The sequence below is a fragment of the Rhipicephalus sanguineus genome, chromosome 2 (genome assembly GCF_013339695.2).
Source record: "Rhipicephalus sanguineus isolate Rsan-2018 chromosome 2, BIME_Rsan_1.4, whole genome shotgun sequence".
NCBI classification, from domain to species: Eukaryota; Metazoa; Arthropoda; class Arachnida; order Ixodida; family Ixodidae; genus Rhipicephalus; species Rhipicephalus sanguineus.
The window spans coordinates 48166958-48311136 of NC_051177.1; the positions used below are offsets into that span (position 1 = coordinate 48166958).

The 144179-nt window shown below is 47.5% G+C and overlaps 1 protein-coding gene across 1 annotated transcript; it reads left to right on the plus strand.

The window, feature by feature from the left end:
* The first annotated feature begins 18989 nt into the window (after positions 1–18989).
* On the plus strand, positions 18990–74829 carry LOC119382898 (short-chain dehydrogenase/reductase family 9C member 7). The gene is made up of 6 exons (XM_037650796.2): positions 18990–19239; positions 66259–66531; positions 68852–69005; positions 71325–71507; positions 72084–72216; positions 73033–74829. Exons 1-6 carry the CDS (start codon positions 19213–19215, stop codon positions 73445–73447), a joined length of 1185 nt encoding a protein of 394 aa, XP_037506724.1. The 5' UTR covers positions 18990–19212; the 3' UTR covers positions 73448–74829.
* The last annotated feature ends 69350 nt before the right edge of the window (positions 74830–144179 follow it).

Below are 144179 nucleotides of genomic sequence, written 5' to 3' on the forward strand. Positions count from 1 at the left end.
AAACGCAACCAAATTGTAGGATCGGACGATACGGTAAATCATAATTACATTGTCCCAGCGTAGGCCAGTGGAGTGTCGGCCAAGTTTACGAATCACTCCAACAGCGGGAGTTGCCTTAGATTTGATATACTCAATGTGATTTCGCCAACTTGGTTTTTCATCATAAAACACGCCTAAATATTTAACGCAGTCAGTTTGGGGAATTACTTCTTGACGAGTGAAATGCTGATTGGAGCATTCAAAGGAAAAACAATCACGGAACTTTTGCTAACGTTTAGGGTTATAATTCCACAATTCGTAAACCATAATTGTAAAGTTCCTAAATATGATTGTAATGTTGCATGCAATGAGAGAATATCGCATGCAGAAAAGAAAAACGCCATGGCATCTGCATATATACATACACTTGAACGTTATTGTGAGACGGAAGTGAGCTTAATAAAACATTCAATAAAGTAGGAGAGAGAGGGGTGCCTCTGGATTGATTATATTTTGGAGAAGATAAGCCACCTTGGGAACAATTAAATTTCCTATTCTTTAGAAACTCATACAACAATTCATAATGTAATAATGTATTAATAATGTATTGAGCAGGGTGGCATGTTCCAAGCTGTAGCCTTAGCCAAATCTGGAGTTACTAATGCTGCACAGCGCCGTCTGTGACGAGCAAGCTTAATTCGTCCCTCTAAATCTACATGGGCATACCATATGGAGTATCCAGGTCTGAATCCTATCTGACATGGGTTCAATATTGAGTTATCTGTTATAAATTTGATTATTCTAACGCATTATACTCTTTCAGTTATTTTTATGACATGCGAAGCTAGTGCGATAGGTCTTATATTATCAATATGAGCCCCTGCTGCTTGTTTTTTTTTTAAGCAGGGGAATTATTTTTGCAATTCTCCAATCCGGAAGAACCCAGCCATGCCCGAGTGGGTGGTTGACGAGATTAAGAAGATCCTGAGGAGACACCTCAAATAACATTTTTAGCATGTCTGTCGTAATGCCGTCTGGGCCTGGAGCTACCGGCATTGCTGACAAGCAGTTCAAGTATGTGCTTTCTGAAGAAAACAAAAGAGACGCACATATCCAATTTGGAAATGGGTGCAAGCGAAGCTTCTTTCTCTGAATGCCCGTAAGAACGTAGCCGCCCAAACAGATATTCAAGACCTGACACCGCGTTTAGCGAAAAAAAAAACAACAACATCATAACCACTGTGCCACCGCCGCGGTTTTCTATAAACCTTAAGACACACCGCACGGAATTGTGCAATGCTTCCACGTGTATACGAGACCGCTCTTGAAGCGGAAAGTGCAGACGTGACATTTAACAGGCAGACGCCGCTGTCATGTTCGTGTACGCAATGACACTTTATTTGTTTTGTGTTCAGACCGCACGTGATCTCATGCCGTCTCGAAACGACCAGCAGCCGCATTTACTTCACTCTTGTCTCACCGGCAAACGTCATGAAGTCCAATGAGGCAATATCCAGGCTCCCCGATCCGTATATTAATTGACTTGTGACAAATACGGCTGTCCGTAAAGGTCCCCATTCTTCGATGTTTACCCGGGGAATGCTTATGATTAATCTTTTAGCCTGTTCTGGTCACGTTTCAAATTGACGAAACGCGGCGCAGCCGACCCTGACGAGCTTATACTGGCGACTTGTTCATGGGCGCACGAACTGGACACAACAGAGGTACGTGACCAACGGTTGAAAACCGGTGCGCAGTCACCGAAAAACCAGTTAAGCAAAAAAAGTACATTTTATGGGAAGTGAATCGTCTCACTGAGGTGCACCCACGACATTACTGTACCTATAAAATCCAATAAAAAAACATGTGTGTAAACAGAAAGAGCGAAACACTTCAGCCACCCAAAAATAGCATCTTGATAACGTTTTCGCCTTGCCGCAGGGAAAACTTTAATCGAGACGCTTCTTTCGTGGGCAGGCTCGCGTATCTTTTTGCCCCTACCTCACCAATTATTTTGCCAAAGAAAGTAGCGTAACGACCGCATAGAAGCACGAAACTTTCCGCCTACGAGCACTCAGGCACGCTTTGACAAATGAATCAACTAGACGACGAAGGCAAAAAAGAAAGCTAGAGCATACGCTCTGCTGCAACAGAAATAAGGCGCTGACGTCACTGTATCGCGCGAAATTTAACTGGGCATGATTTTTTTCTCGGAGAATAACTAGTACGGGGCCACTACCGTATAGCTGTGGTTGCAGGCCGGTCGTTGGCGGGTACCCGCACTTTGTCAAGAAGCGTGCGCCGCATCAACTCTAGGATTACGAAAACGTTTCGTAATAAAAATCCAGAACCCTTCCCTCTACTGTTGAGATGAAAGCCAGCGAAGCTGTGACTATGGTGGGTCTGCTATAGTGAATATTTTTATAGTGAATTGATATATTGTGATTATTCACCATATTTAGCGAATACAGAGACATACAATCAAACATCCCGGTCGCACCGACGCTTTCGCTAACTTCGGCGCCCCAGGCGGGCGAGCTGCTCTCTTCCGTGAGGGAGTCGCAGATACAGGACGTGGAGGAACTCGAAGCAAGAGCTGAGGCTGTACATTCTGCAGCAGAGCGACTTGACGTCGTTTTCGCGCCCATATTGACGCTTCTGTGCGCGTTGCCGCTCTTTCAATGACCTCTCTCCTTCCTCCGAGCGACCGACATAGCGAGTCCAAAGGGCAACTGATGCTAACAGCGATAGCGCGATCTCTACGCCAGGAGACAAAAGGGCAAAACGACTGGCGGGAAGTGCTGTCGCCGAATATCGGGACACTTACGAAAGAGGTCACGGTGGTAGCGAAGGGCGCCTAAAACTGTTTTTATGGGCGTCGTTTTGCACGTGGACGCGATCCACCAGATCCTAGCCATATACAGCGTCGCGGTAATAAATAAATAAATAAATAAATAAATAAATAAATAAATAAATAAATAAATAAATAAATAAATAAATAAATAAATAAATAAAAACTGGACGCGACATTCCCAATTAACGCCTCACAGTTTACCAGGGACCGATCACTACTCGCCAGGCCGCAAGAGGTAAGCTGGGATTGGAGCGGGGACTCGGAGATCACGGCAATGAAGGAGCCGGCGGCTGAGAGATTGAACAAAGGGGAGCACGCCTGCAAGAGAGGAGTTGCCAAAAGCGAAACGTTGCGATCATACTTGGTGGAGGGAGACCAACGAGAACGGTATGCGATGCAGATTTCACGTCCAGCCTTGTTCGTACGCAAGGATAGACGACGAACGTGAGGCCCGATCAATGGCTTTTAAAGGATATGTATATACATATATCGGCGTGGGACGTGTTCCTCGCCTCTTTATCCCCGGAACATCTGTCAGGCTACTCGCGCTTTCAATCGCACGCTGAATACATATCCTTCCGCTTCGTTTCATTTTCTTTTTTAGTTATCTATTCTCGCGGCGCCGAAAAGTCGACGTATGTTTCCCGCCCGCTTAAGCTTTGAACTGCGCACGTAGATTTCCAGCCCGCTCGGTGGAAAAAAACTAAAATAAAAAGAAAAAAAAAAGAAAAATGATTGGCGCGGGCGTGTTTCGAGCCATCTTATGTTTCTGAACACGTCGTGGCCATACCGAGATCTCGTTGAATGATGTATTACGAATGCGCCTTTGATGCCTCCATAGTTTCAAGCGCCGACGTCGTCGTGTAGAGCTGATTACAGGGCGCGTTGAATTCGATGCAAATTTTCACTATGACATTCGCGTCACTGAAGTTTGTCTGATCAATGTATCCTTTGCCGGGTTCCTGTTATAAAACCTGTTTTTGGGTATAGAGGAGCGAGGGTCTTCGCGAGAGCTCCACGTTTACAGCGAATACATCGAACGGAGATCACAGAAACGGCAAAATTAGATTGAAAATTCTTGTATTGCGCGCACGTCTATTACCATTTAAGAGCACGTTAAAACACTCTTTAAACGCTGCTAGCTTCAAAGGGCCGCTCTCCGTATAGATAGTTCGTCCGCCTCGGCGGTATAGTGGTTAAGGTACTCGGCTGCTGAACCGATGGTCGCGGGTTCGATGCCGACGGCGGCGGTCGCATTTTAATAAAGGCGAAATGCTAGAAGCCCTTGTACTGTGCGATGTCAGTGCGCGTTAAAGAAAGCCAGATGGTCGAAATTATCCGGAGCCCTTCACTACGGTGTGCCACATAATGATACCATGGTACTGGCTCGTAAAACCCCGAATATTGTAATTATTAGAATGCGGTGTATTTACATATGCAATGCGCGCTACTCACGCTGCTGAGCACTGCCCCGTATGGTGCCATATACTTCATACTACACAATAGGCCTAAATAAGTAAAGCTTTTCTTTTGTTTTAACGTGCTGTTCGCCACTGACACTGATATGATTTCGTTAATAATATGTCCGTCACTCTGATTGCTTGGTTGAATTGGATATTTGTGCGTCAATACTGGTCGTGCATGTCCGAATGTATGTGCGTGAATGTCCGAATCGCAAGCGCGCAAAGCAGAGAGTCCATGCGCGTGGGAACGAAAAATAGAACGCAGCCTTAGCAAGTATACTGCATCCCAAAAATTCTGCGCACGCACACGTGAACACCAAGTTCGCGGCGTTAACGGCACGACGCGCGGCGCACATCTATTGTAAAGCGTCCGTGGGCGGTGCGTAAAGAAACGAGCGGAACCGTTGTCTACCGTTAAGCCTATTGTTTCGTTTCTGTCTCTTTTTTACGGCCGCTCAAAAGGAAGCGTGGGACGCGCGCTGTCAATTGTCCACGTATAGAGCATCGGTGGTTGGGTTATTCCCTTTCGGGTTGCTTTTTTGTTTATTTCCCACGGTTTTAGAGGGAGGGCTTCCAGAAATAAACTCGGACAGGGTTATAAGATTGAGCCTTTGAAGACACTCCACGAGTCGAGAGCACGGGGGCGTAACAAGAAAAAAAAAGAAGATGGAGAAGCGTCGACGAACGACAAGCAGCTTCGACGCTGCTCCATCATGCAATGTGCCAGCCGTCAACAGCACTCGCTGATGGGCGGTTCCACCCTGCTTGTAAGACTGATGTTCCCCGCCCGGTGAAATACACGAAAGTTGCTTTAGAAACGTGGAAGAAAACGAGGTGAAAAGCAGCAGGAGTTGACGTATAGCTCAGCGTTGACGCACTGCTGTTCGTAACACGTGCGCGAAGCTGACTGCGATGGTTAAACCGGGCACGAACTGCGTAGCAGCGTTTCGAAATTTCCTTTTTTCCTTTTTTTTTTCTTTTCTTTTGCTCATTCGCAACACTGATAAACGACGAGGAATCTGGCGCATCACGCACGGAGATGATTGCGCTGTCAGGCTCCACCCGTGCAGTCCATATAGCTTTGTTCGTCCGTGTTTCTGTTCTCCAGGGCGTTTCCCATTGCACAAATTTCGGTCGTGAACGTAAAGAGGAGTTACAAGAAGCGAAAGAGACGTGAGTGAAACTAAAAGTGTGGAGAGTAATCAGAGCGGTAATCCGATTTACTGCCCGGCAATGGAGGTAGGAAAGGGCGCTAGAATGACAACAAAGACAGTGGTGACCCTTTGTCTCACTCAACACTGTGTCGAGGACAGTCGCGCAGTGCAGTGCTCAGGATTGAAACTGGAGAGTTTAGGGCTAAGTAATGCACAAACACCCGCTGTGGTTGTCTGGTGGTTATGAAGCTCGACTATACTCTCGAAGGTCGCGGGATCGAATCCCAGCTGCGGCGGCCGCATTTCGATGGAGGCACGATGCTAGAGGCCTGTAAACTTAGATATAGGTGCACGTTCAAGAACCCAGCTCACCGGAATGCTGTGGTCACGAAGATGAGAATGTTGGGCATATTCAACGAGGTCTGTGAATCGCTTTTCAACCTTAATGGTCGATCGGCCCCGGAGCCGGACGGCATTTCGAACAGGCTACTTCGCAATCTGGACGAAAAGGCCATCGTCAGCTTAACAGATGAGATCAATCACGTGTCAGATACGGGTGACGTCCCGGACGATTGGAAGCCAGCGTCAGTAAACCTTATTCCAAAGCCAGGTCGAACCCCCGGCCTAAACAACTTGCGACCGATCTCGCTCACTTCGTGCGTGGGAAAAGTCGTGGAACACGTCATTCACAACCGGATATCTAGGTATACCGAGGAACACGAACTCTTCCCCTATACAACATGATGGGATTTCGTCCATCCCTGTCACTCAGGAGTCATGAAGCTCATTAAGCACCAGATCATTGATAGGGACACTAGAGACGGCAGTGGTATCCTGGCGCTGGAACTCGAAAAGGCGTTCGATAACGTTTTGCATAAGCACGTCCTGGGTTCCATTTCAGACATGGGGCTTGGGTGAAAGTTTCACGGGTTCGTCACTTCGTTTCTTCGGGGCATGCGAGCCACCCTCACGGTGGGCGAGGTAACGTCTGATCCCTTCGAACTGGGGGCGAGGGGCACTCCTCAGGGGTCGGTAAGTTCGCCTCTTCTCTTCAACGTCGCCATGCGCGGCCTCTCCGCCCGCCTGTCTAAAGTGCACGGCGTTAATCACGCTCTTTACGCCGATGACATCACGGAGTGGTGCGACGGCGGCAGTGAAGGTAGAGTCGAGGAACCCCTACAGGCGGCCCTGAGCTACACGGAGGAATTCTTGAAGGGCACGCGGGGCTCCGGCTCTCCCCGTCCAAGTCCGAACTTCTTTTGTATCGCCCGAAGAGGAGGGGGCGCATCCCCAAGGGGCAGGTCCCTCTCGGGAAAATCGACATCTCCATTCACACAGCCATCGGACAGGTCATTCCAAGAGTTGAGGTCATCCGCGTACTCGCTATACTGATCGAGGCAAACGGTTGTAACGGACAAACGATCGCTCGCATTGCCACCAAAACGGACAACATGGTTAGGCTCATCACCAGGGTCTCCAACAGTCGCGGAGGGTTGGGGGAAGAAAACCTCCTCAGGTTGTGCCACGCCTTCCTAATGAGTCATATCACGTGCGTGGCCGCCGCGCATCGTCGACACGGACACGAGAGGTCAAAGCTCGAGGCGCTGATGCGCAAGGGCATCAAGAAGATGCTCGGCATCCCCATGGGAGCCAGCACGGAGAAACTTATGAAGCCCGGAGTCCATAACACCCACGACGAGGTTGACGAGGCACAGCGGCCGGCCCAGGTCGCCAGGCTCTCTTCCTCGCCTGCGGGGTGGCGGGTCCTGGAGGCGCTAGGCTGCAATCCCACTGCCATCAGGGAGAGGCGGTGCGCGCTCGACGTGCAAACGCGGGAGGCCATCAAGGTCTCGCCGTTCCCGCGCAACGTGCACCCACAACACAATGCAGGCAGGCGACGGGCCAGGGCGGAGGCCCTTCTCAAATCCGTCGCCGGTGATCCGAGATCGGTCGCGTCCGTCGACGCCGCTCAGTACGGTTCGTCCGACCACGGCCTTGGTCCGACCGGTTCGTTGCGGCCGTGGTAGGTTACAGGGCAACCTCCTTAACGCCGCATCGGTGTGGGGCTCGTCCCCGGCACTGGCAGAGCAGGTGGCGGTAGCTCTCGCCCTCCGGGACGGGAGCAGGCCGCAGGTCTACACGGATTCCCGGGCGGTGGTCAGGGCCTTCGCGTCGGCTTCGGTCTCGAGGGAGGCGGCCTCCCTGCTTAGCGGCAGGAGCGTCGTACCCCACGTCATCACTTGGTTCCCGGCCCTCATGGGGCCTCAGGTCTCCCCCATCGTTCCCAACGCCAACGAGCTGGCCCATTCCCGTGCGCGCGAACTCACCCACCGCGCCGGGGAAACGCTGCTCGCGGGTGCGGACGCGGGGCTCCACAAGGACTCGCTCCACACGTTCAACGAGGTCACGAACCACTATAAGCTCGGCAGGAGGGTATATCCTCCGCCGCACACCAAGCTCTCCAGGCCTCAGTCTTCCACCTTTCGTATGCTGCAAACTGGGTCCTATCCCAGCCAAGCCAAGGTCAGCAGGTACGCGGACTCGTTCGAGCCCGATTGTCCGGACTGCGGAGATCCTTTCTTCACTTTAGAGCAAATGCTCTGGCGGTGTCCCTCGTTACGGCAGCACGATCGTCTAACCACGGAAGAAGAGTGGCAGGAGGCACTCAAGAGCTCCGACCTCGCCGTTCAGCTACGGGCCGTCCAGAGGGCCCGCGACGTGGCGGTCAGGCATGGCCTGCCCGTTCCGACGTGGGAGCTGCCCGCGGCGGCTCCTCCCCCTTAAGGGGGCTTTCCGAGTCGCCCCTCAGGACCACATTAAAGTTCGTTGCCTGTCTGTCTTTTGGAGTGCGTAAAGTACGCGAGTGAAAGAGAAAAGTTAAAGAAGAAGCTAGCAAGTTTGTACAGACGCCCCCTCACATTACAGAAATTATTTGGACCGTGGCCTGAAACGCATCTCCAGAAAAAGGCTATCATCTTCCTGAAAGACTTCTTAGTAGACACCAGACTAGATAAGCCCTTCTGATGAACAACTATGTGTTGTTACACACGGAATGATGTGTTAGTCCATATATTGTGAGCAGAACTAGAAATGTGTGCGAGTGGACGCCTTATTGCAATGGGAACGTCTGCAAGCAAACTGTGCATTACCATGCTATTTTAACTTGTTTCACGTTTTTTAGTTGCTCAGTTTTTATTTTGGGTAACCCTTCCTTTTTTTCCTCTTTCGCTGCAGAACTTTTAGAAATGTAGTAGCCAAGGTAATATAAACCTCAATCTCTCCACAGCAAGCCAGTTAAAACAGAACAGATTCCCTAGTTGGTCGAAAATTCCGTAGCCCTCCACTACGACGTCTCTCACGATATCACATGGTATTTGGGACGTAAAACTCCAACAATTATTATTAGGTGTACTGCACGAACTATCGTTTCCAGCGTCTTCAGTTCGTGTCATATAGGTGTAATTTTGACTCGAACATTTACATCGGAGCCAACATTACCTTTGGGGGGGCTAGATTTGTAGCGATATGACGCGGTTATCTCGAGCAATCGCTCATAGCAGTAGTTATACTAAACAAAAAAAATGTCATGTTCCAGTTCGTGACGACTGCCCATGTTCAAGCGCCTCCTCGAGACCGATGTGTTTGCAAGCAGCGCTGACAGCCATTTCCATGCAGAATGCAAGAACATGCGCAAAGGCTACTCCTACAGTAGCCGACAAAGCAAGGTGGCATCGGGTACAAAGAGAGCGATAGCCCAAACCGCCGCAGTTGGTTATTTCGGAAACTTCGTGTGTGCCGCAGGCAGAGCACGATATGTCTTTCCGACACGCGAGATTCCAGCCAAACCTGAACGTGATAATGGAATCCATTCTTTGAAACAGTCCTCGAAAAACTACAACAATAAAAATAAGAGGCTGGACTGTAGAGCCGAGCTTGCGTGCACCGAGTTTAAAGGGCTTTTCACCCGGTTTGGAAATTGATAAAACGCGTCATTGGCGTTAGTTTTAAAATAATTAATATTAAGTTCTGGTTGCTACGTACCACACTCACGATACGTCGTATTAGGGGATTGCGGATTTGTCTGGACCACCCTTGGTACATTAACGTGCACCCAACATAATTACACAGATGATTTATTTATTATTATTATTATTATTATTATTATTATTATTATTATTATTATTATTATTATTATTATTATTATTATTATTATTATTATTATTATTTTGCATTTCGCCCCCATCAAAATGCAGCCACTGCATCCTGGTGCGAAGCAGAAAGGAAATCGTCATTAATATGGCTACATTATAAAAAAATATATGTGCAAAATTCAGAAATGATTGATAAACAATGGACATTGTGAAATGGATGTTACTTTATGTATTTTTAGGAAGTTATGACAGTACAAAAGAGCACCTCGTTTCTAAGTCTTTGTACGCTATAAGATCTTGAGAACAGCAGCACAAAATTCAAGAAACACGGACAAACAATGAGGCACACAACACTAGAGCTCGTGCTGTGTCCTTTCCATTTAGCACATTTGACGCGACAGCGTTAAAGAGCTCGCTTCGCAGAAATTCCGGTCTCGACGGCGTCGTCCTTGGTTGTGAGCGAAAATCCAGCGTTGTCCGCGAGGGAAAATTCGAGGTAGACGCAAATAAAGAAATAATTACAAAATCTTCGTTTCAAGTGGTATCGAGGGTTCGAACCTGCGACTCCTGGGCTCCGTGGCGCGATGCGTTTAGCCGCTTGGCCACCACGCATACACCCTCTAGAATACTTACAGCGAGCTATTTATGTTGATTTAGTGCTGGTGGTACGCACATCTCGGGGTTTCTTCTGCGGCTGGAAAGAAATCCCGTGAGACGACGCAAAGGGCCCAAGGGTGCGCTTTCCGTGTTCCGTTGCGCCGCATGCATGGATAGAAGCCGAAGCGCGTCCGCCCTTTCGCTTTGCTTGCAGCACTGTTTAGGTGTCGAGCGAGAAGCGGCTACCGATTGGGAAGGCGATACGAACACGGTCCGGTTATGCTATCACGTTCTACTCTTGAAAGAAGCTCAAGTGTGCTCCAAGCTTTTCTCATTTTCTTGCGCTAAATTTATTAATTAGTCGCGAAGTAGGTTGCTGCCAGCAGATGATGAATGCTCATGCGTTCGCGCCGTCGTGAAGCTAAATTGTCTCGGAAACTTTGATTGTCGCTTGATGAGACGCAGGGCGACGTGATGCTTCTCCGCGTAAATTTAAATAATCAAATTTGCGAGTGAAAATAAAGCAGCCACATCATGAGGCCCGTCGTGAGCTAGCCACGTGCTAAATCACGCATGCTCCCTCTTTCGTTCATTCATAGATAGGGCCAGGGGCATAGCCAAGGGGGGGGGGGGTTGGGGGGTTCAACACCCCCCCCCCCCCGAAATTTTCCAATTTCGCTTGCGTATATATACACGCACTTATACAAACGCACGCACGAGCATACATAAAGTATGGTTGAACCGCCCCTCGCCCCCCCCCTGCCCCCCGAAAAAAATTTCTGGCTACGCCTCTGGCGAGGGCCTCGCCCCGGCAGGCTGAATGCCTTAGGTTAGCATGCGAGGGTTTATTGGTCAGCTGCCGCCTCGGTCAAGGGTCACGTGAAGCCTTCTGGCGAAAAGAATGTTCCACACTCGCCGCCTTGGCTGCTAGTGGCGATGGCTAACACTCTCAGGGATTAAACGCACATAAATACCCTACAAAGTGAACGAGGGAGCATTCTCCGTCGTGGCTCAATTGGTCGAGCGTCGGACGCGCAAACAGAAGGTTATTGGTTCGTATCCCACCAACGAAAAGGGTGATTTTAGGCCACGCTAATCCGCTTCAAGTGTCGTCATAATTACTACACTAAGTTAAAGACAACAATCAATGTCCCCTACGCTTTCCTTGGCCTAATTGTCAATTGAGTTCATTTTACTGTGGTGATAGTGAACGAAAAAGAAATGCTGTTGCGGACTATCGAAAGTTCTTTCGGGAATGGCCAAGACAGCGCGTAAAGAAAAATAAGTACAATATGTTTCAACAGAGTGTGCCCGGTAAAGGAAGCGGATATAACAGAGCCGCATGCAGAGCGCCTGCGTAGGTTTCTCGTCATGACGAACGAATTCAGCGCTGCGCGGGAGAGCTGAATTCTCTCAAGTCTCGCCGGGAAATGAATGAATTCTTTTCTTCGGCTTCTCCACAATGGAACCTCGCGCAGTCCGTGCACCCACGCGCGAACGGAAGGCGTCGATTGTGCGAAGAAGCAAGCGGGCACCGCCTAACCGCAACAATGCTCGAACCTGTCTTTTTATAGCGCAAAAAAAAAGAAAAACAAAGAAGGAAGAGTAAATTACGAGACCGTACCGTCGATGTCTTCTCTCGCACTCTGAAGCACACCAGACCGGCGCTCGCACTCGGATGCATACCGCCAACCCGCCCATCGTGCTTTTCTGTGCTATTCACTTTTTTCTCCTTTATTCCCCGACACTATTCACTTCTGAACCGTCGTCTTCCACCGTAGAAAATTTCCGTCGCATTACGAGGCTAGACAGCTTACTGGCGCGGCCTTCATTGTTTCAACCTCCTGGAAATATCTCAGTGCGCCGCACTGCATCGTTTCCTTGATGAGATCCTGTATGGCCGCTATGGCGTGAAATGACTTTTCAGAATGACTGAAAAACTTCCACGTGTACTATACTTGCATAAAGAAAGTACTGGTAGACAATTCAATCGTCGAATTTGGGTTGAATAAATACGATGCTGCTGTTATAACAGTAAATAGCCAACTCTTTCCACACTAGCCAACATTAGCGAGTGGAGGTAGTATGCGGGTAATCACGGTACTTGAGCTTGGTCAGAAATTGTGGACACGATCATGCCCCGCTACTGAAAGTGGGTGTAAGAGGCGAATGAAGACAATATTTTTTTTCTCGGAAACGTCTCAGACAACTTAAATGTTAAATTGAGATAGCATGAAGACCATGTGGCTGTTACAACAGCTGAGGAGTATTTAAAAATGCATTTTAAAGAAAATCCTTCTTAAACTCCGTGGTTCAGCGCGTGTTCAAGGGTAAGCACACTCGTGTGAATGACCTCGCAGCCAGACATATTGGCCTATGCTAGATGAGTGTGGGGTCATGGCGTGTATCTTGCCACGTAAGGCGTATTGTTTGAAATTTTGTGACGGCAGGCACTTCTACTTTAGCTGGGTAATATTATGCTCTTAAAGGAACGCAATTATGGTGTGTTGTATGGTATTGCGTTCTCTCATGTGCCATACATATGGTCTCTGTCGTTGTAAGACGTGCTTAGTGTCTTTGTCACGGTATTTGCCCTCCGTTTATGTTGTTTATAGTAATCCATCTATAAAATATTAGGTACTGCACATCCGAATTCAAGTGAGGCAAAATGCAGGCGCAAGAAAGAACGTCGAAATGTATACTCAACAACGTAAAAGGAGTACGAAAAGCGACTTAAGTCGAGTGGGGGACTTCGGGTACAGAAGCACCGCTTGGCTGCAGCATTTTAATGCAATAACGTTAAAGAGACCACCCGCCACGGTGGTCTAGTGGTTACGGTGCTCAACTGCTGCCCCGCAGGTCGCGGGATCGAATCCCAGCCTCGGCGGCCGCATTTTCGGCGGAGGCTAGAATGCTAGAGGCCCGTGTGCCTAGAATTGGGTGCACGTTAAAGAAACCCAGGGGGTCGAAATTTCCGGAGCCCTCTACTACGGCGTCTCGTAATCATATTGGGATTTTGCGATGTTAAACACCAACAGTTATTGCTATTAGTTAAAAAGCCCGTAATTACAGCCCGTCTTGACATGAAATGGTCGACAGAAGCACTTATCTAAAATTGTGCCAAGAAGCGTCTGCGACATGTACTTCTGTTCAGATAAGGGCCCACGAGAGAGCTTACAGCTATAAAATTGATCAATTATCTTAGCCAGAAACGCAGATCCAAAGTAAGCAGATAACGCAATGTTTGCGATGGAGCCCACGTCTGGCTCAACTTTCCACTTCTTCAAAATAGCGATACTATGAGTGAAATTCTTCCGGCTATCTTAAATAGCAACTACTCTCCCAGACGTCCGGGGGACGTGTGATGGCTCCAAGCTGTTTCAAGCTGTCTGTTTTCCTCCGCAGCGCAGATGTTCGCTGCGTGATGAGGAACATAAGCCCCTCCCATGTCTCCTTCTTATTGGGTTGGCGAATCGCGACGATAGTGCATGGCACAAGAAAAGTAATAATCTTATCCTAGTTTATTTGCCTCGTTTCGTTCTCACGTTACGATGGAAGGCAGAGAGCTGAGCTGTGCGTTGCTTACTGTCTGGGATGCACGCATTACGGTGTATAGTATAGTCAACCGTCGGCGCCGTGGAGCTACGCGGGTCTATATGAAAGGATTAAAGTATTTCTTGTGGCACGGTTTCTCATCCTAAGTAACGACGTAAACAACGCACTTACGCTCTCTGCGAGCTCGCTTGCAGTCCGCTGTCTAAGCTTTCTCAACCAAGCAAACTGTGTTGGTTGGTGCATGTCAAATGAGAATAAGTGGTGAGGCGCTTTGTCTGTCGGCTTCCCTACGTCCTTTCTCTTTCGAAATAATCACACACACACACACACACACACACACACACACACACACACACACACACACACACACACACACACACACACACACACACACACACACACACACACACACACGCACGCACGCACGCACGCACGTGATCGCATCTGTATTAAACTCGCTGGACAAGAAAGGAATCTCAAATTTCTTTTCGTAGACTAGAGTGTTTCATGAAATACAAATAATAGTATGTACGTCAGTACTGTGTCTGAAAATGAAGAACGTTTTCCTTACTCACGTTGCCAGCACGATTCCTTATTATTGTTATTCTCTCTATGGCCTATCACTAGTTAAAAGTTAGTAGTCGGCATACCGGTGAGCTGCTTTGTCGAAGGCCACGAGTGGATCGCGAAGAATGCCAAATTCACTGGCACGCTGCCGGCGGACCATTTCTTAATCGTTCTTCGTTTCTTTGTACGCGCTCTTTCAAGAGATATTCCATTCGCAGAACAAAGGAAGGGAACAACATTTGTAGTATCTAAGGGAAATTAACATTCACAGCCGCAGAACTGCTGCATGTAAGCAGTTGAATCTGCATTTTATGCCACTGCCCAATCCTATACCAGACTCAACGACGTGTTCTATAGGAGCAATACTCTATCGTCTTGATGCAAGACTGCTATCAGAAAAGATGTTAGGACCTTGTTCTACGGTTTCGTGAATGCACAAGGCCACGAATGCCCTATTGTGCTATTTGAAGACTACCGGACTTCACCAGCGTCTGTGAACTATACCAGCGCGAGTTCGTGCTGTGTATGTTCTCACTAACTGTTTATTTCTTCTTATTGGCGTTTTTTCTTCTCTTTCTTATCTATTATTCCCCCTGCCTCCCACCCCACGTGTAGGGTAGCCAACCGAGCCAAAGCTTAGTTAACCTCCCCGCTTTTCCACTTCATTTTTCTCTCTCTCTCTCTCGAAAATCTCTTTCAATACGACCCAACTCAGTTGTTTCTCTGTAATGATTTCTGGCACGGGGTAGCGAACAATTGAGAGTCCGAGTCCGGGATTGTTGAAACTTCGTCCAGAACTTCGGCATTGTGTGCGATGACGGTAACTTCATTGCATTTTATTTTCCGTGCCGTCCGCCACAATTTACCCGAGCGGTCTTTCTTTACCTTCAAGCATGTCAGGACGCGAGACGCTGCTATTCCGTCTGGAGGACGAATTGAAAAGACGAGTGAATCTGCTTGTACCTGTCGTTGCAAATTGCTTACCCGAGGAAATGTATAGAGGCACTCAGGTAACACGCCGCCCCCGCACTCCGTCTGAGCAAAATTTACCGCGAATAAGAAACATATAAAAGAATAACCAAGAATAACCAAGACAGCGCTCGCCCTCAACAGTAGGCACTGCGTACCATTCGATCGAAAAGGAGAACACAGTATCGTAAAGCGCGCGCTCTTTTCACAAGAGACGATGATCCAAACACACGCAAACACTTTGTGAGTATTTTTTTTTTCTCGATATCACAATAGGTTTGCCTTTTTTGTGGTTCTCGTTTTGGTTGTCTTGACAGCGCGCGCCTCACTTTAAGAGCACCTGTCCAGGTCCACCAGGCAGCTGCCAAAGTCACTTTCCCGAATGCCTATAGTACCTCAGGGTGGGCTGTACATAAAGTGGGTAACGCTGTTTGCATCTTTCTTTCGTGACCCCGAGGAAGCGTACCGCATCCGATGTTGACCTGTATCTGAAACGTACCGTAATGTGACAGGGCAAAACGAATTTCCTTTACCGTTACTTTCTTTTTTATGCCACTTCGAATATCGCGAAATGTAAAGAAGGACGCTAACCATACGCCACTGCTGTGTTTTTCGGAAGTTCACTTCACTGCGGGGTCTCTAAAACTGCACGAACTAGTCTAGCTACACTGGAACGTGTTTTCATATTTTATTTGAGTGATTCGAGGTTGGCGTGAAAGAGAATACGGGCTATTTCTGCGAATTGTCGTCGTTTACAGCCGCACGTATCTCAGGGTTACAAATGCGAGAATTCTCGAGAGGCCAATGAATTCAAGTGAATGTCGGTAAAACGTTTCAATCGCTAGCATGCCGAACAAACGGAGTTTGAACACTTGCAGAAACCAAGGACGTGCTGGAAAGCGTACTTAGATCAGGTCATAAAGAAAAAGAACGTGCTTCAACGGCTTCGGAAAATTTTCGGAGCTTATAGAGTCTCCACAATTCTTCAAAGTGAAAGAAAGCGAGCGTTGCGGTACACAGAAGAAAGAAAAGTATAGACTAATAGAACACACATTCGCTGTGTATAGCAACCGTGGTTTCATTTTCTTTTGTTTGTTTGTTTTCAAAGTGAACGCTTTCAAGGCACGACGCCCCTTTGAGAATGGATATTTCGCTGAATAGAACAGTATACGTTGGCGCATTGTGTGGATGTAGCCTAATAAGTTGTAGTTGAAAGGTGAAAAAACGCAGACACGCGCAAGCGTAATACAATGCCATATTATACTTGTGACGCCGCCTGGCATACAAGTTCGCGTACGGCGCAGTGGTGGTGCTCACGCCTCTATCCTGCATCTGTGATTTTATAGTACAACAAGGATCAGTACCACTTCAAACCGTATTGGTGCCTTGTACTGTAAAACTGAGATTCAGACAGTTTTCCGAAGCGCGTAAGCAACAACAGGAATAAAGACAAATGTAAGGAACGACGCCCTTCTTGACTGGGTAGAGTGATGCAATGAATAGAACTGCTATAGAAATTTCTTCTGGATAAATTGCTAAGATCGGGTTCTTTTACAGACGTTGCCACATCATTCAAGTGCAGCAGTATTACTCTCAAATGATTTTGTAATATTTGCATTGTAAGACGCAGTCAGTCAAAGAATTTGACTACTGCGAAGAAAGGACAAAAGAAAACGAAGAAACAAGACAGTGCTTGCATTCTATTCATTTAAGTCTTGCAATGTTACATCGGCACGCTCGACAGAAGGTAGACTGCGACAATGCAGATATACGCTGACTACATCCAGAAATGTGTGAATTGGGTTCGACTCTGATGTCGCTCAAAAGCATCTTCATTTCACAAGTTCGCGAATTCGTCGCTTGGAAGGCGGCGGCAGCAGCAAACGTGCACGATGTGTCAGCGCCTTGCAAGGAAGGTAATCTACTAGATCGCCATCACGCAAAGCATCTCCTGTGGAAACGTCGTCTGCTGTAGAAAAAAAAAACGGTTAGGTATGTGAGTGGCGGATTGGGATGGCCGATTTCGCATAGTACTAGAGAAGATTCACTGCACCGGGAGGGGGAGAGACGTAGGCATAAAGATTGGCAATCAGAGAAAGGGAGTGCACCTGCATGTGTACGCCACCCTGCATACCCTATAACGCAGCTTTGAATAGCAGCGTAGTTACGAGATGACATGGCAATGAAGCTTGAAGATAACACAATAACTCGACAAATTATATGATAGTCAAGAAATAAAACAAAAAGGCAAGGAAAGAAAGAAGCACTAATATTGACAGAAAACAGCACAAGCTACATATTTCAGATCAGTGAATTTTTTTTTGCTATTCTTGCCGCCTTCAGTTCGTCGTCGCACTGTATTGCGCATAACTGTTTTTTAATTTGCTTATCCCATTGAGAAAATACACAGACTATGACGTGCCTCTAAAAGCAAGTCATAGCATAAAAGAAGCTGGCTCTATACCATGCTCTGCCCCGCCACGGTGGTCTAGTGGTTATGGCGCTCGACTGCTGACCCGAAGGTCGCGGGATCGAATCCCGGCCGCGGCGGCTGCATTTTCGATGGAGGCGAAAATGTTTGAGGCCCGAGTACTCAGATTTGGGTGCACGTTAAAGAACTCCAGGTGGTCGAAATTTCCGGAGCCCTCCACTACGGCGTCTCTCATAATCAAATCGTGGTTTTGGGACGTTAAACCCCACATATTATTATTATCTATACCATGCTCTGAGTAGCGGCCTTGCGAACTGACTTTTTCCTTACGCCGCGTTTTTCGCCGGTCTCCCTGTCGATGTCAAACCGCGGCACTCACACTATCGCACACTAGTACGCATGCGCTCGCTTATGCAAAACGCACCTCTAAAACGCGGCAGCGCGAGTGCAGTTGCGGCTGCAGCCACAGCTACGCGACCGAACGGATGTCGTTACAACTAGAGCGTACGCTCAGTGACACCTACGTAACCGATTGCCTAACGGAACACAGAAAGCAAAAGATAACAAAAGCCCATTGCGAACTCGTTCCGCTCAGTGGCACGTTGCAGGAAGAAGGCGCTGCCATCTCTCTGGCCTATCACAACAAGGGCATACGCGTGCGCAGGCGCGCTCGGCGCCACCAAGGTGATTACCCCTCGAATTTCTGGCTTCACGGCGAGTCAGGAAATATAATCAGTTGGCACCGCGTAGCCACGATGTCATTGAGATATTGCGCATGCACCCGCTTACTCCGTCGTCGTCGAGGTGAGTCTACGGCAGCGTGAACGAGCCCGTAAACCCAAAAATGAAACGGCGCTCGGCCTTTTTTTTTTTTTCTGATAGGCATCAACGGCTATCTGAATAGATTCAAGTTCGGTCAGTCGCCGAGGGCAAGCGACAGACACGCGCTTCCAATGACTCCGGCAGTCAAGGCCGTCCACTCAAACGCTCAACCGAAAGGGTGGGAAGAGAGGAAAGGAGAGAGGGTGGTGTTCGTAGGAAAGGGGAGGAGATGGGAGAGAGAGCAACGGGTGTAACGAGGGCCGGTCGGAAAGAGGGAAAGGGGGACGATGGGGGGAAAGGAATCGCGATTAGGGCAAAAAACTGCACAAGAACAGCGCGCCGGACGCCCGGCGAGGGATAGCCGGCAAGCCGTGCGGAGTGCCCGGAAGGACCGACCGACTAACTCGTGGACTTCGCGTACGTTCGTGGCCAGCGAAGAGCGCGAAGCAGGAAAAAAAGAAACCACTCGTGCGCGCGCTGCGCAAATCGTGTTTCCACCAGCCGTCTTCGAGACAGCTGCAAGACGTGAAAGACTAGTGCCACATAACCACGAAATTTGCGTCTCTGTTTTGCCTGGTCTCCCGTATTCTCGTGCTACAAGCGTCAACTACTTTCACTTATCTCGTCGTTGGTGTGCGTGAAGACTTCGCCGATTGCGGCTGCCATCAGAATGCGGGTCTCCAGAAGAAGCGGATGGGTGAGTGACGGACTAGGATTCGAGAAATTCGCTATTTTAAAAAGGCATAATTTTAGACAAAAGATTACCAAGTCGAGCCCGTCGACATATATCCAAAATCGCTACGGACGCGCGCAAATAGCCGACAGCTGCGCGCCTTGATTCATTGCGAAAAAAAAAAACAAAAAAAAGAGCGCTCCACGAAGATTCCAAAGCGCCAGTAACGCGCGCTCGGTTTGCAAATGACTGCAGCCTTCTTGTCGCGCAACCTTCTTGTAATGAACAGCTTTGCGTCAGCTGTGGCTTAGTCCATGCACGCATTCGAAAGCATCAACATTCTAACGCTCTTGTAGCATTCATTTGCATACCAGTTGATTCCAGTTATGCCACGCAGAGTTGATGGAAGTGACAATGCCGCCTGGACTTCAAAGTGTTCTACGGTTCTGTAGTTCATTGGCACGCGCCTGATAACTCATCGCAACTCTTGTGGCAAGGCCTAGCGTCAATTACTATCGGCATAAATTGAAAATACTAGTCTCCGTTGCAGTCATCATTAGTTCTGCCTATTTGGCTGTCTTTGTGACATCGTTGTGGGTAACGTTGAACGAATGTGACAAGAGCTGTTAGACGCGCAGCTTCGGTACAGGAGCAATTCGTTTTCCGTCTTCAGAATCGCATTTTACGCGCTTCAACTTGGAAGTCATCGCAGGTAACAGGCAGATCCTTCGTTATAATTATAATGCTCTCGTTTCTGCCTATTCAAACTTACACGCATTTCGTACGACGAGAATCCAGTGCACAAATGCATGAGGACCGTCTACAACAGCATTCGCGATCACGATCGCAAGTAAGATGCACACAGCTTTTATGAGAGCGGCCCGACCAGTTCACTTATGGGATACAAGGCACATCCGTTCAAATATCTGTTTGTTGTTTGTTTCGAACGGCCTACAGCATCATACGTGGGCGGCGTAATAGTAGAGTTTGCCGCAGGCTTTCAAGCAGGCGTCGTATTTTTTTTTTCCTCCTGAAAGTTGAAAGACTAACCACCCCTCCATAAAAAAAAAGAGAAAAAAAGTTTAGGAACACACTACACCTCCTATACCCCCCCCCCCCCTCTTTTTTTGTTTCTTTTTTACAAAAGAGGAAAGCCTGAACATTGAAATGGATCGAGTAATTCTTCGAAAGAGGAAATCCGAAATAAGATATCGATGTGTACCCCGAGCGCGGGTCCACGGTCGATGTTCGATATGCGGGTTCCACGACGCGTATGTTATCTATATTTATCCTAACAATGCATATCTGACGCTCTCCTTGTTTTTTTTTTCTCGTAAATGTTTACTGAGTTTCTTATATCTTCTTTCTCTAGTGTGCTGATACGTACGCCTTCTCGCAGATTCCGCTTGAGTGATCTTGTATCTGGATGCGCGATCGCCTCGCACAAAAAAAAAAAAAAAAAACTCCGTGGCACAGTCGATCTGGTTACTTGCGGAGATTGAAATTGATATTTACACAGCTGCTTTCCGGTTATTTGATAATAAAAAAAAACATTATCTTTCTGTCGGGCTGTTGAGTGGTTGTGCTATTTGCCAGTGGATACGTACGAGTACGACGCGCCTTCATAGCGAACATGATTTGAGATCTTTCAATTGACGTTACTCCTGTGTGTGTCGTTCGTCGCGCGCAGTTAAATATCCGGTTGATCTGTCATGCCCAAATGGCTGAGGCAGCTAAAGAAATGCTACACGCACATTAAAACCAAATTTGCGCAAATGTACACCCTTTCAATTTTTCAATAATATCGCGCGAGCGTTGACCCCTGGACATGGTAGCGCCTAATACAGGCGAGAAGTAACGAGATTTCCTGCACGATGCGCAAGCGCAGAGAACACACTCGTGCGCGAGCGCCGTCTGCTAAGCTGTTTGCTTAGAGTTGCATAAGCACTATCAGCCAACATCATGTGTTCAGAAAGCCGGCGTGACGCTGATAGTCGTATCACTAATCTCGTTAGTTTTCGCCGATATTAGAAACTGTATCCTTGGAATCGACGCTCGTGCGACATTATTAAAAAAAATTACAAGGATGTACCTGCACAATCGCCCATTCACCTTTAAAGAAAGCTTCAAAGCGGTGGCTGTCGTTAAACATTGACAGAGCGTCAAGTAGTTAACGAATCTTCGCGCACGCCCTTTACTCGAAGTCGAGGTTGTTGTAGCGACCTCCGAATTGGCCTCAAGCTAAGGTCAGTCGGTCTGCCAGCTCAGGCCAGATGTGATTGCGCAGGGAGGACTGTCCTGCTGCAAACTACGGTGAACTAAAGGTTGCGGCGAAGGAACTCCTAGACTTGTCAAGGCTAGCGCTATTCCGTCGCTTGAAGCGTTCACGCAACAATATCGGCGGCAAAAAAAAAAAAGCAGGAAAAGAAGATACGCACGCGCATCTCACGCCTCCGGCCACGCATGGTGTCCTTAATAAAAGCAAGGCCATAGTTGAGGGCACGAGTTTGCTGGATATTGTGGCTCCAGCGACAACTTCCTAGTCACAGCTGTCGAGGCGCTCTATAGTGCCAAGGCTAGACAGGGCGTCGGTCCTTGGCTTGGTAATTAACCGCTATGGCTCAGTGTCTGTGACGTTCTGTGACTCATCAGAAGGTCAAAATCTTTAATCCAGGCAGCGACTGCTCTATACCCCTGTGAGGGCAATATGAGCGATACGCCTCGCGTCTTGCATACGCTCGAACATTGTTGCATGACTGCAATCGATTTGTAACCTCCAGCATAGTTTTGGCTCCTTCATCTGAATTTTTATTATCATTGGTAGAATTATTACGTGTGCTTGTTTACGAAGCCTTGCTAGAAATCCGTTTCCCTTGACAGGTACCGACATCTGGGTGCACGCGATTTTCGCGCATGCGGTACGTTATTGCTGGGGTTCACCTCCCAAAACCACGATATGATTAGGAGAGATGCCGTAGCGGATGGCTGCGGAAATTTCGATTACCTCGGGTCCTTTAACGTGCACTGACATCGCACAGTACACGGGCCTCCAGCATTTCGCTTCCATCCAAGTACAGCCGCCGCGGCCGAGTTTCGATCCCGCGACTTTCGGCTCACAGTCGAGCACGATGACCACTAGACCACTGTGGCGGGTCCATGCGGTAATGGGCAAGTGAGTACCGAGTCTGCGGTTATTGTAGCTTCGAACTGATTCGGCGTTTCCATATCTGCACATGCTAACTGCCCCGCGTTCGTGCAGTTATAGGAAGGAACTGCAGGACCTTGCTGTTGAGCGAAAGTTCTGGTGCCGCATTCTTTAGGGGGACTGTTTCCCAAAGCGCCCACATGGAAGAAACTTTAGGCCAAGTAAAACGTTTTGTTCGGCGAGTTCCTTCATGACTTGAGAGGGTAAAACAATTGTGACAGCTTGTCACTAGTGGCGCCAAGCCTGAAGGAAGAGCGCAGCTGGGTGGCCTTCCTCTTCTTCTTCTTCCTCTTCTCTGTTTTGTGCACCTGTTGCTTTCTATTTCTCTTTCTATTTGTTTGTTTCTCTCTCCGTCTATGTATTTTTCTCTCTTTCTACCTTTCTTTCTATTTCTTTCTCTCTCTTTCTTTGTTTCTCTCTTCCTTTCTCTCTCGGTCTTGCTGTGTTTTTTCTATCTCATTATCGTGTCTGTTTCTTTCTTTCTCTCTCTTTCTATGTCCTTCTCTGTCTTTCTATCTTTGTAGGTATATATTCTATATTTTTCTTTTTCGGTCTATCGCTTTCTTTCTCTTTATTTCCCTTTCTCACGGCATTTTAGCTTTCAAGCTCTTTCTCTCTCTCTGCCTTTCACGTGTTTCACGTGGTCCGCTTCGCCGAGCAGAGTTTTCGCGTAACGCTCGCACCTGCTGTACTCGGCAGTCGTGCTTGCATAATTCCTGTGGCGCAGGCACACCTACCTACCTGTGTTTTTCTGCGGGCGCCAAAGTGTTTACGGCCGGCATAAAAAACAGCTCCGCCGTTAAACCCGTGATTAAAAAGGATCAAAGGTGACACACTGATCACAAAATGACCCCACAAAACGACACAAGATGATCAAGAACAAACAAAGAACTGGCGCAGTCATGTCGCGAGTTCCCTCCTCGTCCTTGTTCTTACTGCGCTACGGTATTTACCTTTTCTTTGGCGAAGCTTTTTCTTTTTAGAGAATCTATGGCGAGTGCACTGAGGTAGATCCCGAAATGATTCTTCCGACAGCGTCTCGTTAGCTAATGATTGGCGGCAGGATTCGCCCAACATACGTATAGCAGCGCCACGTGCGCATCGTCAAAACTAGACAGGCATTGTAAATAAGCGACCTTATCTCAATGCCATACGAACTTACGTGTATGCCATGAAGCGGTGCCATTGCCTCTAGTTCTTTCGCGTTGCTTCGAATGCAGTGCTAATCAGTGATCTATGTTCTTTGCGAAAGTACTAGCGGCCTGTGAGCCTGCAAGTTCGATGAGTGTAGGTACCTCGCGATTATCTTTTCGTTGAAGCAGGATTAGAAACTCCGACCGCCGTCGTTCTGGCAGTCGTAGATGTGACGCTCTTGAAGAGAGCGTATACGTAAAGCCTTAACTTTGCTCCGACTCGGTCTCTCACTCTCGCTCCCACGCGCAACTACTTCAGTTTAATCTTATTCACTTGTGCATTCACATTGCGCGGTTAAGGGCAACAGACAAAGCGACATAACGCCAAACCAGCAACAAGGCTGCGCTTTGGCACCCACAGTCGGCGCTTTTGTAATCATTTGGAACAATGGCTAGTGTTTTTAATCCGGCGTCACAGGGAGGAAACGAAAGTGTGAAGGTCATCTCGCGAATTTACAGTCACGTCAACGCTATAACTCTTTGCTCTATTTTCGGAGCGTCAACGAGAAATAACGACGACGAGACGCAGGCCCAGGGACTGTCCAGGTGACACTGGGTTGGCTACTTCATTCAGAAAAAAAAAGGGGGGGGGGTGTGGTTTGGAGAGAAAAAGATTGTGATGTAGCTGGTCGGGTCTAACATACTTTGGTGGAATTTTAACCGTATATTAAGTCGGCCATATTTTTACTCGTGGAGAAGGCATGCAGCGGCGACATACGCGACCAAGAACCATTCTTACTTGAATAAAAAAAAAAGAAAGAAACCTGACGGCTTTCTAAACAAACGCGGCCCATTGTACGCATTCTTGCGTGCCTAATTTAATGATGATCCCTCGTTTTTCCAGTCTAAAATGACCTGCAAAGCCTCTCAAGGCTTTTTACCACTGTCTGCCATTAAGTACTTGGCAACCGAAAACGCAGTACCCACTTACCCGCTTTCTTTATTCAGTCCCTTGTCCTCTTAAATGTGTGACGCACGTAGGAGATCGGGCTATGTCGACGCAAACATTTGACGCGGCGAATTGCGCTGGAGAACGAGCACGCTAATTGCCCGTCCCGTGCTTGCACTAAGCGTCATATCCAGGAAATCTGCGACACTTGTGAACAAAGGAAGAAATACTAAAATGCTGTCCTTTGATTAAACCATTTGGAGTGTACTATCCGCCAGTGCTGTTGAATGCTAGACGAATATCGTCATATTTACATACCTTATGACAGAAGGCGTACCAAACTGATCTAACTTGCGTGTCTCGACCTTTTATTTTTCGCCACTCCGCTGTATATAATATTCAGAGATATTGTTTATCGTGCAGCGCCTTTCTACTAAGCGTGTTGTTGCAATCGCCACTGTCCCTTTTATTAACTGTTTGGGTTTGACGTCCCAAAACCACGACATGATTACGAAGGACAGCCGTAGTGGAGGGCTCAGAAAACGTCGACCACCTGGCGTACTTTAACGTTCACCTAAATCTAAGTACACGGGCCTATACAGCGTTTCGCCTCCATCAAAATGCGGCCGCCGCGGCGGGATTCGGAGATTCGATCCCGCGACGGTCGGGTCAGCCGACGAGCACCATAACCGCTAGACCAGCGCGGCGGGTCGTCACTGTTCTTTTATGTACTTTAATGCATTCGTATATATGCACTCCGTATCTACAAGCTACTCTAACTGCCTAAGGGCACACACCGAGACCGGCAGTATAGCGTGATAACTAAAAGACTAAAAGAAACGAGAAAAGTTATGGCATATACTCAATACACTTATGACAGCGACGCATGTGCATCGGTATCTTGTCGTTGCGCTGGTCACGACTGAAGGATAAGCAATGGGGCTGATTGCTTGTCTTAACAACAGTATATCGGTGTTTTACAAGGCTGAATAAGATGGCCGCAGCACTCTGATGCCTCTACAGGCTCTTTGCAGGAGCCGGCTATGGCAGTACTGTGCTTCGGTCTTCGGAAGCGCATTTGAAACAATGGACAACTGCGGCAGCTTGCGCCTGTTGTGGCGATTGGCCTTCCCCCCTCCCCTCCCGTCTTTTTTTTTCTCTTTTTGTGAGTGCGGAACGAGTGATGCTCAGGTGTAGGTATTCTTTGCTTTCGCCTCTTTTCCATAACGGTTGCGATTGTACCGAGGGAGAGCAATGAGGAAACAATGCCGTTTCCTGCCTCTCCGAGCACAACGAATTGCGCGTGGCGGACCACTTCCCCGAGCCCGCGCTTGTTATTAACCGACGGCCTTCAGTAGTGTACTCCTGCGTGTATGTGGTGTTGTGACGGCGGTGCCCTTGGCAGCGGCGTCTCTGACCTTGGCGGTTACATTGGTCACTTCTTTCGTAACTGGTCACTCGCTTACCACCCTCGATTAGGTGCCTATTTACTCGCCCTGCGCTAAAAAAAGCCCCTCGCTTCCTCGTCCAAGTTATTTATGCGTTGTCTTACTTTCACGGCCAGGTCTGGGACTGCCTGCTCACGCAAAGTGTGAGGTAGGGAAAGAGGGAGGGAGAGGGAGCTAGCTACAGCATAAAATTGAATGTGAGCTCCGCCCCCCAATCGTCGCTGTCCAACGCAGAGAGAACTTGCATAGATGCCCCATCCAATTGCACTTGCCCTATTTACGTGACGTCAAGCTCCTTTCGCGTATTTTAGGTGGGTGAGTTTACCATACAGACAAATGTTGGTGTCGTTGGTTATCGGTCGAAAACATGAACTTCCTGGCAAACTTCATGCAAACTTCCTGGCAAACCTTACTGCTCAGCCAAACATAATATTTTAAGGAAGGAGCGACTAACTTTTAATTCTTAGTATGTCTAGTATTTACATTAGCAGCAAAAAAGTAGTTATGATTAGAAGAGAAAGCACCGATTACGACCTTCTTTTACATATGAATGGCAGGCATGCCGCAGTTCTTGGGGCGGAGCTTGTATTCTTAGGTTGTAACCGAATATCGCTAAGTAGCTTATGGACGCTCGCTAAAGACAGGAATGAGTAGGCGTTGATGTGGGAGAGCGAAAAATCAGCAGCTGTTCCGTGTACGAATACAACCGATCAGCGAAGCTCCTTATAAATGAGACGCAAATGACTATGTAACAAGGCACGTGCGCCGAACGCCGCGTGTGCCTTGTTTTCTTTTTATTTTTAATACTGAAGTGTTTTATGCCAGGGTCCACCAAGTACATTTATGCCGGGGTCCACCAGGTACATCCGTTACGGATATGACATTGATAAAATGGACGCCAACGGGTACGAAAATAAAAAAAAAAGAAAAAGATCCGCCGCTAAGAATCGAACCCACGACCTTGCGGCGCGACGGAAGCGCTGGACGCTTAGCCGGCTAAGCTAACCTGGCAGTAGCTGGACACTTCACGAACGCGCCTTATATCTTTCACACATTCCTTTTCGCACGGGGCTCTCTGTTGGCGATGTAGGTAGGCGGGGCGGTGCCGCCGTCTCTGAGAGGTAAAAAAAAAGTAATGCGTCACGATCGACATTTACTGGCGCTTACTCCGAGATTGCGCGCGATATCGGAGGTCATGGTTAAAGCGTCTCGATACCAGCGAGTTACGTTCTTTGCCTTTCGCTTCGTGTTAGCGTGCGCCGGCCCATCGGAGTAGCGCAGCGTCCACATGCACCAACGGGATTTCTCTCCGACTGCTTGAATTGCGAGAGCACCGACTAACAAAACTGCTGCAATACGCGTTACAGAAAGGACACGATTTGAACGAGTCAATGTTGTGCCTTGGTGGAGCGAGACAGAGGCCAGCGGGACGCACGCTTTTGCGGCTCAAGCTACAAACCTTTCACTGCCGTGTTGCTGAAGCGCATTGTGCAGGGGCGTAGACAAGGTTTGGGGGGGGGGTTCAAACCCCCCCGAAAATTTTCACTTTTGTTTGCTCGCGCACATACAAACGCTCGCACTAACATATATATAGTATGGTTAACCTCCTCCCCTCCCCCCCCCCCCCCCCCCCGCAAAAATTTCTGGCTACGCCCCTGGCGTCTGCTAGTACCTGCGAGAAAGCGCCCGTAGTGCGCTAGAATGATGGCTGTCATTTCAAAATCCACGATAGTGCTGAAAGTGAAGACGACCATTATAACCAGTTCTGTACTGAGCTTATTTCTTTTAATCTCGAATTTATGGTGCGCTGGAACCAAACCGCTCAAGGCCTAAACATTTCCTCCTAAATCACCGGCCACTGCAACCCAAAGCGATGCTTAAGAGAAGGGAGCTTCAACGGCGGGGTGCGGGCCTAAGGTGCTTCGCTCCTAAAAAGAAATGAAGCCTGTATAACCATAGGAGATATTGAACTGGCAGGTACTCCACAGTTAAACTTTCTTAACTCGCTGAAATCGCATACACAAGTGCCAGCTATGTATGGCATGGAGGAATGCCGAGACGAATGCGCCTGGTGAGCAGGGACACCAACACTGACACACATTACGTACCAATGTCCCTCGCCTGCCGGTGAGGCGAACTCCTCGCTAATACAGACAAACACACACTGGTCGTGGGAGGCACGATTCTCCGAACTGGCCCTGAGAATCCAGTTGTCAACCTTAAACCAGGCCCGGCGAGCCACCATAGCCCATGGAGCCCTGGACGAAGAGCCCCACCCACCTTATATCTAAGAAACACACGCGCTGATTCCCAGCTATTTTTCATGCTTAAAAGATTTACTGGGAAATATTTAGCGTTAGGCGTGGTTAATGGTGACATCGGCAAAGGGCCCTTCGAGTCACATGCCACAGGGCAGAGAAACTTGAAATGCTAACGGCGAGTCACAGACAGTGAAGTCGATCGAAAAACATAATCGTGTAGCGGCCACGTTGTCACCTTTTCATCGCCTCTCAGAACAGCGAGTGTGAAGGTGCGTTCTTGTGTTCCTCGTCAGCAAAGTCTGAATGCCCAGACTTCGGATGCAGGAACTAACCGGGCTCATGCACCGTGAGACGAACAAAGTGGCGCTGCGTGAACGCTGCAGTGCAAACGATACGAGTGCACGAGGAAAGCACATGAACGCGTAAATACTGCTGTGTCATTCACGGACTCTTCTCGGCAGGCATGCGTTCTTGCTCTTCGCAACCGGAAGTTTACTAAGCTTTCTTTCTATGTCTCTTTCTAATCGAGTAATTAATCAATCAGTTCGAAGTGCGCTGAACCAGGAGGTAGAAGCTTGAGACATACCCAAGGCTTCCTTCCCACGGGCTGGAAACTGTGCTTAACAATAATATCAGTAATAACAAAAGGGAGAAAATGAGGTCACCGGCTTATTTATCGCGTGTTTGTTCCAGTACAGGAAATGCCGCAGCCATCAACTATAAGCTACACTGCATCGGTTAACCTGTTTTAGTGCACGGATAACTTGACGGTTCCTTATGCGCCGACAACCAGATCTCTGTGCTTATTTTTTTTTTTCTTCCGATAACTATCAGCCGACTCCCGCTCGAGAAGCAAGAGCCGTCAAAGATGGACGAGGAGATTGGAGTCCTCTCACTGTATATACGTGCGAGCGAGCTAGCGGCAAGCACGATGCGCAGCGTGAACAGTTTCAAAACTTTCGCGTGGCTTAAGTAGGTCACAATCATTGTCCGCAACGGAGCCAGGTCAGTGTGCTGGGGCAAACGCTTGTTGAGTCACGCCTCTCTCTCTCCGACAGCGGAGATCGATTACGCAACGCTCGGGGCCGACGACCTTATACGCCCGAGCAGACAAAGCCTGCGTCGTGACTTCCTGCATTGCTCACTGCTACGCCAACCGCTATGCGATAGAGGGCGCACCGCTACAGAATCGTTAATCGTTAACAGGAAGCAATACAACCGGCTATGAGTAACTGCCGGAGCAGGGGCATAACTACAAATTTGTTTCGGTGAAGGGAGGAGGGGGGGGGGGCTTCGCCATTCTTTATGTATGTTCGTGCGTGCATTTGTATGTGTGCGTGTATATATATAAACACACACGCAAAATTGAAAATTTTCGGGGGGGGGGGGGTTGTGCCTCCCTCACACGCTAGCTGCGCTGCGTTCCGAAAAACTAATCACTAAATCAAGAGGGAGGCAGGTTACGACGGAACACTCAGATGCTTCATCAAACGCGAAAAGTGACCGCTAGCGGCATCGGCATCAATGCAAATGGTCAAAAAATAACACATGACGTCACAGATAGCAAAAATTTGTGACCTCATCACGATGTCAAATGATGACGTAATCACATGGCAGTGTCGCTTGATCATAAGTGTGGCGATCCCGGAGGCACTGCAAAGCCATGTGAGGTGCAGAAAGCTTTCAACTAGGTGTGTGCGAATATTAGAGTTTCGAATTCGAATCGAATAGTTCCTAATCGAATAATTCCGTTCGACTTTCGAATAGCTCGCATTCGAAGTTTTGAATAATTCCGCAGGACGAACATCTAAAACGCGACAAAGGCCAATGGTGCAACTTTGTTAGGGTAGGTTGGCTAAAATTAACGCTAACGTCACCGTTCGTTAAACTTTCACTGACATCCTGGTTCAAAAGCGAGCGCATGTTGATATTAATGGAGATTATGTCATTTCCGCACGTAGAAAAACACATGAGAAAACTGTCAAGTCCTTAACGACTTCGCTCCCGAAACGAAAGCACGGACTTCTTGCGTATAGTTCGGTCGCATATGCAGCAAGCGCCGTAGAACAACCTGACTTTGGCCTGCGAAACCCTCGGTGACTGGCTTTGCATGTAAAAATTTGTTCACGCTGGGCAGTCGCCACTGCCGCACCGCACCACTAGTTCAGAAACTCCCATCGTCCCTGCGCGCATTTAAAACGCTGCTGTGAACGAGTTTCCGAAGACTTTTGGGCCCTGAGCACCCACGGCGATGAAGCACAACATTACCGTTGTCAGATGAGCCATGTTACGCGACCGTGGAGTAGAAGAAAGACTAGCTACCGTACGCTCCTTCTATTAGCCGTCAGGAGGTTAGGAGTTCCGCTGCTGACTGGAATGGCGGTTCTTCCATCAACATGCCTGCGCGCCCATAAAAGCTGAAACAAAAACCACTTCCGAACAAGTGCGTAAGGAAGCTGTCAGCACGCCGTAGCGTCCCTGATTTTTCCGTTGTCTTGCCGTAACTAACAGTACACATTTCGTGTAAATATACTATTCGATATTCGATCCGAGATTCGTTATATTTGGGCCACTATTCGGCACTATTCGATTCGTGATTAAATTGCACTATTCGGACACCCTACCTTCGGACCCTGGGGGTACATTCGGATCCTGGGAGTAGCGAAAAACCACGTTATGGGCAGAAAGCGTTCGGGAGGGGGGGGGGGGGGGGAATAAATACATTCGACTACGAAGAGAAAGAAAAAGAAAGTGGTTTTCGCCTTCGAGTCGTCTCAGGCGAATGAATGAGGGACCGCGTGGCTTGTATGATAACTCAAAGGGATGCGCTTTACTGTTTGAAGCGAGGTTCGGTTGCCTAAGAACGCGCAGTTACAGGGCTAGGTTCAGTAAAGATGTATGTGCCTGATGTAGGAAAGCTAAGGAAACTACGAAGCATGTTTTAATTTAACGTGAACATATCCGCCGGGAAGTGCGTTCGGACACTAAACTCCACGAAGACCTCAGTTTTAGAGACAGTGGTGGGAAAGGGAACGTACCCGCGATAATCGTATGTAAAAGATGGATCTTGGAACACCCCCTGGCGTGCGGCTTTCATCCATCGCGTGGTTCTGTAAAAAGAAAGAAAGAAAGGAAGTGGCGTTTCTTAGATGTTTATTTGACCTCAGAAGGCCGGGACGTACATCGAAATTGTTTCTTTTTGCCATTCGGGGAACACTTTTGAAAGCATTGGTTTAAGCAGACGACCAATTGGGTTCGTACGAAGCCTTATCGCCATCTGAGCCAGTGGAATCTTGCTGTGGCGTCGGTACGGTTTCGTGGACAGAAAAGTGGCATTTTCACTGTATACATCGTTCACTGTAGACAGTCTGTTCACGCTGTTTGTCTTCCCTGACGAGGTTTGGTTCGTTTGTCTTTTTTCTTCGTACTGGGAATGCGCATTTAAACGTAGTGTCGTATTTTGCTTGGGACATTTCGTGACGGGCCATGACCTCCATTAGTTTCGTGCCGAGGGGGTAACACAATATTTTCTGCAGAGAGCGACGACGAGACCGTGCGAAATGAAAGGAAAGCGAAGACTGGGAACCAGAGGCGTCTCGGGTTTTCGCCGTCAGCTGCTGAAAGCGCAGTCGGTCGCTGCACTCCTAAGTGCATCCACGGTGCGGCTTCACGCCATAGAAGTTGCGACACTGGCGACGAATGTCTCTATAGCGAACCTGTTTACCCACGAAACTCCGTTTGCAAAAGCTCTTATGGGAGCAATCTGACCTTGAGCGAAAAAGGTCGTTCACTACTTCTAACGCGCTGCTATACGTAACCGCTCGCTCTTGCTTTTCGTTCACGCGAATTAAAGGAGTGAGCGTTCGGTCAGCGTGCTGCAGTAGAGTTTCTGTAAACACTGCTCGCTCGGATCACTACAATGGTTGTATTGTGTCCGAAGGAGATTGCGGATAATATAAGAAAGTGATTGTTTTTCTACGTCTCAACAATAAGAAGGATATAATATTGTGTGGAGGATGATAGTATGGGCAAAAAGATTGCACCGCACATTCCCGATGCAAGCCCACACTGCCGTACGACCACGGCGCTGTGGGACAGTGGGATCTCCCGATATCATTCGAGTGGCCGACGTTGGTTGCTGTTGAACAATTAAGTGTTAGACTAGAGTTGCTTTTCCGTTACCGAAGAGGTTACAAAGATGAGCGCTTGTCTATGCCCCCCCCCCCCCCCCCCGCGCCTTTATTCTGTCACTTGCTTTCTCTCTCTCTATCTGCGCTCGTTCTCTCGCCCATCAGAGTTATTGCGTCCCACGCCGGACAAATCGGCGCACGTGTGCTGCGAGCGAAGCACAGGATGAAGAAGAGGACGAAGAGAGCGCGTGTCGGTTCATGACGATGATAATTTCTGTTCACGACCGGCGGGAATTTCTCCGAGCTTCAACAGATCAGCTGTTAAATAAATTATAAGTGCTAGCGAAACGTGAACCGTCCAGTGATGACGGCGTACGTAGAAGAATGGGGCACCGCTTTGAGAAATGTACAGGGTCATACTGATATATTAAAAGTAGGGGTGTGCGAATATTCGAAAGTTTCGAATATTCGTCGAATATTACACTCGAAATATTCGTATTCGATTCGAAAATCGCGTATTCGATAACTTCGAATATTCGAAAAATTCGAATATGCGATTCGATTATCATGCATAAAATAACTCGTCTTCCACATTTCTGCTGCGTTCGTATAGCTAAAAACGTTGCCGAGAGGAGCGATAAACATTGTAAGTACACGGAGGCACGATATCTGCCTGCGACGAGCGCCCCAATACGTATGATTTATTGCTGGTGCATCTCCGACGTGCAGCGTTGTTGGCGATCATGTAACCGTATATTTTCAATATTATGCGGCCGTAACGTGCCGCACTACCACTCGTTCACTATGCGGGACCACTTCTGAAGAAAGACAGTGACCTATGTGACTGGTGGCGGACTGTAGGCACCTTCAGATACCCCAGTCTGGCAAAGCTTTGCCCCATGTACCTCCCTCTACCAGCCACTTCTGTTCCAAGCGAGCGTGCCTTTTCAGTAGCAGGGAGGGAGGGGGGTGTCTCTGTTACAAGGGACCGCCTGCTGCCTGATCATGTGGAGCAACTCATATTTCTTCATGATAACATCTAGTCGTTACTTTCATTGTGCCGTGATATTTGCTTGTGTTGTGATGTGCATTGTGCTAGCCTGGACATTGTGTTCTGGAGATAGCAGTGTATGTTGTGTTGCCAGTCAGGCTGTTAATGTTTTTTTTTTTCAAATAGCTACATGTTAAATAAAATATTGTTACTATGGAGGCATTTTTCCTTTGATATTCGATATTCGATTCGATATTCGACGGTGGATATTCGTATTCGATTCGTATTCGAAAAATTTGATATTCGCACACCCCTAATTAAAAGCGCTAAGACGACAGGGACAAGAAAGGGCACAACACGAGCACTTGATCACAAGTGAAGGTTTTATTTGGAAGCATTAGTTTTATTGCAAGGTTTTATTGCTTCAAAATAATGATATATATACCTAAACCCTTTTTGCTTCTATATACAGGGTGTTTTAGCTAATTTGTGCCTAGTATAAAAAAAACAAAAACAAACGTTCTACACGTGTCGAATTGGCCCCAGTATTGTGCTGAGCCGTACGTAGTACTTCATGATATTTTGTCCAATCCGCCAAGCTGGCTAATTAACAAATATTGCTTAATGAACTTTTTAACTTTAACTCCAGCGAGAAATCTTTAATACAGTAGTTGTTGCACTTGTTATTAAACGTCTGAATATTTCTTGCACGCTAAGATAATTCGATTAGCTGGGTAATTAACTAAATATTGCTTAATTAACCTTTAAAATAGTAACCCTAGCGAAAAATATTCAATAGAAAACTTGTACCGCTTGTTCAGCAACGCCGCATTGTTTCATATATGCTAAGATAGCTGGCTTCTTTAATTTTTTCCCAGCTTTTCTTTACAGTGCACAAAATTTAAAAAAAAGTACAGTGTGCACAAGTTTTGCTAAAACATAACGTATCAGCACAACAGCGTCACTGGTGGTCCTTCGTAGCTCTACAGTGCGGCCCCGCGCATTCTTTGCTGGACAGCGACGGAGCGTGTTCTCATTCGTTCGTCTACCATGAGCCCGCTGGCGCATTTCAACTCCGTTACTTGCTTATCTGATCACAAAGAATGTGACAAAATATCGGCACGATCTATTTCCCCAGAGATATTATCAGTTACAGTGCAGAGCGTGGGTAGCCGATAGGGTTGTGATAAGGCAGCACGTTTTCCTTCCGATACGCATTGATAATTTCGAATGAGCTACAGCTAAAACAAAGCTGCTGCGAAGGCCGTGGTCGGTTACACTGTGCTTACATTATGACGTGCGTTTCTTGATAAGCCGCAGGGGTTCATGGCTGTGCGGCTGCGCTATGTGGTGCGTTAATTTATTCCTGTCCTTCCGTCTATTTCTTCCTCCTCCTGCTAAAGGGCTGGAAGCTTACCGAATAGCCCACACTAGCGTTTTTTAAATATGCAATTAATTATGAATGTTAGTTCACACAGGTTTCTTCCTTCTTTTTATAGCGGCCTCTGTCTTTAAACAGCCCCTTTTTGTACTGTGTAAGTACATCGTTTCACTTGCGCTGATTCCACTTGCCAAGAAAGTGGTCCTATAGTATCGCTTCTAACGCGGCAGCGGAACGCCGAAAGTCATGCCTCACTTTTATTTATTTATTTTTTTGCGAATTCGGCTATACATTAAAACGCTCTGTGCTTGTCAGGCCAGAACCGCGAAGAACAGCTGGGTCACATTTCTTCGCGTGGCAGGTCAATATCTTCTGCGCTTACGTCTATTTTCCTTCTCAACTGGTGCAAGTGTAAGAGTGATAGTACTCTGTACAAGTGCTGCATAGATTGGAGAAAATAGCAGCGTTGCGTATAAGAAAGTGCACTTGCGTTCTAGCTGCTCGGAAAGCACCCAAACAAATTCATGTTACCCCTCTCGCTCTACGAAAGTGCTGGGCCTCAGTTGAGAAGTACAACTTGCACTGAGCTTCTGGAGCTTCTTGTATAGGGTGAGTCGGCGCTGGTGCTGTCTTTACCAACTCGCAAATATCCACGGAACGAACATTATCCACGGCAATGTAACACGAAAACGAAAAAAAAGTTTATAAGTAACGTTTACAGACAAGTAGGCGACAGACTGAATGAGATATCAAACATTGCCAGACGGCATTCTGCAATTAGAATAAGGAACAGTTGTGGAGTTTGTTATGCCACGCATTACGCAAAACAAACAGGTGAACTGTGATCCGTTGGAGCAACTAGGGACGTAGGTTCGGGTGAATAGAGAAAATATTGGTAAGCGTGCAGGGTAGACGGTGGGTGCGCCTGAAGCATGGAAGTGGCTATGAAGGAGATTCATGAAGATATGAGACTTCCGTCTTATAACTTCATCATGACGGTGAAATATCCACGTAAATACTGCTGCTTGATAAGGAAGTAAACCGAGAAATCTTGCACAATATTTGTGAAGCACACAGACGCAAGACGAATGAATGCCCCCGAAGTCTTTGTTATATGACGATAAAGCTCGTGATCTGCTTGCCCAAGTTGTGTGGTGTGACAATATTTTCTCTGTGCTCGCAACTGTCGTAAGTGAATTGCAGTCATATTCTAGATGTACGCATTTCCTTTTCTGACGCTCCATTGATCTGCCCGCAGACACTGAATGCTATTTTTTTTTGTCCTCGTCAGAGCAGATGCTTTCATTCTTTCACGCAATCGCGCACTATTACTATAACCGCCGCACATCGTCATTTCATTGATCCGTCCTTACGTTATCTTCAACGACCGTCACGTAATGCATTTTTTGTACAAGCGATTGCTCCACCACCGCTTTCAGATGACCGGTTTATCCTTGTGAGCTAATTTCCGGTACTTGTTGACCCATGCAGTTTCTTCCGTGACCTTCGTCGCTTGCATAAGTATGCAGGGTGACTCCCGGGGAATGCCGCAGTGCGATAGGTACGAGATAACGTATCCTGGATGGCGCGGCGAGGCCCTTTTCTCTCTAATCAGGCCTTTCTCATCTCAGCATCTCGCGTGAGCTGGCTCATCGTGTCTTATCTCTCGCATGAATTAAGTTAGCGTTCGGAGGTGCATGTTGATGCGGCGAAGTGCTATATAGCTTGCTCAAGGTCACCACTCGCCCCCCTTCCACACCCCCCCCCCCCCCTAAAAAAAGAAAAAGAAGAAGAGTGAAAATGAAAGGCAGCAGCGATATAGTTAACTCTCCGGGAAGTGATACAGTGTTCGGGCACGATTACATTGAAGCTGTACCCCAGATGGAAGAGAACATAGATGAGCAAAGGCGGAGAGGAGGGGAAGGTTAAAGATGAGCTTCGTGCTTCGCATCTAAACGAGCGGAAGGAGTGCGAGCATAGGTTGTGCCGAATGCGATCAAAAATATATTTCGTCTGTAATGACTCCTAAAGCCAACGAAGATCAAAAGCGCACACTCACGGCTGCTTTGAGTTTGAAACTTTGACAAGACAAAGAGAAACACTTTCTGCAAGTGATGGTGTAGAGACGCTTCCCTGACCACACCACGCGTCTATGAAGCTACGTTAGTGACGTCAGTTAAAGCGGGGTCAGTCAATTTGACGCCGTACTGCCAGCACGAAGCCTAGTTTGGCAGGCAAGGTGCCGGCAAACCTATTTGAGACTTGGTCCTCCATTAAACCCTATCCTCTCGCGTGATGCCATGCACTAAGATGTAAACATGTCAAAAGGTGATATCGCAACTACTTCTGTATTGTCGTAGGTTCTTTGAGTGACAAGGCTAACGCTTGGAGACAAGCTGTTTACCGAACAATGTTTTTGAAGGTAGCGGACAGCAACACCAATAAACGCGATGACACTGCACATTTGTGCTCCTTTTCTCAGCAGTGACCTCTGTCAACTTTGTTTGTTTGCTGACGTCAAGCTTGTCTATAGAATAACAATTCCATCCTCCACGCTACGAGCAAGTAAGAATTCAAACATTTCGCCGCATGCATGATCTCAATGGCGAACAAGGCTGCCGTTGTCGTCCCTTGAAAGCTAATGGGAGTTAAGCGAGAGCCTTGGGTGTTTACGAGAGCCACTAGCGCGTCACAACAACCAACAACATCCGTTCGATCGAAGGGGCCTCGCCGTGTATCGAACGTGAGGGAAAGTTTGAGTCTGCGAGCCACGATAGCGCCTTGTCAGTCGCGCCGATTGACACATCGGCGATGGCTGGCGGAGACCCGCGTCGCCGAAGTGGTTGTTTGCGCCCTTATAACAGCGTCGAAATGACGGCATGTGATTATACCTTTCCTGGTAGCCTTGTGCTTTTTATTGACAAACCGGCAGCCAGCCTGTATAGTTCCTGACATTCTCATGGCCGTATGCTCGCTTCGTAACTAGTTAATCATCTTAGAGAACCTATCATTTCCGTTTTTTTACCTTTACTTTTCTTTCCGTGCACTATCATTAGGAAGATGTCGAATGCGGATAAAATTGACGTGGTGATCAAATGCCGAGTGCAGAATGCCAACTGTTTAAATATATGTGTCGCATATATTAGTTTCAAAGTAGATGCGTATGATTCCGTGAGACATTGCGGATGTCATTAATATATAACGCGTATAGCAAACTGTCACACCTCTTTGCGAAAGTTGTGCAGAACGCAGGATTTTGGTGTGAGATTAACGCGAACCTATACCGTGGGCAGATTTTTCTTTTCTCTCCTCTTGACGTCATCTTTCATTTCAAACATTTAGTGCGGAGTAGTTTAATGGACTGTGAAACACGTTAACTACTCTGCCTGTCATCTATTGTTCTCTCGCCTTCTCCGTGCAATCACAGGGCGCTTAACAAAATTCATTGCTGGGCTAGTTGGTTCATAGGCTTAAATACTGGATAGCGCAGATTCGACACAGAACCAAGAAAAGAAAAACACTGAAGCACAGGACAAGCGCTACTCGAGCGCAACTGCTGCAGTGTTCTTTCTTTGGTGGTCCTGTCTGGAATCTGCACCATCGAGTATTTAAAATCACAAATGCCTTGCAGCCCGCTCATTATTACGTAAGATGGCGCATATCTCGTTTGTGCGTCTTGTACAACATTTTCTACGGTAACAACATGATCGTAGAATCTCCGGTTTGTTTACCTTTTCGTAAATTTTATGCCCCGCCAACAGCCTTCCGAATGTATGGCTACAAAGCCTGGAAAAATGCTCTTCGATAAAAAAGAAATTGAGGCTTCATACGGTAGAATATGTTGAATAAAGAAATACAGTGACCGACGCTGTTCCGAAGTTTACGAATCAGCTCGCCTTTACATAATAAATAACTTTTGAAGTCTCTGATGAGTCATGGTTAATTTTTATTAGTAAATATATAATGCGTTGTATTATAAAAGAACCAGAGACCTTAAAAGTTTCAAGGACATTTACTGCGTCACAACGACACAAATACAAAAAAAGAAAATGTGTTGAAATGTGCACGCGAAAGAACCCCAGGTGTGCAAAATCAAGTCTGGAGTTCCCCACTACGGCATGTCTCAAAATTATATCGCGGTTCTTTCGCGTAAAACCGCAGGTTTGTTTTTTTTTTTCCCCGACATTTCCAACAACACGCTTTCTGCGGCTTCGTGCCTTCAGCCATAGCTGACACGATATAGTTTCAGCTTTCCGATATGCTGCGTGGAAGCATGGAATGGCGTCGTGTGCGCATCGAGTGTGCCAGGCGGTGAACAACATTGGGAAGCGATAATTAAGTTGGAAGGATGCCGTGTGCGAAATGAGGCGCGAAAGGCCAGCTGCGTCAGCTTCGCTCGGCACGCCTTCGCCGAGGGGAACTAACTATTCCGAAAATTGTTCGTTAGCGAACTGCCGTTATCTCTCCGTCTGTTCTGGCTTCTCTCTCTCTCTCTTTCCACGCCTGCGTGTGTGTGAAAGAATGAGAGAGAGAGAGAGACAGAGAGAAGCTGGAACCACGTTTCTCTACCGCGTCTCATCTTACTGGCACAGTAGCAAGAAAGTGCCAGCTGACCTTTGCGTGGTTACACTACCAGAAAAGAGGGGCGTACGCTAATTATCGACTGACGCCCACGCCCTCTGTCTCAATTCTTTATATTTTTTTTCCTGTTCTAAGATCGGAGGCAACTCCTACGAGGCACATAAGCTCATTATTAATACTTTTGTTTTAACGAGAAGTATCCAATTATTCAAGGGTATTCTTTTCTCTTTCTCCGCACTTAGTAAGGCGGTAGCGAATCGAGTCGAACTCTGCGGGAACGTGATGGAGGCGCGAAGTAAACAGCGGGGTCGATTTAGTTGCAAGGCGCATAGCATAGTGTCAACACGTATAGTCAGACGTGGGCAACTACATCATCGACTCGGGCGTCTCCCACGCTCTCTCAGCCACCTCAATATGATGCGGATCGCGTAGGCGCTGCGGTGGGGTCGATATCCGAATGCAACCTACGCCTTATGTGGTTTATTCGCTGGATCGTTCGTGCGATAAAAGCTGGGCACTGTCTTGGCTACGTGCTCTATATATTAAACTTGAAATGCCAAAATGTGAGTTATACTAAGGTAATAATAATATTTATTTCATTTTATTTCTACGGGTCAAAACCACGATATGGTTATGAGACACGCCGTATAGTGGAGGGCTCCATAAATTTCGATCATCTGGTTTTATTTAAGGTGCATTGACATCGCTCAGTACACGGGCCTCTAGCATTTCGCCTCTATCAAAAAGCGACCTCCGCTTCCGGGATCGAACTCGCGACTTTTGGGTCAACAGCCGAGCACCGTGATCACTATACCACCTGCGACGAGTAATATAGTAACGTACCACTAATATTAAAAGGTTAATCAAAGACTGGTTTTAAATCGCTTTACGCTGTCAAAATATTCTTCCAAACCCTATTATCAGTTCATTATAATCGCCATTGTCATCGTGGTAATCATCATCTTACCTTGAGTCCATTGTATACATATATAAAATGGCATGCTGCCGTCAATGTATACCCTATATGTGAAAGGGAAATGAAGAAAACACAAACATAAAATCGTTGTAAAAGCCACGTAACTTATACATATATAAGTTACTTGACGTTTTATCCTGTCGTTAACGTTACCGTGAAGGTAAAGACCTCTACCAGCGACCTCGATTTACCTATTTGCTGCCCGACCTGATATCATCCTGTAACTTCCTAATACGTGTATCATCACGCTTCACTGTGCTTGTGTATTATGAATTGTTTACATTCGTAGTTTCTCTCGTCATCATCTGCCCACTCGCCGCCGCTGTGGCGCAGTTGTTACGGTGCTCGGCTGCGGACCGGAATGACGCGGGTTTCACGCCGGCCGCGGTGGTCGCACTTCTATGGAAGGCAAATGATTAGGGCCCGTGTACTGTGCGATGTCAGTGCACGTTAAGGACCCCCAGGTGGTCGAAATTGTCCGGATCCTTCCACTACGGCGTCTCTCATAGCCTGATGCGCTTTAGGGCGTTACACCTCATAAATCTCCATTCTCAGCCTGGTTTAGTCCACTGTAGGACGAAGGCCTCTCTCAGTGACCTCCAGTTTGCCCTACTCTGCGCGATCTGATTCCATTTTATCCCTGCAAACTTCTTAATTTTGTCACTCCCTCTAACTCTCTGTTTCCCTCAACTGCGTTTCCAAACCCTTGGTAACCATTCGGTTGCTCTCACTGTCCACCGGTTGTCTGTTCTACGCATCACGTGGCCAGCGCAGGCTCTTTCGCTTGTTTCAACTAGGATATCTTCAACCCCTGTTTGTTTCCCGACCCATTCTTCCATCCTGCTTTCCCTTTACGTCACTCCTATCATTTTCCGTTCCATTGCACGCTGCGTGGTCTTCGACTTTTTCTCTAGTTGCTTTGTTAGAAATGGCAGTGTGCAGTGACTGCGTACTCTTCGCTATAATGACACTAGCAGATTTCCTGAAATTAATTGGGAGTGCCTGCCGAATGCATTCCAGTCCATTGTTATTTTTATGTGAATTTCCTTTTCGTAATTAGGCCCTCTTGTTAGTACTCGCTCTAGGTATACATATAAACCAACCGACCAACGATTTCTGCCTCTAATTCTCCTCTCCACACGTGCGACAGTCTAGTTAACCAAAGTCTAGTAAAGGCAAGAACAAAGTGTAATTAACCGTTCATGCTTTTCCTGCATTCCTGTGCAGTCCCTGCTGTGTGCCATGATTGGTGTGTGACGCCATACCTAAAATTTGCGAGATTGTCCTTCAGAGGAGACTTCGTGTACTTCACTTGCCGAAGTCTGATTACTCTTCATTCTAATACCAATATACTTTGCTGAGAATAGCTTCAATTTCTTACGTGCGCTGTATCCGTGTTTGATATAGGGAGCACACTTTTTGTGTGGCTCGCGGTGTGTTCATCCCAAGAACGAACCTTTTACCTTGGCGTAATCAAAAATGAAGGAAGTTTTTTTTTTCTTGCATTGTCTCTTTTCTCATTTAGACGGTTCTCATTTAGAGGATTATTTAGATCATAAAAGAGTGCTCGTTCGAGATTGGTGTTACCAAAGCAGGCATAGTTTCGACAATGAAGCAAGCAGAAAAAGAACCCGCGGCTGTTATCTTTCACTGATCACCTACGTCGCGGATTCGGCTTTTGTGTTATGTCGGCATCGCAAAGACCTGCGGCAGTTGATGAAATCAAGACAAAAGAAGAATAAAAAATGCTGATAGCGGTCTCGACACAAGCGCTGTAATTACTGTTGTGCCCGTCCATGTATTGTAGCTAGTCAATGCAGAAAGGAATTGAGAAGAGTTGCCCAACGTGAAAGCGCACTTTAAAATTTCCACAAGAGACTAGATGCAACTATCGACAACCTCATAAGAAGCTTTCAAGCCTTGATTGCACAATCTAGCATGCCATGACCCCGCAAACTGTTTCATGGGAAGTTCTTGATAAAAATATCTCGTGCGAGTAGCGTATTGCATAAAAAATGCCCTTATTGAATTGATATATAATAATTATGAGATATGGTATATGATGATAACTTGTATTTGATGACACAAGATCAAAAGGCGTATCGTAGAGCACCAATTATGTGAGATATCGGGGTTAAATAGGATAGCAAACATGATCGAAAAAGCTAATTTCACGCCAACGGACTCATGAGTTGACTCACTCAGGCTCACTCAGACTCAGGTGAAGACGTGAGTATGAGTCTGAGTGAGTCCGGCTGAGTAATATGTTGGTGAGTTTGAGTCCGAGTGAGTCTGTTTGAGAAACAGTTTAGTGAGTCTGAGTGCGAGTGAGTTCAGTTGAGGAAAATTTTGGTGAGTCTGAGTCCGTGTGAGCTCTCAGAGCAAAATATATTTCTCGAGTGAGCTCCAACTTTTTTGCCGACCTATGAGCAAATCGTTCCTTGTCTGACGAACCAAAAAAAAATCGTCATCATAAACGGGTATGTGCCTCAGAAATTTGGTAAATCCTACTACTCACCACTGGTCCACTAAAAATTAAGAAGTGTACAGCTCGCGCCTAACCATACGCAGCCATGGGTCGCCCGAAGCTAAACCGCACTACCGAGGAAGAAGCCGCGATCCGAGAGGCAAGGCTTGCCGCTACGCGAGAACGAAATCGACGTCGCCGAGCGGAACTGGAATACGTAGCCTGGGAATTAGAACAGAAGAGACAGCGTCGGCAAGGTGCCGCTTACAGGGATCGCATACGCGGGGTTCAAGCAACAGTTCAATGCACGTTAAAGTAAACGTTCAACAACGTTACAGCCAAGTTGAACCTCGCTACAGCAAAGTTCTGCCTAGATACAGCAATAAATAAGCATGAGAGCGATCAGCTTGGCTGTGTAGCGAGCTTTGCGCGGCTTAGTGCAAGCTTCGAACGATCTTTTCTTTTTTTTTTTTTTTGCAGACGGTACACTCAAGCATGTATATAATCTTGGAACTATCGCAATTAAACGAACCTCGAATGTTAAGAGAGAAGTCTGAAAACGTGCTAATGGCTTTCTGTGTCGTCTGCATATGTACGCACACCTTGCAACGCGCTTTGTTGCAAGGTGCACAGCCAGTTATTTTGTGCTCATTTACTTTTGATGACGTTAATGAATATTGGAGATTCTTAGACCGTCGGTACACAACGCGAGGTGGTTCAGGAAAAATACTCTTGATGTTCGCTTTGGGCAAGGATATTATAGTGGCGTTTTAATATAGAGTGCACCTTTGGCACTGATGCTGAGTGCGTTAGTACAATATTGGTGCTATGTTGTTTTTCGGGCACACGGTTCCCGCTCATAATTTCCGCTCTGTTTAATGTATCTGCTCGACCTATCGCGCCACCGATTATATATATATATATATATATATATATATATATATATATATATATATATATATATATATATATATATATATATATATATATAGGGTGTTTCAGCTAAAAAGCACCAAGTGTTAAAAAATTAAGCATAGGCGCTACGCGTCTCCAATTAGCGCAGTTTTGTTCTGAGCCATATAGAGCACGTCAGAATCTTAGCACAGATTGAAAAATTCGATGTTTCTGAACAAGTGCTACAACTTCTGTATTGAAAACTTTTCTCTGGAGTTGCTATTTAAAAAGTTAATTAAGCAATCTTTGTTAATTGCCGAGCTTTGCGGATTGGAAAAAATATTCTGACGTGCTCTATATGGCTCAGAACAATATTGCGCAGATTGGAGATGCGTAGCGCCTATGCTTAATTTTTGAATACTTGGTGCTTTTTACCTGAAACACCCTGTATATAATGTGCGTGCGTGCGTGCGTGTGTGTGTGTGTGTGTGTGTGTGTGTGTGTGTGTGTGTGTGTGTGTGTGTGTGTGTGTGTGTGTGTGTGTGTGTGTTTGAAGTGCTGAAAATACCTATTCAAACATGCAAGATACAGAATAATAATATAGAGAATTCCTTAGTTGAGATGTGACATATACGTGCAATTATTCAACCGGCGTGGCCTGCTGTTGTCTCTTGCCTGTACTTCTTTTTCCTTTTTCTTTTTTTCTTCTTTTTGGTTTTCTCACTGCAGCATGGCACTGGTTTCCCGTTGCTGCGGATCTACGGCAGCCACGCATAGAGTCTACATGGTCGCGTCAGACTTCACCGGAATCGAGTATTGAGTCTCTCTGCTGCGTAATGGAAAGGGTTTCCGAGAACGGATAGGGAAACCAAAAAAAAAAAAGGAAAAAAAAGAGCTGTGCATCCGGGGGGCTGTTAATTTCCGAGGGCGTATCGCGTGACCACTGCGCAATTGTCGGGGAGACTGCAGCGTATAGGGATACGTCAAGCAACCGAGACGGGCACGCAACCAAGCCGAACCGAAGAATGACGACCGCGCCCGCTGCTGCTGCTGCTGCTGCTGCTGCTGCTGCTGCTGCCTCGATTTCCTCATCTGCTTCCTTTTGTGGCTCGCCTTACCGCTCCGTCGGAGCTTCGTATTCCCCGTCGTTATATACTGCGAACGGGCAGGCTGTGCGCCCGGGGTACCGCATTTGTATGAATATAGGGGTCGACCGTCCGGAATTATTGAACTCGAGCCGAATTCGCAAAGCTGCCGGCTCTTAACATCCATAGGTCGGCAATCTCGCTCGTAAGTCGGCTCACTCAGACTCTTTAAGTCTCGGATCGAGCCGTGAGTCTGAGTCCGGGTCAGTAATATTTCGGTGATCTTGTGTCCGAGTGAGTTCGCTTGGTTGGTTGGTCAACGCATCGTAGGCTCTCGGGAAGTCCCATACCTGATCCCCCTTGGTTGAGAAAAATTTTGGCGAGTCTGAGTCCGAATGATCCCTAAGCACAAAATATATTTCTTGAGTGAGTCCGAACGAGCTCCACTCTTTTTGCTTATCTTTGGTAAGGGCTCCTTGCGCACTGCTCAGCCGCCTTGCGTGTTTATAAATCGCAACTTTTGCGATTTATAAAAGCTAAGTATGCCATAAAATGCCGCGAACTACAATTTGTAATATAAACGCCTGCCCTCAAGTCAATAAATAAGATTAGCGCACGTGTTGTGTCCTCCCTTCTCGTCCTTGTGTCATTTTGCGCTGAATTTTTCCTGATGTCTTACGAACAAGGCCGAATTTCTCCCCTTCTGATCAATAATTAAAATGTTAATGGACGAATTTTTGTTAATTAGTCACGTAAACGTCATTTCTGCTGTGGGAAAGTATTTCCGCCTCGATATAGAGTCCATGTGCGAAAACTACAGGAGCTTGACTGCCATAGAATTTTTAATAAAAATCTGTATTGTCTGAAAGAAAAAACACCCCGTATAAGTTAAAGAACACCAGATGGTCAAAAATTTCCGCTGTCCTCCACTACGGCGTGCCACATAATCATATCCTAGTTCGGGCATGTAAAAGCCGTGATATTATTATATCTAGCTGCCCAGGGCATGCGAGGTTTGTTACGGCATTCTTGGACATTCTATCGCCTTCACCTCAATACACGCTGCAGAAGTTTCGGCGATCGTCAAATTCTCTTAATTTTAATACTCAACCAATGGTCAGCTAATTAAAATTCCCCTCACTTCTGACATTTGACTGACATGCGTTTCCTGCATTCTAACACGCGAGTGGATACGGTATGTGTAGGCAGCTGCCCTTTAAATCTGGTCTCCGCCCCTTCGGAATGCCGATGTAATCGCATGAATTCGTAAGACCGGCTGCCTCAGTTTGTTTTTCTTTCTTTTATTTTTATTTTCATTTCATTATCGCTGAAATCTTGAAATTGCTGTTTAGCAGCTGCATTCCACGAAATATAGTATCGAGTATCGACCTTAATTGTGCTATTCAGTTGAATTGTGAGTGGGGCTCCCCGCACAAGCGGTGCGAGTGCCCGCCCATAATTATTTGCCCGTACGCGTTGCCATTGGTAGAAAAAAAAAGAGGAGGAGAAGAGGCAGGGAGGTCAACCAGACGTGCGTCCGGTTTGCTACCCTACACTGTGGGGAAGGGATTAAGGGTTGATTGTATGTTTCCGAACCGAAATGAAACGCGAAGAGTGGAACGCGCGGCTTTAGGTATGCATGCTGTGCCGTGTTAACAGCGTCCGCGGTAAGCTGTTGTGCATGCGCAGTTATGTTACGTGCATTGAATGCTAGCGTTCTGCTCACGTGTTTACACTCGCCGCTGTGGTTACGGTGCTCGACTGCTGACGCGAAGGTCAAGGGATCGAATCCCGTTCGCATTTCGATGGAGGCGAGATGATAGAGTCCGTGTACTTAGATTAAGGTGCACGTTAAAGAACCCCAGGTGGTCGAAATTTCCGGAGCCCTCCACGAAGGCATCCCTCATAATCATATCGTGGTTTGGGGACGTGAAACCCCAACAACTATGTATTTGCTCAGGTGTTTTCGACCGTCGCTCCCGTTATCGTAATTTCGACATCGCGGCGTCAGAGCGCTGCAACTCTCTCGTCTTTCTGCAGCGTTCGTCCGCAGACCAATGCGCTGTCTTACAAGAGCGGCAAAGAGGGAAGCTATTTATTATTGCCCGCATATTAGAGGATTGACGCGGTAAAGGTCATATTCTCATTGCTCTCGCGCGACGTTGCGCACTTAATAATCATAATCGGTGTCCACCTCTTGCGGTCTTAGTATTTTTGTAGCCTCTATTAGTCTCGGATGAAGGCTTCCCGGCCGTAATTTATATTTCCATTGTCTATTTATTGCCGCTGCTCGTTAACGTGACTTGCGTCACAACGTCGCTCGGTTGGAAACTTGTTCCCACGTCGCAGCCAGTTTGGGCGGGAATCGGCGTTTACTCGTGCATACACCCGAAGCACTGGCACGAAATCTGCTGTAGCTGCTACGAGATGGCCCTCGAAGGTCAGTGAGGGATATTGCGCAAACGCAAATTTCATGAAAACGTTCAGGTCCAATTCAAATTTTCTCTGTAGCTGTTCGATCGACCACTTTCTCTGCGAACTGAAGTGAAAAACCATTTTTCTCATATTAGTAAATTACTCTTTCGAAATTCCAAGATCGCCACGTTTGGCGTGGCGAGGCGCTTGGCAGCGAGAAAGCGCGCAAAAAGAAAATGTGGGTGGCGACGCCACCTTGAATTCTCGCACTAAACGCCGTGACGTGGTAGATTTTGACGGCGTCTACTAGGCCCTACATTGTTCCTAATCAGTAAAAATGAAGCACTTTGTCCTCTGAGGGGGCCATAGACTTAACATACCAAGTTTCAGGAAATTTTGTTGAGCCAGTGCCGCTAAAAAACGAGAAATATACGCTTTGAAATCCGTGATGTCGCGCGCGGAGATTTCGGCGCGAAATTTAAAAATGAAACTCTGACTCTAATATTCTCCTTTATTAATAAATCCATGGTGGCCAAATTAACGAGACTAGACTGTGCACTTAAATAAGAATGCTCTCCGTCGTTTAAAACCTTACCTCAATTCTTGGTTTAAAACATTACTAACACATACCGCATTCGTGCACTTGATAATGAATTTTTTTAGAAAGGCTGTAATGAGACCATACTCATCTGACCTCGCGTGATGATGTACGATAAAGGTTTCTTTTTTGTCTTTTTTTTTGTTAAACACTAATTTTATGGAAACTTTAGTTCTGCTGCGCCAGCGTGCTAAGTTCTGCGCCGTTTGTGTAACGCAGTTATAACACGCGAGAGAGTTTACGTACGCAATTAATATTAAAGGCCCTAATTAACATACGCATTCCGACAAGCTTCGCCTACGCATCACCCATAACCTTTTTTTTATGCTATCTGAATATAAACAGCGTGCCTTGTTAATTCATCGCGGTTGCCTGGGTAACACAAACTTCTAATGGCTTATAAAAAAAAAGCGAAAGTGAGGGCTGGGTCATTACTGCAAGTATCTTGATTAGGCTGTCTAATTAACCACATGTTTTCTGGTCCTATCAGGTGTAAAACTGTTGACATGTGCACTTCATTTATCGTTCTAGAAAATATTGCGAATAACAGTTTTCGGGGACATTTGTGTAAGGAACTTTTCTACAACGTCTGAAATTAATCTACACAGCTTCAATATTTATGGCTCATATTCCGCATTCTTCTTTCTTCAACGAAATATCAACATCTTGCTTCTTTTAGTTCACCGAGGATGCCGAAGAAAAAGCTAAGCAAACACTCATCGGATAACACACAAAATGAAAGAAAGAGAAACGCGTATTCAGTGAATATTTTCGAAACTCGCAACTAATTTGCACGCTCTAAACATTAATCATGCTCCCAATATTCTTCCTAACGTGGAGTAGCTACAATGTATGGCATTTTCTGGGCAACGCGGAAGCAATCTAAGTACTCATAAAGTGACCCTAAGCGACAAGAAAGCGGTGGTTTAACCATTTTCGCTTAGCCTCTGTTTACGCCAAACACTTCGACCTCTCTTTGCACGTCACCCGTGACAGTCCCCAATATTTTCTCGAAATATAAATTATGTGAGTGGTCCTTGAGAGACATTAAAAACATGCAGGCAACATTTACTATCGCCTCTATAGCTGGCAGCTTCCACTGTGAGCATACAAATGTATGTGACTTGGCAATTAGTGGACATGTGCAAACTACTGACAAAGGCGCTGCGCAACAGGACGGAAGGAAAACGAGAGAGAGGAAAAACAGGGATGTTAACCAGTTTGGCATAACCGGTATGCTACCCTGCACAGGGGAAGGGATGGGGGAGATTTAAAGATGAGTAAAGAAAGAGAGAAAGAGAGGGGAACACAACACACGCACACATAACTTCACAGCGCAGAGCGGCAGTCTTGTGCGGTGTGCGGCATCATTAAGAGTCTACAGCCGCTTGTGCAAGTCTGTTGTCCTTAGGAATTTGAGCAATGCCTTGGTTGCTTGAATTCTCGATGACTTTTCAGGATGACATTGGAGAATTGTTTCTAGTGTCATCGTTCTGTTGTGAAGACGAGCGAGAGCGAATAAGAGGGATCGTCTCTGCGCAGCGTAGCGAGCACAGTCGCAAAGATATGCTGCAAGGTCTCCTCGGTGCCGCAGGCGTCGCAAAGAGCGTTGTCGGCCATCCCTATCCGAAACGAATATGACTTCGTGAAAGCCACTCTTAGCCATAAGCGGCATAGCAGAGTGGCCTCTATTCGGCGGTGCCCAGATGGTATTTGAAATCGCCCCAACTCGTTTAGGTGGTGTGCCGATAGTTTTGGCTTCTTGAGGTATTCAGTGTTGAGTGCGAAATATTATTTGCGACCGTTTGAAGCATGGCAGCATCAGACCTTGAAAGGGGTGTAGCCTCTTCCTTGTCGCCTTGCAAAGCTGACCGAGCAGCATTATCGACATGTTCGTTGCCAAGCACGCCGCAGTGACTTGGCAACCATTGAAATGTCACTTGGTGCCCCTTCTCGAATGACGTATGAATGAGGTATGAATGAATCTCGAATACCAGTTGTTCGTAGGGCTGACAAGAGAGGTGCAGCGCGAAGAGCTGTGAGTTCTGCAGCCGTTGATGTTGTTGGGTGGTCGGTCTTAAAGCTGACAGTTACACCTTTTGCTGGGACAACTACTGCTCCGAACGAATCACGGACGGTCGTTGAGCCATCGGTGTATACATATGTATGTGGCCGGTGTGTTCCTCGTGCAGTAGAAGCAGAGATAGCTGTTTCAGGACAGGCGATGACAAATCGGATTTTTTCTTGGTTCCTGGTACACTGAGATGCAGTGCAGTACGAATCAAACAGCAAGGTGGAATTGATAGTTTGGATGCGGGGCTGAAGCCTGGCCGGTAGGCTGGCGGAGTAGTTCCATATTGTTGCGCAGTATGATGCTAGCGGTCTTTCTGGGGGCACTTGCCAGGTGGTGGTTAGGATCTCGAGCAAAAGGCCTGATGTGAGCTCTCAAGGCTTCTAAGGCAATGTGCGTTTGTATCGGTATAGATCCTTGGCGATGGCAATAGTCGCCTCTGTTGGCGCACATTTGGGCAGACCTAGACAAACTCTGAGTGCCTGAGCTTGTGCAGCCTGTAGAGCGCGAAGATTCGTCTTGCAGGTGTTGGTTAGTACAGGCAGACTATATCTCAGAAACCCGAGAAAGAGTGCTCTGTATAATTCCAACATTGAATCTACTGACATTCCCCAGTTTTTCCTTCCCAGGAACTTGAGCAGCTGAGCAATGGCCGTCAGGCGCTTCTTGAAGTAGGCCACGTGTGGGCTCCAATTGAGGTTTCTGTTAATAATTATGCCGAGAAATTTGTAGGTTCTGGCATAAGAAATCGACTGCCCGTCAACAGAAATGGCATAGGGTGTCATTGGTTTGCGCGTGAACGCTACCAATGCACATTTCACCGGGAATATTCTGAGGCCTTATTTGCTAAGGTAGTGCGCTGTCACGGTTGCAGCCTTTTGAAGTCTCGCACGTATTCGAGGTCGTGTAACGGCTGAGGTCCAGACACGTATGTCGTCTGCGTATATAGATATCTTGATCGTACTTGGCAGGGATTCGACAGTTGAATGTGGGCGAGATTGAATAGTACGGGACTTAGTATTCTGCCTTGAGGAACGCCTCGGTAGGTATAGCGTAGTGTGGTGGGGCCGTATTCGGTGGACACAAAGAATGACCTTGCAGACAGGTAGAATGTCTACAGTTCCCAATGACAAAGCTGCAGACCGACTGAAATAAGTTTAAATATCTCGATAAACGTGTCAGGCGTCTGTGTTTCACTATGCCGCGAAATATCGTGGCAGTCACGCCAGCCTATGTCAGCCCCCCGACTCTCGTTACTTTTACAGCGCAATTAGCCGCACCACAAGTTTATGAGGAAAAACGTTACAAGTTACCGTACAAATCTTGCATAAAAGCTCGCAGAGTCCCTTATGCATCCGCCTCAGTTGACTCGGAGGCAGAAGCCATCTTGTTCTTTTTTCTTTTTAAGTCAATGTATTGAACCTTCCGCGCCCCACTGCGAAAGATTTCTGCAAGTAACGTGGTTTTGCAATGCCTCCAGGATCGGAGCCATTGTAAGCTTTCTGCACTTCACCTTGTAGCCTCCGGGATCTGCACACCTTTGACCAAGCAATGATGTCATGTGATGACGCCACCGTGTGGCGTCACGTAATAAATTTTCCCGATTTGTGACGTCATCACGTGATGATTTTTTTGCATCACTCGTGCTGACGCCGCCGACGTGGGACACCGGTCAATTTTCGTGTTTGATGAGGCATCTAAGGCTTTCGCCTTAAAAGACATCCGTGCTCAGTGCATTGTTCTGATATTTGAACTCCACCAGAGTGAACGAGTTATATTTGGTCCGAAAAGAAAAGTGCTCCCGGTTCAAGGTGCACGGTACGGTGCGATCGCTAATGCGTATGAGAAACAAAGCGCTGCGTTCATCTTGCACGGTTGTTCAAGCTAGGCACAGTTACGTCAGTGCGTGACTGTATATGTATGTACGTTGCTTCACCGCCGATGCGAAAGATCAGTTACGAAGACGAGTGCGGGCACGACGCTCTTTACGGGCGGTCACACGGATTACGTGAGGATTACGGAATGCTATTCAGGTCACCGAAAGAACGGAACAAGGAAAGGAAGTTGCAGGTGCCGTGGTTTTAATAAACATGAAACGCCCCAGCTTACAAGCGATGCGAAAGACACCGCGTAGGAAATGTCTTAGGGGTCAGCTAAAGGGAGCAGAAACGTACATCTATATATAGAAACTCGAAACGTATCCCGCCGCCTTTTCCTTCCGCCCGCCACGTTAAACCGTGCGGAAGGGATTACCTTGAATGGAATGGTGTGCGGCTAAGCTGCCGGAGATTGTCTGTGCGGGGAACTAGACGTCATCCATGCAGTAATGCTGGTGCCCTAAACGAAAGTCATAACGCTCCAACAGCGTGGGAAGCGCGTCATTTGTGGCCTTTCGTTATGTTCGATTCCAAACGATCTTTGGGATCGGTGTTCTGTTGCGGCGAATGACAAGAAATAACCCCTTTCACAAATGTTTGCATATATTGCATGCAGTATTTGCAGTATTTACAATATTTGCTTGTATTATTATCTCCAGTGTTGCGCGTGCAATGCCGCATTGGCTATTCTCCAATCAGCAAACTTTGTTATATAGGTATGCGTACAATTTTAGCCCTATGAGTGTTAGCCAGTACCATCCGTTGGCTTCATTGTGACTTTTGAAAACGTCTTGTTCAATAGCCATCGCTCATAACCGCCACTCACCAGAATGGTCTGCTTGTATTGCAGTATTTTGAATATGTATGTATTCACACTTAATATGTATTCAAGTCAAAACCAACTATCCGGACTTTCACCTTTGCAAATTTCACAATGTTTTGCTTGAAAAGGTTGCTACAAGAAATTTGTAAATTTTCGTAGTGTTGCTTCCAATGAAATCCTTAGAAATGGCATAATGGGAGTGCAGCATGGTGTAGCGAGGTAGGTTATTCTCAGCGTGCTGATGTACATGTAACAGGCCTGGTTTTTGTTTTCACTCCTAGTCACTGTCCCAGGGTTCTTCTCTTAGTCACAGTGGATCTTACACGTCACACAAGTTCACAGAAATTAGCCTTCAACGTGACTGAGGCACGTGACTAATAAACCTTTGCATTTACTTTCGGAGTACTTGATAATGCGCACGCGGAAACATCAGTGGAATTGCGTCAATGTTGCGGAAGTTCATTGGCTCACATCTCACCTCCTGTTGAAACATCAGCTACGAAGCTACGATCGAGCTCTACGTACGCTGTGCCTACAGCACGCTACAATCGGGCATTCACACGCCTCGCGTCCGAGGGAGGACAATGCCTCGCGGTTCGCGTCAAGCGTCAATGAAAAGTCACAAACAAGGTCCTTTATGCATTTTTCTAAGACGACTGGAAGCAGTGATTCCACTCCTGCGCCAACTGCGCCAAAGTGCGCCAAATTGTATTTACTGCGCCATCCTGATAATATCGACGAAAATTGCGCCAAACTGCGCCAAAGTCTCGGGTTTGGAGGCGTCTATCACCGGCAGTCGCACCGCCGGCGCGTCAGAACATGTGCAGCTTGATCTTGGGGCTGCCAAAGTCGCAACCATGGACCAAGAATTATTCCGCTGAATAAATAGCGCTCGCGCGTGCGTCCCGAGTAAGCCATGATGCCATGCACGGTGCCGACGCAGCCTCTGTTCTGCAAGTCGGCTCGACAGCAAAACGCGCTCTCCGCAGAGGCTCGTGACGTCTAGGTCTATCGGTAGCGAGAAAGTGCGACGGCCATTCATCGGCGGACGTCGTCTGTTTCAGAAAGGCTGCTGATAGCTCGTTTCAAGCGTCGCACGGCACTTAAGGAAAGCAATGTTCAGTAATAACTACATGCGTATCGCTAAAATGTCTGTCACTTCTGTTTCTGGACATCGCGGAATGAAATCAGGGATCGCTAGCAGTAGATATGTGGAACAATACCGAATTTTCCTTGCTTCGCGTTTATGGAAGAGCACGCAAACGGTGAGAACGCGTTGACACTCTTCCTCAGATATGCTTTATCCATGGATCTTCATCCAGAAGAGCTTTTTCGTGATTCCTTCCGCCAGCACATCCGAGTTTGTAATCACTCTGCGGTAAATACACCGTAAAAGGCCCTGCCCTTTCGAGCTCACGTGCTAGGGTTCCAATTCGAATTTTTTTGCTTGCTTTTTTTAAAAATGTCATCTCATTAATAAAAGCATATCTCCTGGTCGGAGCCTTCCGGACAGCCAGGAGCTGGATGTCGTAGCTGGGGTAGAGGGGCTCGGCCTCCCCGTCCCGACATGGGACTAGCCATAAGTTGGATGTGTAAACATCTCATACTCTTCCCTCCGGACCAAATAAATGTCTTTTCTCTCTCTCTCTCCTGGTCGGAGCAGCCGCAAATGCGCAGCTGTCAGTAGCGAGCCCGTCGCTGACTGCCCACAATGAAGCGGCTACGCCATGTTACACGCCCGCCCCTCGCTTTCGGGGGTCAATAGCTGACGGTTAAAAAAAACTCAGTTTCGCTTAAGGGCGAAGCAATGTATGCGATACCAACAAATTGTATTGTTAAACGAAGTAAGGCTAGCAGCTAACTCTTTTGGATCCGATCTCGCGTAACTCAACAAAACGCTGGTTTAAGGGAATATGGCCGCTCCAGGAACCGCAGCGTTTTCGTGCTCTGAGTTCTCTAAACGCGAAGTAAGCGTTAAGAGCACAGCAAGTTTACGAGCCGTCTCCTGATGCCTCGAGATAGCGCGCGCGCAAGCGACTGCGCCCGTCGAACGATACAGTCCCCCCCCCCCCTCCGCTCCCCTGGCGTCCCTTCATGCTCCTTCGAAAGACGGGCGGGGCGTTCCCTCTCTGTTTGATGAGCAATCGACGGCAGGCCCGCACGCGGGAAGATTTTATCTCATGCGCTCTCCGTGCGACGGAGACAGACGGCCGTCTAGTTTAATTAATCTCCGCTTCAACCGCGTTCGTCGCCAGCGCTCGCGAGCTTTTACCCGCGGCTATAATGAGCGTGGTGATGTTATTAATTTGGACTTTATACTGAAAATTACGGCAACGGCGACGGCAAAAATCCGCCCAGAGTGTCCATATAATTGCTATCACAATTAAAAAAAAAAGAATGAGTAGCCATTTCACTCTGTGAAGTGGATGATAAGCGAGGCTGTATTCGCGCATGGCACAGAGGTGACTTCTTGAAGCACAGTTTGGTATGTAAGGCCAGGTTGTTAACGTTCAATACGCAATATTAATGCGAAAGCCTTAGATGCTTTATCAAACACGAAAATTGACTGTCGGCGGCGTCAGCCGATTGATGCAAAAAATAATCATCATGTGATGGCGTCATCATCACGTCATAGACCGTCAAAACTTGTGACGTCATCATGGCGTCATATATAGTGATGTCACGTGATGACGTCATCACATGACATCGTCGCTTTACACTGCTTCCGTGATCGGTGCGCTGTTCATGGAGCTAGCGCAAAACCAGGTGAGGTGCAGATAGCTTGCAGAGAAGGAGGGGGAGGATCAACCCGTCGATCGAGAAGAAAAAGAACCTGGCTTTCACCTTGGAGTTTTCTTAGGGGAATGTATTAGGGACAGTGTGGCTCTTTGGAACTGAGGCACTGCTGTACATCACGGCGTTTGTCTACCACGTCTGCTGATAACCACATAGATGTATTTAGAGTGTTATTTCATAAAGTGCAATTTTATTGATCCGGTATTCTGTTTATTTGTTAGTGTCGAAAATAATCGCCGGTGAGGTTAGTCCAGAACACTCAACTGCATGAGCCCTTATTTTTTCATTAGCAAGTGAAGTATGGAGTTCTCCTGAGATGATTTTTTCCATGAGATTTGCAATGAATCGAAATATTTCTAGCCTTCATAAGAGCCCCATAATAATATTCAGGTGCTTGAATGTTAATGCAATTTGCTTCTCTAGTGCACTCCAGGACGTAAAATTTGCTGCTCCAGAGTGCTCCCAGATGCAAAATTATCTGCTTCAAAGTGCTCCAAAATGAAAATTCTTGCTGCTGTAAAGTGCTCCAAAACGGAAATTTTGCTGCTCCAAAAATTGCTCCAAATCAAAAGTCCTCGGTAGCATTACTGGGAAGGCGAAATGCATCTTTTTTTTTTTTTGTCTCAATGGATTGTATTGATCCCGCGTGAAAGCTTTCCGCGCGCAACGTGGTTTTGCGCTGCCTCTGGGATCGGAGAAATTGGAAACTTTCTGAACCTCGCATGGTTTTGCAGTGCCTCCGTGATCAACGGCACTTTTGACGAATCGACGAAGCCACGTGATGACGTCATCATGTGGCGTCATAGTAACGCCACGATGACTTTATGTACGCCACAATTTTCGGCAACCTGTGGCGTCACAGTTTGACGTCATCACGTTTTTTTTGTTGCATCACACGTGTTGACGCCGCCGACGGTCACCTTTTCGCGTTCGATGAGGCATCTAAGGCTTTCTCCTTAAAACTTTTCCGACACCATATAGGAAGCAAGGCGGTCGCCCGACCTCGCGCAATGACCTCTTTCCGAACTATATGCACGCGATAGGGGTGTTATTCGATCGAGTCCCCAGGCTGCACGTCCTACGCTCTGCCGCCGCAGCCCCGCGGCAATGTCGGAGCCATTCGGGCAAAGAAGGCCTTTGTTCGCGACCGCGCAGTCGCGTTCGAAGTTCAATTAATCGCCGAAAAAGCTCTCTCTCGGTGCCCTCCCCACACCCTCCCCGAGGTGCTAGGAAAGGTGTATGGTCATAAATTACGCCGGTTTCGGACATGCCAGTGCGGCGGCAATATTTCTTTGAGAACGCGAAAAATGACCGTCGGAGCGCATGCCGCGTACGCGTAATCATCTAGCTATATCTCTAGCTAGCTAGCCGACGTTGGGCGCGAACGAGCGCCGTAAAGCAAAGTACTGGCAATTTAATCCACAGAGAACGGTTATTAAAGACGCTCAATAGGGGCCACATTGCTACAGTTTGTTTCGGTAGAAAAATAACGTGTTAAAAGAGTTTCTTTCGAGCTGCGGAGAGGCGATAAAGGAGGTGAGATGAGCGCGGCGGTGCTTTTCAGGAGTATACACAGCAACTAGAGCACCAGGAACAAGCTGAAGGTGGGCTGTGTCTCTTTCGCGCACAACACAAATCACTGAGCTCTACATCTGAACGTCTTATCCGAAGGCCTCGCCCATCCTCTATAACTATAGCCGTCTGCATGGGCATGGCCAACACGTCTCCGTGAGCCCAAAAGCACCTCCTCCGTAAAGGTCCGGGAATCCAGACAATCTACCGTGAATTTAAGGATCCTTTACACTCTAAAAAAAAAGAGTATAGGTGACTCTTTTCGGAGAGTTCCGACTTGCCACGTGTACGACTCTCTTTAAAGAGTCACGGTGACTCTTTTGGTGTTTCAGAGTCGGCGCGCTCTAGGAGAGTCCCCTGACCCTCTAGGAAGAGTGGAAGGACTCTTATCCGAAGGATCACGCTACCACTTATGAGGGAGTCAGACGACTCTTGCCTCCTACGGGGGTCAAGTGACCCACACCGAAGCGTCAAGCGACTCCACAACTATCTTAAGCTACTCGTCACTTAGCGACAAACTTGCAGCACAAGATCATGTGAGCCTCTTTTAAACAACAAACGAAATTGGTTTAAGCTTCTTTGCGTGGGTTCCACTCACCTCTTTTTGTACGTCGCCTTGCCCAACCAAAGGAAATGTAGGACCGACTGCCTCGTTCGGGTGACAGGGCGAACGCCGCTGTTGATCTTCCCATCACGAGCGGTGAGGCGCCAGACCAAGCGACACCTTCGTTTCTCCGAGTGTGACTGTCAACTTGAGTGAAGAGGTGGAAGAAGTGATCCGGGATTCTGGGAATAACCAAAACATACACACTGCTTATTTGTATTTAAAACCACCCTTCGTTCAACACACCGTTACTGTACACGCATCTGACACGAGTGTTTCGTTCGAAATAATTTCCCAACGAAAACAAATTTTCACGTAAAAGGAAGCGGGAACCTCATTTCGCAATAGGCACTGACTATGCACGAATGAAAGCACTTCTTTTCTAAGGAATCGCTTCAAAATTTGGTTTCAGAATAAGCACGGCTTTGCGCCAGCATATTCCGAAACGCAAGCACATCCTCTGGCAGTCAGGGGCACGCCGTGAGTGGTTACTGACCGCATGTTTTACGAACGTAACGCATCCTTGAATACTCAGCAAACACATACGAGTACGAGCGTCTAACGACACCCAGCGCGCGCGGACGCCGTCTACGTCGAGATCAGACATGTAATATGCTAGGATTAGTGCACTTAACTCCCACAATCACGTACACTCACTTGATTCTGTTATAGCGTCATCGCAGGTGTTGGCAAACCACGAAAACAGCAAACAGAAACGAAGGAAAAGAGTGCACGGCGGCGGCCGCAACAACGCGCGCCGTCGCAAGTCTCGAGCTTTTTACAACGAAAGCTGTTACGAGATCATTTCAGCGGCCGTTTTTGGCGCCGTAGTTGTCCGCCGCCGCCGCCGCCGGTGTCCATAACTGCTATCGCACGAAATAAGAAAAAAAAAAGGTAATAAGAAAAAATTTCCAGAATGGAACGATGTTCGAACCTGGGCCCTCTGCTTTTTTTTTCTTTATTGCCTGCATGCATTACAAAGGAGAGCCCAGTGTTCTACCTCTGAGCCATGCCGGTGCTTGAAACTGCGTTGCAAAAGGACCCTATACAGGCTTCATGTCGCGAAGGAAGCACATTAACATATGTAATGTAGTGTGGTAGGACAGTAAAATAACAACCAGGCGTCACACAAACGCGAATTCTGTAACCGGGCGTCACACAACGCGAATTGCGCAACGAGTGGGTTGTTGAATGCTTCCAACCCATTACAAAGGCCTCAGCGATAATTCATCGTCATCAGCCACAGCATCGACAAAGTGCACATAATGCCTTGCAGGTGTTTAGCGAGTATACGGTTCTCCGCCGAATGACGAAAAATTGCATAGTGGCTGCTTCCCTTCTTCACAAAAATTATGATTTACAGCGTAGAGGGTTCCTCTCAAGTGAACTTCTATTGGCCGCCAAGGAAGCCCATAAGGCTCCCATGATCCATTTCCTCAGGGCCTCAATAAAGTTACTTCCCTCTCTCTCTCTTCTTTCTCACGTTAACGTATGTTATAAAGCGTGGTAGGAGAGTTAAATAACGACCGGGCGTCACACAATATCAATTAAGTAACTAGTGGGTAGTTTAAAGCTTCCAACATATTACAGTTGGCCCAGCCATAATTCTTCATCGTCATCAGCCGTCTCATCGACAAAATGCACATAATGCCTTACAGATGGTACCTCGCTTCTCCGCAGAAGAACGAATAATGTCGTGGTGGGCGCTTCCCAACTTCCCAAAAATTATTTGTGCCGTAGTGGGTACGTTGCTAATGTACTTGTATTAGTAGCCACAAGAGAGTTTACGTATAACGGGCTCTAGAAATGCCGCTCTTCCAGCTTTCGCTGTGACTGTGCTGCGCTATCCGCGCAGGCCTGGCGTTTTCGCCTTACCGGACAGGCGTGTCCAACTTAAGTGACTAACGCATACGGGCTGGAAGCATCCTACTATTTCTGCACCTCAAACTACCGTCTTTAAGCCAAGAAAAACCATAATATATAGTGCATCTAAGCGTTCCGTAGACGCGCGGAAGCACGCTGCACACTCAAGATTGTTGGAAATGTTGTTATGAAGTAGACTAAAGCGCATCTCAAAACGACATTTCGCACCTTCAGCAGTGCAGGCACAATGCGCGATCAGCAAAACATGACCTTTGATAATTGTTTGCACGCTCATTTTATGGGAGCTTGTACAGCAACGCGCATAATGGTGTCAACTCCTTAACTGACAGCTTTAGTTGGGCATCCGCAACAGCCCCGCTGACGCAGGCTGCTGTTGGAAATGGCTGGCAGATAACTTCCGCAGAGCTGCTGCAGACGCCCAGCTAAAGCTGTATAATTAGTACCTACGAAAGCAGTACGCTCACCGTTGACGGGCGCACGTTGTCCGTGTCCGCAGCTCCATGAATATTCCGCCCTCCAAGCGTAACTTCGAGCACGGAGCCTGGCGTCAACGCCACCGAAGACGCGCATCTTTGTTCGAACACAAAACTGCACGACAGGCAACTGACGCAACCCGCGCAACCGACGCAACGCATTCCAAAAGACCGAGCAGACTGAGAGAGGAGGCGGAGGCGCGGCGCCAGCCCGGTTGGCTCCGTCGGCGAGCGAGGCGAGCCACCGCGCCAGAACGGCGCCGAACGGCAAACGCGCGATATGTATGGCGTGCACGACGGCGCCTTCATCACGGAAGCCAATCGAAACGCGCTTCAGGAGAGTCCAGTGACTCCTGTCGAAATGCTAACTCTCTTTCTCTTCATCTACCTTCCAAAAGGGGTCAGATGGACACCCGAAGAGAGTCACGGTGCCGTGACCCTCTTTTGACTCTTTTTTTTCTTAGAGTGTACTTCGGAGAGCCCGAGCAAATGGGCTGTTTTGTCCGACTCGAAACCGGCGTTACAGTGCGTGCAGTCAGCTCTCCGATGCGGATGCCACGAACAGCTCACGTACGAAATTCTCAAGATTCATCACCGCGTCAAAGAAAAAGGCCACGAAGTTGACTTTCAGTGGCTACCTGCTCATTGCGGGATGAGTGGCAATGTTTCCGCAGACAATGCAGCTCGCACATCGCATCAAAAAGAGACCACCGTTCCTATGCCTCTTTCTAGGACAGACGCTGCAAGGTAGCTTCGTCTCCTGGCACGTAGTCTCTGTTTGGCGGAGTGGAACATGCCAAGTATAAGACGTTCGAGACTCCACCAAATAAACCATACGCTGGAACTTCGACCTCCATCCAGCCTTCGTCGACATGAAGCTTCGCTTCTTTGTCGACCTTGGTTGGGGGCTGCCTTCACGAAGGCATACACAACATTAATTGGAGTAGAGGTGTGCACGGGCTCCGGGTAGCCCGAAAGCCCGAGCCCGACCCGGCCCGCGGGCCGGGCTCGGGCGGGCCGACGTATTTTCACCTCGGGCTCGGGCCGGGCTCGGGCCACTTGGAGTTTTATCGGGCCGGGCTCGGGCCCGGCACAAAGCCCGACTCAAGCCCGAAATATAGAGAATGAACGGGAATCGTTTTCCAGCACGCATACAGTGCCTTTTCCGCGACCGCCCTTTACCGCTTTTCCTTTCCATTCGCTACTTTAAACAAAAGGGGAGCAGGTAAAGCACTGTCTCTGTTGCGCTCCGACAAACAGAGAAGTAACACCACCTGAGCTAGTGACGGCGCCACGCGACTGTTCGCGTTAGATTTAAGGCCAAATCTCATATGAGTGAAAATGCACGCGACAGCGACGAGCGACCCGACGTAGATCGCCTTAGTGCAAGTTGACGCTTGCATGTGCATACCCCATACACGTGACGGCTTTGGCGAGCGAACTCCATTTTTGCTGGCATGAGGCCGTCTACTTGTAATTTGTAATCTGTGTAATAGAGACTGTTCGTCGTGTGTCGTTTGATCATATTTGATATGCTCAATAAAATGCCAAATTACCGGAAAACGATGTTTTGTTTTCGCAGCGAACCTTTAAAAAGTCGGGCCGGGCCGGTCCGGGCCCGGGATTGTGTTTTCGTACGTCGGGCCGGGCCGGGCGGGCTCGCAGCCCTTTGCCGTCGGGCTCGGGCGGGCCTTCGACAAAGTCAGCGGGCCCGGGCCGGGCTCGGGCTCGGAAATACGGCCCGTGCACAGCTGTAAATTGGAGTGACCGACAGTGCGGCATGCGAGGTCTGCAGTACTGAGGAAAACATGGATAATCTGCTATGCCGCTGCCCTCGATTTGCCTCTGAGAGACGAATGCTTTTTGATGCGATGCGACGATGCGACGATCGGCCGCTCTCCGTGCAGATACTGCTGGAGCACCGTCCCCATCGCTCGTCGGCCCACAAGGCACTTAAAACACTGTTATGCTTTTTAAGGACTACGGGCCTTTGTGAATGCTTGTGACCATTGTACAGTGCCACGGCCACATACGTGTCAGCGTATTTATTGATCATTTCCTTTTTTTTTCGCTCCCTCTCTCTCTCTGTCTCTCCCATCTTTCCATTCCCCTTGCCTTTCTCCCGGCGTAAAGCAGCCAACCGGACTGCTGTCTGGTTAACCTCCCTTTTGTATTCCTTCCTTCCTTTACTCAAACCTGCTAGAAATTCGTAGATGGTTTGAGACAGGCTTGGATGCTCGTCTCTACAACATGTCCTATGCAAAGATTCCTGGGCTCAGTGTGTCTATTGTGCAATTGCGCGCATCATCGGCAATGAACGGGCCGATCAAGCTGCCCGCTCAGCCCACGCAGAAGACCATAAACTACTACTACCGCTTTCTAGGACCGACGCTGCACGGAAGCTTCGTTTGCATGCTCGCCAACGCACCACGTCACAATGGAATGAGCCACACTTCAGACATGATCGACTGCATTCATTTGACCCTACATTAAGTCTTCAAGTCCCATCAAGACTTCGCCGAGCAGACGCGACCCTTTTGTGTAGGCTGTGGTTGGGCGTTGCGTTTACCAACGCCTATGCTTTCCGCATTGGGATGGCCGACACCGCAGCCTGTGACCACTGTGGAAACGCAGAAACAATTAGACATATTTTTTGCGACTGCCCACTGTACAATGCACAGCGACTATATCTTTGCAACGTGCTGAACAAGTTGGACGACCGACCTTTGTCGGAAGAAAGAATTCTACGCCATCGACAAGACGCAACGTCACAGAAGAAGGCCATGCAAGCGCTACTGCGCTTCTTGCGATCTACCGGCCTTTTTGAACGATTGTAAGAAGAACTTCGTCCCTGTGTGTTTTTTTTTTTATCTTGTGTGTGTACGTGCGTTTTTTTTTCTCCTCTTTTTTCCCCTCTCTCTCTCTAGACCCTCTTTCTTGCCCCTATTTCCCCTCCCCAGTGCTGGGTAGCAAACCAGATGCTAATATCTGGTTAACCTCCCGGCCTTCCTTTTTTCATCTCTCTCTCTCTCTCTCTGCGCGCATAGTGCCTACAGTAAACTCACTGTCTTATAGCATAATCACCTGCAGGTATCTACACCTCTCTATCCCAGTCTCTCCCATTTCCCCTTACTCATGTGAGGAACTTGACTACTGAACGGAAGATCGCGAGATCGAATCCCAGCCGCAACGGCCGCAGTTAGATGGAGGCGAAATGCAAGAGGCCCATGTGCTTAGATTTAGGTGCACGTTGGAGAAGCCCAAGTGTTCCATATTTCTGGAGCCCTCCGCTACAGCATCGCTCATAATCATATCATGGTCTTGGAACGTAAAACCCCTACAATTATTATATATGGCGAGGAATAGGGAACCCAGGCTCAAGTTTACGGCACGACGACAGCGCCGCGCTGCGGCTCTGGAGAGAAGCTCTGGCGAAACTGGGGGCAGGCGCAGCCGTCTCGGCCTGTTTGTCGGCAGCGGGAGCACACGCGCGCGCACGTTGCTCAGTAGTGCGGGGAACTGGGGCGCCGTGCCGGCAGCTTGGCACGCTGAACCGCGAGGCTTGCTGTGCGAAGCTGCATTTCCGCGTTGGCAGAAGCGACCCCGCGGAAGCGAGGTCCGAAGTATTGCTGTGTCGTGGCCTGCCACAACAGTGCAGACAGCACCAAGGCACGCGATTCACGTGTGAAACTGTATCGGGTTCCTGGGCATGTCGCACGAGAAATAAAGGCGACAAGCGTGGACCACCACAGTAAGGAAAATAAAGTATGTCCTAGCTGACAGCACTGTCTCGCCTTCTATTTAGGCTGTCTTAGTTCATCGATTTCGTTCGTTTCGACAACCTGAATCAGTACACAACGCAGTGCATGCACGCAGCGACTACAATAATGGTTACTCCCTGTCTTCTCGCATTGTGAAAGTCCAGTTACGGTTGTAGGTGAAACAACTTTGTGTTTTGTTTCACCGTGTTCGTGAGCCCTACCTCTCGTAGCTGACGTTCACACTCGCGTTAATTATGCCGTGGTTAGCGTTGCGCGGTTGGATGAATTGAATTGAACTCGGCACATTGTCAAAAGTTCGGCGCCTGCGATTTACGCGTCGGGAAGGCTGCTTTATCACGCCGGAACGGACGACTGCGCATTTTCAGCAAACGTTGACATCGTTCTGGTTGCTTTGTTTTTGTCACTTTATTAGGGTGATAGATATATAATTAAGTCACTAAATATAACTGACACTTAACACATGCTTTGCAATTGCCACCTTGCAGTAGCCATCTTCTGACTTTGTGCGATTTTCTAGCTGCGTTCGCGCAGCAGGTTTTAAAAGCCTGTAAAGTCTATATCCTTATAAAGAGAGAGTGCAAGCATGACTCGAGAGCCGAAAAGACGAGGCGAGCAGTTGCTTTCTTCACAGTGGTTAAAGCTCAGCTATCTGTCTCGCGTCTTAATCGGCGGGTGATGTTACAGTGGCACGGAGGACCTGACTCTAACCTTCTCAGGAAAAGGTGCCATGACCGTATAATTTCTTTTTTTTTTCGCACGCCGCAAACGTTTGTTCACGAAAGTACATGGCTGCTACTGCAAGCATGCCGTATCAAAACAACAATTATATGATTCATAGTCGACAACGATAGCGTTCACGGCTTCATTTCGGAGTGCATATGGACCACTACGTATCTTTAACATGACAGAATGAGACTTACCTTGAGGTATACACGTCCTACATGGTGCATTCGCGACTTGGGAAATGCATTTCGCTTTGAGTCGGGCGTCGTTGTCGTCGATCGTCTGCTCTTCACCGTAAACGTGATTGACGAGCCTTTCTCCTTTTATCAAGTTCGCTTTTCGGAAGTGCCAGTCAAGCTTGAAGATCCTTTTGAAGCCGCACTGCAAGCGGTACATTGTGAGGCGCCGCAAGTGCACCGCGAGAGCTCTGCACGTGCACGGAAGCAAGCGGCAGCGCATTGGAGAGAAGGGAAAACGCGCGTTGATTGCACCCAGTTTGTATTTTTATGCCAGAGATGGCGCTGCCTGTCAATAGCAGCAGCGCCACTAAGCGATGCTTGGGGAGCCTATAGCACGCTGACACACGCTATGAAGGCCTATCTCCTCCCCATTTCATTAGGTTAAATATTATCTCCCTTTTCTGTTTGCATTGTATTCTGACTACAGCTCTGTTTGCTTGCACGCGTGTGTGCGCGCTTCCGTATACGCGTGCGCCTGTCTACCTGTGGAACGAACACGTTGCGGAATCTATAAGATACGCGTGTTATGTACGCACGTACCACTGCATTGAGAGGAACCTTTGGGAAGTTATGCGACAGTGAGGCTCTGCCATCAGACGTACAGAGTTTGCAGGCCGGTTTGTTGCTCTGTTTTCTGTGTTTACACAAAGAGCGAGAAAGAAAGAGGCAAGTTGTTGGGAACACGAGGTTTAAGCTGTGAGATTAGTTACACAAGCGAAATTGCGAACATTGCATGCGGCTGGCGAAAGAGAAACGAGGACAGAACAAGGTGCTTTGAAATGCTAGACAACAACAGCCGAGATCACAAGTGCGGATATGCAAAACAGGAAAGAGTATTGTCTCTATGTCTGTGTGTAAACTGTACTTGAGTATGTTTTCTTTTTTCGCATGCTCTCTCTCCTTCATTTGTCCTCGTCTTTCGTATTGCCAACACAAGTGAACCTTCGTGAATGGCGGACCTCGCTTCAATGGCGTGGCCGCCTACGTGGATTAAGAGCCTGAAATTATAGGATTTGCCAGCAAAACAACGGACGTCTACATAGGTCAACGTCGCGCGTAGCTCCTGTCCGAATCATTTTAGCTTGCCCTTCGTTGGCACCGTAAACAACTACGATCAAGACAATAACACGTGGGCAAACTTTAGCGCTCATGCGTGGTGTAGGCGACAGATCATGTGTCTGGTTAACCTCCCTACCTTTCTTTAACCCTTCCCTCTCTTTTTCTCTCTCTCTCGTGCTCAATATATACTTTGTTTCTTCTTTGTTCAGCATTTTATTTATATACTTCGTAAGACAGAGCATAACAATGACGGTCGTCAAACTTTGGAATTCAGAGGAACTATAATTTTGATAGCCCCGTCCTTTCACTTTTTCCGGACACAACTAAAGAATCACTCCATATAAATTCATCCATTCCATAATAATTTGTAGCCAATATCTATACATCCATTCACTGATTTCCCGCACATATCATTGATAATTTTGAAGTATCCCTGCTCCCCGTTGTTGCCGTTTAATGTTTTTGATATGCTAATGTCATTAGGGAGCTTTTCACAATTTCGTTGGGTTTCTAAAAGTGTAAAATGCAATGTATCTCACAAAAGACTGCAATAAACTTCGAACTACGACGACTATAACGATCGCTTTGTTCCTGACATTTAACTTTCGTTGATGTCGCGCTTGCAGGAGGACTTTTACCGCGAACTCACGGTGTACCTGTTGACACCGACGTTGACGTACTTGGCGCTGCGTCTGGTGCCGGCGCTGTGGACTCCGCTGGTGTACGCTTCATGCGCCGTCGGACTGCCCGTAGTGTGCGTTTTCACGCTCGGCTACTTCCTCTACAGTCTGCTGCCGGACTCCGGCGTGTCGGCCACGGGAAAGGCCGTGCTCATCACAGGCTGCGACTCCGGCTTCGGCCACCGGCTCGCATTGCGTCTCGACAGGCTGGGATTTCAGGTACTTAATGAGAGCAGCATTGTGCGGAAGTTGGTACTCGAGTGATCGCGCAACAAAAATGACGCGGACGGAAGAGAGAGAAAAAGAAAAATACTTTTACTGTTAGAAGGGTGCGTGACCTTCATCAAAGGGTAGAGCCCTTAGTACAGGGCTCCATTGGCTCGCGTCACTCCACGTGCCCTATGAATCAGCCGACGCTGCTCCTTCGGCTATGAGCTGGTCAGCGGAATAGGGTGGTAGCCCGGTGGGTGTGGAGATACCCAGGAGCAGTGATACACTGTGGGCTTCGCTTCACTGTAGGGGCAGTATGAGAGATATTGTGTAGGGTGGAAGGGATGAAGTATGAAAAGGAGGGGGGATGAATTAGTCTGGAGCTGCCGCCACGAAACAGCTTCCTCTCTGTTGAGTGATTTGTGTGGTGGTGGGAAGTGCGCACGGTTTTGTCTGTAATGTTGTAGCGTTTTCGGTGCAGTTTAATAATTCTGTTCGTGCGTCGTCTGAGCTGGACAGGTTTTCCGATGGCGCCCGGTGGGGTGCTATGTTGTACCAATCACCGTGGTCACTGATTCACAAACCACCTGCAGGAACATAGCAAAAGCAATGGTCACATCCTACACACGCCGTATCCTGACGAAATAGACACACCCAGCGCAAACTTTCAACTAAATTTATTGTGCCACTGAACCGGTTTATACATTGAAACTGTATGGACTGCGCAGTAACGACAGTTACTGGTCAAATGATGTGCCGTAAGCTCTTTCTTTCTTATTTTGCACCCCGAAAGGTATCCCTCACATGACCAAGATATCAAGGGTTTAAAACCAATTACTCGGTCAACCTACCTGCCTTTCCTTGCTTCTATATCTCCTTCTCTCTCATACACCCCCCCCCCCCTTCCTGTTACTGCAATGAAAAGGGCGCGCAGTTATCATATTGCAAACGAGTTCTGCGGAATCCCGCAATTTGGCGGAGGGGTTATGAAAGGAATAGTGGACAAATATTCTCAGACAAATTCCTTTCTTAATTGACAAATTCCATTCTGAGAAATCCGAACAGATTTCCTTGTGGCTTCGTGCTACAAAAGGGCGGTTGTCGATTATCTCCCTTTCATAGTTATTATCATAGCAAACGATTTCTACCTTTTTTTCTTCGAATAGGGGACCTCACTCTTGTCACTGCTTCTTACCTTGCTCCTCGAAGAAGTATAATGCTGAAAAAAAACAAAAAAAAACGCGATAAGTATAATTAAGACAACGCCAATGAACTGATACCTTTTTCTTGCGTTGTGCGACACGCTCATTTTTTTCCCCGTCATAAAACAAGTCGGGGGAGTGTTATGTTTCAGTGCAATTAACGACAGGAAAGTGATCCGCCTTGCTTTCCTTTCGCTTTGACGCTCTTCTTTGCAAAAGTAAGTATCGGCTTTCCTGTTGGCGCCTTGATGTCCGTTGTTAGGTTGTCCGCATAATTGCAGCCCAATGTTTGACAGGATAAGGATGATTTTCTTTGTTTTATTTTGCAGACATGCCTTGTATGATATTCTCGGTATAACCGGAGAAATAACGAAAAAAAGAAATCGAACCTTTCTCTCTCTCTATAAACTCTAAAGAACGTCCAGAGCTGCGTCACAAAGAGACCGCAGAGAACGCAAAGAGGTTTCGCGATATTCGGTGCGCAGTTTAATATCAGCACTCGCGTCATGTCAGCGTTGAAAACTTTCCGGGACATCGAAATCTTGCTCCGTCATTGACAAGGGCATAGCGAGAAATTTTTTCGGGGGGTGGGGGGGGGGGGAGGCAGGGAGATGGGTCATCCATACTTTACGTATGTTCGTGCGTGCGTTTGTATGTGTGCGTGTGTATACGTGCAAAATAAAACTTTCCTTAAAAGCGGGGTCGGGGTGAACTCCCTCCGTCCACACACACACACACACACACACACACACACACACACACACACACACGCACACGCACACGCACACGCACACGCACACGCACACGCACACACACACACACACACACACACACACACACACACACACACACACACACACTTCCTGGCTACCCCAATGGCCACTGCGATAACTGGGCAAAAAGGTTATTCGTGTGCCATTTTTGTAAACACATTCACAAACGCGTTAGTTCACATTGTCGCAAAGCTCTCATAGGGACACGCTATCGCAGTGTATGTTCCGTAAAAATTGATAGAGACAGGATGGATTAACAAACGCTTGTGATGAACAAATAAAAGACAACTAAGGTATGTGACGTAACGCTCTTCTTTCATTCAAATAAGCGATAGCTCTTGTCATTTTGTGCAGGTGTTCGCGGGATGCCTCTTCCCACATGGCGACGGTGCCAAGAATCTCCACATGAAGGCGTCGAGCAAGCTTCACGTCGTACCGCTGAACGTGACTAAGGACGAAGACTTCCGCCAAGCCGTGGATTACGTTCGCCAAAACCTCGATGGGAACGGTGAGCCTGCTGCTTCACTATATATGGTCTCATCGCGAAAAAAAAAGAGTGCTGTACAGAAGAAAGTACTTTATACTCACAGCCCGATAAGTCTGCGCAATGGCCGTTTCACCGAGTTGATTGTGCCTTTGCACGCCACTTCAATTTACCTTAGGAGATTGAGGCAAGATGCGCAGTGGGTTTATGGAGTTATTAAAATGAATCAGTGAAGAAATACGTTGTCCCTTGTTTCACGTCACGAAGGTCTAGCAGGCGAAGCGGGGACAATTAGGCCTCTAACTTGACCGGCACTTTAATTTCACCGGGGGGCCTCTATCCTAATCCCCGCACGAGTCGGATTATTGATTTTGCCGTGCATCAGACGACGCGTGTACTCTCTCTTTCTACCTGCCTCATGCGAAAGCCATCTTCTTGTGCTGCCCTCGTATCCCTCTCACTCAATTTTATTGATCCGGCATTTTGAATTAATTTTGAATCACCCCGTAATAAATAAAAAGAAGTCATTTCGGGTCGATAATGGCGCCATCTGTGACAAATTGCCTGATATATATATATATATATATATATATATATATATATATATATATATATATATATATATATGCGTGTTCGTTTCGCCCACATGCGCTCTCTGCGGGACATCGTTGACGTGTCAACAAACGTCGTCTGGTCGTATATTATGCAGTCGGGCCCTTGGACGCGTTTGCTGCTGGGTTGTTTGGATTGCATTAAGAAACGAAATGGGGTTCATTTCTGCGGGGCACGTGGTGTGCGTTTGTTATTTGCGCGGTTGGACGGTTTCACTCGGGCTTCGAAAACTTTTTTTCCGGTTTGCAGGTTTTCTCGACAGTGCATGTCGCGTTTTGTCGCCAACGTCATTGCTCACTAAATCGACTCAGCACAAAAATAACAAAACGACTTTCGCCTTCGTGTCCTCTTAGTCGAATGCATAAGGGAGCATGTGACTTTTTGTAGTATACGTACTCTGCCTATATGTCCCCGTATTAATGCATTTATACCTCCTTCAGACTGACCCCGCCTACGTACCTGTCATTGAAGTCTCTCTCAACAATTGCCATTCGTTTTCTGTCTTAGCAGTCCAAGTTGCTTACTTATAGAAAAAAAAAAGAACCCATGTCCCAAAGTGGGAGCGGCCCGCTGCCCGCCAAGTCGCGCACCTCAAAATTTTCAATGATGTCTTGCGTCCATCCATCCATCCATCGATATACGCCATTCTTCAAATGGGATTTCTGAAGTAGAATCCGAACTCTAAAACCTTTAAAATAAGCGACGAAAATAAGCGAAAATGAGCCTTGTCACGTAACACGCCCTATTGAAGTCAGTGGAGCAAAGAGCAAAGTCAATGGAGCCACTAACTTTGACAGCTATTCGCCAACCAGCACAACGGTATACTCTGCTTAACTTGTGTAAGCGATTAATTGATGCACGTTTAAGGGAACCAGTTGACTTGCCCGTCAAAAGTAAGAACTGTCCGCTTAGAAACAAATCTAGTAGCCCTCCATAGATGGTATTACAAAAATCGAGTAACAGCCTTGCCCTAGCCACGAAATTATTTGCCTACGTTACAAGCAATCATAATTCTCCTCGCAGTTGCCTATTAAGTATGCGATTGCAAAATGCTTAATAACCTTGAGTAGTAAGGAAGGTTGTGCAATATTGTGGCAGCGCCGCCAGTACAACATCTGCGCAATTCTTTTCCGCTCTTCACGCACGTCTCCTTCTAACCATGCGCCTTCGCGATCATAACTAAGGCGAAAGCCTTAGTTATGAAGGCTTTCATCATCAAACACAAAGTGATCGTCGGCGTCAATACACGTGATGCAAGAATCATCTGACGACTTCACCGTATGACGTCATCATGAAGTCGCATATTGCCGAAATGAGCGACGTCATTATGACGGCGCTATGACGTCACATAAGGTGACGTCAAATGATGACACCATCACATGACATCGTCGTTTGACAAGAGGCGACCCGATCCCGGAGGCAGTTCAAAACCAGGTTGGATGCAGAAAGCTTTCGGGGTGAGGGGAGCAGTACAATCGAAAAATAAGATGGCTTTCGCCTTCCGGTCGTCTTAGGTAAATTTGTAAGTCACCCTGTGACTTTTTTCGCAGCCTGTCGGGATCTCGTAATTAACGTGCGGCCTCTTATTGCCACAACACAGCAAAGTAATGCACGATCGCCCTTTAGTGGGACCGTCGGTTTCCGCGTAACGTTGAGCCTTTGATGTACCTCCATTGCGATGTAGCTTACCGTGGAGTTAATTTCAGTTGCTTCTGTTTGACATTGATGCAGGTCTCTGGGCGGTAGTCGCCAACGCCGGTGTGTTCGGTGCCATGGAGCTCGAATGGTGGAGCATCACTGAGATGAAGCAGCACTTCGACATCAATGTGTTTGGTTGCGTGCGCACCGTGCAAGCCTTCCTGCCGCTGCTGCGCCAGTCTAAAGGGCGCATTGTACTTACGGCGAGTTACGCTGGTGCGTATATAGCTGCGTGCGTACGTTGCAGATGTATAGCTCTATAGTATAAGAAGACCCATGCTCACTTCCCGATAACGCACTTTGTTCATTCGGCAGAGATTATTCGCCTTTCTTTCTGAAATTTCACATCTCGTAGAGCTTTTGTAGCAGCCTGTACAAAGCAATACCTACAGTAATATGGGCGGAAGATATAAAAAGACATTGGTCTTCACTTTTTTTCGGCGAATGCTTATGTCTAGTATTAAAAAAAACGGCAGGAAGTGGAAGATGGAGCTTGCGATAAAAAAATCCGTAAACCGGGGGTGGGTGCTCGAGCAGACGTTTCGACAAGTGGACTTGTCTTCTTCAAGGCTGGAACTCTAGCTTTGAAGAAGACAAGTCCCAGCCTTGAAGAAACCTTGAAGAAGAAGATAAGTTACAGCCTTGAAGAAGACAAGTCCACTTATTGAAACGTCGGCTCGAGCAGTCACCCTCTGTTTACGGATTTTTTCATAATATGTCTAGTATTTTTTGACGATAGTTCACATTTAAACAATATTTTTCAAGCCGCTGCGACGTCTATCGTTATTGCAGGACGAGCGACGGCCTCTTGGAACAACGTGTACAGTATGACCAAGCATGCTGTGATTTCCTTGGGCGATGGATTGCGACGAGAACTGATGAAATGGGGCATCTCGGTCGTCCTGGTGGAGCCTACCTACTACAAGTAAGCGGGCGTGCACGCCGATCATAAATAACTGGGAATCATGAGATGACGTAACCTATTTATGGATATTACACTGTATTACACTATTAATCAGGTCCTGGTTAAATGCTGGCTACATCCAAGAAACCAGATGAAAAATGTCTGGTTTCCTGGCTATATCTAGCACTTTAAGCGGGACCTGATTAAGAGCGTACAGCACAAATTCCATAGCTTACATTCAGATTGACTTGAAGCAAAACGTGTTTAACCTTCCCTTTAGTAAATAACAAACAAAGCTGCTGTTCAGCGTAAATGAATGTTTTTAGCCAGCTTTTGTGTTGCGACTGTTGTACGCAGGTCCGCCGCGGTTGTAGAGCGGTAACGGTGCGTGGCTACTGACCCGAACTCGCGGGTTCGATCCCGACCGCGGCGGTCGCATTTCAATGGAGGCGAAATGCTAGAGACCCGTGTGCCGTGCGATGTCAGTGCATGTTACAGAACACCAGATGGTCAAAATTTCCGAAGCCCTCCACTTCTGCGTGCCTCGTAATCATATCGTGGTTTTGACGCGTAAAGCCCCAGGTATCATTATTTTGTACGCAAGAGGAAGATGAACAGCCATCCATTTGCTACATGTAAGTTACTAGAGGCGTAAAACACTTAAGAATGATACGTTCGTTCATAAATACGATATTCTTATCCATATTATTTGACAGCTTGTATTAAGCATAGCCTTCAGTGGGCTAGTAGCTGTAGTTCTTTGCGCTCCCTTTTGCTTTATGCGCACCATAAAGTGTGAATAATCCTTGCCGATATTCTTTCTGTTCCCCTAACCAGAACCGCTATTCTTCCGAAGCCGGAGGCAATCGTCAAGAAATACAAGGAGAGCAATCTGCCCAAGGAGGTGAAGGACGCGTACGGCGACGACTACGTTTCCGAGATGGCCGACATCTCGGTCAACACGATGGCGTTCTTCGCGCGCGACAACGTCGACGAAGTCGTGGACACCCTCGAGAAGGCGGTGTGCGCCCGACACCCGAGGCAGATGTACCGATGCGACGGATTCGTCCGTTGGCTCCTCGTCGTCATATTCCTGTGCTTCCCTCTGGTCTTTCAGGATCTCCTGGACTACCTCTTCTTGCATCACCACGTGGTCGGCCCGGACGGGAAGTTGGTCATGAAACCCTCCATGCTCGAGAGGATCACGAATAAGGTTAAGTCGATTCTGGCGCCGCAGAAGCTCAAGAAATAAGCGTGTACTCTTTAGAGAAATTGCGAGGAAGGGTGCCCGACGCAGATGTTCGCGATGACAAATATCGAAGCGACAAGTCCACATTGTAATCTGCGACTATCGTTCTGTCGTCGCGATGGGTCTTGGTCGCAGAAGGGTCTGACCCTGGCTCGAACTTCACGGCCCTGAGGAGAGGACTGTGTGAGACACCTGAATGTACAACACGTGCAGTGTGCATTGCGCGCGTCGAAGGAACTGCAGTCGTGTCGTATACGGGAAAGCGCTTGGAACAAGCCACGATGACGCTGGACAAGCAAGATGTGTGTAGAATAACATCGTCGCGGGTTGTTTCATCATTATAAGTTATAACTGCAACTGCCGTGCTAAGATGCAAAGACGGACGAGAACAAAAAATGCTGACAAGATGTGACAGGGCGCAGCCCTTGTATCTCAGGCAGGGATCCGTTTGAAAGGTTTCCGTATGCAATGCTATAATTGCGTTTTTCCAGTGTTTCCTCAACATCCGTACGAAGTTCATGAGCATCGGAAGGGGATTACGCACGATTCTCGTGAAATCTCTAAGAAAGAGCATACAAAAATACAGGGACGTATTCTGCACACCTTCGTAATATAATGCTGCAACCGCTATGAATTTCATGAATGATAGCGTTGACGTATTTTGTGGGAGGAGGGGAGGTGATTGTACAAAACATTTATGTAAATAGAGAAGAGAACGAGTCTTTAAAGCAAACCAGCTTTGTCGGTAGGTTCGTTGTACAGAGCGAGCCTAGCAAGGAAAGGTAGGGAAGTTAAACAGACACGTGCTCCGTTGGCTACGCTACACGCGGGGAGGGGAAATGGGGAATGATATATAACATGGAGAAGAAAGAGGAAGAGTGGAAAACTGGCGTGTTCTCCGTGTTCTGCTTGTTCACACTCTCGTTTTACACACCCTTCTGTAGCAACCACGTGGTTTACCTGCCTTGTCAAATCGGGAGCTGGCCAGCACTGCCTCCAAATGGTCAGACGTATCCGTATAAGGCACTCGAAATTCCTTTAAAGAAAGCTTTCTGGCCTTTATTCGTTGTCACTACTCTTCTGGACCAAGCGATATATCGCCAGACTCTGATTTCTACAGTCATTTGCTTGCTGGCCTTTCAACCTGTTCTTGCTCTGGATTTGGCTATTTTTTTTTTTGTCTTTGCATTTTGGTGCTGTTCTACAGGAAAACTTGCGTCTTCCTTTCTCCTCGGTGGTCTCGCACTTCGCAGCTGCTACTGTGCCCTGGACAATGAAACAGACAGGACTGGTTGACCACGGACGTGCAGTTTTGTTGTGCAAGTGTGCTATTAACTACGTATCTTCGAGGACGCCAGCGCGCCCATTATTAAAGACGATAGTCTTTCTTAGGATACTCAAACGGGGAAATTTTGGTCTGTCTTTCTGTTTGTTGGTACGTCACTCGATTCAGCCACTCGGCCAAAGTTGAACCACTTGCCCAAGGGCCAGCCATCTTGAACGGCTGACTAGGTTCATACTTGTGTACATTGTCGATGAAAACGCAAACATTAAGCATATCTGAGGCGCAACATCACAAGGTAAGTATTACGTAGTGTGTTCCCTTAATAGAAAATGCATACATACGTAATTCTAAAGACCCTAGTTTCTTAAGCTGCTCTGAAAATGCGTCTGCGCTGAAACTTGCCTTCCTCCGCGCCCTCTGCACGAGCTCATTGTTGTGTTTCGGTTTCGGTTCTGTATTGCACTGTACGAATGCCATGGGGCGCCGCTCTGGCATTCCTGTTTTACCCAAGCGACGTGTAAATAAAAGATTGTGTGGGGAGTACTCGTTGAGTGCGGACGTTTCTTCTGCTTCAGCGCTTCGCGCCAAACCGCGTGTTCGGGCTGGCTGGCGTCCCCGCCGGTCGCGTCGGTCACCGCCGGTCTTCGCCTGCTGCTGCGCCGGGACTACCAGCCCGCAACACAGCACTATAGAAAATACATAGATACGTAATTCTAGAGACCCTAGTTTCTTAAGCTGCGCTGAAAATGCGACTGCGCCGAAACTTGGCATCTCCGTGCCCTCTGCGCGAGCTCATTGTTGTGTTTCGGTTTCAGTTCAGTATTGCACTGTACGAGTGCCATGGGGCGCCGCTCTGGCATTCCTGCTTTACCCAGGCGACGTGAATATAAAATAGTGTGTGGAGAGTACTCGTTGAGTGCGGACGTTTCTTCTGCTTCGGCGCTTCGCGCCAAACGGCGTGTTCGGGCTGGCTGGCGTCCCCGCCGGTCGCGTTGGTCACCGCCGGTCTTGCCTGCTGCTGCGCCGGAATTGCCAGCCCGCAACACAGCATTCACGTTTCCCGACGTATTGCCAGATGGCGTTCATATCTCACGCAGCGCCTCTTCTATCGTCTTTACACGACATTTGCAGCGAAGCACGCAGATACGGGGCCAATTTTTTTTTTATGTGGTTGCACGATGATATCGAAGGCGCATATCGTTCTGTAGCAACTTAACTGGGGGTCTTGCTCGCAAAACCTCATAATGGTTGCGAGAAATCGTAACCCGTGCTGCCCCAGTTGAAGTCTCTTCTTGTGAACACTTCCGACGGCAGCTGTGTTCTAAACGTTCTTCAATACTTGTGCACATTTTTATACGCTGCTGTGACATACGCGTGTGTCAAGAAATTATGTAACAAATTATGTATACAAGTAGTAGTGCACGTCACAAAAGTTACGAGAAATATATCTTGAAATATTTTTGTTTGAGACAAGTTTCGTGCAATGAGATGAATCTGCGCCTTCATCGGCATTTTATTTTCTCCATCATGCATTGACATGTTTAGGTGGTTCATCCTGTTGATTTTCCTTTGTTAATTTACTAGCCACAAAGAAAAAGAAACACCAGCAGAAATGCTACACGTTTCACGAAGGCAGGGTCATTCTGATAAAGCTTACCAAAGCGATAAAGCCCCGCTTTGCATTATTCGCGCCTTTTCTACAAACTAGTGCTTTATTAACGAGTCATCCCCGGATAAGAGAGGCATAAGGGCTGACCCGGAGGTCGCGGGATCGAATCCCGGCCATGGCGGCCGCATTCCAATGGAGGCGAAATGCTAGAGTCCCGTGTACTTAGATTCAGTTGCACGTTAAAGCACCCCAGGTGGCCTAAATTTCCAAAGCCCTCCACCATAGCGTCCCTAATATAATCATATGGTGGTTTTGTGACTTAAAACGCCAACAGTTTATTATGGTGTTTGTTGCCACTCTTTTTTCCTAACCTTCACGTTGTTTCTGAATTAACAATGCACAACCAACCAGGCAAAGCTACCCTTGTAAACTATGGTCTGGCTTTGACCATTACGACGGCCTACATCCGCGTACATCTTTCATGTTATTTCATTTTAGGGGCGAAGCTCCTTAGGGTGTGGGTCGTTCTCTCCTCTGTAGTAGTAGTATGTATGTAGCCAGCTCTAGTTTAATGAATTGCTCACTAGATGCCATATCATGTATTTCTTAGAGCTATAGTTGTAATGAATTGCTAATGACCGCCGGCACCGTTGGATGGTCGACCTGCTTGTTCTCGTTGAAGAGCTTTAAAGCTACTGAACGCCCGACTTCCAAACATAGTCAGAACGCTCTCAAACGACCACCCGAATCTGCCATAAGGATTTCTCTTCAATGTATTTTCTTCTCAATGTTCGTCATTATGTTTCTCGACTGCAAAATGGGCGGCAAGATTAACGTATTCTCTCTAGAGTAGCTGCCTTATGTTCATAATTGCTAGTTTTGTCTTTCTTTGGTATAATATAATTTTTCTTTGTTATACAGCAAAACAGAAACCGGTAAGGGTTGAAGGGATTGCGTGAGAACCGACGGGCACGCAGCGAAACAAAAGAGTTCGTGCGAGCGGTGTTGACGGCTGCCGCTGGGCCGAAACCCTCGAAGCGTAACAACGCCGCGTCAGTGCGCCTAATTAGGGTGGACGGCTTTGATGAACGTCATCGGAGCGTGCGCGCACATCCGTCTTAGAGGCACACGCATCATCGATTATCTTTCAGGAAGCGAAGCCTGGATTGTGACTTAAGCCGAACGCGGCAGCTGCCAGTTGAGCAGCGTTTCATTAGAAACTTCTCAATTTATGTATGCACAAAGAGAAGGCAAGACGCTGAAGACAGGCTTTTTGAGATTTCTGTTTATTTTTAAAGCTGCAAACAGCGGTGTGACTGGGGATGCGAACGAGTTTTGTGGCAAGTGCAAAACAAAAAAAGAGGAGAATTGAGCACTGTTTTCTCCCGCGCACGTCCATAGACGGAATCACCTTCCCTCCGACGTTGTTTCCATTTCAGAGCATGACTTGTTTTGTTCCACCTTGCAAATTATTGATCGGATGACGCGTAAGGTGTATATTGTACAATTTTCTTCATTTTGTATGATGTGCATTTCCCAGCGTACCTGCATTTTAATTCAGTTGTATCCGCCTAAGATCGTATATTCATATGTATTGTAGTTGAATTATTAATTTGAAGTTATGTTTGTTCATTTGTGTTTGTTATTTTATGTACCCCACTCCCCTCTGTAAAGCTTTGTGCGATTGAGGTTAAAATAAATGAAATGAAATCATCCGACTACGAAATTTGGCCCGTGTACGTAAAAAGGAAACAAAGTGCAGAACTGTTTAAAGAGCTGGACGTATGCCACTCAAGCTTTACGTCAAACATGACGACAGAGATATTACTGGCGAAGGCGACCGCGAATAAAACTTACGACTAAAAAGTATTCAAAGCATTGCGAATTCTAAAACGCTTCGTCAAAAGTTGGGCAAGCGAATTTCTTTCGGTTAGGCTCCTCATTTTAGTCTGCCGCTAAGCACTTTGAAGCAGGAGTGTTCAAGCTGCTAAAATTTCCATCCAAATTATGCTACAATCATTCGAGAACTACTGGCTTCAATTGTAGACTGAAATACGTTTCTTTTTCTGGATATAAAGGTAGGGAAAAAGACACAAAGAGTAAACGTTGAAAATGGCGGGAACGTTTATAAACGAGCGGAACGAAGATATTCAGAAATCGAAGCGGCTGTGAAACGTGCGCACGATTTTTTTAGAAAGCATGCGGATGCGAATATTCCAAATAAGCCCGTCTATTCGTCCATTATCAAGCGTACGCCAACATGTTCCCGAATTGAGCATTTCGCGTTTGGAAGAAGTAAATGATTCGCATTTCTGAAAACTATCAACTTTCGCGCGTAATAAAATGTGCATTGCGCCGCTTGTATGTACGAATACTCTCACTCCGCTGCACGTGTCCGGTTTACTTTCAATACCATGTTACGGGGGCATAGCCAGGGTTTTATTTCAATTGGGAGTGGGGAGAGGGAGTGGCCAGACGGGGGTCCGACTCTTCTTTGTGTATGCACAGCCGCCCAAAACCTTTAACTATAGCGTTGCGAGCGGCGACCTTTTTGTGCGTCAGCGCCGTATGACAGTGCGAGGTTACAAAGCAGGCGAGGACAGGTGCATGCGCACAAAGAGCGTACCGCTGGGCCCATCATCTGCAAGGCTGTTCCTTCTTAAGGGCATCGCTCCATGTTAGCGCACTTCGCCAGAACAGACAACGTGAGTAGGTGAATTGTTTTGCTCGTATTTTACGTTCCGAAGGCGAACATTGCAGCAAGCAATTGAGGAAGTGAAATTTTAAGATACGCCACACTCCCACACTCATGAAATATTGTTACGGGGAAGAAACTATATACGCAGGGTATATTTAACAGCAAAAGCGTACAGCGCTGTCGCAGTCCAAGCGCGTTCCGCCCAGGACTTCGTCGTCGTCATCCGCTGCCTTTCTCCGCCCGTGACATTACCCGCCGGCGGCAGAAGCACCGTCCCGGTGCGATCAGTTCTCGGGGCGAGAGTGGTACGGTTTAAGTCGCGAGACATGAACTATATCGCTCGTGGCTGAAGCTGTCGCTGACACAGGATTGAGTGGAGCGATCTCATAGGTCACGCTAGTGACCTTTCGTATGACGCGGTAAGGGCCAACATAACGGGACATCAGTTTTTCGCATAGACCAACACGTCGCGATGGTAACCACAGCAAGACCAGCGACCCCGGAGAGTACTGCACGTCGCGGTGTCGGCGATCGTAACCACACTTTTGGTTAACCTGCGAGGCACATAAACGATCCCGGGCGACCTGGCGGGCGATGTCAGCACGGGCCAGTGCATCACGAGCATAGGCAGTCGATGAGGCGGCGTCAGAATGCAACATGGTGTCCATGGGTAAAGGCGGGTCGTAGCCAAACAACAGGTAAAAAGGTGAAAATCCAGCCGTGTCGTGACGTGAAGAGTTGTATGCGAATGTTACAAAAGGTAGGTTGATGTCCCAATCGCGGTGGTCCTCAGAGACGTACATTGCAAGCATGTCTGTCAGGGTACGGTTCAGGCGTTCGGTGAGGCCGTTCGTTTGTGGGTGGTACGCTGTAGTGAACTTGTGGTGGGTCGAGCAGGATCGCAGGAGGTCGTCGACTACTTTAGATAGGAAACAGCGGCCGCGGTCAGTGATCAACTGACGAGGAGCACCATGACGCAGAATGATGTCATGAAGAATGAAATCGGCTACATCAGTAGCGCAGCTGGTGGGAAGTGCGCGTGTGACGGCATACCGCGTTGCGTAGTCGGTAGCGACGGCAATCCACCTGTTACCGGTGGCCGACACGGGAAAAGGTCCTAGAAGGTCGAGGCCGACTCGGAAAAATGGCTCATCTGGGACTGCAATGGGCTGAAGACCACCAGCGGGCAATAGCGCAGGTGTCTTGCGCCTCTGACAGAGGTCGCACGCCGCAACGTACTGTCGCACAGAACGGTAGAGGCCAGGCCAAAAGAATCGCCGTCGAATGCGGTCATACGTGCGTGACACCCCTAGATGGCCGGCGGTGGGTGCATCATGAAGCTGGGCCAAAACATCCGAGCGGAGATGCACAGGAACAACGAGCAAAAGCTCAGCACCGTCAGGGCGGGCGTTGTAACGGTGCAAGATGTCGTTGCGAAGGACGAACATCTGTAGGGAACGGTCAGGCTGTGGAGATTGCAGGCCATCTATAATAGGCCGCAGAGATGAGTCGCGGCGTTGTTCAGCAGCTATGTTGACGAAGTCGCTAATGGAGAGAACGAGTGGTGTTTGTTCATCTTCCGTTGTTTCAGGCGGATCGACTGGGTGCCGAGACAAGCAGTCGGCATCCCTGTGAAGTTGCCCAGACTTATAGGATACCGAAAATGTGTACTCTTGTAAGCGCAGCGCCCAGCGACCGAGGCGTCCTGTGGGGTCCTTGAGCGAGGAGAGCCAGCAAAGCGCATGATGGTCTGTAATAACCAAGAAGTGTCTGCCATACAGGTACGGTCGGAATTTCGCGATGGCCCAGACGAGAGCTAAGCACTCGCGTTCTGTGATCGAGTAATTTTGTTCCGATGGCGACAAGAGGCGGCTTGCGTACGCGACGACGCGGTGTATACCCTGTTGCCGTTGTGCAAGCACTGCGCCTATGCCGTGGCCACTGGCATCGGTACGGACCTCCGTAGCGGCAGACGGGTCGAAGTGTGCCAGAACTGGCGGATTGGTGAGGATGGCAACGAGTGATGAGAAGGCGTTTGCTTGTTGTTGGCCCCAGGTGAATGCGACGTCCCTTTTCAGCAGGCAGGTCAGGGGACGGGCTACTTCGGCGAAGTTCTGGACAAAACGACGGAAGTAGGAGCACAGTCCAAGAAAACTGCGGACGTCCTTAACAGAGCCGGGTGTGGGGAAATCTCGAACTGCACAGACTTTTCCAGGGTCTGGTTGTACGCCGGCAGCGTCTACGAGATGGCCGAGTACACAGATTTGGCGTTGTCCAAAGCGACATTTCGAGGAGTTAAGTTGGAGGTGAGCGCGTCGGAAAACATCAAGCACGGTGGACAGGCGAGTGAGATGGTTTTCAAAAGTAGTGGAAAAAACGATAACATCGTCTAGATAGCAAAGACAGATGGACCACTTCATGCCTCGAAGGAGAGAGTCCATCATGCGCTCGAAAGTCGCGGGAGCATTACATAAGCCAAAAGGCATCACCTTAAACTGATAAAGTCCATCAGGGGTCACGAATGCAGTCTTCTCTCTGTCTTGGTCGTCCACAGCGATCTGCCAGTACCCTGAGCGCAGGTCTATTGAAGAGAAATACCTGGCACCGTGCAAGCAGTCGAGCGCGTCGTCTATACGCGGGAGGGGATACACATCTTTCTTGGTAATGTGATTGAGATGGCGGTAGTCAACGCAGAATCGCCAGCTATTGTCTTTCTTTTTAACAAGCACAACGGGAGAGGACCAGGGACTGGAAGAGGGTTCGATTATGCCCTTATGGAGCATTTTATCCACCTCCCGTTGTATAATAGCACGCTCTGGAGCTGACACACGGTAGGGCCGTCTGTGAATGGGTCGGGCATCACCGGTATCGATGCGATGGGTTACCACGGATGTCTGTCCCAAATTACGGTCGCCGAAGTCAAAGATGTCCAGGCGGCGGAGAGCAGAGACTTGTTCAGAAGTGAGCTCGTCGGATATCATTGGCGTGAAGTGGTCGCACAAGGATGGTGAGTCCAGGGTCAAATCGGGTGGCGATTCTAGGGTCAAGGCGGAAACTGTATGGTCGGCCAGTGGTGTCAGATGTGCAAGTGACATCCCGCGAGGAAGAACTTGCGCCGAGAAGCCAAAATTGAGGATGGGAAACGAAGTTCGATTGTCTGTAACTGTCACCACCGTGTTGGGGAGCGCGACATTGCGCGTCATGGCGACGTCAGGAATCGGGGCAGCAACATAATCGCCATCAGGTACTGGTGGGAATGGCGAGAGCTGGACTTGAACGGCGGCTTGCGGCGGAAGTCGAAGAAACTCGAGGGAGCGGAGACGGGATGGGCCGGCAGGGGTGGTATCTGTGAACGAAGGGAGTTCCAACCGGAGAAGACCTGCTGAGCAGTCAATAAGGGCAGCGTGCGTGGACAGAAAGTCGATGCCAAGGATGAGATCATGAGGGCAATTTTCGAGTACAGAAAACAGAACTGAAGTGTTATGATCAGAAATGGTGATGCGTTCAGTGCACATTCCAAGCACAGCAGGAGTACTCCCATCGGCTATACGGACGGTAGATGTAATCGCGGGCGTTAGAACTTTTTGGAGGCGGCGGCGGAGGTCTGAGCTCATGACAGATATTTGTGCACCAGTATCAATGAGAGCAGTGACAGGTATACCATCAACGAGAATGTCAAGAAGGTTGCATCGCTTGTCAGGAGTAACGAGAGGATTTGCAGTCCGAGTCGTGTATGCAGCGTCACCTCCGGGGGCTGCACCGGCTAGTTTCCCGAGTGGCGGTCAAAAGGAGACCGAGAACGGCGAGGTTGGGGCGATCGGGACTGACGGCGCTGGGGCGATGGCGAGCGGCTGGTCCGATGTTCCGAAAAACGCTCCGCACTTGTCTCAGCACGGAAGGACGGAGCATATGGCGCACGTTCGGAGCGGGAACCCCAATTGTTGAAGCTTGGGCGAGGTGATGAGGTCCAACGGCTGCGGCAATGGCGGGCTATGTGTCCTATCCGATGGCATGTGAAACATATGGGCCGATCATCAGGTGTACGCCATTCGGCCGGGTTTCGTCGGGGCGAGAAGGTGGCGTTCGGAGTAGCGGCCGCAACGACTGGACAAGCCGAGACAGGAGTAGCATTTTGGAAAGTCGGTGAAATGCCCATATTCGCAATCTCTTGGCGGACCACGGCCTGGATTAATGAAACAGGAGCGAAGTTGTTTCCTGAAGTGCTGTCGCCAGGGGTAACGGGTGCCATAGCCTCGAGTTCCCGACGGACAATCCTGGTGACGTTTTCCGGAGCTGGTGGCTGACGTAGCGTGGGTAGATCTTCACAGGAGGACGTAGCTGCCGTGTTGGGAAGGCGGTCAAACCGGTGAATGATGCGCCTACTTTTCGCCTGTTCAAAGCGACGACATTCTGCTATGACCGACTCCACCGTCGAGCAGTCCTTGCACAACAGGAAATTGAAAGCATCATCGGCAATTCCCTTCAGTATGTGCCCGACTTTGTCCTCTTCAGCCATGTCCTTGTCTACCTTGCGGCACAAAGCCAACACGTCCTGTATATAAGCGATGTATGGCTCTGTGGCCGTCTGGGCACGAGTTGCGAGCTCTTTCTTTGCGGCCACTTGACGTCCAATAGGTTTCCCGAATAAATCGCGCAATTTCTGCTTGCAGACATCCCAACTTGTCAACTCTTCTTCATGCGTCTCGTACCAGAGTTTTGCAGTGCCACGCAAGTAGAAGAGGATGTTTGCCAGCATCAGCGTTGGGTCCCAGTGGTTGCTGCTGCTGACGCGCTCATATAGAGCCAGCCAGTCGTCGACGTCCACGCCGCTTGTGCCGTTGAATGTGCCAGGATCACGGGGCTGCACCACAACGATCGGCTGTGGGCCTGACGGATCTTCACACTGGGTCGCTTGGTCCGTCATAGTGGCAGCTGCAACGCGCCGTCCGCTGCGAAGATCCAGTTCCTGGTGCTGTATAGCGAGTCGTACCCCGCACCTTCCACCAAAGATGTTACGGGGAAGAAACTATATACACAGGGTATATTTAACAGCAAAAGCGTACAGCGCTGTCGCAGTCCAAGCGCGTTCCGCCCAGGACTTCGTCGTCGTCATCCGCTGCCTTTCTCCGCCCGTGACAATATGTATGCCGATAAAACGCGGTTCGTCTGAAGCGGTATTAGACACTCTGGCTACGCCAATGGTGCTCCCCATCTGCGTCTCAACTTTTTCCACATAAGGGCCTTCACTTAGAGTTGGCTTCTCCACATTAAGTATCCTTCTGTGGAGAAGCCGCTGTTATGATTTCTAGGGATTGTTCGAATAGGAGAATGAAATATGTTATTCGATATGACATATTTTTAAAGATGTATTTTTTATTAACAATACAACTGATGAATAATTTTTGCCGCTTAAATCCGGTTAAGTCACACCTGTTATTGTTTATAAGCTTAAACGTTTTCAACCCCGTTAGGAAGTTCGATTTATACTGAAAGTGAACGTAGTTCTAAGCATGCACACTCCAATAGATATAGGTGAGCACTTATATGCAGCCGGTAGTGAACATTTGTGTGTTTAGAACAAATGTGAACGGTTTAGAGTGGCATGTACTCTACCACATCTCAAGCCGTTCAGGGCATGTCGTGTTTTAGTTTGTTATCCATATGCTACTGTGGGGATATTGATGCAGTAAATGTCATACTCTAGTTTGGGTTGCTATAAAGAAAGTATTATTATCAATCCAGTACAACCAATTCAGCCTTGCAGGTTACTAAATGTAAATATAAAAAAATGTTTTTTTTACCCATACTCGAGTTTTTGAATATTCGCAGACACCTGCCGTTGAAAAAGCTACAATTGACACCACATCGCTTGCGTCTCCTTAATGTTTTCATTAGGGGGGAAGCACCTTAAGACCGAGGCTTGTCCGTATGGCGTTCGTGGGCACGGCACAGCACCGTATACGATAGAAACATCAGGTTTAACAAAAGACTAATATCAGTCATAACTGTGACAAAACAATATAAAACACCTGCAAGTACAAACCCTTTATACTAGTCGGCGACTTCAACGTACACATTATGGACCTTAGGACCTAGCTTTGTCGTCGGCTCTCACTGTCTTCTGTCACGGTACACAAAAAAACCGTTGCTATAGTAGAAACATATATGTGTGTATGCAAATAAAAACGCCAGACCTGTGCTGAAACCGCAGCACAGTCACAGCGAAAGATAGAAGAGCGGCGTTTCTAGAGCCCGTCGTAAGCTCTCTTGGGCCTACTAATACAAGTACACAAGCATGGTACCCACTACGCCATAAATCACAATTTTTGTGACGTTGGGAAGCACCTACTAAGCCAATATTCGTCATTCTGCGGAGAAGCGAGTAATGGGTTGGAAGCTTAAAACGGCCCACCAGTTATGCAATTTGCATTGGGTGACGCCCGGTCGCTATTTCCCTCTCCCGCCATGCTGTATAACATACGTTGACGTGGGAGAGAGGCGGGGGGGGGGGAGTAAGTGGGCGAAAAATTTTACTGAGACCCCGAAGCAATGGATCATGCGCTTATGGGCTTCCTTGGCAACCAATACAAGTGCACTTGGGAGGAACCCACTACGCTGTAAATCACTGTAATTTTTGAGAAGTAGAGAAGCAGGCACTATGCCATTTTTCGTCATTATACGGAGAGCCGTGGTACCTGCTAAACGCATGTGAGGCATTATGCGCACTTTGTTGATTCGGTGCCTGATGACGATGAAGAATTATGGCGGAGGCCTTTGTAATGGGGTGGAAGCATTCAACAACCCACTCGTTGCGCAATTCGCGTTGTGTGACGCCTGATTGGTATTTTATTCTTCTACCACACTACATTACATATGTTAATGTGGTGCCTTCCCGACATGAAGCCTGTATAGGACCTTTTTGCAAAGCAGTTTCAAGCACCGGCATGGCTCAGAGGTTGAATACTGGACTCCCACGCTGAGGGCCCAGGTTCGAACCTCATTCCATCCTATATTTTTTTTTCTTATTTTGAGCGATAGTGGCTATATACACCGGCGGCGGCGGCGGCGGATAACTACGGCACCAAAAACGGCCACTGAAATGATCTCATAACAGCTTTCGCTGTAAACAAATGGGTTTACAATAGACGAACATCAATCCTAATTGTGACAGAACAATATAAAACACCTACAAGCACAAACCCTTTATACTAGTCGGCGACTTCAGCGTAGACATTCTGGACCTTAGGACCTAGCTTTGTCGTCGACACTTCATGTCACTTTATGCCACTCACTTTACATTATATGGGGCAACGCTCGGGCAACGTACGGTTACTCACCCATACGATACCCAGAGCTTCACCCACTCGTCGTGATTCACTTTGTGGAAATGCGTGGTTTTTCAGTTTAACCTACAATGACGCGTGCCTACAGGCCGACATAGTTTATTGGAGGGGCATGATACAAAACTAAAGCATCCAATAGTCTCTTTTACGAGTTACCTACTGCAATATTTTCAAGGCACACTAACCCATAACAAAATACTTGCGCTGCTGCTGACGTTCTGACAGCATTATGTACGCATAGATAGGCTGCGCATCATAAATATTTTATGGGATCGTTACTGCCTCAGGATATAGCAACGGCGTAAAGAAATCGCGTAAGCATAGTTTATTTCTGCCTTTGTCATTTGAAAAACCAGGTTCCACTTCAGCGAACTGTGACGCGGATATTGAGCTCAAGGCACGGGAAAAAAATGGAAAAATAAAGCGGCCGAGCTACGAATCTTTTTCAAATATTTCGATGTAAATGAACGCTTAGAATGTCACCATTTACATAACACAAACGGCAATGGCGTCATTCACCTCATCAGTGCTCATTTTCACTGTGACGTAAGGTCTTTGTCTTGAGGCTGAGTTCAACAAACGGAATTTCGCGGGGTGCTTCTGAAGGCGAAAGCAGGTTTTCGTCATCTAATATGGAATGCTTGAGCGCAGTCGTCTTCACCGCAAAACCAAAGACGGGCCGGAGCGTATGCACTCCTGAAAGCCTTCTTGTGCATCGCAAGCCCGCAGTAAGACAGTGCAAAATAACAGCCAAGCCAAGCCTTTCACAGAGTCATTAGCGTCTTCGTTAAATACTTCAGGCAGGGACTTGAGAGAACGCCGCGCATTAACAAGCAGCAACAACACTCAAAGGGGAGTCGTCTTTAGACTCGGTTCACTTTACGCGCCCATTGAAATTCAGAAAGTCGAGTTTAAAAAAAAAAAAGAAGAATATTTATGTTATGCACTAATGTTGTTCTTTCATAACAGGGTAAGAACCATGAAAAGCAAAATAAAGGAAAATGCATGCGTGGCAGTGACCCATTGAGGACTTGCGGGCTAGGGCCAGCAAGCTCTCCTCGTCGAGCGTTTAGTTACTGCGCATGCACAGGAAATTTTTAATTGTACAAACTATCTTTGCATGCTCGAATGTTCACTTTGTCACAGGCAATAGACTGGCGAAATAGGACAACCAATTAATATTAGATTAAACGGGCATCATGCGGACGCGGCGAAGAACTTACCGAAAGCTGCGGCACAGAATCTTAATGTAAAAGGTACGAACTTTGACGAACTCAAACTTTATACACTTCAGTCGAACTTGCGGTCCCCAAGAGACAGAAATAAATTTGGAGGACGCTTGAGCTTCGCCTTCAAGAGTAGAACGCGATAGCGTAATCGGGCTCCGTGCGCATCGCCTTCTCATTTGCTATCCTGGCTTCGGTTCTCGGTGCATGCCTCAACCGTGCCGGAAGGAAACGAACGACTGTGCGCATAACATTGGCCGTTTTAAAGTATCTGAGAATGCCTACTACAAGTATAGTTGTTAAGTGCCCACTACACCATAATTACTCCTTTTGCGAACCAGCGAAGGGCCCACTACGCGTCAGTAATGCAACACGCGATCCTATGCAGCTGTTCGCTTTGTTGATGATATTGCCGATGATGATGATCAAATATGTCTGAGCGCTTTATAATGGGTGGGCCTTTAAAACACCCACTCGTTGCCCAATTCACATGTTTTAACGCCTGTCGCGATTCTACGCTTCTGCCGCGTAATATTACATGCGTTAAGAAGACTCCTTCCACTACATGACATTCATATTAGTGTTTTTTTTTCCGAAGCAGTGTCAAGCAATAGTATAGCTCCGTGGTAGAACACATGCTTGCCACGCTGACGGTCTGGATTCGATTCTCACTCGAAGGCGTATATATTTCATTTTGAAATACTTGCGCAGGCACACAAGGACAAAGAAGAGAGACACACACAGGCGCACAGGTGTGTCTCTCTTCTTTGTCCTTGTGTGCCTGCGCAAGTATTTCAAAATGAACTTGTTCCAACTAGGCCGAATCGCAGTTTTGCTACGTATATATTTGTTATTTATTTTATTTGCATCTTTCTTGATTTTTCGGTCACGGACAAAACGATTTTTCGCTCGCAGCCAACAACGCCGTCACCGACGACGACATCGGAATTTCTTCGAAACGAGCTTTTTAACGCTATCGCGTTAACGTAGAGTCGTATCTAATTCACAAGTTTAACACAATCCAGACAACAGGTATAAACGTTCCAAATGGTGCTGTCTGATTCTAACCGATATAGCATGCGCACAACAATCATGCAATCATACTCGGGTCTCTTAGCTAAGCATTTTTAAACGTTCTGACCACGTAATGCTCGTGTTCAGTTGCTGCTCACGTGTGGTGTACGTTTTGGGGAAATACAATGACGCGATTTTCATGGCCCCTAGCTGATATATGACTAAGCGCAATGTTTAAGATTTGACATTTCTTTTACTGTTTATTTAATTATAAATCTAAATATAATATCACGACTACTTGGCGCTGAACACATGGAGGGGATTCTTTTTTTTTTTTTTTAACGCTGCCCCACGAGTTACACCGATGCATTATGGTGTAGTTCGCGGATGGTCGATAGGGCGATGTCCTTATTTCACGGACAAGCGGCTAAATCGCGATCCCCTATCATGACCATAAAATCAAGCCCTTCATTCACGCTGAATGTACTCGTGAAGAAGGAATGAAGAATTAAATGTTGAAGGGTTCTCGTTGTTGACTATTAGCAGGCATTTCATTTCATTCTCGTTAGTGTTTGAGATGAGTGTTAGGATCAGCTTGCAGGAGGATGACGTCAAGCACTAGGCTGGTTAAAAACTATGCAAAACTTGATTACTCTGTCTACCATGCATAAGTGTGCTTGAATGTTGCACGTCCGGTGGCAAACCGGGGCCGCGCGCCTGGCTGACGTCTCTGCCTTTCATCTCTCCTTATCTCTCTCATATTTCATTATCCGCGTGTATCAACAAGCACGGCTTCAATAGCCCTTTATATTACGAGAGCACGGTGGATACTTGACAGTATTCACCAGTCAAGCGTTTTATGCGCCACTCATTTCCACATGTGTGCAGCCTCTACATACACTGGATCAAGGCTCAGGCGTGACTTGTTCGACGTTCCCCTAAAGATAAGTGGGTGTTTCCAGGCCATTTGATCTAAATGCCGCCCATTTCAGGGGCAACTTATAAGAGGCCGCAGAAGCGCCCGTAAATAAGAGCTTTAAATTCAACAAACGAGAGAAAAAGCTGCTGTGTTGTAACGGCGCGTGGCTTAACGTTTACTGCCGGGAGTCGCGACCTAGCCAAGCGACATTATCGCTAATGGGATTTCCTTTTTTTTTTTTTTCGGTCAGCACCCTTCCAACGCCGAAAGCGGTAGAATCGAATAGTGCAAGCTGGACCACTCTCTCTCACTTTTTTTTCTTTGTTTTTGGCCGGGGCATCGCCTTATATATATAGGTCGCCTAAATTGTCGCATCTCTCACTTTCAACGTTACCCCGACAGCGTGTCGCATGCAATCCTCAAATTCGAGGCAGCTAGCCAACGTCCAACGTTTTGCAGTGAACGTTGCCTGCCATGAATGCCCGCGTCGGCGTAATATATACGGTGAAGTGAATAATATTATAATCAAACGAGCAGGCACGGATACGCTCGGTATATGGTCAAAGGAGAGGCCGCAGCGCCTGAATAAGCGGCTGGTGGTATCATATAAAACCCAGACGCGCGAATATAAGCGAGGTTGGGGTCATAGGGACCAGATCCTGCAGTTCAATGCCCGTTTTGACGATATGCTCCGCGACCCTCTCAGCGTTTCGCGTCGCGTCGTTTCAGCGATCGGGTATTGCTGTTATTACCCCCCCCCTCCCTCCTCTTTCTTAGTGCGTATGCCACTGTCTTCAAATACGCAAGAACGCTACTGTAATGCATAGAGAACTAGGGTCACGTTTGCGTGGCTGGAAGTACATTACGTCTTCTGGAAGTCTGCACACGCCAGCCACACGTGCATATGAATTCAGGGTGCAGGAGCGACAGTGAATAACCCGCCGTTGCTTTCGCCTGCATGCCGACAACGAAAAAGAAAAAAAAAGAGCACCGGCACTGGATTCGTAAATATTTACTTGAACTCTGGCTTCCATTGAACTCCGCACGTGAGCACGCAATTTCTTTCGCTTATATCTAACATCGTGATATAAAGGTATGTTGAATGCACCATAGAAGAAGGAAGGACCTGTATATTACTGCGCCCGGCATTTTGTGCGCGTGCGTGGTGTGTGTGTGTGTGTGTGTGTGTGTGTGTGTGTGTGTGTGTGTGTGTGTGTGTGTGTGTGTGTGTGTGTGTGTGTGTGTGTGTGTGTGTGTGTGTGTGTGTGTGTGTGTGTGTGTGTGTGTGTGTGTGTGTGTGTGTGTGTGTGTGTGTGTGTGTGTGTGTAATAGGACAGGCACAAGTGGACGAACTAAGAGTGAACGACGCAAAGAGAGCTCACAAGCGATATCGTGCACCAGTGAGGTTTTAAATGTACGGTTTCACAAAGATCAGAACAATGCGCGCATAGAATATCACGATGGTACACAAGTAAAAAAAAGTGAAGCTTTTGCGAAACGGTTATGTGCTGTACAACATGTCATCTTCTACGCATAGTTTCACAGCATAGCAACTACCGGCCTCGCGTCGCCGGCAGAACGGAAAGATGCGTAGACCCCGTTTTAGTGCATCGCATACAGCGGTAGTCGTGCATTCATATCAAGGATAATGCACTTTCTTTCTTTACCTGCCGCCGTCTTCTTCAAATCGCACGTGTGATCACTGCTACTGATCTCGCACTGCTCTTGCATCCACAGAGTTGCCTAAAACAACTGTGCACACACATTTCGCAGAAAGCAAATCTGCAGCAGCACGCTGCCTTATGATGGCAAGTGGTAGCACTCTCGCCATGACGGCTGGTAGCAGACAAAGTACTCTCCTGTTTACCTTACGCTCACCTGACCTTGCGCCGTTTCCTTCTCTGGATCAATATTCTGCTATGCAGTTATTCCTGTTGCATCCGCACCACAGCTCGTGTGGCCCGCCTTCGCAATCTGTAGTTCGTTTCCTTGTTTTGATAACACGCTTCCTCACTTGCTTCGATTGTGTTTGTTCCCCCTCGCCGCTTCTGTATCTCCCGTTTGTTCGGCGCGATATTCGCCCCAAGCAAGCACGCTCGCGTTGTTTTTCATTCACTGGCTGTTTTTGGTAGATCAATAGGGAACCCAAGCTCAAGTTTGGGCGCGACGCTCGCGTGGCTGAGCTAAGCGTTACTGGGGGCAAACGCTGCCCGCGAAGGTGGTTTGTCGCCGGATTTGCCAGCGGCGGCGGCAAGGACACGTGCGCGCATGCGCTCCTCATTCGGCCCAGAGCACTGCTAGTCAGCAATAGTTACATTGTGACGCACTACAGATGCAATCCGAGAGCTCTGCTTTTGCGCGGGAACGGGGTCGGCATTGTTGTGGTCGTGGTTGCCCCCAGTTTCGATAAGAGCAATGGCGCCGCTCGACGTTGCTTTGAAAGCGTATACGGCCGCATTGCCTCGCGGCCACGTTGGAAGAAAGGTATCTTCTTCCGATTTCGGAGTAACGGCTCCCGGGAGCTTCGGAAACGTGAGGCACTGCCGGTTTCCGATCATTCTGTGCGCCCACTGTTTTGTGGAATGCGGGACCTCTGGTTGAAAAACATAGTTGTTATAACAGAACCCTCAATATAATTAGGTCGACGAACGCCATGAAGAAGTCTTTATTTCGAAAGAAATATAAAAGTCACAGTTTTGTTATCACATGTGTTGCTATCCCATGAATGCGATAGCAACAAATTGGAATGTAACGCGAAGAACGGAAAGCAGTTGAAAATTGCCAGCGCGTCGCTCGAACCCAAAGGACGCGCGAAAAGAACGCACACAGGACGAGCGCGAAATATCATGCGTCAGAGCTCGATACTTGAAGCGCACTGCTGAAACAAAGCAGGACGCACGAAACGAACGAACAGGTGCACACAGGACGAGCGCGAACTAAATGTCGCAGTTGTTACTTATTTCTGTTTGAACAGCACGCTGCTTTCGCAAACGCGGCCGCTGTAGCGAGGGAAGTGACCTTCGTACGCTCTGTGACTTCAGCGCGGACATTGCGGGGAAAGCATAAGACATACAACCCCCCGCTCCACCCGCCCCCTCCCCTTCTGCCCTCCGCCCGCCCTCTTCTTTCCTTGAGATAAGCGCACGAAGGCGACCACGCCCTGTTCGAACTTCGCAGGAGCGGGGCGACGCCCAGCGCCCAGCGCGCACATCGCGCCATCTCGCTGGTGAGTAAGAAAGCACGCTGAAGTAAATGGTGCATATAAATAGCTCACCGTTAGCATGCTGAAAGACGCTACTCTCCGTGGCTTTGCCGTCTAACGCCGCGCATCGGAAAGTATTTCTGAATTATTTTTCGTTGTGGCTTTTATATATATATATATATATATATATATATATATATATATATATATATATATATATATATATATATATATATATATATATATACGGCGCATGGCGGCGACGATGGCATAAATCAGCCGAGACTGTCCATATAATAGCTATCGCAATAAAATTACTGGGGCTTTACGTCCCAAAATTACGATACGATTATGATAAACGCTGTAGTAGAGGACTCCGGAAATTTCGACCGTCTGGGTTTTTTTTTATTGAAATAGAAAATAAATGACAGAGTTGTTGTCACCATTGCTTAGTGACGGCTACCCCTTTCCACATAGTGCGCTTAAATCTAAGAACACGGGCCTGTAGCATTCTGCCTCCATTGAAATGCGGCCACCGCGGCCGGGATTATATTAAGGAGTAAATTTAATGGCACTGTAAACAAGGGACAATGCGAGACGAATGCAAGTCAAGCGCTGTGTAAGAATTATGCTGCAGTTGAACATGTAGCTGGGCAAATGGGGCCCTTCACTGGAAGAGAGTGAACTCAAAGAACGACAAGGAACAGTGAAAGAGGAGAACACTTGTGCTGTATTCTTGGGCGATAAACTACTCTTCGTTGAAAAAATTGAGGAGCCGCTCTACTCTGTGGAGGTAGATGACCTGCGACGCTATGTAGCGCACGGCACAGAGGCGACACAGAATTTCGAATCATTATCTGATCGCGCACCCTGCAACTAAAGCCAAAATGTCTGTCCAGAAAGAGCCGACTTGCAGTATTGCTTCAGAAAGTTCCTTTTGAATGTAGCGTATATGCTCCTTTAAAGTTTTCCGTTTGAGCAGCATGCGTCTTTTTGCAGCGACATGCGTCACCTTGCCTGGCTTGCCGCATGCGCTTGGCATTTCCTGCACGATCTTAATTGGCGTTCAGTTAACGGGGTTGCTTAAGCTAGCGGTTTGAACTGTGACATCAATGAGATCAGACATGAATAGGTCCCCATGTCGAGAAATTATTGTTCTCCCCTGTGCAATAAACTAGATTTACAAAGGCAAACAAGCAAACGAAGTCAGTCCATCTCACGAACTATACTAAGGCTAACCTCACTGAACTAGCGCCAATCACACAGAAACAAGCGGATAGCATAGGAGGACGTACGAAGAATATTTCAATTTAACAGGGCGTTCGAGAAAGCGCAAGAGTTGGACATTTTCCAAGTGGAACACCTGGTTAAGTTGTGTTCAGTTAACAGAAAACGTTTCACAGTTAGGCTTCGCGCTAACCTTTAACGTTTTCCACAAGCCGTATTGATCGTTCCTAGAGTGCATGGTGATACTATGCGATTGCCTTTACAGTGAGACGCAGCAGCGTTGATGGTTCTACTCCTGTGTAAAAGAACTCGCTCGCTGTTGGATCAATCCCGCGTGTGTCGTGCTCGTGGTTGCTTTTGTGTAACTAGTGACCGTGTAAAAGCTTCCGGAAAGGAGCGTTGCCGTTCGTGAGGTGCTCGGTGCTCCGCTAATTAGAGGCCGCACCGGTTTCAGAGCATGACCTCTTTACCTTCGGTGCAGGTAAGCTCCGTGTATTCACATGTAAAGCTTGTGTCAGTATAAATGCTCGAGCTAGGTAACCACGCACGACTCGAGGCAATTGTGCGCATCAGTTCCTTAACGAGAGCTTCAACTGCAAGCTCGCAGTTTGAAAGAATAAAATAAAGAGTTCACACGAGAGCACTGTGAGAACGTTATCCTTTCTGTGGAAGCGTTAAAGTTTTCTTACGGCGCAGCCTTAATTCGCCCGGTTGAATTCCGTGCGTGGCGGCAGCCTTTGAAGTGCAGTCGAACTTTCAACAACGGCGAGCGGGAATGATTTCGACGCATTCGGATAAGCATGTTCCCTATAGAAGGCCGAACTCTTATCCGCAAGGTGGCAATGGGAATACTGATCTGTTCTCGCGGTTTAAGCTTTCGGTGTCTTTGGCGATAGTTACACTGCAACTTTCGAGGTCAAAACCTTCTTTCGAGTTCGTACGCATGCACGTTTGAGCCGCCTCACCTTGAGGCGTTTTATGCGGGCGTGCCGCTACAGGCCGTTGAATTATTAGTCAATAGGAAGATTAGATTAGAATAGATAGATAGATAGATAGATAGATAGATAGATAGATAGATAGATAGATAGATAGATAGATAGATAGATAGATAGATAGATAGATAGATAGATAGATAGATAGATAGATAGATAGATAGATAGATAGATAGATAGATAGATAGATAGATAGATAGATAGATAGATAGATAATAGATAGATAGATAGATAGATAGATAGATAGATAGATAGATAGATAGATAGATAGATAGATAGATAGATAGATAGATAGATAGATAGATAGATAGATAGATAGATAGATAGATAGATAGATAGATAGATAGATAGATAGATGACCGCAAGCAAGAGGACATTCATTTATTCCTCGCATTGTGGTGTTTGAACATTGTGGTGTTTGCGCTCCTCCTGGTTCTTTTAGTTTTGTCTCGCGTCTGTTCTTCCTTGTTTAAGTTTTTTGTAGGCTTAGCGTGTTTACTGTCCGTTCAACTAGCAAACGTACTGCTTGGTAGTAGGAACATTTTTTAAATATTGCGTTGGTACCGCCGGCGCAAATGTGGCCTGCCTCAATGTATGTGTGCGGCTATTAAACAACAATACCCACTCGTGTAGCATACGAAACCGAAAGCGGTACCCGTACGATGCGCTTCTCTATATTGAATCACCACTAATGAGCATACGCTAAGTGCTTCACTCCAAATGCACTAGTATAGTACTGTAATTCTGCAGACACGGTAATGCACATGGCAGAAGAAGCACCAGGAACGATCTTCTATTGCTGAACGCTAAGAGAAACCATAAACCTGGCGCACAAAAAAAGAAGAAAGAGAAAGACAGAAGTCAGAGTCGACTCTGTGTCTTCATTGCCATGTGTCACTGCGGGAAAGTGTGATGTCTGGAACGTGAGCGCAAGCCGCCGGCGAAACGGGGACGGACGATCTCTCTTGTCCACCCACACTACGACTCCAAATTGCGATTGTCATAAAATAGAGTGGCCGCATTCTTCTCGCTTTCCGGAAAGAGAAGTAGGTGACCACGGCACGTTTGGGAGTGATAAAGTCAGGACGTGCTCGCTAAAGCGAGAAAAAAAATCGCACCCTAACAATTGCTCCCGTAATTGATCACGCCTCCGCGATTGCCAACGCTCACAACTGGTAGAGTAGGACGAGCCAACCGTAAGAGCTACGTCCGACGCTACGGCCCAGCACTGACGGCCTACATAAACCACGTTAATGGGGTCCGGGCAACTGGATTCGGCACCACGACTGTGGACTCAGGCGCACTCTGAAAGCCAAGAGTCAGACTAAGAGTCGCTTAGAAATAAAGCTTTTACAGCAAAGCTGTCTTAGTCTATCCTGTGCCGTCGTCGTCGTATTAGTATTAGTGTTAGCAGTAGTATCAATAGTAGTAGTAGTAGTAGTAGTAGTAGTTGTAGTAGTAGTAGTGGTGGTGGTGGTGGTGGTGGTGGTGGTGGTAGTAGTAGTACTAGCATTAGTAGTAGTGGTATTAATAGTAGTAGTAGTAGTAGTAGTAGTAGTAGTAGTAGTAGTAGTAGTAGTAGTAGTAGTAGTGGTGGCCGTCGTCGTCGTAGTGGTAGTGGTAGTACTAGTATTAATAGTAGTGGTAGTAGTAGTGGTAGCAGTGGTGGTGGTAGTAGTATTAGTAGTATTAGTAGTATTATTAGTAGTACTAGTATTAGTGGTAGTGGTAGTAATACTAGTAGTAGTAGTAGTAGTAGTAGTAGTAGTAGTAGTAGTAGTAGTAGTAGTAGTAGTAGTAGTAGTACGCGTCACGTAGTTCACGTGACCAGAAGGGGAAGCGAACAAAGATATACAGTAAGAGCTTGTTAATTCGATACCCGTTAATTCGGAAAATCGAATAATTCGGACGCGTTCCATGGTCCCAGCAAGCCTATGTATTGTTCATCGATATCAAACTCTCATTATTTGGTCATATTTGGCCCCAACCCCGTTAATTCGGACGATTCTTGGAGCATGCCGAGCGCGAAATGCCGCGAATGTGCGACGCAAAGGAACGAAACCGGCCTTCGCGGACAACCGAAACGAGGCGGCGCAGTCTACACCGCCATCATCATCAGCGCGAACCATACGGTAACACCGGTAACGACGTTTCGGGTTAATTTCGAGTTAGCGCGTTTCGGGTTAGGTATAGGACACGGGGGTCTTGAGCCGCGGTCACATTGTGAACAAAGTCACGAGTGGCGAAAATTGTGGATTTTAGATTGCTCTTAAGCAAAGTAAGTACACAGTATATTTACGTACTCATCAAGAAAATGAAAGTGTATTGACGTAATAGACATTTGTTTATTGTTTTCTTGATACGTTTGATAATTCGGCAGTCGGTTAATTCGGACATTTCTTTCCGGTCCCGTGAAATCTGAATTACGGAGCTTTTAATGTGTATAAAACAAAATGATGATGATGATGATGCTCGAAATGTGTAAGATGCGCGTGTTTCCAAATGTAGCGGGGGTTTACAACACGTGATCTCGCTAGCCAATCACACGCACTCGCCCCCTTACAGATCCGCTCTCCGACAGTATTCACGGCGTGGAACCGGCTAAAGTTTTTCTCGCTCTTCAACTTCAGTGGAAGCCTGAAATCTCTACCTTTTAATGCAACTTCGCCGGTTAAACATCACAACATGACCTACCCAGCGTATCTCGAATTTAACATTATGAGTTTTTCGAACTCTTCTGTGAAAGTTAACTGTCACATTACAGTAAATTGTCCCCAAGTGGGGGAGTCCGTTTTGTGTTTAGTCATGAGCTAATGAGTAATGAAATACGTGGAACTACATATTCTATACGAAACTGCGGATTCACCTCGTTTAATTCAATCAGACACTGCACCCATGGTATTTTTAACAGTACTTTCCCCGTTTACTTATAGTGTCCCGAAAAATTCCGCCGTAAAAATAGTGTGTTGTAGTTACTATATAATCTGCGAAAAGCATTTTTTTTTGTCTAGAAGCTCTTGAAGACTTGCTAAAGCATCAATTTTATTCGAATTTTCTTTTTAGATTTTATTTTGCAATGTGCCAGAGTAATACTAAACCTGCAAGTTGCCTGTACCACTAATTTCTTAGCGCCCCAATAGCAGAAGTTCAAGGGAACATCGAAGCTTGAAGAGCTGAAAAATTTGTGAACACGGTGTGTCGCTGGTGCCAACGTTTCTGCAAGTGGTCCTGTCTTCTTCAAGGCTGCAACTCCCTACCACACATGTACTGAGATAGGCAGTTACAGTCTTCAAGACAAGACCGCTTGTCGAAACGTCATCTCTAGCGACACACCGTATTCACAATTTTTTCATTTTTTTCTTAGCGCCCTATTGTTAATTTGATAATGTTTTTTTTTATGTTATGAACAACGGTGCTGTTCTTTGTCGAGGCTTTCATGTCCGGAGTCGTGGTAGCGGCGATCACGTGGACTCGCAGTGTGGCGAGAGTGAGGCTCGGTAGGAAGGGGAGGGCTGCGTAAGCTGCGAGAGGCGAGGGCCACAAGGCGCACTAGAGTGTAAAATAGCGTGTCAGTGTCAGTGTTCAGGAGTTTGCGCTTTCAAAATGGCGAACATTTCTCATTCTCCCGATGAAGAAGCCGCCCGACGTGAGGTTCGGCGAGAGGTGACGCGAGAACGGGCATGTCGTCGCCGTGCCAACCGCGATGTTCGCGCAAGAGAGGTCAAGCTAAGCGCCAACGAACGGAAGGCTTGAAAAACATTGAAGTACCATACTGCCTGATGAAGGACGGGCATAAGCTTCGCTGTTTCGACAGTGTTCGCGAAGTGGAGCTGGCTGGATTTTTCTTTTCTTTTTTGCGAACCCTGTACGTTGTACTTTGCACATTCCCAAGAGACGAGGAGTAGCCGATGCTTCATCTGTGCGCCAACATATCCTTATATTATATATACTGCAAAACAGTTCTGTGGAATCCCGCAAGATGGCGAAAGGGTTAAGAAAGGGAAAATCGACAACCACCCGTTTGTAGCACGAAGCCAAAAGCAAAGGCGTTGGTCCCGGGTTCGAACCCCGGGCCAGGACGAATTTTCCGGCGACTAAGAGGCTTTCTTTCTGAGAAATCCGTATGGATTTCTTTGTGGCTTCGTGCGTTGTCGATTTTTCATTTCATATCCTTATATTATATGATCCCTACTTTCAGCCTGTTTTAGTCCTGCCGGAAGAAGGCCTCTCCAGTTTACGCTATTCTGTGCAAGCTTATTCCATTTTATCCATGAGAACTCCTTAATTTCAGCACTCCATCTAACTCTTTGCCTTCCTCGACTGCGTTGCCCATCCCTTGGTAACCCTTCTGTTGCTCATACTGACAACCGTTGTCTGTCCTAGGCATTACGTGGCCAGCCCAGGGGTGCTATGCAGGATGGCCCGAGCTTCTCGGGAACACGAGTTTGCTTCGAGCTCGCATACGGCGGTCATGACAGGAAGACAGTGCGGAGCACGCGATAGCAGCGTTGATAAAAACGGCTACAAGAACGAGCATGTCGTCACAAACGCACGTGCGGCATTTGCGGCGGTTTTCAAGAGAACACGGCGTGCGAACGCGTCAGCGCCGCCACTCAGTCAACGTTTCATCAGTGCAGCGATGACAGCGTGATTGTCGCGCTATCTTTTTGCCAACTGATCATCGCGCCTCCCACGCACGTGTTCGTGGACATTTTTCCTCTTTCAGAAAGTTCTTTCGTTCCACCTGCAGTATGGAAATTTCCACTCTCGAAGGCAACGAGGGCGCACACGTAGCACTCTGGCGCAGCTTGTTTCGCTTCTCTGGCACATTACAGATAAATAAATGGACAGGTTACTGCTATACTTACATTACACGTCTGAAGATTTTTCTGTAGTAACGAATCGATAGAAACAACGTCTCCACAAACAAGTAAATAGTAACATTTCTCGTCGCAAATCCCACCAGGGTCGCTTGCTTCATGGCTGTGAGTGGTACGCCGTGAGCGCGGTGAAATTGAATGCGAGACATCGTAGCCACGTGATGATATAACCTTTAGTTCTTCGTGCATGTATGCATGGTCTCTGTGATTAAGCTCATAGATGAATCGGGCCGCTCGTTGGCGTTGCGGCGTGAGCACTTCTCCTCGGCAAGAGCAAACGCGTTGGGCGGACTCGATCTTCGCAGTGGGCATCTGTCAATCAAACTGATTGACGCGGGAACTCGGGCACAAACTCGTTGATTCTTAAAAGGCCCCAGTTCGACTCGTCACTGTCATAGTGCCGGTGTGCCTGTCAAGTGTTTCATGCGGTGGACGCTACTCAGCAGTTTCTTTGCATATTAAATAATTTGGTCTGCTTGGACTACTTGTGCAAGGCTGGGGCCATCGGAGGAGCTTGTGACCACCTAGCTTCTTCCAGCTTTTTATGCGGCTTGTCTACTCAGTATGCTTGGTCTGCTTTGGAGTAATGACCGTGTCATTTCGGTCTTAATATTGGTGCTATTGATTAGGTAGGTCTTAACTAACATGATATTGAACAGCCCTGTTTTAATTACCACGACATTAATCACTCAGATTTAATGCGCAAGTTCCTGAATAGTACTGAGGTAATTAGCGTAGCCTTAATTAGCACGACCTAATTAACACGATCTCGGTGGGTAAGGTCTTGATTGTCTTAGTTTAATTACACGCTTCTAATTAGCGTCGTGTTAATGAGCATGATCTTACTTAGCTCGTTCTTAGCTTTACACGGCTTAATTAGCTTGATCTTAGTAAGATGTGGCTTAATTAGCTCGGCCTTAACATGATTTGGGTTAATCAGCTTCGTCATATCATCTGCTGACTTAGCTAGGTATACCGCCCAGCCAATTAGTTAATCAGCCGGCCGCACGTGTTCGGGGAGCGAGCAGACTATTAAGAAGAGGACGAAGGGGGCGCGCGCCGGCCGAGCGACGCTCTAGAATGTACATACAGGCCGACCATGGTGATTATACACGTGGCCTAGGCGATTAGCTCCAGCCGCGGTGTTTTAAGGCGCTCGGTCGGAACTAATCTCAAAGGCCACGGAGCTGATTATTCTAAAGTATCCTTAGTGCAGACGTTAGACGCGTGCGAATGAATTCAAACGGTGCGCGCACACATAAAAAATATAGTTAGTAGAACTTTCTGTCACTTTTCTTGCATGGCTGCACTTCTGCACTCAGTGGAACGACAAACAAATGAAAGAAGATGCCTCTAGTTTGAAGACACCACCCAACCTTCTGGACCGCCCTTGACGTGACGCCGCGTTCCATCGTAACCAATGAAAAGGAGCGCGCGCTGAGGGATGGATTTTACCTTCTCGTACTGTTAGCTCGTTCAAAAGGGGGTGTCGCCAGAGCTCGGGAAGATACCGAGTTTCGCAAAACTCGGGCCATCCTGCATAGCACCCCAGGTCTATTTCTTTATCTTGATGTCAACTAGAATATCCGCTACCTCTGTTTGTTCCCTGACGTACCTTAATTTTCGCTCAGTTAAAGTGATTATTTTAGCTATTTCCTAGCGTCGTTGAATCACCAAGAAATCAAGAGCAAGTGCCGCAAGACTAGCTAATCTTCGAACTCGCAGGACTTCGCTTCTCTTCCAAGTTACAATCGCTTCCACATGACACGATTATAACCTGCATTTACGTTAATATGCAGGCTTCTTATCAAGATAATAAAAAAAGTAACGTGTTCTGTCAACATTACTTCTGTAGCAAATGCAGCTGCTTTGCGCACTTAATCTTATCCAATTACTTACTGTGCTCTCATGAACAATCAGTGATAAAGTTTCCCTGCCCAGCAAGAATGACGGGCCCGTTTAAGTCACGCGATATTGGATTAAGGGCCAGATGTGCAAGTGGCAAAAAAACAAGGTTGACTGTAAAGCAGTTAGAGGTAAACGTTATTTCATTTAGGTAGAGCTTTATTACGCAAGACATTCGTTTGCTCTTCCTTCTCGTCTCATGGGTTCTTGTCTGGCTAAAAAAAAGAAATATCTGTGATGCCTTTACTAATTATGTCAATAACTCACCTATTCAACGCAAAGAAAGAAGAGTACCAGTTGCAAATCCCTAACTGCACGAAAAAAAAAAGAAATGCGTGCGTAAATCCAATAGTGAACAACCATAGCCTCCAACCAGAGCACCTTAACAATAAAAAAACCATAAATATTAACCACGTTCAGTTGTTGAGGAACAAGAACTTGTAAATATGCCAGTACTGCAATATTGTCGCGACTGCATGGTCAAATCAAATTTGAATCAGAAGAGGGGCAGGTGGCTTGCACTTCCCCGACCACCTAGACGACACGCCGTTCTGAGTGGGTCTAGCCGTAATGGAATTAGTTAGCCTCGTTCAGGCTAAAAGGAATTGCAGTTATGCCTCATGCCGTGTCAGTTGGACGTAGTAAGAATATATGCTCTCCAGTTTTGAAGTAGGCGGTAAAGGATGGTTTACGAAAAGACGTTTATTCGGTCGACCACAAATGGCGGTGAACTTAATGGTCAGCGAAGCTCGAGGTTCAGTTGTTAGTATGCGCTTGTCCTGTTGCTTTCTTCTACTAGTCGCCCGTTTTTTCGCGCTGTTTGTTTCCAGAATGAATTACCAACTCGCCCAACAGTCTATCCTTCTGTGAAAATTCTGTCGCGTACGTCGTCAAACCCTTTCCTCCAGACACGTGTGGCACATAACCGTTTACCACGGGCCACGGTGTACGGGTATGCGCCACAGGTGATTGACAGTTTATATCTACCCAGGAACGGCGAGAACAGGCATTGGGAATTTAAATGCGAGAATGTTAATAAAAACCGACATGGGTAGCGTTGACCAGACGAATGCAAAATATAAAAATTAGGATCCCAGCAGGAACCGAACATAAGCATTCTGCGTGGCAGTCAGCTAGGTGTTCTACCACAAAGCCACGACGGGTCTAGAAACTGCTTTTGAAAAACACCTTATGCAGGCGTGATGTCGGTGCAACGTCAATTTTGGTTGTGGTGCTGGCTATCTAATTTTATAACAATGGAATAAACACTACGTATGTACTTCTACGATACAGGCGTCATGTCAGGTTAACGTCTGTGGTTCTAGTGTTGGCTCCGCTTTCATAACACTTTAAGAAACATTACATTTGTATTCCTATGATTGAGTAAGCTATATGCAAGCGTTGCTCAACCCCGGAGGAATACACTAACGAAAGTTAGGCCTGATATTCACATCATCGCACCGTAAAGTGCGCTTCGTACCGATAATACTGACGTATGTGCTCTAACGTGAGTGCTGACGTTACGTCAGACCATAAGTAGAGTGCAATAGAACAGAGGAGTGCTCGGAATGGCCGTAGCACTAATACACAGAAAGTGAAGCCCAAACAGGGTCAATCCGCTTGTGGCGCTGCGATCGGTAGTCTACAATGTGTCGCCATTTAGGAGTTGCGCGAGGCCCCGCCAAAGTGGTGCAGGGGTAGAGTGCCCACTGCCCGCTCAAAAGGCCCGGATTCGAATAGCAGCTGTAGATGGTGGGCTTTTATTCTTATTGTCACCTTTTATAGTTGTACTGGTTTCCCTTTGCTTCTTAAAGCTATCTTCTGTTGCTACGTATTGCTACAAAAATAACGTAAAATGTGAAATCTTGTTTCGAGACTCGTATTCGCAAATAGCTCAGAGGCCATAATTTACGTTTTTGCTGAATCCCGGATGGTGTTGCTGCGAATAACTACGCTCTAAAGGCTTCACTACGCTCACTGTCAAATTTCTGCTATTTTACTTCACATTTCGCGTTACTTTTTGAAGCAACGCCGGTGTTGTCGACGTGCCTGGTAAGCCCACGATGTGCACACAACTACTAAACTTACAAAAACACGTCGATGTACCTCGTAACGCTCGGCTCAAAGGCAAAAAATTCAGCATAGAACCACTCGCTGACTGCTTCGCACGAAACCGATTCCCGCAAGGCGTGGGATCTGCCGATTTTTTAGACTACTGATCAATTATTTCAACTCTATATTTCTGTTGAGTCCCTGCCTTACTTATGCTTGCCATGTTAGAAACACCCGGCACCCTTAGAAATGCAGCTTAACCCCACAAACCCCAAACGCCATGATACATCAGGAACGATTAAGACAAGCTACTCCCCTTAATTACTGGCAATGAGCAATACATATAGAGAAAACAATGAAATGCTACTTCATTTATGACGTAATTAGCTTTGTAATGAATGAGTACTAATCAGTCTTCCTAACTATACACAACCCAAACGTCACTCTAGTCATTCAATAATGTTACTAGAGGTTTTACACTAAGCTCCCTGTACTTTATGAGCACTTCGAGGAATCAAACTCACTTTATCGAAAATTGTACACTGAGCTTTGTGGGATAAAGATATATTCAAGGGATAGATTGCTTTAAATAACGCTGACAACACGACGACATGAATTGCAAGAGAGATAACTGCAAACTTCATTTCTCTTCTAAGAATTGGCCGCGTACCTGCGCGCTTCGCTGCAAATGCCGTCGAAAGACGATAGCCTCTGTCATTTATGTTTCGCCTTGCCTCAGACAGCGCCTCCTCTATGTTGAATCAGCCGCATCTGGCTGGCATTGATAAAATAGAGGAGGCTCTGCGTGAGATATGAATGCCATCTGGCAGTGGCATCGGGAAACATGAGCTTGTGCAGAACTGCAGAAACCCGGTCCACTGCCAAGTGGAAGCACCATATCGTCGGCAGGGGGCTTCTTCGTTCATAGCGTCGCATTTTCAGCGCAGCCTAAGAAACACTAGGCTCTTTAGAATTACGTATCTATGTATTTTCTAGCAAAGGAACACACCACCTTGTACTTACGTATTGATGTTGCGCCTCAGATGTGCGTAATATTTGCTTTTACAGCGAAAGTTGTTATGAGATCATTTCAGCGGCCGTTTTTGGCGCCGTAGTCCGCCGCCGCCGCCGCCGGTGTCCGTAACCACTATCGCTCGAAATAAGAAAAAAATTCCAGGATGGAACGAGGTTCGAACCTGGACCCTCTGCGTTGGAGCCCAGTGTTCTACCTCTGAGCCATGCCGGTGCTTGAAACTGTTTTCAAAAAGGTCCTATACAGGCTTCATGTCGGGAAGGAACCATACATTAACATATGCAATATAGCGTGGTAGAAGAGTAAAATAAGCACCAAGCGTCGCACAACGCGAATTCTGTAACCAGGCGTCACACAATGCGAATTGCGCAACGAGTAGGTTGTTGAATGATTCCAACCCATTACAAAGGGATCCGCCATAATTCTTCATCGTCATCAGGCACAGCATCAACAAAGTGCGCATAATGCCTTACATGCGTTTAGCAGGTACCACGGCTCTCCGTAGAATGACGAAAAATGTGCCTGCTTCCCTACTTCTCAAAAATTACAATGATTTATAACGTAGTGTGTTCCTCGCAAGTGCACTTGTATCGGTTACCAAGGAAGCCCATAAGCGCATGATCCATTTCCTCGAGGTCTCAGTAAAGTTCTTCGATCCCCCTCTCTCTCCCACGTCAACGTATGTTATACAGCATGACGGGAGAGGGAAATAGCGACCGGGCGTCACCCAACGTAAATTGCATAACTGGTGGGCCGTTTAAAGCTTCCAACCCATTACAAAGGGCTGAGCCATAATTCTTCATCGTCATCAGACGGCGCGTCAACAATATGCACATGATGCCTTACAGACGCGTAGCTGGTGCCTCGCTTCTCAGCAGAATGACGAATAATGGCTTAGTAGGTGCTTCCCAACGTAACAAAAATTGTGATTTATGGCGTAGTGGGTACCTTGCTAGTGTACTTGTATTAAGCCCCAGGAGAGCTTATAACGGGCTCTAGAAACGCCGCTCTTCCAGGTTTCGCTGTGACTGTGCTGCGGTTTCAGCGCAGGCCTGGCGTTTTTGATCGACAATGTTAACAAGTATGAACGCAGCTACCAGTTCAAGATGGCTGAGCGTTCAGCAGTGCTTAAACTTTGGCCGGATGGCTGAATCGTGTGACAGACAGACAGACAGACAGACAGACAGACAGACAGACAGACAGACAGACAGACAGACAGACAGACAGACAGACAGACTAGATAGATAGATAGATAGATAGATAGATAGATAGATAGATAGATAGATAGATAGATAGATAGATAGATAGATAGATAGATAGATAGATAGATAGATAGATAGATAGATAGATAGATAGATAGACAGACAGACAGACAGACAGACAGACAGACAGACAGAAAGAAAGAAAGAAAGAAAGAAAGAAAGAAAGAAAGAAAGAAAGAAAGAAAGAAAGAAAGAAAGAAAGAAAGAAAGAAAGAAAGAAAGAAAGAAAGACCAAAATTTCTGCTTTCAAGTATCCCAAGAAAGACTATGGTCTTTAAAACTACCTCTCATGATGTAACATATAACGAAAACAGAGTTCTTAGAGGATACATTATCAGTCTAAATAGGAACGAACTAGCCCACCTAATAACCATTATTGTAAACTGGATTTTTTTTTCTCATCAGTGTCTCTTTAAAGAGCCCGTTAACTGTCTGTGTAAAAAATCGCGGCCGCACATGGAAAGTTTTAAAGCGCTGTCAAGGGAGTGTTTTATACTGCAGAAGTTTTTTTAATGGCTTAGCAGTAGACCAGATAGAACTAAATTAAACGCCGTAAAGCAGCGGTGGATGCGAGATGCGAATCTTATTCCATTTTATAGTCTTTTAAAGGGATACGAAAGGGGGGAAATTAGTTGAGCCATATTAGAAAGAGAGATAGAAAAAAAAAAACATGGAGCTTATCCATGTTGCATCTGAATTGTTACCATGCGCTAGGTTAATAGGATGCTGGAAGGAAAATAAAGAGAGAATGAAAGATGGAGTGAAATTAAATCAATTTTAGACAATGAGAGTCACTCTTACCGAGAGAGGAAGCTTAACTGAGCCAAGAAAGAACCAAGAACGATAGGCACTGACGTCGCCTCAAAATTACAGCATTAAATCATCGTTACGTCATTCACGATGACCACGCCTGCTCTGCACATGTCGATTTTGGGTCACTAGAGATGGACGGCACCGCATTTTGAAGTTTCAATTTTATTTTCATCAATACGTAAATTTAAAACATGTGCAAACACTATTCCGAAGGAGCTAAGGTCTTCACTCCGTGAAATTACGGAAATGCTGCTGCATCAAGACGAACAAATACCGGAAATTACACTGAGCCCCTTGTGACATCATTTGAGAAACCGTCTTGAGAGTTCCTTCTCAGCATAAAAAAAAGCAAAAAAAAATCTCGCCCTTTGTTTTTTACATAGTTCACTAATCAACCGCTCAGAGGGAAATTAAGAAAAATAGGCTTTGGCCAGGGCCCGCTCCTTCATCAGAGACGTCAGCTCCGGAAGATACCACTGTGTTGCGACGTTGCTGTAGATGTTTATGCAACGGCTTATGTCACGCATCATTCAGCACGCACCATTCAGCGATAGACTTACGAAAGGTTGTGCAGTGCGCAGGCACTTCACATGGGCATACGTTTAGCAAACATCATCTTTATGCAACGAGTTCAACGGCGTAGCTAAGGGCAAGGTTTATGCTTCAATACAAGCGTATGTGTCCGGACTCAATATGGTGAGTGGTGCAACTTCACCCCATGCCTTGTCTTTACATACTTCAACTAGTCTATGCCTAGACCTCATTCATTGCGTAGTTCGATTCACTTTATACTTTTCTCATCTGTGCTGTGGCGCATTGTAGTTAGTGTTCTTAATATATTAACTATTGCTGAGAAAAAATCAGCAACCACCATTGGAGATGACTACATCTCTTACATTTACCTTCACTTAAAACTTAAAATTAGATACAATATACAAACAAGTTAGCGATATCAGTGACAGTGGGTTGCTAACTTAGTAGTAAATTGTTCTGGTTTTCTCAACAGAGTGCGCCGAAGCAGATGTCGTCAGGTAAACGCAGCCACGATGGTTGCGCACGTTTCGTGTATACTTCCAAAGCGCAACTACATCGCACTAAGACGCACGGTTTCTGTGCCAGTATTGATTGCAGCGCTTCGCACTGCTAGTTCCAGCTTGTTCTCGCTAGCAGGAGCCATTATTGCGAGTTTGACCCCCGAGAATAGAAGACTCGGTCGGCTGCGTTCGCGGCTCTTTCCCGAATGTACATCGCGTGCAATCGAGGAGAAGGTGACGGAAAATAAACTTGCAAAAAGCATTGTAGCTATTAACGTTGTGTTTCTATTGAACCTATAGTGTCTTCATTACAATACCTCTCGAGAGTCAATTGACTATATCGCATCGTATCTGTAAAGACAGTGGGAAAATGTTCCGAGACGCGAAATAACAACAATAACAAAAAACAGTGGGAAAAACGAGAAAGTAGAATGTTCGTTCATGTGTAAATTTTGTAGTAGTGGGCTTAGGTTTGTGAATGGTCATTCATATGTGTCAATTTTGTACTATTTTGCGATTATTGACGACTTCGCGATGAAAACTATTATCTGAGAGGAGTAGCCGTAGCCATACAAAAGCACCAACCTATCCTTAAACACATTCAATAAAAAAAAAAGCGAGAAAACATATTCGGGCAAGCTTTGCATGAGCGAAAAAAAATAAAGGAAAATAACCGTTGCTGACATTATAACAACGTTTTTGCTCACACTGTCGCTTCGACTATTTGCTGAGTAATGTTACCGTGTTGAAGAAAATGAGTTATGACATTTCACGTTACGTCATACGTTGCGCTACCTTTATGTTACGTAATTTAATTTCATATGCTCTGCGGCGTTTTGTCAAGCTGTCTTGCATATTGTTACGGCTTTCTGACTAAGGCAGACCGATCAGTGGACGGCCGATGTTTGAAGCGAAGCGTTCAATGCTATGAAGCTTTTTAGATACTCTAACTCAATACGTTCGCCGTAGATTACAATGCACTAATGTATTACCTTGACGACAGTTTATGAATTATCGACGAGAACGCGAATTCCAACGTGAGTTTTTGCAGATCGCGCTAACCTTTTTAATTATTATCACAGAGCTCCACTGCAACGTATTTTCTGTATTTATGCCTCAGGTAGACGTATAAATTCATGTAGTAGCGCAAAAATTTGAGGAAGGGAGGACGATAGAGACAGAGTGGAAAAGCTCGCAGGGTCTCCTATGCATTCGCATAAGACGAGTCGAAGGCGAAAGCCATGTTCTCTTTCTTCTCACTCGATGTACTGATCCTCCCCCGCCCCCCTCCGAAAGCTTTCTGTACGTAACGTGGTTTTGCACTGCCTCCAGGATCATAGGCAGTTAGAAGCCTTCTGCGCCTCACCTGGTTTTGCACTGCCTCCGGGATCGGCCCACGTTTGTCCATGCGAACGATTTCATGCGAAGACGTCACAGTGACGGCATGATGACGTCACAGAATCTGTTGATCTGTGACGTAATGACGAATCCATATGGTGACTTCATCACGTGATGATGATTTTTAGCATCACTCGCGTTGACACCGACGCCGTGGGACGACGGTCGACGTCGACGGTCAACGTTCGCGTTTGATGAGGTATGTAATGTTTTCGCATTAAAAAGAGATTTTTTCACTCTGTCTTTTCCTCTAGTTCTCGCGCTGTTGCATGAATTGCAATGAACGAACTAGCCCAGAAAGCAAGCAACACGTATAATCTTCGTCTTCAACAAAGGTTGAGCCGCTAGCGATGCAGCGTGGAGTGCTACTTTTGAAGCACCTTGGCCCGACTTGTTTGCTCAAGCGAAACATGATGTTACCCTGGTGGCCGTAAAAGTGGGGTTGTACCCACGAATGCAAAGCTCAGCCATGCTACGCTGAGTTTCCACGCGTGTCCTCGTTTTCTCCGAGGTTATCTACGATTAGTGTGTGAGTAATTGTGAATGCGCTTAGCTCCACCAAGGGTGCTGGAAATCAAGAGGGTCATTCACATCGTGAACTCGTGACCGACGGCTGCAGGCAGTCTTTACGAGAGGCTGCAGCTCGGGGTCTGGAGAGAAATTTGGAGTGATGCGGCACTTTCGCGGATGCTGCTAGCTTGCTCTGGCGATAATCATCCTCGTTGGCGAGGCGTAAGCGACCCCCAAAAAGTTCACCGTTCAAAGAGGGTTGGCGCTCTACTTTCATATCAGACCTTGCGGAAAGTTCATGAGGGGAGTTCACGAGCGGAGGTCAAAATTTGAGGCAAGCACGTTCATTTTTCCGCTATAATTAGTGCCAAAGAGGGAGTATAATGATGGACTTGACATACTTTGTTCTGAAACAAGCCATCAGTTTCGAAAGAGAGGAAGAGGAAGGAGAGGTGGGCAGGTTAGACAGGGTGATGTCCTGTCGGCTATTCTGTACTAAGAATAGTGACGTAAAAGGATGGGAAATAAGGATAAGAAAAGGCGGTCCCACTCCTTGACTTCGTTGTCTGGCAGAGCACTCGCACGTCGCCGTTCGTGCTCCCTGGTGCATTCCTTCGGTCAACTCTGTTTCCCGCGCTGCCGAGGTGGATCTCGGAGGCCACGTAGAAAGCAGCGGGTGGTTGAGATCTGCTCCGCCAGGTGCCGCAACGATCCCAACTGCTCACAACCTTTCAGTGAACTCAATCAGATAATATTCTTTATATCCTGACCGTTAATTGGCCCTTAAGGGCATTAGTTTAGTTAAGATAATTATCTTAACTAAACTAATGCTCCGATGTCATACGTATCCAGTATCACTCTTAACTTGATCCAGAACCATCTATTTCTATTTTTAAGATAGCTCTTTACGAGTATTCGGAAAAGCGGAAGTGAGTGCTCGACCAGAAGTGCGCGGCACAGAAAACAAGAGAAACAACAAGGCTGAACAGTAGCAGCAAAAACACTAATAGTAAGGCCCACGGCAAAGGAAATGTATCTTAAGAGAATTTATTGCTGGACTAGTTGGTTCAGATAGCGCTAAAGTCCAGAGCGCAACTTAGCTACCGGACAAAGAGAGGGAGAGAGAGAGAGATGAAGGGGAAGGCCGGAAAGTTAACCAGATATTAGCATTGGATCAGATTTGCTACCTTGCACTGGGGTGGGGAAATAGGGCACTGACAATTGGGCGAGTTGGTACAGATGCATGGCTTCAGAACGGCGCAACAAGGAAGACGAAAATACGAAAGATCACACGAACACAAGCGTCGGTGCTTGTGTTCGTGTGATCTTTCGTATTTTCGTCTTCCTTGTTGCGCCGTTCTGAAGCCAGGGGAAATAGGGATCGGAAAGAGGGTGTAGAGAGAGAAAAAAAAAAAGAAGAGAAAAAAACGCACATACACACACAGTATACAAAACAACACACACAGCAAGGGCGTTCTGGTTACAGTCGTTCAGAAAGGCCAGTCGATCGCAAGAAGCGCAGTAACGCTTGCATGGCCTTCTTCTGCGACATTGCGTCCTGTCGATGGCGTAAAATTCTTTCCTCCGACAAAGGTCGGTCATCCAACTTGTTGAGCGCGTCGCAAACGGATAGTCGTTGTGCATTATACTGTGGGCAAAAGATACGTCCAATTGTTTCTTCATTGCCGCCCTGAACGGCTGCGGTGCTCCTCAGGACTATCTTAACAAAGTTCATTGTCTGTGTGTCTGCCACAGTGTTCACAGGCTGCGGTGTCGGCCATCCCAATGCGGAAAGCATATGCGTTGGTAAACGCAACGACCAACCACAGCATACACAAAAGGGTCGTGTCTACTCGGCGAAGCCTCGATGGGACTTCAAGACTTAAGGTCGAGTCAAATGAGTGCAATCGGACATGCTTGAAGTGCGGCTCATTCCATTGTGACGTGGTGCGTTGGCGATCAAGCAAACGGAGCTTCCGTGCAGCGTCAACTGAAGCGCCAAGCATGCGCCGATACGAGTGTCGCGGCGTGTTTTCTGGAGAAAGGTATTTCAAGAACTTCTCTCGAGGCGTCGTGTCCAGCTTTGGCAGCGTCATCACCCTAGACGTTGCCTTGTATTCCACAGTGGGCTGGTATCCATTGTAGAACAATGCGGTGATGCTGGTCAGCAGTATGGGCGTCGTTACAAAATTAATCCATCGTGTGAGTTCGATATGCCGCGAGACATTGACAGACAAGTGGAAACGTGCTTGCACCGCGTCAGATTAAACGTCGCCTGCACAAATAACTTCAAGAGTAAAATCAAGCTGTTGGACTCACCACTGTGCGTTCAATGAACGTCCCAGAAGACCTGAAACACGTTCTGTGTGAATGCAGGCGATACGCATCAGAGAGACGATCTCTGAAGGCGGCCTTGCACCTTTAACTGGACTCGTATTTAAAACTGCGACATAATCTGGGCCCATGGCAAAGCAGCACCTGTGCGTTACGTGCCACGAAAGCGCTGCTGACTTTCTTGCGGGCCACAAGCCTGAACGAAACTTTGTAAACGGTTTAGTCTATGTGTGTGTGTGGCAGTATGTGTTATGTATATATCATAATCATCACCCAGCACCTGGAGTAGCATATCAGGTGAATAGCCGGGCTATCATCTCCAGCTTTTCATTAAATCATTTCTCTCTCTATCTCTCTCACACGCACAACCTAACTGAGAAAGGACGTCAAATCACTTTTCAGTGGTTACTCATTCACTGCGGAATCATCGGCAATGAACGGGCCGAGCAAGCTGCCCGCTCAGCCCACGCAGAAGACCATGAACTACCGGACACAGAAGAACACACACAGCACAGGACAAACGCACAGGATAGCGCTTGCGTGATTCGGCGTTCAGACAGTGTGCGGTCATTTCGAATTGGACGAGCAGACTTCCCAAACACTGAAAAGTAGAGCTTGTAGGCGCACTTTTTGTTAGCCCCTTAGCGCCACCGAAAAAAAAGAAAGCTATTCATAAACCGCTTAGCAAAAGTTTGAAGGGGGAATTTCTTTTTCGTGATTAGGCTCTCCTGTTAGCCGTTGTCCTAGGTATACATAATCTTGCCCTAGGTATACATACACTCCAATTTATGGCTTTCCGCGGCATTATTGTCTGTTAGTTCTCATTTATAATGTATGGTTTTCAATCTTAAACTCCGTTTCACCAGGCTATTCAACATTACCTTTCTGTTCATTATATTCATTTTTAGGCCTACTTTAATACTTTCTAGGTTTTATTCCTCAATCATTCCTTTTTTCTTTTCTTTTCGCAATCCGTTGCTATCGCTACTGAACAGCACTATATGCCATCTGCAAACTGCAGGGTTGTCGAGCCATTCTCCGTTAACTTTGATCCCTGTTTCTTCCCGGTCTAGCTGTTTAAACACTGCCTCCAAGCACGCAGTGAACAATATTGGGGATATCGTATCTTTTTGCCCGACTCTTTTCTGTTATCGCAATTTAAACCGCTTTTTCTATGGAGAAGTAAGATAGCTGTGGAGCCTTTGTAGATGTCGGCTAAGGTATTGACATAGGATTTAAGTACTTCTTGTCGACTTAGTGCTTTTAAGACTGTAGATATCTCTACTGAGTCGAATGCCTTTTCGTAGTCTATGAAAGCTAAATAAAGGAGTTTGTTGTATTCAGCAGCTTTCTGCCTTACCTGATTTATCACATGTGATCCATCGTAGAGTAGCCTTTCCTGAATCCGGCTGATTCTTTAAGTTGGTTGAAGTCAAGTGTTTCTCCTATCCTGTTTGAGATTACCTTTGTAAATATTTTGTATATCACCGAAAGTAAGCCTGTAGTTCTTTAAGTCTTTTATGAAGGTCCGCCCGCAAATCCGCGGCGCGCTTTTCAATCACCTATCTAATAGAGTTGTGAAAGCTGGCTTCCTTTCGAACCGTAAGCACTTTGTCTGTGCTAACGTAAACACCACGAATATCGAAAATTAAAGATTTGTCGTTCCTACCTAAAATACGTATGACCTTTGGCTAAGCAGTGAAGTCAGAATGTCTGATTAAATTCGCAAAGACGTTCAAGTTTCAGACTTGAACGTGCAGCGACACGAACGTGTGTCCGTAGGGGTACACCATTTGCCTGAAACACGCGAAAAAGTGCCTGACGTCACGGAAACGAGCGAGCGTGGTTGGATAGAACGTCTGCGGAAATTCTCTCTGGTTGGGGCAGTGATGGCAGTGGGTGGAGCTAGTATTCTAAGGTCATAACCGCGGCTTATAGACGATTTTACATGTGGACATATGTACAGACACACGAACGCCGCCACCTTGGGCTGTTAAACGAATTTTTTCTGATATTCGTATATCTCGACGTCAATTGATAAGGGTCATGAAACTTCGAATGCACCAACCCAACTATTTTCATGCGTGTTCGTCATCCTGTTGTAAACTGTTCGTTTAGTTGTTAAAGGTACAAAACGTCAAGGTTATAACAGCCCATAATGGCGGCACCGAAGCCCGTTTGTAAAATGGACTGAAGTATCATTTTCCTTTTGACCGAGGGAAACTCTGCAGTTGCTCACTTTGTTGCCCTCTCTCTCTCTCTCTCTCGCTCTGCTTTTTTGGGCATTAACACGATCATCACGCGAGCTGAAAAACAGCCGCGTCTTTCCACACCCACTGCAACTAGAAATGCGCGACTTACGTAAACAAGCATACTCCCCTAACTACCCGAACATAAACCTACGAACCGAGTCATTCTTGCGGTTGCGGTATCCATGGGCCAACAAGATCGAGCGTAATCCTCAAACGCGTTTCGCAACCTATGGCTCCCCCGCTCACCGAACGGAGTTATACTTCGCGTCACGGGCTTCGTGCATTGCCGCAATGGCTACGACTAGTGTCAACCGATTGGTAAAACAGAGCCTGCGTGCGTTCCGTATAAAAACCGAAGGAAGACTTACCAGGTCGCGCGGTGAGGCTTGATTCTATCAACTTTTTGCGAAAGACGATCGTAGGCTAGCAGAGCAGGAGTCGCTGCTTCCTTTTTTTTTTTTTCAGGTTCGCCGACACCGTTGAGGCAGTCTTCTCTGCACTGCACGGTGCTGGTGAGGTGCGGGTGTCGGGTCCATTTCGAAGGGTCAGTCGTAACTTGCAGTTTCGTGCTGCCGCCTCATGTCCCCAAGACAGAACGCTTGCGGTTGGGAAAACGATCGTTTTTTACGAGTCCGCCGCCACATATTGCGTTTCTATATGTGTACACGGGGGAGTGTTCACACGTCGCTCGTTCGGTAGTTTCTGGTGCTTAATCTACACACACGAGCAGTAAAGCTGCACGCCATCGAAGGCTATAGGCTGGCGACGCGTAAAATGTAAGAAACTTTAAAAAATAAAATAAGGCATAATATACAAATAAATAAAGAAAATTACAAGCTCATCCGCAGGTGTTCTTAGAGATAAAATGGGCACGGTGTAAACATCAGCAGGGCGAAAGTGTTATTGGCTGCAGCTCACGCTTTCATGGCCTTACGATCAGGCGTAGTCTCTAGAAAAAAACCTATGCTGCCATTTTGTCCGCGGTAAGCCGTCGCGGTGGCTCAGTGGTTACGGTGCTCGGCTGCGAAAGACGCGGGTTCGATCCCGACCTCGGTGGTCGCATTTCTAAGGAGGCGCAATGCTCGAGGCTCGTGTACTATGCAAATTAGGAGCACGTTAAGTAACCTCAGGAGGTCGAAATTATTTGGAGCCCTTCACCACAGCGTCTTCCATGGCTTGAATCACAGTAGGATATTATTATTATTATTATTATTATTATTATTATTATTATTATTATTATTATATTATTATTATTATTATTATTATTATTATTATTATTATTATTATTATTAGTAGTAGTAGTAGTAGTAGTAGTAGTAGTAGTAGTAGTAGTAGTAGTAGTAGTAGTAGTAGTAGTAGTAGTAGTAGTAGTAGATTTGGTTACGTAAATACACAAGGAGGCAGAGGAAATAGGGAGGGGGCTTATATAAGAGGGCTCTGTCACGACGAGGCAAGCCACAACCACGAACACGGTGGGAAAACGATCCGCTTGCGACGCGCTGGTCCTATAAACCAGGCAACCCTTTCTTTTTTTCGTAGTGTTGTGCTTTTATTTCTTCTAAAATTTACTTACTGCTGTGTACTCAAATGTACACAAATGTAGTTAGATTGATGACAACTATAACAATACCTCAAATGTAGAAACCAACATTGACGCAGTCGTGAACGACCATCGTAAAGTCGATGTACAGCTCTGAAGGAAGCAGCAGTTTCAATTCTCCTGATATCTAAGTAACCGAACCTTGGACAGACCACCACGCAAAGCTTCGACGAAGATTTCAAGCAATAGGGAATCTTTGTTGCTTAAGCATATGCTCTGGGAACGCGAGACTAAAGCTACGAGTATTAATCCCGACGTTCTCTCGGGAAGATGGGAAGCCGCTCTGCGCAGCTCCAAGCTCGCCGACCAACTCTAAGCAGTCCAGCAGGCCCGTGAAGCGGCGGAGAGGCAAGGCCTTGACGTCCCGACATGGCAGACCTGAGCCCAGGCCGTTCATCTGCCGGATACCCGATAAAGTTTTCCCGACCATATGGTACTGAAACGCCCGCTGTCATATATGACACTGGACGTCACATGAAACCAAAAGAAATTTGTAAAGAAAAAAAGGGAAAAAGGCCGTACATGTGCTGAAGCTGGTACCAAAAAGCTTTCTGCATGGGTGCTGTAAAGATGACTATATTTGACGAGAAATGCATTCTTGCGCGTTTGCTGCTTCCTCCACAGTGAAGTTGCTGCGATTCCTTTCAGACGCCACCTATCAAGAACTGTCTGTAAATGTGCCAAATCGATACAACGTTATTTTAAGGCACTCAATAGTCCATTGCAACAAAAATAATGTCATAATATGTTAAGTTATATGTTTTATATTAACTAATAATTAAATATCCATTTATCCTGAAGCCATTGATGCTCTGTTTTGGTATAAATAGAATGAAATCTCAGGCTAGAAATATAGTGCAAGTTCCTTTTTGGTCATGTCCATTTTGAGCAAAGGAAAACTATACTTTTCACATGGCTCGCAGGAAGCGGCACTTCGAACGACTCGTCGAACGTGGTAGTGCCTTCGGAAAAGTGATCATATGCAAGAGTACACTAAAATGAAACGGTGTTAGAGCTCTGCACGGGCCTGAGCTTGAAGCCGCGGGCCTGGGCCGGGCCCGGGCTTGAGGCTGCGGGCCGGGCCGGACTCGGGCCTGCTCATTAAAAGGCGTAAGTCGGGCCTTCGAGCACACGCGAACGTTATGCATTGCATGGTCTAAGGCATTCTGTGCCAAGCTGAAGTGACACGTGCAAAGAGCTGGCTCTTAGTAAAGCAAAGCAAATAGAAAAACAGTTGAAGTTCTATTTATTTTTCACCAGTATAGATATATATCTATACTGGTGCGTTTATTTTATGCTGCATGCTCATGAATTCACCTGTACATATATAGTAATATATTTCGTATGCTAGATGACCTGCATGATGGGACAAAATTGTACGATCAAAGTAAATACATGTGCACCAGCGTAAAAATAACAGTACTAACAATGGGCTAGATCACGGTTGTTCCCATGGGAGGAATAAAGATTTTGGTCTTTTATTTGAGGTTGACACATACGGTACATTTCATTTATATTCCTTGGTATTACCAGAGGTATTACGTGCCAAAACCACGATATGATTACGAGGCACGCCGTAGTGGGGATCGGATTACTTTCGACCACCTGGAGTTCTCTAACGTGCACTTAAAGATAAGTACACGGGTGTTCTTGCATTTCTCCCCCGTCAAAATGCGGCCGCCGTGGCCACGGCAATCGCACCCGCGTCCTAGGACTTAACAGCGAAACAGCTTAAACGCTGAGCTACCACCGCGGGCAAAGCAACATTTCGATGCATGTGCACACCGAATTTTCAGTCCGATCGCCCGCTACAAAGCGCAAGGCATCATTAATAATCATCATCAACTTTCTAATATCCTCTAGCGTGCCCGGGCCGGGCCTTGTCATGAACACGCGCGCCCTGGATAAGTTTAGTAATGAACGCCCGGGCCTGGGCCAGGGGCCCGGGCTTGGAACCACGGGCCCGAGCCGGGCTCGGGCTGGGTTCAGTTATGTACGCCCGGGCCCGGGGTGGGCTCGGGCTTCATAAAGCGGGCCCGGGCCGCGCCCGGGCCGAAAAATCAGGCCCATGCAGTGATCTAAACGGTGTACACCATTGTGTACATAGCACGTCAAAGGGTTAAACATGTACACAGTACTCACGGAATGAAACCGCGACAATTCAGGGCTAAGAAACGCATGTACTTTCGTTTTCATATTCTACAGTTCGTGCCATACCAGCGTAATTTCGACTCGAACGCTTACGTCAGAGCAATTAGCAGTCAGACTTGTAGGGACATGACGCGGTTATCTCAAGCGATTTAGCATACCGGCCGTTACACCAAAAAGTTTTCATGTCATTTTTTTAATCCGTCAGCACTGTACGTCGCGCTGAAAGGCTTGCATGTACGGTGCTTGTATACGTGACTGCGAGTAATAAAATCCTAGTTTAACCATCTTCTTGCGTGGCGCGAATTCGAAATGAAGCGCAGTTGCGTGAAACGCGGCACGCTGCTCACAGACGTGTGCAACCAAACGAAACTCATTAGGAGCCTCATCATCGCGGTAGCTGCTTTTTTTTAAAACCTTTGGCTTAGGCATAGCGGTAGCTGCTTGTTGCCTGGCATGACCAGTTACTAAGAGGTATGGCGGTTCAAGTAAGCAGCATGTTTGTGAGGTGTATCTGGTGAAGCACTTGAATAAGAGCAGCGGAGTTTGGAAGGAGGCGAAAATGCTTGAGGCCCGTGTGCTTAGATTTAAGTGCACGTTAAAGAACCCCAGGTGGCCGAAATTTCTGAAGATCGCCATTACGGCGTCTCTCATAATCATATCGTGGTTTTGGGACGTTAAACCCCACAACAATTATTATTATTATTATTATTATTATTATTATTATTATTATTATTATTATTATTATTATTATTATTATTATTATTATTATTATTATTATTATTATTATTATTATTATTAAGAGCAGCGGCGATTAAACAATTATAAGGATACACAAAAAAACACAATTATGGAAGTTACCGTTTCTTTTATTACACAAATATTGACGCGTGTATACTACATGTGGACGACGACGACGATGGGGGGCTTTAACGGACACCATCTAGTGGGGCTGTGATTAGTTGAAGACGAAGAAGACGTTCCGCCTGTTCAGCTGATTTTCAACACGCTGTTTCGCTGCCGAAAGGTCTTCTTGTCTTTTCCTCGCGTTGCATCGCGACACTGGTGGAGGTGCTGGACCGCAACCCTGCCTGATGCTGCACACCCCTACTGGGAGCCGTTCAACCAGCCCGGACGCATTGTCACCTATTACAACTCCCGTGCATCGCTTCAGTCGGAGGTTGCGAGGCCTCTCTCCGGAGCTCACCCCCTCGCCGGAACCTTCTCTCAGGCGCCGCATACCTCTACCAATGGCCAACGCCAGCCCGCAACAGGTGCCCCAAGGCAGCTCTCTTCCGAACCCATCCCAGGTGACGCTCTTTCCACCATTGGTGCCTGATCGCTTTAGTGGCGGTGCCCATGAAGACGTTGACGACTGGCTTGAACACTATGAACGTGTTGCCAAGATCAATCAGTGGTCTGATCAGCAAAAGCTCTCCCGCGCCTATTTTTACCTTGACGACAGTGCTCGTACTTGGTATGAGAATAGAGAAGCCAGTCTGTCTACATGGAGCGACTTCCGACAGCAGTTTGTTGATACCTTCGCCAACGTCGACCGACGGGACCGTGCTCAGCAGCTATTGGAGCTACGGGTTCAAAAACCCAATGAGACCGTCGCGATGTTCGCCGAGGATATGACTCGTCTTTTTCGCAGAGCTAACCCGAACATGACGGATGAAAAGAAATTGAGCTACCTCATGCGAGGTGTAAAGGAGCAGCTTTTCGCCGGGCTCCTGCGCAACCCTCCAAGTACCGTGGCTGACTTCATTAAGGAAGCTACGGCTATCGAGCGGGCACTTCATCAACGATGCAGGCAGTATGATCGAATGTCCAGCAGCGCCCCAATCAGTGCCGCCAGCATGACGTTTGAGAATCAGAGCGCCTTGCGGGACCTGATTAGGGAGATTGTCCGCGAGGAACTTCAGAAGCTGCGGACACCGGTCGTTGAAACACCCATGGCATCCGTCGTCGAAGTCGTGCGCGACGAAATCCGGCAAGCATTCTCGACAGCTGACCCGGATGCCGAGCAGCGTCCCATGAGCTACGCCGCCGCTGTTCGACGTCCGCCACTCGCTAAGCCATCGCCGCCGACGTACCGCCAGCCGCCAGTAGCACCTTGGTCGCCGCCGCAAGAGGAGACGTTGAGGCGACCACCAGTCTTGCCGTACCGCCAGCCGTCCACATCCGCGCCATGGGCAGCGCCGCAAGATGAGATGTTCAGACGTCCACAGGTCCGAAAAACAGACGCATGGCGCACAATAGACCGGCGACCACTTTGTTTTAACTGCGGAGGTGCAGGCCATATTTCCCGCCATTGCTGGCATCGTGGTGATTCGTTTCGACCTCTTCGACCATGGTTTGACGGCCGACGCGCCACCGACGAATACATACCACGCCTCGACGACGCTTCGTTTCAAGGGCCCCCTCGTTCTCAGTTTGACGACTGCCGTACCACTGACGCGGAAGCAATGCCTACTCACCAGGCGGGTTTGGGACGTCGATCACGCTCTCCCTCTCCCGCGCATTCGCCTTCTTCGCACCGACGCATCTTCGCGGACCTTAATGGAAGGAGGTCACCCAGCCCGCGCGGGGAAACTGAGCGCGGCGACCTCCGGGGGTAAGGTTGCAGGCCATCACGACGACAATAAAAAGCCCCCATTCTTCCCAGTGCACGATGCCGTAAAGCCGACAAGACGTGAGATCGACGAAATTGCGACCACCGACCTTACTGTTCTCCTTGACGGACAGAAAGTGACAGCGTTAGTTGACACTGGTGCCGACTTCTCTGTTATAAGCCATGACCTCGCCGTCCGCCTAAAGAAAGTGAAAACGCCGTGGACAGGCCCTCATATCAGAACGGCAGGCGGCCAGTTACTAATGCCTACCGGAAGATGCACAGCGCGAATTGACATAGGAGGTTCTCCTTTCGTCGCGTCTTTCGTCGTTCTCGCGGCATGCTGCAGAGACCTAATCATTGGCATGGATTTTTTACGAGAATATGGTGCCGTCATCAACATCCCGGACAGTTCGATTACGTTCTGCAACAGTCCTGGCCTAGCTGATTGTCCGGAGGCGAGACATAACCCTCTGCGTCTTACTGATGACGATGTGGTCCTCCCTCCTAGGTCATGCACGCTTGTTTCCGTGGCAGGTGATGCCCCGTTTGACGGCGAAGGAGTTGCAGACCAAATAAGCTCGCTCCTCTTTACCCACGGCGTTTCCGTCGCACGAGGTATAGTCAGTGTCACTGCTGGCCGCACGGACTTGCTGCTGACCAATTTCAGTGCTGAGCGCCGACACCTCCCAAAAGGCACGGCCGTCGCTTACTTTGACGATGTCGTGGATGCCCAAGGCTGTTTGTCAGTACTCGACGAAGCGCCAAAACTTGATCCAGCACCGGCTCTTGACGTTAGCACTACTTTGTCAAATGACGAGCGACGGAGACTCCTTGAGCTACTAGCGGCATTCCAAGACTGCTTTTCGTCCACATCAAGAGTTGGTCGCACGCCTCTTACCAAGCATCGGATAATCACCGAAGACACTGCGAGACCTATTCACCAGAACCCTTATCGGGTGGCTCCAAAAGAACGCGAAGCGATACAACAACAAGTAGACAAAATGCTTGAAGATGACGTCATTCAGCCATCAAAGAGCCCCTGGGCATCGCCCGTGGTCCTAGTCAAGAAAAAGGACGGCAGCCTCCGCTTTTGCGTGGACTACAGGAAGCTAAATCAGATGACCAAGAAAGATGTGTATCCGCTTCCCCGTATAGATGACTCTCTCGACAGACTTCGACATGCTCGTTACTTTTCTTCAATGGACCTGAGGAGCGGATATTGGCAAATCGAGGTAGACCCGAGAGACCGCGAGAAGACCGCTTTCGTGACGCCAGATGGCTTATATGAGTTTAAAGTCTTGCCCTTCGGTTTGTGCTCGGCGCCTGCTACCTTTCAAAGGCTCATGGATACCGTGCTTTCTGGGTTGAAATGGAAAACCTGCTTAGTCTATCTTGACGATGTCATAGTGTTTTCCGCAACATTTGACGAGCACCTTGAAAGGCTTGCAGTGGTTTTACGAGCCATACGGTCCGCGGGTCTAACATTGAAACCAGAGAAGTGCCACTTTTGCTTTGACGAACTGCAATTCCTTGGCCATGTCGTCAGTCACGAAGGCGTTCGTCCAGATCCTGAAAAAATTACAGCCGTAGCACAGTTCCCTGTGCCGTCCGATAAGAAGGCTGTCAGGCGCTTTCTGGGCCTCTGTGCCTATTATCGGCGGTTCATCGCGGACTTCGCACGCATTGCGTCACCATTAACTCGTCTCACAAGAGAAGACGTTGCCTTTGAATGGAAAGAGGAGCAGGAAGCTGCTTTTAATGATCTGCGCCAGCGTCTACAAACGCCGCCGGTGCTTGCACACTTTGACGAGGGAGCCCCTACGATGCTTCACACTGATGCCAGCAATGTAGGACTGGGAGCTGTCCTTGTGCAACGGCAGGAGGACGCTGAAAGGGTAATCGCCTATGCAAGCAGAACGCTAACACGCACAGAGGCTAATTACTCCACGACTGAGAAGGAATGCCTCGCCGTGATATGGGCGGTTACAAAATTTCGCCCGTATTTGTATGGCCGCCCCTTCAAAGTTATTAGCGACCATCATTCTTTGTGCTGGTTGACAAACCTTAAAGATCCTACCGGGCGATTAGCGCGATGGAGTCTGCGGCTCCAGGAGTTCGATATGACGGTCGTGCACAAGTCGGGGAAGCGACATATGGACGCTGACTGTCTGTCCCGGTCACCGATTGAGTCGGCTGTTCTACCCGATGAGGAGGAAACAGCATTCCTTGGTGTTCTCGACACGTCCGCCATTGCGCAGCAGCAACGTGACGACCCTGAGTTGCTGGGTCTAATTAATTACTTAGACGGAAGATCTCAGAAAGCACCTAGGGTTTTCGCAAGAATATTGTCATCGTTTTGTTTTCGAGACAGAGTACTCTACAAAAGAAACTTTTCGTCGACCGGATCCACCTATTTGCTCGTCATCCCGGCATCACTTCGCACCGAAGTACTTCAAGCATGCCACAACGAGGTGACTTCTGGCCACTTAGGCTACACGCGAACATTGGCCAGAGTACAGCAAAGGTACTACTGGCCACGGCTCACCACATCCGTGAAGCACCACGTTCGTACTTGCCTCGACTGCCAGCGACGCAAGTCACCCCCGACTAAGCCAGCTGGCCTCCTGCAACCCGTTCAGGTCCCACGAACACCGTTTGACCAAATTGGAATGGATATTTTGGGTCCACTTCCAACTTCAAGTGCAGGAAACCGCTGGGTTATCGTCGCGACCGACTACCTCACCCGTTATGCTGAAACAAAGGCTATTCAGAGAAACACAGCAGCGGAGGTTGCACGATTTTTCGTCGAGAACGTTGTACTGAGGCATGGTGCACCAACTGTCGTGATCACAGACAGAGGAACCGCATTACGGCAGCTCTTTTGGATCACGTCTTGATGCTGAGTGGAACAACTCATCGTAAAACCACCGCCTACCACCCGCAAACGAACGGGTTAACAGAGCGTCTAAACAAAACGATTGAAGACATGCTTTCAATGTACGTTGACGTTGAACATAAAATTGGGACGAAATCTTGCCTTATATCACGTTTGCGTACAACACGGCCAAGCAAGAAACGACTCGCATGACTCCGTTCAGCCTCGTTCACGGACGGGAGGTGCGGACTATGCTTGACGCGATGCTACCGCACGAATGTGACGACACTGACACCGACGCCGATGTGTTTACGCAACGCGCGGAAGAAGCTAGGCAACTTGCCCGCTTGCGGATCCGCCAGCAACAAGGCTACGACGCAGGCCGCTACAATGCTCACCGCAGAACAGTTGTTTACCAAGCCGACGACAGAGTATGGGTTTGGACGCCCATACGGAAACGAGGACTATCTGAAAAGCTGTTAAGGCGATACTTCGGACCATACCGAGTATTGCGACGCCTGAGTGATGTCACCTACGAAGTCGTCCCCGACAGTCCCCATTGTATGAGGCGTACTCAGCACCGTCCTGAACTTGTGCATGTTATGCGCATGAAGCCATATGTCAACGAGTGACTGTGCGAGACCTTTGTTAAAAAAAAAAAAAAACTGCATTTCTGATTTAGCATCGGGGCGATGCTCCTTTAGGGAGAGGCAAATGACGCGTGTATACTACATGTGGACGACGACGACGATGGGGGGCTTTAACGGACACCATCTAGTGGGGCTGTGATTAGTTGAAGACGAAGAAGACGTTCCGCCTGTTCAGCTGATTTTCAACACGCTGTTTCGCTGCCGAAAGGTCTTCTTGTCTTTTCCTCGCGTTGCATCGCGACAATATAAACAAACTCTGCGCGTCGAGGCCAGATCCATTGTCACAGCAATGGCAACTGGGAGCCCAATAAGCTTTTAAAACCGTGAACGTCATCTATAGGAGCGCGGATAGATAGAAAGTTTGGGCTTGAATAACTTCTTCCTTTGAAGAAGTTCAGGCAAACACTGCAGACATCTAAGGATTGCCTTGCTTTTCCCTGCTTCGCATGAGGGAGCAAACGATGTGCGAATGATCTGGGGCAAATATTAAGTAGAATAATTTGTAATAATAAAAAAGGGGGACCAGAATGTCATTATACAAGCCAAGGCTTGGCTGCAACCAACATGAAACCAACGTGGGACGTGCGCGTGCGTGCGTGTGTGAGCGTTGAAATGCTTTTCGTGAAAGAGATCAAATAGGTAATCACAGATGTTTCAGAGTGACAGAAGACGTAAACACAGCTGGAAAGAGTAATACGATTGAATACCGCACGGCAAGTATATCAGTGAACCAATATAAACAGAAGGTAGTTAAGTTAATACGTTTGGCTGCCAGAGAACATCACGGCACTCCGCGAGCATAACATGCTCCATTAATTGAAGTTTGTGCTGCGCGGCTGAGATCGATGTCTAATTTCCGCGTCATACAGGAAAGCCCGTTCTTGGTCCTCTATCGCCCAGCGCGTGGCACGTGCGCAGTACATTTCTCTGAACGGCAAAAATGAACTAGAACCACACTCTTAATCAGGTCCTAATCATCAGGGCTGGCTATATACAGGAAACTAGACGAAAAATGTCCGGTTTCCTGGCTATATCTAGCACTTTAAGCGGGGCCTGATTAAGCGTATAAAGTAAAGAGCGTTAAATGCAACCTCTGTGAGTTTTTATCCCCCCCCCCCCTCCCCTGGAATCTACTGCTGGGCCGGCTTAGGATCGATCACACGCGCTTCTGCAAAAGAAAAAAATTACACCATCTCCCGCTAAAGGGGACCACGAGGCGATGCGAAGCCGGAGCACTTGCACGATCACGTTCCGTTGGCGTTCGTTGGGCACGCTACCGACCTCGCGTCATGGAACGCGAAGAGGAACGCTACGCGCGTCGTGTCTTCCCTCTAGCCTGGCCGTTAATTCTCACAGGGCGAGCGCGGAACGCGGTCGACAGGCGCGCGTGAGGGGGGAGCGTAGGATAGGAGAGAGAGGGGGAGGGGATGCGCATGCGCTGGCACTCATCACGGCGTTGCGCAGGAGAGAATGAGGCGCGCGAGAGGAGGGAGCGTAGGAGAGGCGAGGAGGGGGGGAGGAGGATGCGCATACGCAGTAAGGGTGGTCACGCCGCACACCACCACGACCACTACCACCACCACTGGATTGAACTCTGCCATAAGATGTCTCGCATCTAAAATTCCTACCCAATGTGTTTTCGTTTCCATTCATGAGCACGCCACCAGATGTATACACACTTACTGTAGGAACGCTAGCGAGACAGATCATTTGATACGCAGAGAAGTCATAATGGACAAGAAAAAGAATCGAGAATGCACTCGAATCAGAGCGTATAAGGAAGGACTCCCGGTGGGCTTCAAACGTGGCGTCTTCAGATATACCGTTCTCTTGGGAACTGCAGCAACGGAAATACATGTGCGTTTAGGTGTATTTGCTGGTCCGCTTGATGGGGCGGCTGTACCGAGTCACTTGGGAACCGAAAGGGGCAGAATATTGCTCCAGCGGCTCATGAAAGTAACGTTCGCGTATGTTTTTTGCGAGGTCTGGCAACGTCCACGTCGATATACGCCACGATAGTTCCGACTCGCGCAAGCGTTTGGTTATCGGCTTTCCGGTACCGACCGAGCGTGTATGCTAATGCTCGCAGATAAGTTTCGCTTAACAGGAGCACTTTAATTCGCCACCGTGATGCTGAAAACACTGAGGCGTATTTCATCCTAGCAAGCGTTCTTGGAAAGTGCTTTAAATATTTTAGGACGTTCAAGCCATGTTGTCCCCCAGCGAAAAGCCTTCGCTGGCTACTTTGGGACTTCATGTTGGCTGTTATTTATGTTGGCTATATGGGACCTCATGTTGGCTATATTTATTAAGGCGAAAGCCTTCGATGCCTCATCAAACGTGAAAATTGGCCGTCGGCGTCGACCATCGCCCCGCGGCGTCGGCGTCAACAAGAGCGATGCGAAAAATTATCCTTACTTAAGACGCAACCACATGACGTCATTGTAACGTCACAGGTCGGCAACATGTGTGACGTCACATGATAACGTAATCATCGTCGCTTGGTCAAAGGTGGGCCGATCACGGAGGCGGTGCAGAAGCAGGCTATGTGCAGGAAGCTCACAATACCTCCGATTCTTGAGGCAGTCCAAAACCACGTTAGGTGCAGAGAGTTTTCTGAGGCGGGGGGGGGGGGGGGGGGGGGAGGGATCACTACATTGGCTGAGAAGGAAAAGAAGATGGCTTTCGCCTTCATGTCGTCTCACGCGAATGCATAAGGGACCCCGTGAGCTTTCCCACGAGCGTCTGTGTAGAAGTATGCTGTATTCTAATTCTGTGCAGCATTGTAAATCGTCTACGTTGGCAGTTTAGAAGACAGCATCGAGCCCGATTCGACCGAGCAATAAAACGTTTCTCGAGTGAACGCATTACCGATCATTCCTTAAATACGACTTTCGCTCCAAATACTTATCAGATGCTCTACAAAATCCATACGGAGAAGGTTTATTACAGAATACGTCAGTAAGACGGTGGCGACGCTACCCCTCTCTCCCCTCTCCTCCCCACACAGTCAAGTTGCCCGTATGTTGCCGAACGTTATAAGAATTGTAAAGGCACCTGTCCATCTGACGATCGGAGAGTACGGAACGTTAGCGTTTCGAGAAATCACCTTGCCTGCGTGGAACACCCAGCACAGTCGCAGCGAAAACTGGAATAGCGGCCTTTTTAGAGCCCGTTGAAGACTTCCTTGGGGCAACTAATACAAATACACATGCACGGTACCCACGACACTACGTCATAAATCATCGTAATTTTTGTGAAGTAGGGAAGCACTCACTATGCCATTATTCGACATTCTGCGGTGAAGCGTGGTACCCGCTGAACATCTGTAAGGGAATATGTGCACTTTGTGCTTTGGCTTATGACGATGAAGAACTCTGGCTGAGCCCTTTGTAATAGGTTGGAAGTATTCAACGATTCACTCGCTGCGCAATTCGCATTGTGTGACGCCTGGTTGTTATTTTACTCGTCTACCACGCTACATTACATATGTAAACGCGATTCCTTGCCCGATATAACGCCTGTATAGCGTCTTTTTGCGAGGAAGTTTGAAGCACCGGCGTGGCTCTGTAGTAGAATAGTCGACTGCCACGCAGAGAGACCGGGTTCAAATCCCATGCGGTCCTTGAATTTTTCCTTCTCGTTTCATTTTATCTTGTTTCACGCGATATCGGTTACGGACACTGGCGGCGGCGGCACCAACGTCGGCTGTTGTTGTGATCTCATAACAGCTTTCGCTGTAGAAAGCCGCTTTTCACCCCAATACGAAGGCATCCATATCCATATCACGTAATGGTAAACTCCGGCAAGTCTCGACTTTCTTGTCCACCACACTGCGAGCGTTTCCGTTCGGGATAAAAAGCTTACGACTACCTTGTACAGGGAAAGCCGTTATCAGATCACATCAACAGCCGATTTTGGTGGCGATTTGGGTCCGCCGCCGCCGGTGTCCGTAACCGCTATCGCGCGAAATGAGGAAAATAAATGTCCACGATAGGAGAGTATTTGAACCCGGGCCCTCTTCGTGGCAGTCCAGTATTCTACCACAAAGCCCCACCGACGCTTGAAACTTCTTCGCAAAAAGACCCTATACACGCGTCATGTTACATACCTAATATAGCGGGGTAGATAAGTAAAATCTCAACCAGGCGTCACACAACGCGAAATGCGTAACGAGTTGGTCGTTTAAAGCTTCCAACCCATTATACGGCTCCACCATAATTCTTCATCTTCAGCAGCAGTATCAACAAAGTGCACATAATGCCTTACAGATGTGCAGCGGGTACCTCGCTTCTCCGCAGAATGACGAATAATGGCATCGTGGGCGCTTCCCTACTTCACAAGAATTGTGATTTATGGCGAAGTGGGTACCTTGCAAGTGTACTTGTAATAGTTGCTCCAAGAGAGTTTACAACGGACTCTAGAAAGTCCATTCTTCCAGCTTTCACTGTAACTGTGCCATGTGTTCCGCGCAGACCTGCCGTTATTTATACATTTAAGACAGGTACCAAAACCATATCATTGGGTTGATCAAAGATGTAACAGCTGAGAAAGAGGTCGGAAATGGTGACATGCGATAATAATGCTAATAAATGCAGCCGCCTGTTTGCTAAGTCTCGTATTGTGTGTGTATACCACTGTATGGGTATTATTACGTGCTCGATACGGCGAATCGCCCCAAAAACGCTAGTTGTGCAGAAAGTGTTAGCGTAAATCGGAACGCCAGTCTGGCAACAACAGTACAGATGGCGCCCGCGATGGAGGCGGTCACCGCGCACGTCGCGAACTCTTTCTTTTAGGGGCGAAGCTCCTTATGCCGTGGGTCTGTCCATCCTCTGTTTATTTGTTTGTAGTAGCCACCTCTAGTTCGTGAAGTGCTCATTAGATGGCGTCGGTGGCGCTTGCGCTATATATATATATATATATATATATATATATATATATATATATATATATATATATATATTATCGCTAGATGGTGCTAGTCTTAGTATCAAAGGAACCAAAGGAATTGGTTGTTGGAGAAGGCGGAAAAGAAGAGGCTAGAAGAAGAGGTAGAAGAAGCCAGGAGGAATGTAAATAAAATGGCTGAAAGCAAACTGCTTTCGTTGGAACTTTGCATTCCCACGTAGACGATGTGGAACGGGACCCCATACTTACTGCGGTGGACGTTCTCTGTCTTACCGAGACGTGGAACGTCAAAAGACTGTATATCAAAGGATACGTTCCAGTCGTTTGCATCGATGATGCAGAGCGTCCTGCAGGTGGTGTGGTCGTATACGTCAAACAGAAAAGGCACAAGATCTGAAACTACTACCGACAGAGAGCCACAACGGTGAATATGCTGCCATCGCTTTTGATGGATGCATCATCATCACCATGTACCTTGCACCCAATTTGTCGAGTGGGAATATGAAGACATTCATTGACACGGCATTGTGTAATTATGACAAGTACAAGAATAGACCATTTGTGTTAGTTGGTGACCTGAATGTCGATATTACCGAAAAGAACAATGAGTGGTTAATACAACATATGGCAGCCAAATATGCTCTCACGTGCACGTCCTTTGATCATATGAAACCAACGACCATCCGAGGGACGTGTATAGACCTGGTATTTTCTAATTTCCAATTGCAACCCGCACAGGAACCGCTATCCCTTCATTTCACGGACCATGAAGCCGTGATAATGACGGGACAACGCAAGCCAAGCATCATCTAATTAAGAAAAATAAAAGTTAGATGTTTGTAATATACACATAGTGTTTCTCACTCTTTATATGATGATTGAGTTAGATGTTTGTAATATACACATAGTGTTTCTCACTCTTTATATGATGACTGATAGGGTGTTACACGGAAGATTCACGGTTTACCGATGATTCCCTCCGGAGCTTCGCCCCACTCATCATCATTCACCACCTGGATATGCTGTGATTTTTCTGTATTACCACACAAGTTATCCTCTAGAATAGCGCATGTAGTACATCTTCTCGCAGATACGAAATTTGTAAACGTCACGGCACTTCGCGTGAACATGCGTGAACGTTGGTATGATATCCCTGTCGAAGTTGACGTTACTCTGCACTTAAAGTTTATTTAATAAGCGCGAAAATTCTAGCATAGAGAAACAAACGACTCTAAAAAAAAAGACAGTTATTCTCGGTATAACGATGTCCAACTTAACACACTGTAACAGGGTCAAGTCTCGGCGCTGTCTAGTTTGGGAGGCGTGTTCGGCACAACAGGACCAGGAGAAACTAAAATGGCCGACGCGTACCAGCAAGCTGAAGCGCGTGCACACCTGAAAAAAAAATAAAGAAAAAGGAAAGCACCAACGAACAGGTCCCGCGGGTTTCCAAAACCGATGCCAGTGTTCTTACAGCCAGCGTCCTTATTAAATTAAAAAAGAGAGACGGCAGCCGCGCGTCCTCAATCTTTCGGTCATCCACCGCTCGCGAGCAGCCATCAAGACGCGCACGCATCTGCAGCAGCAAGCCGTTGTTCCTCTTCTGATTCTTCAAAGTCAGTTCTCCTTCGCTCTGGGCGACGCGCTCCCTCTCGCGGACATGCGCGGGAATCTCAGCGCCTCACGAGACGAGTGTGTGTGTAGCAGTCACGACGTGTTCGTCAAGAGAGGCTTGGCCCGTCCCGTTCAACTCCTGGTTGTTCTTGGTGTTGTCGTTTTAAACGTGTTTGTTTCAACGTCCGACTCCCCCTCCCCCCCCCTCTCTTTCTTCATTGTAATATACACCACTCGCTTTTTCTCTTATTTTGTCAATTAATTTGTTCTTTTCTTTGAAATATGTGTGTCTGCGAAGAAGTTTCAGCATTTCAGAAGTGGGATTGACCAAAACCTTCGTGGTGAAAGGATTGTGCTGACGTGATGCCCGTTGACTTTCTTTTCAACTGACGCTTCGTGAGGTGCTCATCGTGAAGGCGACCTTGTGTGGCGCCTTGAAACGTACTCGCGGACACTCTGTGCGACGTCCACGAGACACAACGGTACCTTCTTCGTGAAGTACCGACTTCGAAACGTGAGTCTTCGCGCTGCCTCAGAAAAACAGCGTGCGGACGCTCTGTGTGACGCCTGCGAGACGCTACGATATCATCTTCGTGACTGATCGACATCGAAACGCCAGTCGTCGTGCCTCCTCAGAAACGTGCGTGCGGGCGCTCTGATGCCATCTTCGACAAATCGCACCGGTGGGCACCAGGGCACCCAGGCGCTACGACGATTGGACGAAACGGCGCACCAGGGCGCCCCGGTGCGCACCAGTGCGATTTGTCGAAGATACCGTCACGGTATCTTCGACAAATCCGGCTGGGCAAGCCTAGACGTCTTGCTGGAGGTGAAAAGAACAACAACAAAAATAGATAGTTGATCCCTCTGTCATAAGAATCGGTATAACACGAAAGTGAAACGTGTCGTCACAGCAGTACACTCTAAGAAAAAAGAGAGTCAAAAGAGGGTCATGGAATCGTGACTCTCTTCGGGTGTCCATCTGACCCTTTTTGGAAGGTACAGGCAGAAAAAAAGAGTTCGCATTTCAGAAGGAGTCACTGGACCCTCCCGAAGCGCATTTCGATTGGCTTCGGTATTGGCCTCGAGGAGTTACGGAGTCGCCCTCTATCGGACGAGCCTCGATTGCGTGCTAGGCAGGATGCCGCCGGCGCGCTCCCCATAGGTTTTGCTGTCGGCGCTCTACAAAAACACCTCGCGGAAGCCCTCCAGGGCATTTCTGTAAGTACTTTCGAAATGAACTGTGTTCTTTACTGTCAAGATAATCATTTTCGACGAACTGAAAGCACAAGATAGTCTACAGTCGCTGTCTCTTTGCAGAAAACCGAGCACCCGCTTCACGCTGTCACCGCGTTGGAGACCCCTGAACCGGCTTCTTGCGTGAAAGGTAGTCACTCGCTGAGTGCAAACCGAAATATCTCGCAGAGTAGACTGCCTGTATAACCAAACGGAGCATAACAGAAAGAAGCCTCAAGCCAGCGATCGCACGGATTCGCGACGACTGACGGTGCCTCTACATGTATGAGCGTCTGCATATATGTTCGTACTGATGGTTTTGCTTTTGCTACGAGCGCGTTTTGGCAGCAAGACATGAGAATTTGTGAGTAAACAAACAACTACTGTTGCGCGGACGCTATCAGAGCAGTTCAAAAACAATTTCCTTACAACTGCGGCTTCGGTGCGCATGACAACTTTGTGATCTGCCGTCCCGACGATTCAGTGTTTTTTTTTTCTTTTTCGGTCTAAATTCGGGTACGTTTCAATGTCATTTGACAAGTTGTCTCGCACTGCGTATTGATCGGTCTTCTCAGCGGGCAAATGCCGCTGCTTCTGTTTCTTTATTCAGCGCATTCGTTTCGTTTGGTGCTCACACAAAACGTGAGCAAATGCGACGCCTTTTTTTAATGCTCCTTATTATCGTTCCGTTTGCATTCCAGTGAACTTGCCACTCTCTGTGATCAACAAATTCAGAGACCAAAGCTTCACCACTTCGAGATTGCTGGTGGAAGGAGAACCAGTCTACGAGACCGAGCATGCGACGCCTAGGAAAAGAAAGAAAATACAGTAACGCGGGAGAATCAGTACATCGACTGACAAGAAGAAGATGGCTTTCGCCTTCTAGTCATCTTTAATGAATGCATAAGGGACCCTGTGCGTTTTTTAATTCAACGTATCTAAACAATGACTTTCGCATCTGCAGCCGATTTTGTGGACGCCGAGCACGGGGCCGACGATCAAGAGGTCGCATTGGAGGGTTCTGAGATGGCATCGCACGTGGTAAAATGTAGCGCTTTTACCATCCTGTGGCAGATAAGCATCATTTGCCGGCGGGAAGCGCGCGCGAGCCATCGTCTCAGTGCGCGCTGTCTGCTACTCACTGAACATCGCAGGCCCGACGCAGTAACAAAAGTCTTCGTCGCGGAAGTGCTTGTTGCACACAAGACTCGTAGCGGATAGCTACTTGCCGGTTCTTAGCTTTACAACCCATGCTTCACGCTGTTTCTTGTCCCGCGGTTTTCAGTGCAGGCTGACACTGGGCTCCTTTGCGTAAGCGCGGCGCTGCGGCACCGAGCGGTAGAGCCCTATGTTCGTCGCCTTCGGAGGCAGCCACTCTATTAAAATGGTTTCAATTGAGTAGAAAACGAGAGAAAACTTCCGAATTTGAACAGACCGCAGCGCATGTGGGACTTGAAACTCGTTCTCAAAGCACGCGGCAGTGCGCCACAAGCAGCCGACGCGGCCGCGGAGACCACGTGATCCTGCCAAGTACGTCACGCCGACGGTGGCGCCGGCGTTTCCAGTGGTGGGCCTCGAGGCCAATACGGAAGAGCCGGCGTATACGCCATACATATGGCGCGCTTGCCCTTTGGCGCCGTTGTGGCGCCTTGCTCGGCGACGCAGACGGGGTTGGCGCCGGGGTGGCGCGCCGCTCTCCTCTCTCAGTCTCTCAGTCGTCTCAGTCTCCTGGTCTATTGGAATGCGTTGCGTGGTTGCGTTGGTTGCGCGTCTTCGGTGGTGTTGACGCCGGCTCCGTGCACGAAGTGACGCTTGGAGGGCGGAATATTCATGGAGCTGCGGACACCGTCAACGGGCGCCAGTTAACGGCGAGTGTACTGCTTTCGTAGGTACTAATTGTACAGCTTTAGCTGGGCGTCTGCGGCAGCTCTGCGGAATCTGCCAGCCATTTCCAACAGTAGCCTGTATCCGCGGGGCTGTTGCAGATGCCCAACTAAAGCTGTCAGTTACCGAGTTGCCACCATTATGCGCGTTGCTGTACAAGCTCCCATAAAGTGAGCGATGCAAACAATAATCGAGGGTCATTTCTTGCTGATCGCACGTCATGTCTGCACTACTGAAGGTGCAAGATGTCGTTTTGAGATGCACTTTGGTCTACTTCATAATAACATTTCCATCGACCTTGAGTGTGCGGCGTGCTTCCACGCGTGGGAACGTGAAAAAAAAAAAATCACAGCATATCCACGGGGTGAATGATGATGAGTGGGGCGAAGCTACGGAGGGAATCATCTGTAAACCGTGAAACTCTTCCGTGAAATGCGCCCAGTACATAATATAAACAGTGTGAAACATCGTGTATATATTACACATCAAACTTTTATTGTACTGTTGGTTTACGTGGTCCCTTCATTATCACTTGTGATCGGTGAAATGCAAGGAAGAAGTCCGCTCCCGAGCGAAAGAGCGCCAAGAGCGACCGCATTCCCCGCTCGCCCTGTGCGAATTAAAGGCAAGGCTAGAGGGAAGACAGGCCGCGCGTTCCACGACGCGAGGTCGGTAGCATGCCCAACGAAAGCCAACGGAACGCGATCGTGCAAGTGCTCCGGCTTCGCATCGCCTCATGGTTCCATTTAGCGTCCCAAAACCAAATATATTGCTCAAGGTGTGCCTTGCGTTTTTCGTAGAAATAATTTCTTTATCATGTACATTAAGACGAAAAGTTGAAAGCTCACTAGAGTGTATCGCCCGCAAAGTATGTCTTTTAGTGTGATTTAACTCTCGTACGGCAGGGTCCTCGCGCCGTTGCCGGTCCACCTCGCCCGTTGACGATCGGGCGAGGTGGCTACATACAACTACTACTACTACACTTTAAGAAAAACATCTGGCGTTCTTTCGTTCTGCTTTTACAAAACATCTGGCGTCTTTCGTTGGTTTATTTCATCAATCAACGGCGTTTTGAACAAAATTTTTATTGTTTAATCACGCACAGGAGAAATCTCACCAGGCACTACCTTGGAGGTAAACAATGGCTGCTAATGGGAATGAGAGACAGAAGAAGTCGGCTTTTAGCGAACACTTACACTTCTACTTCTACTAACGTTTCCTACTGGAACGTGCCAATGGCTGCTAATGGGGAATGAGAGACAGAAGAATTCGGCTTTTAGTTAACGCGCACGCTGCGAATTTTTTATTGTTCAACAACGCACAGGAGAAATCTCCCACCGGCACCACCTTGGAGGTCAAAGCGTAAGACTTGTTACGGACTACTACGATGACTACGAGGGACGAACGGGTGCCGCCTTAAGGAGCTTCGCCCCTAAAAAAGCCTGTGTACAGAACGCTCAGACGCACTATATGTAATGGTTTTTGTTGGCTTAAAGACGGTAGTTTGAGGTGCAGATATAGTACGGTGGCTTCCAGAATGTACGCGGTAGTCATTTAAGTTGGACACGCCTCGCCGGTAAAATGAAAAAGCTCTAGACTTTCGACGGTGCGCGTTGTTGCGGCCGCCGGCGTTCACTCTTTTCCCTCGTTTCTGTTTGCTGTTTTCGTGGTTTGCATACACTGCGATGACGTTGGGCGCTATAACAGAATCGAGTGAGTATACGTGATTGTGGGAGTTATGTGCGCTAATTCTAGCATATGACATGTCTGATCTCGACGTAGACGGCGTACGCACGCGCTAGGTGTCGTTCGCGCCCTAGTACTCGCATCTGTTTATCTGAGTATTTAAGGTTGAGTTACGTTTGTAAAACGCGCGGTCAATAATCGCTCACGGCATGCCCCTGGCTGCCGGAGGATGTGCTTTGTTGTTTTGTTGTTAGCCTTTATTATGTCTGTGTGAACCACTTATTGTGTAGGTTTTGCAAACCTTTACTGCAATTTCATTTTCTCATCATAATATCACGTTCTGCTTTTCAGATACCGTTTTTCATGATGCTCACGGTGTACAGGAGCGACAACCTAGCAAGCCACAAGTCTGATGCCTCAAGCCGTCACCACTTTTTATTTATTCTTAATCACAAGGAATAAATATGGAAACATGATGGCGATTTCTCCTGTTCATTTAGCACCATATGACACTGTGCACATCACAGTCACACATTTTAGTTGGCTATACTCATAGAAGCATGTAAATGAGGAATACCCAAACTTCTTAATTGGAAATCACAGACAATCTTTTCGCGCTTTCTATATAACTTTGTTGGAAAATATGTGTTCTTTTGACGAGTTTTATTAAAATAATGCTAAAACTGAACTATTCTTTTTTTGCAGTCGCTGGGCAGAACGGCAAGTATTATTGGACTTGCTTAAAATGAATACTCCACTATTTTCAACAGTAGTCGCGCAAAAGTAGAGCAAGGATCAAATGAGTAGCTTAAAATACTTGTGGAGTCGCTTGATGCTTCGATGTGGGTCCCTTCACCCCCCTAGGAGCGTGGTAACGTGATCCTCCCGATGAGAGTCTTTGCACTCTTCCTAGAGGGTCAGGGGACTCTCCTAGAGGGCTGACGCGCTGGAGTTTTGAGTACTGTGGCGGAGCCTGGTGGCGTGCGCCGAAGTTGCTTGGGTAGTCAAAAATGGACGCCGACCGGCGAGTTACGCAGTTCTCAGTTGCTTTAAGCGTTCTACTTAATTTTGCGCCTAGTTTTCAGGCTCAAAAAGTGCTTAAAACGTACGCAGGAACTTGTCCGCTATGCCTGCAGAGTCTGACATGTTTGACGAGCGATCCCTTCTTCAACAAACCGTGTCGAAAGCAGGTGGTCTGGGCGACGGCTCTGAGCAGCGCGCGGTCCCGAAGCGCGGTCGCCGCCGTTATTGTTGCGTGGTTAATTGCCTCGAACATGGGGGTAAGGATCCTAATGTGTGGTTTTACTGGTTCCCCTGAAAGCCGTACGAAGTGGAGCGACGGAACCGCTGGATACGTGCCGTCCGACGCGTGAAGTGAGTACGCGAGCAAAACGTGGTTTGCAACGTAACGTGCTGATTACTTTTCGTACGCGCATGCACGGCCGTGGCTGCCGACGGCGATCACGAGGATATGCAGCCGGCATTTCGTGCGAAACGAGAAAAACGATGCCATGAGTCACCCTGCGTATGTGCCTACGATTTTTGTGGCAGCTTACAGCCGGCTGCTTCCAGCGGCCGGCTGTAAACATTGCGCGCCGTCACCTCTCGACCGCCACCGCACGCTGACACAATTTGACGAATTCCCTAGAAGCAAATGTTGAAAATTACGACCGTGCATGAGGAAAAAGTGTGTTTGCGACTGAATGCGGCAGAAAACGGCACACGACGCGAATGCGCTCATTCGGGCCGCCGACGGCTAGCCTTCGTCACTGCACCTTTCTTGATTCCGTTTCGTCGTGTAATGCAAATCATGTCGGCTTTCTTAACAGCAATCTTTTCGTTTATGCACTGTCGTTAATCACGCGAGCACGCCTCGTAAAACTTAACTCGAGTTCAACGTCGTATGAGATTCGCTGCACTTGCGAGTTGCAGCGCGCCGAAATGGTTCCTTCATACTCCTGCACGTCGTAAACATACTTGACGTTGACGAGCTTCTTGCGTTTACGCAGATTGCTTGGCCTGAAGAACTCAGCCATGCCAGAAACTGGCCGAGATCCAAAGCGCAGCACAACCGACAGCGGCGGCTCCATTGCGCATCTGAGCTTAGTGCTGCATGCGGCCGCCTGTCTGACTACTCGAAACCAAAGAACATGTCGTAGGGGGCGCTTTTTAGCACCGTTTTCGCAGCGCCGCCTGGGCAGCCAGTCAGGCCTAGAGCGAGCCGACCCTGACCCACCAAGAGAGTCACCGTGACTATTTAAACAGACTCCTATACGTGGCAAGTCAGAACTCTCCGAAAAGAGTCACGTATACTCTTTTTTTTCTTAGAGTGTAGTTGATTGCTTTAGTGTATTGGTATATCAGAGCTTGTATATTGTCTATTGTTGTTTCGCAGATATAGCACCGCCTGATGTGTGCGCAATCACAATGACGCCTAGTGGCACATCTCCGTGCCGACGACTAACGCCTATGATCAGGATTTAACCCTTGCGGTAACTGAAGTTCTTAACATGTACGTGGACACCGCATATGGTGAATCCCGCGTAAATATGGCATCAACACGCACATAATAAACGCCGATACTCCATATGCACTCCTCGTAAGCGTCGTGAAGCGCGAAGAGAAACGCCCCCCCGCGCGTCGTGTCTTCCCTCTTGCCTGGCAGTTAATTCTCACAGTTCGAGCGCGGAACGCGGCGCGACATCCAGTCGAGCGTCGAAGAGCTATTTTTCGATATGGGTGGATGCTATGAGCGAGGCTTGTGCTACAGCCACTACCCTCTTTTGGGAGAATAAAGTTTTGATCATCATCGCGGTGTGAAACGAAATTGCACTACTATTGGAAACGCGCCGAATAGGACGGTGGCAGCAACGGCACGTTTTTTTAACACGAAAGTGTTTTATGCCGGGGTCCACCAAGACTTCAGTGACGTATTTCCGTCACGGAAATGACGTCGAAAAAATATACACGATCAGATGGCAAAGAAAAAAAGGTACTGTCAACGGGCATCGAACCCACGACCGCTCGGCCCGCAACAACAGATGCCGGGTACGCTATCCACTGCGCCACGGTCACTTTTTTTTTTCTTTATTGCCACTGCGTCACGGTCACAGACTCTGGAGACCTTACGAACGCGCCTTTTATATCTACCATTCTCCCGGTCGGCTGGGTGGTGTTGACCTCTGGGAGTGGTAAGGTAAAGTACCTAATTCGTCATTGCTGTGGCCTCCGCGACTAGCACCTGCAACGCGTTACGCATCCGTCCCATTCAGCGCGTTTTCAATAGAAGTTGAATTTTGTCAATGCCTTAACACACCGCGAGGTGGCGACCTATGCCCAAGCGTCGTAAAAGCCTCGGCGTCGCTCAGCATCACGCTAATACAAACCAAAAATAGCTCTGCGACGCGCGCCTGCCTCACCTGGCTGACCGCGTTCCATGCTCCCGCGCTCGCACCGAGAAAAATCGCGGCCGGGCTACCGGGGCATCACGACGCGCTTTGCGTTTCCCTCTAGTCCGGCCGTGGTGTTCAATCACATTTTAACAGGTTCTGCGTCCAAAAGTTCTGCGTCCAATATGCGAAGCTCTTCTGGCTATCACACCTCGTTCTCTGATTACGCTTTCACCGTTAACTGCTACAGCTGCCACAAGGGTTTGTTTAATCATTTAACATGGACGTTAGTCGTCGGGATGGAGATGTACCACCAATCATCAAAGTGGGTGCATACGCGTTAAACGGGGCCATTAGCTGCCAGACATCAATATACATTGTGCAAACTCTCTTACATCAATGTACAGTAAGCATTTAGTTACTTCTGTAAGAGCACACCTTACTTTCATGTTATTCCGATTCCTATGACGGAGGGATCAACCGTGTTTTTCTTTTCTTTACGAGCCTGGTGGCACACATGTCACCACCCCGTTATAAAGGGGACGCTCATATAGCATTCATCCATTCATCCATGCAAGAGCACTGTGAGAGGAAGGTGTGAAAGATAAAAGGCGCGTTCATGTAGCCCGCGTTATGTGTTTGGCGGTAGCTCACTGGGCTAAACGCCCCCCCCCCCCCCCCCACCCACCGTCGCGGACCGAGAGGTGATGGGTTCGACTCCTGGCAACGGAACTTTTTCTTAGTTTTTTTTTTCTTTGCCATTTGATGGCGTTCATTTTGCTGACGTATTTCCGTGAGGGAAATACGTCAAGAAAATCTTGGTGGACCCCGGCATAAAACATTTTCGCGTTAAAAAAAGAAACCTATATGTACAGGCGTGAGCAAAAGTGCGCGGACCACGGGATCGCGTGGCAGAATGCATCGACGCGCCATCTAGCGACGTGACGCCTGCTGCTGTGCGCACGCGCGTCCCGTCGTATCAGTTGGCCTCTTATGTCACTCTGACTGACGCGGTTACGGCGCTCGTAACCGAAACGACAGTTGGGTGTCGCTTTCTTTGCTCCATCGAATTTGAGCCGTTCTTTTACGTAGCGGCTGCGGCGGGGCCGGTTCAAGCGCCAGGCTCGCGTCGTTTTTTACAACGGTTGATTAGCCTAACTAAGCATAGCTACCATCGCACTACCTGATGTGGCCAAGCACAAAAAATTAAGTTTTCTCAGCCCAGCTTGCCTTTGTCGGGTTAAGCCAAGTTAAACTTAAAATGAGCCTAGTTAAGTCACAGTAAGTGTAGCCGAAACTAATCAAACCTAGTTGAGCACGGTATCACCTAATAAAGTCAGGCGTAAGTATACATTTAATTAAGCCCAGTCCAGCTTGCTGTTTTCATGTTAAGCGAAGTCAAGCTTAGATGAGCCCAGATGAGTCGAGGTAAGTATAGCCAAATCTAATTAAGCATAGTTGATCATGCTATCCCTTAATTTAGCCGAGCAAAGTTAGCCTAAATAAGGCAAACCTAATCACGGCCAATTAATCCAAGTCGACTTCCCCGTGAGCCCCGAAAAGCCAAGCCCAGGAAAATACTAATTACTTCTTACCGATTTCATACTGATTAAGCTCATTTGTGTCTAATCAATGTTAGTTAAGACGAACACTAATTAGCCTGAGATCCAACCAAACACACCCTAGATACTGGAGCTTCACGTGACATAATTAGGTTAATTATGCATAAATAATCTAATTAGGCAGCGCCAACGTAAGTATAGATGAATTTGATTAAGCATGGTTGATCACGGCATCATCAAACTAATCGGGTCATAATTAGGTGTAATTGAGCAATATCTCATCAAACCAAATTAATTAGAGTAATTGAAGTCGAATTCCCATGAGCTCAGAGGAGCCAAGCTCAGGAAGATACTAATTATTCCTGACCGAGTGGAGTCTCAGTAAGCCAAATTAAATCTAATTAGCCTTAACACTATTTACAATTATTACTCATTAATGTGCGTGACATCGAAGCCCAACCGAGGTAGTCGAGTTTGATGTCGCAGAATTGTGCAAGTTACGCCTAGTTACGCCTAACTGAGATTGAGCTAAGCTCGGACTTGCTAGGAAACCACCAGCTCCGCTGTGACGTAGCCTTGCGCGTCTAGTGCATGCTGCCCACATTTTCTTTTCTTTCTCTTCATTTATCGAGCGGCGCACTGCTTTCTTAGGCGCTTAGCCGCTTTTCAGGAGTTTCAGTAAAAGGCAGTTTGACCGCAATGGCCGACAATGTGCTCTTTTCAAAGAGAAAGATACATTATATTCGAAACGATACAAAAAGTATTGGATATTAGATTGGATATCGATACAAAAGTATTGGATATTATTAGACTCAGCTGCTGCTTGCCATATTTCTCCTTGCACGCAGCCACTGTCCAGTGCTAAAAGATAAAAACATATTTACAAGTTTAGAGGAAGCCGTTCTAAACAATAAAAATGGTGTTTTTCTAAAAGAAACCTCGACATCACGCTCGGTAGTAGGGATTTCCTTTGCGATTCAGTATACCCGCCACAGCGAAAGCAGTCGCCACAGAAACGATGGAAGCTAGCGAGCAAAGCCACACGTAATTGGCGCAAGCAGGGGCTGCGTGAGATCGTTGAGAATGTGAGGTTAGTTTGACTTTTTATATCTTTTGATCAATTTCGGATGGACACACATCAGCCAACTGAAGAGGTGGTGTGGAAGATGCCAAGAACTTTCCGACCAATCGAGCACTGACGAGGAAGGCAATGTGCCGAGAAGTAGCACACGTGTGTCCAAAAGACCCTTGTATCTTTTGGGACTACACCACATGAACTGAGGACAGTTCACTGCCAGGAATGGCCGAGTGTTAGCGGGTATCGGGATGCCAGTCTGGCAACAAGAGTAGGGATGGCGCCCGCGATGGAGGCGGTCATCACGCACGTCGCGAACTCTTTCTTCTTCTCTTATTTTGTCAATTAAATAGTTCTTTTCCTTGAAATATGTGTGTCTGCGAAGAAGTTTCAACAAAATTATAAACTATGTTCCTTTTCCCTTGCTTCACAGCCAAGTCACAGCTTTGGAATAAGCTACCGACAGATCTCACTACACTACAGCCATTTGTCTCTTATAAAACTAACCTTCACTCATTCATGCTTGCATCACTCATTAAAATCTTAGAGGACGCTTGAGCTTCGCCTTCAAGAGTAGAACGCGATAGCTTAATCGGGCCCTGTGCGCATCGCGTTCTCCATTGCTAGCCTGCCTTCGGTTCTCGGTTACGGCCTCAACCGTGCCGTAAGAAAACGAAAGACTGTGCGCGTAACATTGGCCGTTTCAAAGTATCCTAAAATATCTACTGCAAATACAGTTGTTAAGTGCCCACTACGCCATAATTATTCCTTTTGTGAATCGGTGAAGGGCCCACTAGGCGTCCGTAAGGCAACACGCGATCCTACGCAGCTGTTCGCTTTGTTGATGCTTTTGCTGATGAGGATTAAATATGTCTGAGCGCTTTGTTATGGGTGGGCCTTTAAAACACCCACTCGTTGCACAATTCACATGTTTTGGCGCCTGGCGCGATTCTACGCTTCTGCCACGCAATATTACATGCGTTAAGGACTCTTTCCCCTATATGACATTCATATAGTGTTTTTTTTTTTTTTTCAAAGCAGTTTCATGAAATACAGTGGCTCCGGGGTAGAACACCTGGTTCCCACGCAGACGGCCTGGGTTCGATTTTCACTCGAACCTAAATATCAAATGCGAAGCATTTTTTAGCGAACCTTTGGCACTTTGAGTGTTTCTATCTACGTATCTATCTATCTATCTAGCCACCTACATCTGGGTGCTCTCATGATCGCCTCAACTTGGCGTAGACCAAGATTGGCCTCGGAGGGTAAGAGGATTTGACGAATATGACTGTCGGGTCATGATATGAATCCTGTCGCGTATGTCGTCAAACCCTTTCCTCGTGGACACGTGTGGCACATGCCCGTTTACCACGGGACGCAGTGTACGGGTATGAGCCACAGGTGATTGACAGTTTATACCTACCGAGAAACGGCGAGAACATACATTGGTAATTTAAATGCGAGAGCGTTAAGAAAAACCGACATCTGCAGCATTGACCCGACGAATGGAAAAAAGAAAAATTAGGATCCCAGCAGGAATCGAACCCAAGCATTCTGCATGACAGTCCGGTATTCTACCACGGAGCCACGCTACGTCTTGAAACTGTTTTGAAAAAAAATCTATGCCGGCGTAATGTCTGTGCAACGTCAATTGTGGTTGTGGGGCTATCTATCTAATTTTACAAGAAAGCAATAACCACTGCATACGTGCTCCTACGATACAGGCGTCATATCAGTATAGCGTCTGTTGTTCCAGTGTTGGCTCTGCTTTTATAGCAGTCTAATAAATATTACATTTGTATTGCAATGATTCAGAAAGCTATATTGAAGCACTGCTCGACCCCGGAGGAATACATTAACGAAAGTTACGTGTAGCGTCATCATCATCGTCATTTTTCAACCACCGCGCCGCGTCTCTCGCGCAGCTAATGCCTAGCGCTCGAGGCGCGAGCAGTTAAGAACGAGCTCACGCTCCTGGGGGCTGGACGCCGGTAGCCGCTGCCGCTCTTCTTGTACAAGGGCTTTCGAATAAAGTGGCGAGACTTCGGCACGGCCACGTCGGCCGCCTTCACGTCTCCCTCTCGCTACATACGTATGATATTCACATTACTGCACCATAAAGTGCACTTATTTTCGATGATACTGACGTATGTACTCTAACGTGAGGGTTGTCGTTACGTCGCAGCATAAGTTACCCTTTAAACGCCAGTGTTGTCGACGTGCATGGTTAGCCCCTGATGTGCACACAGCTACTACACTTACAAAACGCGTCGATTCGCGTCGTAACGCTTGGCTCAAAGCCATAAAATACAGCATAGAAGTACTCGCTGACTGCTTCGCATGAAACCGATTCCCACAACGCGTGGGATCTGCCGAATTTTTTTTATTTGCGCATCTTTCTCGATTATTCGTATTGTTTTCTTCCGAAGCAGTTCCAAGAAATAGCGTGGCTTTGTGGTAGAACACCAGCTTGCCACGCAGATGGCCTGGGTTTGATTCT

Coding starts and splice junctions, on each gene's coding strand:
- LOC119382898 (XM_037650796.2), top strand. CDS start 19,213: ATGCGGGTCTCCAGAAGAAGCGGATGG. Junction 69,006..71,324: donor CCAAAACCTCGATGGGAACG/GTGAGCCTGCTG, acceptor ACATTGATGCAG/GTCTCTGGGCGGTAGTCGCC. Junction 71,508..72,083: donor ACTTACGGCGAGTTACGCTG/GTGCGTATATAG, acceptor TCGTTATTGCAG/GACGAGCGACGGCCTCTTGG.